The sequence below is a fragment of the Hemitrygon akajei genome, chromosome 10 (assembly GCF_048418815.1).
Source record: "Hemitrygon akajei chromosome 10, sHemAka1.3, whole genome shotgun sequence".
Classification (NCBI taxonomy): domain Eukaryota; kingdom Metazoa; phylum Chordata; class Chondrichthyes; order Myliobatiformes; family Dasyatidae; genus Hemitrygon; species Hemitrygon akajei.
The window spans coordinates 30555750-30699928 of record NC_133133.1 but is presented as its reverse complement, the minus strand read 5'-3'; the positions used below and the strand labels follow the sequence as shown (position 1 = coordinate 30699928).

General features: G+C 39.9%; 1 protein-coding gene across 2 annotated transcripts; it reads right to left on the bottom strand.

Moving 5' to 3' along the window:
• Positions 1-35181: 35181 nt before the first annotated feature.
• On the bottom strand, positions 35182-118696 carry LOC140734265 (actin-binding protein WASF3-like). Of its 2 annotated transcripts, XM_073057998.1 has the most exons (10): positions 118503-118696; positions 117866-118089; positions 74728-74886; positions 66882-67016; positions 60857-61010; positions 58971-59088; positions 46622-46797; positions 40772-41026; positions 36733-37115; positions 35182-36036 (listed from the first exon to the last, which is right to left on the bottom strand). In XM_073057998.1, the coding sequence occupies exons 3-10, from the start codon at positions 74858-74860 to the stop codon at positions 35879-35881; spliced, it is 1512 nt and encodes a 503-aa protein (XP_072914099.1). In that variant the 5' UTR covers positions 74861-74886; positions 117866-118089; positions 118503-118696; the 3' UTR covers positions 35182-35878. The 2 variants fall into 2 exon arrangements, with proteins under 2 accessions (XP_072914099.1, XP_072914098.1); XM_073057997.1 differs by lacking the exon at positions 117866-118089.
• Between the last annotated feature and the right edge of the window lie 25483 nt (positions 118697-144179).

Below are 144179 nucleotides of genomic sequence, written 5' to 3'. Positions count from 1 at the left end.
TCATGTCCTTTGATATCCTCTGACAAAGCAGTGTCAAATTCAACTGATAGCTTCCCTGTGAGGTACACTGGATACTTTAAAATAATAAAAACATTAAATATGTATTGTTGTTACAAACCTTCACCAGTGTAGTGTGATAAATTTGTGTTGTTTAATTCAATATTTACAGAAACCCACATAGAATAAATGCACTTAATAAATGTACTTAAAACTGCAAAAAGATAATTGTAGGACTTAAAAGAAAAAAAATTACTTTCATCAAAGCAAATTAAATTATGATTTGACTAAATATGCAACCAGAGGAAATCTTCCTGCACTAGATTCAATCATTATTGCAAAATATATCAAAGAGGAATTATAAATACAAAATTAGTCAAGCGAGAGCTAGAGAAATCTATTGGCCAGGTTTTCATTGACAAGTGTATACATTTTTAAGTGGAAATCTTATGCAAATAAATGAGATAATAGTTGCTATATTAAGGGTTCCCAAATTATTAATATAGTATTTCTGCTTTTTCTAAGAAAGTAGAGCATATTGATTGAAGATAATAAAAACAAGGCAAGCTACTTGCTCTACAACTGTCCTGGGTTATTCTTGAATCATGACATGAGAAATGTTAATATTTTATTTTATTTACAATTGTACAAAAAAGAAAATGTTTTGTCCTGTTGCTGTATATCTCATTTCAATCACATTTCCATGTTAATCTGAAATAAAATTCATTATTTTACACACTTGTGTTTGTTTATGTTTCCTAGACTGCGAAAATTGGAGATGCCAATTTGTGATCTTTGAGATATTACATTAATGGGCCAAAATATGTTGTCTTGCTACAAAGACCAAAAACACAAGAAGAGGTTGTCAAACTATGATATGTGAGTTATTCAGAATAAATTGTGTAATTGTGGATTTAACTTTCATAATAGTGCAAGGCTATGAATGTTAGCCTTAATTAATGTTGTTCAAGCAAGGCAACAAGCTATCCCAATCTCCAAACAAACTGGGTTTGCAGACCAATACCTCAAAGCCTCCTGCTAGCTCACATTGGGCCTCAAAACAGCAAATGAATGGATCAAGGATCAATGTTATTCACCTTATACCCTTTCATGCATTAGGAATTTGCTGTGATGTGTCAGAATCAGAATCAGAATCAGATTTATTATCACCAGCATGTGGCATGAAATTTGCTAACTTAGCAGCAGCAGTTCAATGCAATACATAATCTAGCAGAGAGAGAAAAATAATAATAATAAGTAAATCTTATTCAGTATACTTTATACAGTATATGTATATTGGATAGATTAAAAATCATGCAAAAAAACAAATACATATATTAAAAAAGTCCAAGGGTTCAATGTTCATTTAGGAATCGGATGGCAGAGGAGAAGAAGCTATTCCTGAAACACTGAATGTGTGCCTTCAGGCTTCTGTACCTCATACCTGATGGTAACAGTGAGAAAAGGGCATGCTCTAGGTGCTGGAGGTCCTTAATAATGGACACTGCCTTTCTGAGACACCACTCCTTGAAGATGTCCTGGGTACTTTGTAGATGCGCACCCATGATGGAGCTCACTAAATTTACAACCCTTTGCAGCTTCTTTTGGTCCTGTGCAGTAGCTCCCCCCACCACATACCAGACAGTGATGCAGCCTGTCAGAATGCTCTCCACAGTACATCCATAGAAGTTTTTGAGTGTATTAGTTAACATACCAAATCTCTCCAAACTCCTAATAAAGTACAGCTGCTATCTTGCCTTCTTTATAACTGTGTTGATATGTTGGGACAAGGTTAGATCCTTGGAGATCTTGACACCCAAGAACTTGAAACCGCTCACTCTCTCCACTTTTGATCCCTCTATGAGGATTGGTATGTGTTCCTTCATCTTACCCTTCCTGAGGTCCACAATCAACTCTTTTGTCTTACTGATGTTGAGTACCAGGTTGTTGCTGTGGCTCCACTCCACTAGTTGGCATTTCTCACTCCTCTACACTCTCGTCACCACCGGAGATTCTACCAATAATGGTTGTATCATCAGCAAATTTACAGATGTCAGCACTACACACATGACAACATTCAACAATTATACAGAATAAAGAATTATATTAAAAGTTGGAAGTATAGATATGGAATAAAATGAGCATAAATGCCAGCATGTATTTACAATATAACTGTTATAAAGAGCAGTTTGAAGTGTCTATGCTGCCATGTAGTGACTGAGGTATAAAGATAGAGGGCAGCAGATAGAATGGTAGATCAGATGAACTGCCTGGGGAAGAAACTTTTCAGACTGCATTAAGCCCTTATAGCACTTTCCAGAAGGGAGCTTTTGGAAAAGCAGTTTACTGTTTGGGTAATGTCCACAATGATTTCTCCTGCCTGTTGCTTTGTTGTGGACACACACAAGTCCTGCAGTGATGGTAGACTGCAGCCAATGATCTTTTCTGCTGCCCTGACAATTCCTGTAGTTTTCATGTATCGTGAAAGGATGTTGCACCAAACCAAACTAATGGCTGATGTGAGGATGCTTTCTATGGGGCAGGCTAGCATCGGACCACATGATCTGGGAACGATGGAATTTTCCCAACTGCTGCAATATTCCATCTTCCCCAGATGGAATGCTTGCCAATATTCCCTGGCCTGTTCTCACCGACATTACAATTACTCCTGCATGATAAACCATTCTAATTCTGAGCTTTAGTAGAGGTAAAGGCAACTGTCTCCTTGCCCTGCTAGTTTTCATGATGAGGCTGACCGTGTGCATCATAAAAACTTCACACAATTTAACATTTATTTTTCTTCATTAAATACCAATGTGAAAGCTGCAAGACAATACTGGAGTGAGCTCGACTTAACAACTTGGCTAAAATAAACTGCAATGAAACGAAAGGAATGGTACATATTATCATTGACATATGCCTTTAGGCTTGAGTGTTGCTTTACAGTGTTTTACAAGCTCTTTAGTTTTGTTAACACTTCCAAAATTTAATAATTTAAATTAAATTGTCAATTGGCATTCATTCTAGTGAAATCTTGCAAATGTGATTGAGCATAGCAAATTCTTTGATTATGAATGGAGAGAAACCCACATAGAAATAATTGTACACAAGTTATTTTGAACCTTAAGGTCTTAAAGATTAATTGTAGAGATTTGTAAAGATTTAATTCCAAAGAAAATAAAATTCTGATTTGAGTAGATTTGCTGCCAGAAGAAATACTGTATGTGTGGTGTACATAGGCAAAGTCTGTCATGACTACTTGAACCTAGATAAAACCATTATTCAGGCTTCATTCTCCCCACCTTCTTTTCCACTCCCGATGAAGGACTTTGGCTTGAATCACTGACTGTTTATAACTTTCCATAGATGCTGAACTGCAGAGTTCCTCCAGCATTTTATGTGTGTTCCTCCGGATTTCCCGCATCTGCAGAATTTAGTGTTTATTATTGAAAGGGTGAAATGGTTCAATATTCGTAGAGGAAACGGGACAACGTAAAGAATCAGAATCAGGCTTATTACCACTGCTTTAGGCCATAAAATTAGCTGCAGCAGTACAGTGCAGACAAAATTACCATAAATTACAAAATAAATAATGCAACAAAATAACAAAAATGTAGCGTTTGCGGATTCATGGACTGTTCAGGAATCTGATATTGGAGGGAAGAAGCAGTTCTGAAGAAGAAGCTGTTTCTGAATAGAAACATAGAAAATAGGTGTAGGAGTAGGCCATTCGGCCCTTCAAGCCTGCACCGCCATTCAGTATGATCATGGCTGATCATCCAACTCAGAACCCTGTACCTGCTTTCTCTCCATACCCCCCCCCCAATCCCTTTAGCCACAAGGGCCATATCCAACTTCCTCTTAAATATAGCCAATGAACCGGCCTCAACTGTTTCCTGTGGCAGAGAATTCCACAGATTCACCACTCTCTGTGTGAAGAAGTTTTTCCTCATCTCGGTCCTAAAAGGCTTCCCCTTTATCCTTAAACTGTGACCCCTCGTTCTGGACTTCCCCAACATCAGAAACAATCTTCCTGCATCTAGCCTGTCCAATCCCTTTAGAATTTTATACGTTTCAATAAGATCCCCCCTCAGTCTTCTAAATTCCAGTGAGTATAAGCCTAGTCGATCCAGTCTTTCTTCATATGAAAGTCCTGCCATCCCAAGAATCAATCTGGTGAACCTTCTTTGTACTCCCTCTATGACAAGAATGTCTTTCCTCAGATTAAGGGACCAATATTCTAGGTGCAGTCTCACCAAGGCCAGCATTTAACATAAAATAATAATTGGTATTTTAGGAGTAAAATATAAAACCTATTAAGGGTATGCTGGAAGGTGGTAAACTCAAAAAACGAGTGTGCACTAAAAGTTTGGGAACAACTAATAATTTATATTCCAGTCTCATTGAAAGGGATAAACGTAGAAGGTTGCCATCATGTGGTCAAAATTCTTTATAGCATTTTGAAGGGATCACAACCAAGATGCTGATGCAATATGGCCAGAAACACAATCACACTTCAATTCGTCTGATTTTGCATTAATCAAAGTGCTAATGCATTTTTGATTAATGTTATCATCTCATTTCAAGTGACCATAGGCCATTGGGTAGTTTTCCTAACTTCTAGGTGCTGGTTTTCAGGCAATTCTGAAATATATTCAGAACATCACTGAAGGGATGAATATTCCCCATATTATAAGACAGGAAAATTAATGCTTCCTGGATTACAAAGATAACGGAAAGAGAGGAAAATAGAATTTCCAGACAGTTAGCTACCAGCAACGTCAAGGAAGTGATAAAACCAGTTAGAAAAGCAAAGGGTGGTAAGACAAAGCATGGATTTGCGAAAGACATTTCCTGTGTGATTATATTTTATGAGCATTTTTAGATTGTGTCACACTGTGTAGAATGTAGATAATGGAGAACAGAAAATTCAGACTTTTGGGAGACATTAAAGGTCTGTTATATAAATGATGGCCTTGTGGAATTAGAATAGTGTAAATTTGGTTAAGGAACCACAAAGAGAGATTAGAAATTAATGAGTATTTTTCAGGTTGTAACAAGAGCAGTCCCATAAGGATCAGTGCTTGAGAAGCAATTAATTACAATTTGCTTTCATTACTTAAATGAAGTGACCCTTTGTGATATATCCAAATTTACTGTCATACAGCAGCTGGTGGGAATGTAATTATGAGGAGAAAATGTTAAGAGAAATGGACATTACGTGGATAAAATGATGAAATCTGTATGGGAAAATGTAACATTCACTAAAATAGAAAGAATGACAATATTTTTAATAGCGATGTCAACTATTAAATGTGGGTGCTTTGATGGTCTTCTGTCAAAGTACAGTAAGTAATTAGAAAAGCAACAGCCTTTATTCTGACCAGTTTGGGAGTATATGTGTGGTATTTTTAGAGCTGTTAAGGGCTTTGGCAAGACCACATCAAGAGTATTAAATACAATTTTGGTTTCCTTTTCTCAGAAAGGGTATTTTTCTTGGCAGTGCAATAAGTTGAGCTATCTCAAGAATATACATTCCAAGAAGAATGAAAGAGAAGAATCAGCCTGTGTCGTTTGCAGTTCAGAAGAACGAAAGGCAGAATTCCAAGATGTACAAGTTTCTGAAGTCTGTGCTTCTCTTGGCTGGAGCTCCAGATTAGGGGCTGACCAACTGTTTCCCATCTCTGGTAAATTTAGAACAAGGGGCAGCGTAAGTGCATGGAAGGCAAGGATTGCTTACAGGGAAACATCTTCAGAGGGTTGTGGGCTTTTGGAGTTTTCAAGCACTGGTACCAGGGCATGCTCAGCTGCTGGCTGCATGAATTCTAGAGGAGACGAAATGGGAGGTATGAGGATCAGAAGGAAATGTGGAATTGAGGAATCTCTGTGGTACTGATCTTATCAAATACAAAGTAAGATCAAGTGCCTAACTGTGGTTTCCCTCCTATACCCTTTAGAACATAGGATATGGAACATATGGACACTACCTCAGTATTCTTCCCTCTCTTTTTGTACAACGTATTTGATTTAATTTTATATGTATTTGTTGTGGTTTAGTTTTATTAATATGTATTGCAATGTACTGCTGCCACAAAACAACAAATTTCTTTACATTTAGTAAGTAGTCTAACATTTTTTATTTAATCCATGTGCTTATCTATTGGTCTCTTAAATGTCCCTGATGTATCTGCCTCTACCACCACTCGTGGCAGTGTGTTCCCTGCACTTACCACTCTGTAGGAAGGAACTTACCTCTGACATCCACCCTCCTCCAAATATTTAAAACTATGCCCTTTTGTATTAGGCATTGACACTCCTGGAAAAAGGTGCTGGCTGTCCAATCTGCTTGTGCCTCTTATCATCTTATATACCTCCAACAAATCAACTAACATCCTTTTCAAGGAGGAAAAATTCTAGCTCAGTTAACCTTTCTTTATAAAAAAAAATGCTCTCTAATGTTCCAGGACTGTTCCAGGAACATTGTTCCAGGACTGGAATAGACATTGTTCCAGGAAAAATGTTCCAGGACTGAGATGCGGAGAAATTTCTTCACTCAGAGGGTAGTGGGGCTGTGGAATTTACTGCCCCAGAGAGCTGTGGAAGCTACTACACTCGATAAATTCAAAACGGAGATAGACATTTTCCTGGATAAAAATGGCATTAGGGGATACGGTGAGCGAGCAGGTAAGTGGACATGAGGCTAGGTTTAGATCAGCCATGTGATCTCCTGGACCAGTTTTCGATAACCTGGATGGGTCGGAGAGGAATTTTCCAGATTTTTTCTCCTCAATTGGTAACTCGGTTTTTTTTCCCCAGGTGATCACATGGGCTTGGGCGGGATGAATAATAAAATAAAATGGGCGGCGTGGTGCCCTGTTGGTTGGCACTGTTGCCTTGTGGGATTCGGTGAAAACTAAAGTTAAGATTGGATCAGCCATGATCTTGTTGAATGGCGGAGCAGGCTTGAGGGGCCGATTGGCCTACTCCTGCTCCTATCTCTTATGTTCTTATGTTCTAATGCAGGCAGCGTCCTGGTAAATCTCCTCTGCACCCTCTGTAAAGTTTCCACGTTCTTTTTATAATGAGATGACCAGAACTGAACACAATACCCAATATGTGCAGTCCAACCAGGACTAAAGTGTTAGAGCTAAAGTGTTATCTTGCAGCTCTTGACCTCAATCCCCCAACTACTGTCTACATTACAATGCAATGGTTAATTCACTTTATAGCTATTCCAAAGGTCTTCAGTACAATAGTTTTTTAGTGTAAAAAATTAAAATGGAGATTGTCCATAACTGTCCTTTTTATTGTATAGTTCTCAATGCAGGGTTAGATAGGAGAGAGATTAGATTTTCTCAATGTCTATACGTAAAATATTCTCAGTGATTGGGAGTTGAAGTTTTCATTTTATGTATCACAAAAATAAAGTCAGCTTTCGATTTTTAGGTTCAAACTTCAAAGTACATGTACTTATTATCAAAGTATGTGTATGTGACCACATACAACCCTGAGATTCGCTTTCTTGCGGACATACGCAGTAAATCCAATAACCATAATAGAATCAGTGAAAAACCACACCAACTGGTTGTACAACCAATGTGTAAAAGCCAACAAACTGCAAATACAAAATAATGATTGTAAATAAATAAGGAATAAATATTGAGAACATGGGATGAAGAATCATTGAAAGCAAGTCCATAGATTGTGGGAACATTTCAGTGGGGCAAGTGAAGGTGAGTGAAGTTATCCTCTTTGGCTCAAGAGCTTGATGGTTGAGGGATAATAGCTGATCATGAACCTGGTAGTGTGATTCCTGAGGCTTCTGTACCTTCTTCCTGATGGCAGTAGTGAGAAGAGAGCATGTCCTGTGGGTAGTGACAGTCCCTGGTGATGGATGTTGCTTCACTGCAACAATGCCCCATGTAGATGTGCTTAATGGTGGGAGGGCTTTACCTGCGATGGATACTTCTGTAGTAGTTTCCATTCAAGGATATTGATGCTTCTATGCCAGCCAGTAATGCAGCTAGTCAATATACTCTCCACCACATATCTAGGAAAGTTTGTTAAAGTCTTAGATGTCATGCTGAATCTTTGCAAACTCCTGAGGGAGTAGAGGTGCTGCCGTGCTTTCTTTGCAATTTGACTTACAAGCTGGGCTCAGGACAGGTCCTTTGAAATAACAACACTGAAGAATTTAAAGTTGCTGACCCTTTCCACCTTTGATCCTCCAATAAGGACTGGCTCATGGACCTTGGGTTTCCTCCTCCTGAAGTCAATAATCAACTCTTTGGTCTTGCTGCCATTGAGTAAAAAGTTGTTGCTGTTGCTCCACTCAGCCAGATCTTCAATCTCCCTCCTAGATCTTGATTCATTACCACTTTGGATTCAGCCCTCAACAGTGGTGTTGTCAGAAAATTAGAATATGGCATTGGAGTTGTGCTAAGTCACACAGTCATTAAGTGTAAATCGAATAGAGCAGGGGGCTAAGCACACAGCCTTGTGGACTGATTTGCATTGCCTATCAGCTGGAAAAAAAAGTTCAAATCGGGAGTTCCACTTCCAACTGAGAAAACAGCTGTCACAGCAAAAAGCAGAAAGGGAAATGTGCTTGCTATTTGTTGGGCTACTGGCATAGGGATTAGAACTGATTTACATGTGACAGACCCTCTAGTGCACAGTTCTGATCTACTGTGATTCCGTCACATTTAGGGGCAGCAAGTTCCTGATCATATTACTACGCTTCTTACTGGCATAGCTCTCATTCTATAGAGTCTGCCATGAAATAATTGTGCTGATTAGACATTTTAATTAGGGAGATATAATTATATGAATTGGTATATTTTAAGAAGTGCATAGGGAAATTTTCTATTAAACTGCAGCCTCTGTCTTCACAGTTAAATAAGATTTATTGGTAATAGCAATATAGACATGGTGGAAACTGCTATCAAGGATTGCCCTAAATTGAACAGCTTTAACACTCAATTTCTAATCTAACCAAAGGCACCATATTCAGCTTTGCTGGCAATGCTAGATAAAGTGTACTCAATAAACTACACCAAAGATGCAAACAATGTTAGGGTAAATAACAGAAAATGGAAGTAACCAAGAAATATTACTTTAAGAAATTGTTTCATCCCAAGTACTACAGCCTGCCCACGTCCGTCATGGGATCTGAGTACCTCATGTATTACTTGAACTTTCAAACTCCTGTGAACTTCTGCTTTGGAGTGATACAAGAAGTCAGTTCAGCCCATTCTAGATCTTCTGTTTAACTGAAAGTATAGAACTGGTGGAAATACACGGGTCAGTCAAATATTTTGGGTCCAGAAATGAAACATTTACTTACCTTCTTTTCTCAAATTCCAACCAGTATTTCTAGATTTTTTTAAATTTCAGATTTCAAACATTTAGTTATTTATTTACATAACATTTTACTCTTCTATCCTGGCATTCAAATAAATCTTCCCAGCATTTTACATCTCTAAGCTTTAGAGTGAATTCCAGCCATTCGTGTAAACTATCTCCTAATTTTTTTTTCATTAGTTTTCACAATTCCATTCTGGCTTGCTTCACAGCACAAAAGATTCTGCAGATGCTGGAAATCCAAAGTAACACACACAAAATGCTGGAGGAACTCAGCAGGTCAGGCAGCATCTATAGAATGGAATAAAGAGTTGACGTTTGGGGCTGACACCTTTCATCAGGGCCGGAAAGGAAGGGGGTTAGAAGACGTGGGGAAGGGAAGGAGTATAACCTAGCAGGTGATAGGTGAAGCCAAGGGAGGGGGACAGTAGGTGGGTGGGGAAGGCAGGTAGAAGGGAGAAACTAGAAGGTGATGACTGGGAAAGGTAAAAGGCTGAGGAGGAATCTGATAGGAAAGGAGAGTGCACCATGACTAAGAGGGAAGGAGGAGGGGCACCAAAGGAAGATGATAGGCAGAAGAGAAGGGGTAAGAGGGGAGTCAGAATTAGGAATGGAAAAAGAGACAATTGGGGGGGGGGGGAGATTACCAAAAGTTAGAATAATTGATGGTCATGCCGTCAGGTTGGAGGCTACCCAGACAGGTAGCCTCCAACACCTCACTGTGACAGCAGAGGAGGCCATGGACAACATGCTAGAAAGGAAATAGGCAGCGGAAGTCACATGGTTGGCTACTGGGAAATTCTGCTTGTTACAGATGGAGCGAAGGTGCTCCAGAAAGCTGCCCCCAATCTGCATTGGGTCGTACCAATGTAGAGGAGGCTGCATCGGGAATACTGGACCATAACAGATTCACAGGTGAAGTGTTGCCTCACCTGGAAGGACTGTCTGGGGCCCTGAATGGCAGTCAGGAAGGGGGTGAATGGGGAGGTGTAGCATCTGTTCTTCTTGCAGGAAAAAGAGCTAGAGGGGAGATCAGTGGGGAGGGACGAATTATGAGGTAAGCACAGAGTGTACCCTGTGGGGCTAGGAGTTACTGTGAGTCTTGGTTCATTTCTCCAAGATATTAGTTAAAACACTTCTGTTTCATATTTCAGCAGTATATCCCCTAGTGGTAGAATCCCCAGCAAGGGTACATCTCAATTAAACATTTTGTCTGAATCCAACCAGCAAATGAAAGAGAATTGAACGTGAAGTTCAAGTGACATCAGCATACCAAGTTACCATTGATAAAGCATTCTAATACACTCAACAGGGATTGTTTATTTCACTTTTAAAGACAATGTAAAAATCACCAGGGTGTACATCATCATTGACTATTTCATAAAATGCACAATACCGTTAAAACTCCAGTAATAAGCTACTGATGTAGACCAAAGCAATGACACATCCTGGCCAAATAGGTACAAAACATTGTGTTAATCTACCATGTCGCTTATGCATTAATACATGTTGGAGCAATTTAAAGATGCAGTGCACTTTTTCATGATGTATACAGATTCTGCTTCAACACGAATTAGAAAATTTGCAAATGCCTAAATTTGTATATCAATGAGGCAGTTTTGTAGATCTTATATTTTCTAAAACATCTGTTCATGCTTGGAAAAAGTATTACCAATATAACATTTGCATTGCATGTAGTTTTGCAGCATTGGAGTAGGTAGGGGAGTGATGCAAAATTAACTCTTTTTGCAGTAGAAACCCGCGGAACTCCACATTTATTGTCAGTGATAACAGTAAACATTTTTGGAAAAATGGCTTATAATTGTTCAGTACAGGATACACATTCCTCCATGAAAATTGAAACAAGGCAAATGACAGTTAAATTCAATAATGAAATAAATTTACTAAACGTGGCCAAACATCAAGCCAAATAGATGAGCAATTATCTAAGGAAATGTGGACAGCAATCTTGTACACGTAGGTTGAGGTAATAGAGTTAAGTTATAATTTGAATTAAATGGCAGAGTAGATTCTGTAATAAGAATAAATTGTATGTAAATGTCTGTAAACAGAGTTGACTTGATGGACAATGTTATTCTATGCTTAAGCCTGTCAACTTGGTGTAAAATTAGCTTTAATGCTGGCATGCATTCTCTTGAAGTTATTCTGCCCTCAAACTTTCTTGCTCTTCATGACTCCTTTCCTCAGTCTCCCCTTTGCTACTCCTTTCCTGATGTGCTAAGTCCATGCTAACATCTGCTGCCATACTTGGTAAGAATTTCCCATAACACTTCCTGTACCTTTTTTCTCCCCTTGGAGCTCAGAGATCTAGCTTTTCACCTCAATCTTCACGGCAGCCAGTGGAGGAATCTACAAGCCATTTACCCTGGTCTCATGCGAGCATTTCTGGTAAGGGTGTAGGGGAGACAGGACTTAAAACAAAATAGTCCAGCTTATTGCAGCATAGATACTATGTTTAATGTAAATGTCAACCTATTACCCTTTATGATCGAGTTCCCAGTGGAGACAAGTGGAAGCCCACAATTACATTTGGCTGAAAAGAATATAAAGCAATTCCACTGTTTCACAAACTGAAATAAGCATGAAAAATTATATTTTTACAGGTTAGTCCATGATAGTTATGTATAAGTAGAAATACAACAGTATTTAATGTATGGACATTTTTAAAATCCTACTTTTATACTTAAATGAACTAAAATTATGATCACCAGAATCTCAAATCACTTGCAAGATGATTGAGAATGATCAAGAACCGTTTTCAGCAGGTACTTAAATGCTAAACTTCAAGAGGGTTAACTTAATTATGCCAAACTGCAAGCATTATGTTTGTTATAGGTGTCCATCTTGTAGCGATTGGAAATGGCGAATTGAAAGTTCCTCTAAGTCCTGCAAGATGAATGGGAGTACTCTGACCAGTCATAAGAGTGACCAAACTTTCTTGCAACAGTATGCTTCCATCAGTTTACAATATTTTAAAATTAACTTTGCAGATTACTATACTGTACTTGCGTGAGCTTCTCTCACAGTAAAGAAAGTGTAAGCTATTCTTTATGGAGACCAACGTGAACTTTTTTGTTGATTTACAAGAACATCTCCAGAAGATTTGGCCCAATGTTGAGGGATCAGCAATGATTCATCAATTTAATACATACCAACATGTGAGGTTGATCAGTCAGAAGGCAAGTTGATTGGTTGCCAGGTTTCCTTAGTCAGAATCCAAATGGCCATGTTGTTGGCATTCAAATGTGTAACTTGGAATGGGACTAATAGACTATAGAAAAGGACATCAGAGGGACAGACTCTTCCGCCCACTGTGTCTGCACCAAACACGATACCAGGTTAACCTAACCCCATTTGCCTGTGCAGGCTCCGTATCTTCTTGCCCCTGCCTGCTCAAGTGCCTGTCTAAATGCTATTGTATATGCTTCTTAACACCTCCCCACAGAGCAGACTTCAGGCATCTACTATCCTGTGCGTGAAAAGAAAAAGAAATACAACTTACCACACAAATCTCCTTTAACCTTTCAGCTCTCACCTTCAACCTTATCCTTGCAGTATTTAGCATTTCCATTCAGGTGAGGTGACCATCAACCCGATGTCTATCTTAAGTTCAGATACTTATATCAAAGTTGTCCAGAATCTCCTTACAGCTGATACACACTTAATCCAGACAACAGCCAAGTAAACAACTTTTGCGCCCTTTCAAAATATTCCACATCCTTTAGAGAGAGTGATGCTAGAACTGCACACAAGACTCCATGATCTAATCAAACTTCACACAGCTGCAACACATTTCACTGAAGGTAACTTGTCTGAGCTGATGAAACCCAGCTAGGCTCATCACTTAAAATGTATTTCATTCTTGCAAATCCAGGTACTAAAATATACTTTTTCTAAACCTGGACTGTATTTTTTCCAAGTATTACTCATGTATGTCTGAACAGCAACAACATGATGTGTGAGTAAGCTGAAGAAGTGAAAATTAGTCAAGCGATAGGAAAGTCTGACCTGTAGCTTAATACTTCAATCAAGTGCTTGAAAAACGCTCTCACATGAATACACTTGCAAAACAATGCTTGGTAGCCATTGTCCAATTCCTTCAGGCCATTGACGTTGATTTCCGTGGTCAAAAGATTAATAACAGTCTCTGAAAAATAATTTATACCAGCACATTTTGAAAATTACAGGCTATAAAAATAGAACAGATAATGACATCTCGAAAGTACCTTGCTCTTAAATAGTAAATGATATGTGAAGTATCCACTTCAGAATACCATTTTCTTTCCCAGCTCTGTAATCATATTGGTGGTGTAATTGTGCATACTGAATTATGGAAGAATGCAATCATTGAAGGTTAACTATAAATACTAATATCAAGTCTGGTCTCAAAATACATCGGATGCACCATCAGCAATTGTCTGACTAAATGTTATTTACCTTCTGACATTTGGAAGGTAAAGATATTCAAATTTGAAGGTGATGCTGTTCTTCTCACCTTGACATTTGAGGCATATTAATTTCTCTAAAATGTCACCACCGTTGTTTTCAAATGCTGCTGAAGTTGCTGTTATGTACATAAATCACCAGCTGGATGAAATGACAGCAGTTATACTTTGCTTTGGTTTATGCACACCTGACTTTTCTCCTCCTCTTCTAGAACTGGATGATCATCAATGAACAAGTTTAAGAAGTGTCAAATTTCAGACAATATCCTCAACTGTAAATTGTAGGCTAATATTCAATCCAAAAGTTAATGCAAAAGTTAACCTGATTATAAGTGAAATTGCTTCTCTCTCATCCTCCAACTATCAGCCAAGTAGTGCTAGAAATCAATTACATAATGATCTGCCATTTCACTTTTAATGCATTGACTTATCAGAGGGTAATTGACACTGCAATAAGACTAATGCATTTAGAATCTCAGGATACTATAATACACTTCCCTTGAATTGCCTTTCTTCCTAAAATAGACAGGTATTTGTACCCAACGTCTCACGTAATTGATTTACTTTATATTGTCCTCTACTATTTTTACCCTTGGAAATATTATTAATGAGTTATGGTCACAATTCTTAACTTTAAAATCTACATCTCAGTTGTGAATGTGGAGAGGATGTTTCCTATAGTGGGAGAGTCTAGAACCAGAGGGCACAGCCTCAGAATAGAAGGATGTCCCATTAGAACAGAGATGAGGAGGAATTTCTTTAACCAGAGGGTGTTAATTCTGTAGAATTCATTGCCACAGATGGCTGTGGAGGCCAAGTCATCAGCCATATTTAAAACAGAGGTGGACTCTGATTAGTAAGGGTATCAAAGATTACAGGGAGAAGGCAGGAGAATGGGACTGAGAGGGACAATAAATCAGCCGTGATGGAACGGCAGAGCAGACTTGCGGGCCAAATGTCTTATGATCCTATGTTTAATGATCTTATTGTAATAAAACTGTTAAAGTCACTTGAGGGTTGTCATGCAATGTTAAATATTAACAACTACATTAAAATTTACATGACTTAATTGTAAGACTGAATGAACGAACTGTTCCAGATGCATAATTATTTTAAATATATTTAATGTTTCATAGTGAGAATTGCTATGCTGGAACAGATGGCACCAAAGCCAAATGTACAGATGAAACCAATTAACTACTTCTCCTTACATGAATACAAGGACCAGAAAATAGAAGTTAATTAGCAAACAACAACGTCATAAATAAAGTGTTCACAAGTTTTAAATTCACAGTTATCCTGAGTCCCTTGTAAGCCGAGATGTTAAACTCTGCCCTCATAATCTCTGAAGGTAATCTGGTAATCTCTGAAAGTTGGCAGAATCATAACAGAGCATCTGAGGTGGTTTAAAGAGCCATAAGGCGTTGCACTGGGAGGACAGAGCAGCAGAGGAGAGCTCCACCTCAAGTTTCATGCATTCCTGCCCCATCTGTGGGGGGGAGACTGCAGTCCACGCATCAGCCTCATTTTCTAGAGTGGAAGTAAGTTATTCTCAATCAAGAGGAAGTTTGATTCAAGGGTTAAGGAGCCAATGAATATTTCAGTCATGGGTTAATAGCTTTGTGTTTGCCCCCTCCAACTGATTAGATTATGAGATGCAACTGGGTTTAAAGTCCCAAGAAGAATTACACAGATAGCAAGAGGCTGACAGAAATAATAATGAAGCGCCACCTCTTGTGAGAACTCCACAGGGTCCTAAAAGTAGAGAATTAAAATAACAATCATACCCAAGTCTTCCATATCATCTATTGTTCACCAGGTTAGCTGCCTTTATTTAACATTAACGTGCCAGGGTCAAAATGAGCCTATTTGCAATTTGCTGCTGCTATATAGAAAGTAGGGCTTTTAATTAATTAGTAAACATACGATTTAAAATATATACTTATTTATGAGTCCTGCTGAAGGGTTTCAACCCAAATCATTGACTGTATTCTCTTCCATAGATGCTGACTGGTCTGCTGAGTTCCTCCAGCATTTTGTGGGTGCTGCTTGGTTTTCTGCAACTGCAGATTTTCTTTTGTTTATGTATTTATAGGGTTAATCATCCTGTTCAAAAATGCATACTTTTAAAATTCTGTAAAATTCTCATAAATGCAAGAGATTCTGCAGATGCTGGAAATCCAGAGCAACACATAAAATGCTTGAAGAACTCGGCAGGTCAGGCAGCTTCTATGGAGGGGAATAAATAGTTGGCATTTTGGGCCTGTTTATTTTGGATCCTGATGAAGAGTCTAGGCCTAAAATGTTGACTATTTATTCCCCTGCATAGCTGCTGCCTTACCTGCTGAGTTCCTCCAGTATTTTCTGCGATGCCTTGTAAAATACTCTCTAGGCCAAATTTATGTTTCTAGCTATGTCAAACATCTCTTCCTATTCTCAGCTCTTCCATTTTGTCTCAGAACCCATCCATACTGAGGGCAGAATCTGTCTGGTCAATGTGGCTTAACAGAGGAAAAGAACTTTCAAAAAAATCAACAACTATTGCAAGTCAAGTACAGCTTGCCACGATTCTACTAGGCCCATCATTGTATTGTTTATGGCCCTTTAGTATTATCTGTATTATGCCCAAGAACAGAGAAGTCTTCAAAAAGTCCTCCCCATCATTGAGCACATCTACGAGGACTGCTGCCATAAGAAAGCAGCATCCATCATCAGGACCTCTACTGTCTAGGCCACGTTCTCTTACCACTACTATCATTGGACAGAAGGTAAGGAGCCTAAGATCGCATACTGGTTGGTTCAGAAACAGTTATAGCCCTTCAACCATCAGGCTCTTGAACCAGCATGGATAACTTCACTCATCTCAAAACTGAAGTGATTCCACAACCTACAGAATCATTTTCAGAGACTCTACAACTCATGTTCTCAGTATTACTTATTACTTTACCTATTTATTTTCTTCTTTTGCACATTGGTTGTTTGTCAGAATTTATGTATAGATTTTCATAAACTCTATTGTATTTCTTTATTTTCATGTAAATACCTGCAAAGAAATAAATCTCAAGGTGACATATATGTATTTTGATAATAGATTTACTTTGAACTTTGAATTATTGCTATGTTGTTACAATTTCCTTTCAAGAAGAATAACAATATTTCTTCCTTAAAAGTTTAGTTTGGAAGATGCCTTGTTTTTCACATGCAACAACTGTCTACACCCTACACAGCAGCAGATAATCACAAATACTCGAGCTAAAACGCCCCCCCCCCCCATCAACCAGACCCATCGCAAAAAGAAACTGCTGCAAGTGCCTAAGTTCCTCGTGGCCTTTTTAGTGCCCCATTGAAATGAAACATTTTCCATTGCTTAACACTGCAAGTAAAACTTTAGTATCACATAATTAATTGATAATCTTTTAAATCAGTTGGCAGACCATTGTACAATGACATGAAGTATAAATTAATATTCAAGAACTAAATTTTTATAATATTTTAATTAAATAATCAAAGACATACTGGGAATTCATCCATTATTAAGCAAATGATCTACGTACATCTGAACTTGTTGAATGAATGTTTCGCTCATTTGGGTTTACTCGCAGCCAGGACTTTGGGTGGAACTCCCCCAGAGTAGGGTGCTGACCTTCCTGTGGAGTTTGGAGGGAAGTCCCTGGGGTGCATAGCGCTCACGTGCACTGCATTTGCCCGTCATGAAACAAACCTATTCTGTAAGACCCATTGTTTTACTGTATCTGATATTGGAATATACAGTTTCACTCACCTTGAGATGACACTACTAAAACAGGAAATACAAGCCTGAGACTCAGTGTAATCAAGCTATCTGACAACAGACCACATGGCTATTAATGGTGAGTAAAGGAATCAGAAATGCCAAGAGTTTGCATCTGGAAGAAAACAAAGATTTGAGGCTCACTGATGGAACTTCCAGGAGCAGCAAACCTGTGAATTAATTCGGACTTAAGGATGAGAATTCAAATTTTCATTGGACTACTCAAATGTACATATTGGCATTCTACAACTATTTAACAATGCAATTTGAAACATTGTTTAAGCTCTACAGCCACAGAATAAAACTTTGAAAACAAAACCATGCACATGGTGATGTCTATCACCAACTCAGGCTCTTGGTCCTTGGGAAAATGGAGGAGATCTGACAGAGTTTGGCGAATGATCAAACTCCCAAGGTATGACTGATGGAGGGATGTTTCAGGATAACTCTAAAGATACAGCGTTCGATAGAAACATCAAATCCACAAAGCAGCTGTGTCCTGCTTCTGGTAAAATAAGTAGCATGTACAGGAGAAATAAGTATTCCGAAACAAAATGCTGAGAAGAATTGCTTGCGTGCTGATTAAGAGATTTTATAACCTCCTTGTGGCAGGAAATACTTGTGTAAAATGGGCATCACAATGAAAAGCCGTACCTAGTCATGCTCAGAGTGAGGAAAAAACGAAGTCAGCTCAGACAGACCTCCATACTTGACCAGAGGTGCCATTAAGTTTATTTTCTAAAAATACTAGAACGTTTCTGAAACTTTGAAAAATATTTTAAAAAGCACAAATTTTAAATACATTTAATCTAACGTAACAATCAGATACAAAAAAGGATAGGTTTAAGACTATTTTTAAACTGCTATGTAAATCATCTGAAGTCCTTTTTAAGACAATTTTTTTTAGCTGTAGTAGTCATAGCCATTCCCTACAATTAAAATCAATAGGAATGTAACTTTACTCAATTATCTCCCGCAGATCATTGATAAACATTCTTTGATTTTTTTTCTTAAGTCAGTAATGACCAAGCCCTACTAGATGAGGCTTACACAGTCTACGGTATCATTTCAAGTGTGCCACAGACAACAATGCACATGGCTTAGGTCTGGTAATCAGATGTTGTACTGTTGGATTGGGAAGTCTGCCAGCTGAGGTCTCTCCAATGCTTTATAAAATGGAAGCACAACTCCTTCCTTGTTTACTTAAAGCCCTGACTAATCAAGTCCGAGTCCCACATGCATTTGTAACCACATTATCTACAGTTGAAGTCAGAAGTTTACATACACTTAAGTTGAAGTCATTAAAACTCATTGTTTAACCACTCCACAGATTTCATATCAGTAAACTATAGTTTTGGCAAGACGTTGAGGACATCTACTTTGTGCATGACACGAGTAATTTTTCCAACAATTGTTTACAGACTGATTATTTCACTTTTAATTGACTATATCACAATTCCAGTGGGTCAGAAGTTTACAAACAAAATCAAAAGTAATCAGCCAAGACTTCAGAAAAAAAAATCATGGACCTCCACAAGTCTGGTTCATCTTTGGGAGCAATTTCCAAACACCTGAAGGTACGACGTTCATCTGTACAAACGATAGTACGCAAGTATAAACAGCATGGGACCACATAGCCATCATACTGCTCAGGAAGGAGACACATTCTGTCTTCTAGAGATTAACGTACTTTGGCACGAAAAGTGCAAATCAATCCCAGAACAACAGCAAAGGACCTTGTGAAGATGCTGGAGGAAACAGGTAGACAAGTATCTATATCCACAGTAAAACAAGTCCTATATCGACATAACCTGAAAGGCTGCTCAGCAAGGAAGAAGCCACTGCCACTGCTTCAAAACCACCATAATAAAGCCAGACTACAATCTGCACATGGGGACAAAGATCTTACTTTTTGCAGAAATGTCCTCTGGTCTGATGAAACAAAAATTGAACTGCTTGACCATAATAACCATCATTATGTTTGGAGGAAAAATGGTGAGGCTTGCAAGCCGAAGAACACCATCCCAACCGTGAAGGATGGGGAGGCAGCATCATGTTGTTGGGGTGCTTTGCTGCAGGAGGGACTGGTGCACTTCACAAAATAGATGGCATCATGAGGAAGGAAAATTATGTGGATATATTGAAGCAACATCTCAAGACATCAGCCAGGAAGTTAAAGCTCGGTCGTAAATGGGTCTTCCAAATGGACAATGACCCCAAGCATACCTCCAAAGTTGTGGCAAAATTGCTTAAGGACAACAAAGTCAAGGAATTGGAGTGGCCATCACCAAGCCCTGACCTCAATCCGAAAGAAAATTTGTGGACAGAACTGAAAAAGCGTGTGCAAGCAAAGAGGCCTATAAACCTGACTCAGTTACAACAGCTCTGTCTGGAGGAATGGAACAAAATTCAAGCAACTTATTGTGAGACGCTTGTGGAAGGCTACCCAAAACATTTGACCCAAGTTAAACAATTTAAAGGCAATGCTACCAAATACTAACAAAATGTATGTAAACTTCTAACCCACTGGGAACGTGATGAAAGAAATAAAAGCTGAAATAAATCATTCTCTCTGCAATTAATCTGATATTTCACATTCTTAAAATAAAGTAGTGATCCTAACTGACCTAAGACAGGGAACATTTTACAGGATTAAATGTCAGGAATTGTGAAAAACTAAGTTTAAATGTATTTGGCTAAGGTGTATTTAAACTTCTGACTTCAACTGTACATGCATTGCCACTTTCATGAATCTATGTATTCCAAAGCATCCTTGTTCCTCAAGGCATCCCAAGACCTTATCAATCATGGTGTATATCGCAGACCGCATTGACACTGCCAAGCTGAATGTGTCTGGATTAAACTCCGTCAGTCATTTTCCAGTCCATTTCTCCAATGTACCAACATCCTCTTACAACCTAAGGCGACCTCCCACACTATCAGCAACGCTACAAACTTAGTGATCATGCTTCCTACATCCAAGTAATTCACATATATTACAAAGCGTAAGGGTCCCAAGCACTGATCCTTGTGGAATACCAATTGTCACAGGAAAAACTGCAAATGTAATCCTTTAGCATCGGCCACTGTCTCCTAGATTGACAAAGATGGTGCTTAGAAGGACAGCTGGTATATCATTAAATTAAAAGCAACTCCCAAAGTTAGGGAGTTCCAGCTCTGGGCTAAGAGCTTGCTAAGTAAGACCCCCCCCCACCCAAAAAAAATTAGTAGTGTCAGTAAAATATTGTTCTGTGAGTGTACAGCTGAAAACCACAAAATCTAACCACAAGCGGGGCAGAATTGATGGGCCAAATGGCCTAATTTGCTCCTTTGCCTTATGGCCAAATTTCCATTCTCATTCTAAAGAAGAGTAGGTAGACAATAAGACCATGAAGTGAGCATCCAAATGAGTTGAAATTCCAGCATATGACAATTTGACTCAGATATAATTGTAATCACATTCCACTGTGAAAACAAAAATATATTTTCATTGTGAATAATTTCTGGGTGTTTATATCTTAAATGAAATTCTGCAAGTTTTTTAGTTGATACCAATGAGAGCAAGTGCCATTGAAGCTCAGCTTTAGATGTTTTCCAACAGAATATGCAGAAGTTGGTGAAAGGACTACAGAAATAAAAACAGAAATCATCACATATTAAATTTTAGCAAGTGGATTTTCCAGAAATGTTCAAAATGGTAACCATCTCCATTGTTTGACTGAGCAGAGAGTGATATTAAATAATGATAAACATGAAGCGACAGATCAGTGGCTGGAAATTCTATACCTCCAAGCAATGCACTGGGTGGGTGCTGCAGTACAACGCCAATAGTCATGGTCTCCACTGTGAAGTCTCACAATGCCTGAGGTCTGATCAAGAAGAGCGCGACCGTGTGGAGGCATGATTGGTGGCTGTGGAGGAGGACCAGAAGTGGTAAGGGGTCAACGAACAAAAGCTCAGTTTTGCCAGGACTAGGATCAAGGACAATGCGGCAGAGCCTAGGAATCGTTCTGGAAATTGGTAATAGCAATGAGATAAATTCCGCTGGTTGAAAGGAAGGATGTAAATAAAGCCTCCATCAGCTCCTTCATGGAGGATGTAGGGGCCGATACTGTGTGGGGTAAACGAAAAAAAGATAGAAAATAAATAAGGTTCTAAGTTGCTGGAGGTCTCAACCTTTTATTGAATTGGGACAACCAAGTTATCCCCAGAATGATCACTGGCAGTTGTTCCAAAATAAAACCCCTAGCCCAAGTTCCTTTGCATTTCTCCATAAGGAACATAGCACAATAAATATGCACCAAAATCACTTAATGCACAAGAGTGACTCCTGCTTGAAACACCTAATCAAATTTCCGGAGTGATAGAAGGTCACCCAGAAAATTATTGTTATCAAGTTTAACTCAGGCAAAACAAAAAAGGAATTTCAATTGCATACTGCTGAAAAATCTGCACTGTGTAATTGAATTTCTAAGCAAATATTTTCTGCATCGTGATCCTTTTCTGCATCGTGATCTTTCTTTTCTGCATCATGCTAGGGAGAGTAGGTAGACTAAATCCATTTTAAAACTCGATGCTATTAGATGACATATTTAATACAGTCCAGTAAAGAACTTGTTTTTCTGTGCTTATGCTCTCAATTTAAAATCAGTGTGTGCTAAGTATCTGTACCAGGCAACAAATGCTGATGAAAATGGAATGAATGTGACTCACTAGCATTTATATTAATAACTCAAACCACAGGCCATTGCACTTTAGATATATCAGGTACACATACACAACCAGAATTGCAGGCAATTCCCTTTAGCTTGATTTCGTAGCAAAATGTTTAAGCAGAAATGCAGCATTTTGTAAACATCAGATCAATCCAGACATTGGTCTGACTCCCCTTTTGAAGAAACCTTCAAGAAAACTGATTTTAAGGACTGAAAGCATTAGAGTCAAACATGAATCATAAAGGCACAGTCCATTACACATAAGAAAATCTTAAAATTACAGGCAGTTAAAATTGAGATGCCATGAATGCTTCTTCACTTCAGAGACACTAAACATGCTTTTTTGTCCTGTTTCTCTAAAGTGAAGACACATTCATGCATCTCTTTTTTAACTGCCTGTAATAACATGGTGACGGTTTTCACAAAGCACAAGAATCAAGATTCTTGCAAAGCTATAGGAAACTTTGTGCAGCTACTTAAACTTTTAAGTAAGCCGAACAGTGAAGTCCAGATTTGATGCACCATCAATAACTCTAGGAGACTGGAAGTGAATGATAGGCTTTTATTAGCAGCAAAAGGGAGCACGACATCTCGGAGACTGAGGAAGGAGCAGTGCCCCAATCACCTTTATACAGGGGTCTGTGGGACGAGCCACAGGAGCAGTCAGCAGAGGCGCGTGTCCAGACAGGTATACATAGTTTACCACAAGATTCATCTTTTAAAATTCACTGAGAATACAGATCAGCAGCATCAACTACAAAAAGCTAAAGTCTCATTATCACCGCACAAAATCAAATGTGAGTTGCGTGATTCCACAAAAAAATGGACTATGCAATTGTGGACATGGAAGGTCAAGATATAAAGAACAAGAGCTGGTTGCAATGTGTGTCAGATAAGAGACAGCAGATGAATTTGCTCACTGACTTGCATGAGCAATGTGTTAGACATCTGCAATGTGGACATTTTCCTAACGTTTACAGCCTTTTAAAGGTGCTGATCACCTTTCTAATTTCCCAGGGAAAATGTCATCTCTACTACAAATTATATCAGGTAATCAAGAACTTCAACATTCACAAGCTGTCTCAATGATGTCATCTGAAAGAGTACCATGGGGTTCACTGCACAACAGGATTACTCAGCAGCAAACCACACAGAGCTGTGATGTAGAGGGAGGAGGAGAGATGAGGCCAGAAGATATTCACCTGATCTATTAATACAGCTTGATCAATAGTTAATGGACAAATTTGTAGAACATGCAAGGGATTTATGGTTTAATCCCTTACACTTTATTATAAAATAATTAATTTTTCATGCACAAAATTAATCTTGGGAGTACTTTCTTAATGATGCTTCTGAGTATTCTGTAAAAATGTTCATATGTTAATATTTTATTCAGTTTGTTGGATCTTTTGATACAACAAACTGTACCTTTTAAACTTTGTGTAAAAGTTCTGACTACATTGCAGAATACCTGGGTCCAAATGTCTGCTTTCAGATAGAATAACTTCTAATGTTTAATGATTGGACCAGATTTGGTTAGTATTGTCCAGTGTAATTGGACAATAAGATTTTGAGGGTAACTAAGTGGTACCTAGCAAATATAAGTTGTGTCAATGAAAACTGCTGCAAGGTGATTTTTACCAGAACTTTCAGTCTTTCTTTCAGGAAAGTTTGTGACTGTTTCTGTTAACTTCAAACTGAACCAGAATAGCATCCCTGGCCATAACACAGACTACAGGCAAAGGATGTCGTGTCTGAAGTACAGATGTAAAAAGGATCAAATATTTGCTTTTACTTACTCAGTGTCTGAGTAACTTTATTCTATACCTGCCTGACAGTGAAATCACTCACAGACTGAACACGGAAAGATGGAATAATTCCGGACAGAATCCAAGAACTTATGTTTACAACAATTCAAAGTAGCAGGGGGTAGCATGTCAGATCATGAGAATTATAATCTAAAAAACTCAATCTACAGTGCAATGCATCTCAGTCTAGACAATCACGCACAGCATCAAGGATATTTGTAGTAACTAAGGCAAAATACAGAAAGAAAGGAAAGGAGCTTTTAGCACTTATGTTCACCATTTTAAGTTTGAAGTCTGTATTTATGGCTAGGATGTGACAAATATTGACTTAGACTGTTGTCCAAGGAATCTTAGGCATTAAGTAATGTGCATAAAATACTTCATAGGCATTTTAGTGCAGACTACTCACTGTACAATGTCAGATTGGTAAAGTCTGTGGCAGACTCCATTGCTCTGGATGTATAAGAAAAGCAGCTGAGTTCCTAATTAGCAAATAAATTAGAGACAAGCCCTCCAAATTTCAGAAAAATAACTGCTCCAGGTCTGAAAGCTGGGCAGATTTCCCCTGCAGAAGGGCCTTGTTGAACCAGATGGGTTTTCTTGACAATATCTTTATCACGACTTAGGCTTGTTGTTTTTATTTGATTTCCAGATTATTAACTGGATTTAAATTCCACAACTATGTTGGGATTTGAATTCTAATCTCTTGATTGTTAGTCTAGATTTATGGGTTACTAATCCATCAATCACTAATATACCCATATCTATAATTTTAATTTTCCATTCAAAAGGCCATATAGTAGAAATAATAACAAGTGTTTCAGTTTTGTGCTTGGCAACAGAAAGTGAATGGTATTCAGACAGGCTCATGAGGGACTGAGAAATTCAAAGGAATTGCCTCACAGATTTTAGGGACTCTACAATCTACGCTATTAAAATTTCTGCAAAATTTCACTGACTTAATGCATATTTTGTTGGATATTTTAGCATTTTATTAGATATACAAATATTGTATTATTCTTGGATTTAAATTCACATCTTATATTAGCATTTTAACTACAGATCTTCACACGTCAAGTGATGGTACAATTAGTTACTACCATCCCTGTTGAGAGTAATTGACATTTGTACAGCATAGAAACAAGTCCTTCCATACACTGTATCTATAAGTGTTCAATCCCTTTCACATCCTTTGTCTGTAGACAGTGTCGTAGCCAAGAAAGCTACTTTGATTAGGCTTGAGGTTAACAAGAATAGGCACTATCCGTACTGGAGGTTAGGAACCAGAAAATCATTTGGGTTTAAATAATTAAGTCAGAAGATCAGAGTGAATCACAGATTCAGAGGAAGAGCGTTCTCTATACACTACTTGGAGAACTAAGCAGGATGTATTGTGTCCACTGCAGAAACCTAAACTGGATTATCTAAACCATCTTTTAAACAAAAGATTTACACCAACAATGAGGGCATCAATCCTCGACAGGCCAACAGTCTGCACAGAAAAAACCTACATAAACCAAGTGTATTTTCTAACGTCACATGAGCAAAACTCAGCACTTTATGTCAAATATTTCAGTTTCTCCAATAAGCTAGCGATAGAACATAATTTGAATCCAGAATAATTGTACACTGGGGATGAAGTGATGTCCCCAAATTATATTTTTACTAGTGCAGGTAAAATAAAATCATTGGTCAAAGTCAGCACGGATTTGTGAAAGGAAAATCATGTCTGACGAATCTTATAGAATTTTTTGAAGATGTAACTAGTAGAGTGGATAGGGGAGAGTCAGTTGATGTGGTATATTTAGATTTTCAAAAGGCTTTTGACAAGGTCTCACACAGGAGATTAGTGTGCAAGCTTAAAGCACACAGTATTGGGGGTATGGTATTGATGTGGATAGAGAATTGGTTGGCAGACAGGAAGCAAAGAGTGGGAGTAAACGGGACCTTTTCAGAATGGCAGGCAGTGACTAGTGGGGTACCGCAAGGCTCAGTGCTGGGACCCCAGTTGTTTACAATATATATTAATGATTTAGACGAGGGAATTAAATGCAGCACCTCCAAGTTTGCGGATGACACGAAGCTGGGCGGCGGTGTTAGCCGTGAGGAGGATGTTAAGAGGATGCAGGGTGACTTGGATAGGTTAGGTGAGTGGGAAAATTTATGGCAGATGCAATTTAATGTGGATAAATGTGAGGTTATCCACTTTGGTTGCAAGAACAGGAAAACAGATTACTATCTGAAAGGTGGCCGATTAGGAAAAGGGGAGGTGCAACGAGACCTAGGTGTTATTGTACACCAGTCATTGAAGGTGGGCATGCAGGTACAGCAGGCGGTGAAAAAGGCAAATGGTACGTTGGCATTCATAGCAAGAGGATTCGAGTACAGGAGCAGGGAGGTTCTATTGCAGTTGTACAAGGCCTTGGTGAGACCACAGCTGGAGTACTGAGTGCAGTTTTGGTCCCCTAATCTGAGGAAAGACATTCTTGCCATAGAGGGAGTACAAAGAAGGTTCACCAGATTGATTCCTGGGATGGCAGGACTTTGATATGAAGAAAGACTGGATCGACTAGGCTTATACTCACTAGAATTTAGAAGATTGAGGGGGGATCTTATTGAAATGTATAAAATTCTAAAGGGATTGGACAGGCTAGATGCAGGAAGATTGTTTCCGATGTTGGGGAAGTCCAGAACAAGGGGTCACAGTTTAAGGATAAAGGGGAAGCCTTTTAGGACCAAGATGAGGAAAAACTTCTTCACACAGAGACTGGTGAATCTGTGGAATTCTCTACCACAGTAAACAGTTGAGGCTGGTTCATTGGCTATATTTAAGAGGAAGTTAGATATGGCCCTTGTGGCTAAAGGGATCAGTGGGTATGGAGAGAAAGCAGGTACAGGGTTCTGAGTTGGATGATCAGCCATGATCATACTGAATGGCAGTGCAGGCTCGAAGGGCCGAATGGCCTACTCCTGCACCTATTTTCTATGTTTCTATAATAAACATCAAGTGACAGTTCTAGTGTACGCTAATACCACAGGAACTCAGAGTAAACTTCAGTGATGAATACATATAAACACACCAGAGCATGGGTTTCCCCCAACCTTTATGCCATGAACCAATACCATTAAGCAAGTAGTCAGTGGACCCCAGGTTGAGAACCCCTGCAGTAGAGCATTCAAAGCCGTGAAACATTAAGTTCAAAGCAATGTATTATGAACAGAGAATACATTTTCATTGTTGATTCCATCAAACATTTGCGCCAGATGTTAATTATTTTCAAAACCTATCAGAAAGAATGAAAGACAGCAAATGCATTCCTTTGCCGGCCAATGTCCATGTGCCTTTGACAAACAAAGTTTGTTCCTGGGGACAGGCAATGGTGAATATCATTTTCGATCCTATCTGTGTTCACAGCTCCCTCTCCGCAGGCTTGTCCTCTCATTTTTGCAGTTTTAATGATGGAACCCTGAATCTGTTTGATTCTTATTCTCTGGCATAACACCTGTGAAAGTCTATTGGCCAAGGTATCATTCAGGACATAGGGAGTATTTTCTTCAGAAGCCAAAAAATCAAGATGGCAGTATTTGAGATTCCTAGATACTTTAGAGGGTTAAAATACAATTTTTACTGTTGCTGGTGCATGAAATTCAGCTAAATATGAGGCTTTAAGAAGAACATAAAGAAATAGGCATTTCTAGTGGTTAGAATTCCTGGTTTTCTCCCAGGTGGCCCAGGTTCAACTCCCAGAATGGGAATTACAGTTTAGAAGCACAATAGTGTAGTGGTTAGATAACACTATTACAGCACCAGCGACCAAGATTTAATTCTCTGCTGCTATCTGTAAGGAGTCTCTACATTCACTGCATGACTCCAAATGCTCCAGTTTCCTCCCACATTCCAAAGACATACGGGTTAGTAGGTTTTTTGGTCACCTGGGTGTAAATGGACGGCATGGACTTACTGTGCCAGAAGGGCTTGTTACGCTTCTCTATCTCTTACTAAATTATTCAGAATTGTGGCCAACCATATTGTTTGCTGAACAGCCTTCTGATGATGAAGAATTTGAGGACTTCGGCTGCCACCAAAAATAAATCGTTAACGTGGTAAAGGATGTTCCCTTCACAAACCCAGTGCAACATCCAAGTTTTACAAATTATAGAAGAGTGCAGAAATTGAGGTTTCATGCATTATAAATAATACAGAAATCCTGCAAAGCTGGAAGTGACAAAAACTCTGAAGATGAACTTCATGAAGATCGTAAAATAATTTGCACTGCCGCTGCTTTAGCATTCAATGACGTCCTCCAATGTGCAGAAACACAACCGGGTTATTACACAACTGCACATTTTACACTCTACTTGTTTGCAAAAACTCTAATAGTCAAGTAAGCAGGTTAAGGATTTCTCGAATTTGTCTTTGTGCTCAAGATGACATCCCTAAGGAAGTGCAGAAAGATCTGAAGGAAATCCAAAAAGATCCTGAGAAAGTGTAACAAGATATCAACAAGGTGTAAATGAAACTGATATCATCTGTATTGGATATTTGCTTAACTGGCGCACAATCAGTCCAGCATGTGCTGGATAATAGGATTTTTACTCTATTATACTCACCTTGCAGGTCTCACTGGTTGCCACATTAGTTGGAGATAAAAGTCATGCTGTAATTGAAAGGGTAGCTGACACCACCAAAAGCTTGCTTAAAATATTTACCAAATATCATTATCATATTTCATGAAAAAATGCAAATATTGTAAAATGAATTATGCAATCCAATTTCCAGGCAATCAATCCATGTTCTAGGCAATGCTTGGAACTGAACTTTGCAAATTTCATGGCAGTAATCTGATCCGCAATCTGCTCATTATGCTGTGACTGGCTGTTCAAAAGAGTCCATACACTGCATTGGGAGAATTGCGGCTTTTTAAAGCATTAGATGACAAGGTGATGGTTTTTTTGGGGAGGGGCAGTCTTCATGGAAAGTGACAAGAGATTTGGTCATAATTACCAAAGATTCAAATCTTTCAAACATAATTAATGTCTGAAAGATATTCAAATCCTGTTAAAGCTTAACAAGGAAACTAAGTTAAATAGCTTTCAGTAAAAAAATAACATTTCAGATGCTTGAAAACATTTAAATACTTTTAACTGACTTTTAACTCAAATCCCTTCAAATACATTGTAATGTAAATTGGCAAGTCATAAGAATGAAAGCTCTGGTAAATATTTCAAAAAATTTACAAAAATAACCTATCTAAAAACTTTCTTTAAATCATCAAACTCTAATCTGAGGCTCTCTCTGCATCCCTACACTCCAATAACTTTTTGAATCCATTTAGAGCCCTCAATATTGCTGTCAACTTCACCTCTGGCTGTTTCTGAACTATTCACTGAATGTTAATAATAACCACCTTGCTTCCAAAGTACTCTATCATCAGGCTGGAGAGGTTGCTTCACTTAACCTAATAGCAACCAAAAAAAAATAAGTCTTCTATTCAAAGGGAACATGAGTGAATCTGCAGATGCTGGAAATAAATAAAAAAACACGAAATGCTGGCAGAACTCAGCAGGCCAGACAGCATCAAACCTCCTGATGAAGGGTTTCGGCCCGAAACGCCGTCATTACCTCCTCCCATAGATGCTGTCTGGCCTGCTGAGTTCTGCCAGCATTTCGTGTTTTTTTAAGTCTTCTATTCAAATAGTTCCATCTCATTTTTGCTTCTTTATTTTGTATTACACCCAGATTTTCTTTTATATTTCTGATACTTTTAAATATTAATCACAGCCGTTCACAAAACCTATTATAAAAATTTTACAAACATCTATGTCTTATCATAGAAATGGTGATCCATCAAAAGAAAATTAGAGACTTGTCTAGCAGAATATTCCCTTTCTGAAGCAGACTGTTTACTTATTTTTTTTATTAATCCTAAAAATTAAATGTGTTTTTTTGTTTTGAATAGTTTTGCCGAAGTCCCTTTAAACTCAATTGTAATACATAACCAACTTAAAGGTTGGCTGGAGGCAGAATCTTCTCCCACGTCTAACTTAATACAAAGGCTTCATATTTAATCATCTGTTTGTATAGTGGAGAAAAGCCAAGCTGCTTTAAAAAAAACAAAGAAAGAGTATTAATTTATGTACATGACAGCCTGTTATTTCTAAGTGTGGTCAACGATTCCTGTTATCTAGAGAAGTCCTAGTAACTGTCCAGATGCATTTGAACAGTTGTAGTCATTTGAATTTGAGTCAGTTTGAAATTCTTCAGCGAATAGATCAATCCAATTTCAAAAAAAAGCAATAAGAAATAGATGAAATGTCAATTATAGAATAAACTTCTGGAGTATAACAGTAAATTGTAAATTTACATTATCTTCTGGATGAGAGGTGGAAAGAATTTAACAGTAAATGCTTGTGTAGCTTATTACCATAAGTTACCCGTCTTTTGAAAAATAAATAATTGAATGACTTAAATTTCAAATGAGGTCTAAAGGCTTAAGGCTCCATTGTGTACCAAAAGCTAGAAAGAAATTTTATGGAAAAAGAGGTTCAAAGGAGTTGGTAAAAACAATTATCAGAAATGTGGCCCTACATTCCTGAAAACTTGCTGGTTAGTGAAGACTTTTTCAGCCTCAACCTCTAATCTATAGAGGCTGGAAAATATACTGTATATAAAAACAATTCTAAATGTTAGAAATAATTGGAGTGTTTTATCTATTCTTTGTGTGAAATTGATGGAGTTGCCCATTCAAATTGACCTCCCTTTTTACATGCAGGCACAATACCTCGCCAGCACTTAATGACTCAGAATTCCCAACAAATTTCTCCTCTAGTTCCAGTCATCTAGTCAAAAGATTAGTTACACAAGCCACTGATGGTCAAAGTTACAGCCCTTCTGTTGTTTAAATCCCTCGCCGGCTTTTCAACATAAATGCTGCTGGTTCTGCGTCTTGAAATATCAACTGCCCCATTCAGCAGGCAGACCATTATCCGTGTCACAAACTTAAAGGAACAAAACCAGTAGCTAGTAGTGGTTTGATCTGGGATTCACAACCAGGACTTCAGCAAGACTGACACTTTCTTTACAGCCAAGAGGTAAAGAGGTAATGTAGCAGCTAAAAGCAAAGCTGTGATTGAATTTACACAAATTCCCATAAAACATAGGAGCAAAACTATGGATAAAAGACCTGCTTTGAAAGAACAGCGTCTGCTGGTAATGATTTAGAGTCTTCAATCTCTATAATACTGAAACTGAGACACGGTAACAGTTAAGCTGATTTTTTTTTAGGAATGAAGTGTAATTCACTGTAGAATTAATTTTTTTTCTGTAAGAATGCATAACTTCAAAGGAAATATATACTGCAGTTATCCATGTGGATACCTCCCAGCATTTTTAAATTTGATTACGTTTACTATATCGCAGTGCAGCTGTGCTCTCTCATGCTAACAGCAACATTCCCTCTACGTCTGTTGGCAGCTTAGAACCACCTGCTGCTACTTTTCCAAGACCCGATTTGTAATTTAAAATGGTTTGAACATTTGCTTGTTCTATTAAAATAAAAATTCTTTCTTCTTCTTATTCATGTCTGGACAGGTTCTATCTACTTAATTCATCTTGTTGATATTGAGATGCTCAAGTCTGTTCTTTAATTAAAACTTGTTCCATTCTGAAAGATTGGGGGCAGGCCACCATTCTGAAATGCTGTCGTCTCTTAAAGATGAGCAAGTTAAAATACTTCGGCAAAACAAAATCTGTGTATACAGACGTTCAGCTTTATTTCCATCACCATGGTCATTATTAAGATCTGCATCAGATCCTGAACGTCTAACTCACCATTAACATACTAGAAGAATTTCGCATCATCGTACCTTTGTATCAGTAGTTGTATAGTTTTATTTTCCCTATACAGTACTGTGCAAAAGTCTTATGCACAAATATATATAACTAGGGTGCCTAAGACTTTTGCACAGTACTGCAGTAATTTTATATATGGCACTATACATGAGAAAAAAAACAAATTTCATGACCTGATTCTGATACGGATCTTTGTTGAGGATTGAGAGTAGGAAGGGGGCAGGGAGAGGGAAATCATGGCTGGGAAAAGAGGAAGGGAGAATGGAGGGAACTGGAAGCATCAGAGACATTCTGTAATGATCAATTGTTTGTAATCAAATGACCTTGCCTGGCACCTCAGGGCTGGGTGTGTTTGCACCTGCATCAACACCTGCCCCTGGCAATCCTTCTCTGCCACCTGCCCCACACCCCTCCTGCAGCACTCCACAATTGCCATTCCCAACATCCTTTGCTCCCGCTCGATTTACAGGCTCGCTGTCTGCTCCATGTCGACAAATACAGAACTGTGCAAAAGTCTTAGACACCCTAGCTGATGTGCCTAAGACTTTTGCACATTACTGTATGTCTTTTGATAACATTGTTGAGGGGTGCTTGTTTTCTTTCAAGCAGGCACCCATCCATTCCCTATCCTTGCTCACTGATGATTAGGTGGTCCACTTCCCCTTCATAGTTCAGCATAACTTGCCATGTTAACGCACCCTTATCAGTTTGAGGGCAATTAGAATTAAACAGTGAATGCTGATCAATTGGCGACAAACTGACTGGCTTACTAAAACAGATCAGGAGTCAGTTAATAGTCAACCACGCTGTTCCCTACATTGCCTACTTTTCCTGCATTTTCTCCTTTACATGCTGTGCGGCGGAGGATAGACGTTGCAAAGAAGAGGAGAGAAAAGGAGAGTGGGTGGGGGAGATGATGCAGGATCTATGGAATAGCATCTAATTGGCTTCCCCGATGACGGAGTGTAACCAAGCCATGTACCACAAGCTGTCTCCAGGTACCGTGAGCAACAGGCTCACCTGTGCTACAGTTCATCACACCAAATACCACTGTGTATCTTGCACAGGAGTTGTGATCAGAGTCAACGCCGCTAGTGTGGAAACATTCAGCAAATAAAATTAAGGGGAAGGGTGGATATAAAAAAATGCTGTCCCTTTATTCAGGTTCAGATCTTCATTTGCTATGTGGTTTACTCTTCGTTTTCACTCAAGTGAAAAATGAAAGTCTAGTTTAATGACCTTTCTACCAGAGAGCAGGTAAGGAGCAGCACAAACACTGATAATGAACCAATAACTATGATGTCTGCATTCAGATGAACCATACTGAATGAATCTATTCCCATTTTCCCAGTGGATGGGAACTCAACAGGAAATAGATGAGACTTCATACAATTATTTTACAAAAGAGTCCAATTTATAATAAGCAAGTTTTGTCTTGGTGTTCTATCCTCCTTATTTTATATACACAGCTGACAGTGACCTTCACCTCTCTGTGGTATTTTAGCTATTCCTGTATTAGAAGTGTTTATTGAGAAGACAGTGGCAAATTGCTTCTCACTTTTCATGTGGTTTAATTTATTTAAGTTTCAAAGATTATGACACTGAGGAATGTACAGCTACTCTTCTACAAAGGACATGTCAAGTGACCACGGTGTATTGATTTAGAAGAAATGAAAAGATGGGGGCTGTTCAGTCCAAATGAGAAGTGCCCTAACTGAGGTACCATCATCATTATTCTGTGCCATGTCGTATGACTTGGGTGATCACAGTCTATGACCATGACTGTTCTTGGCAAAGTCTACAGAAGCGGTTTGACATTGCCTTCTTCTGGGCAATGTCTTTACAAGATGGGTGACCCCAGCCATTATCAATACTCTTCAGAGATTGTCTACCTGGTGTCAGTGGTCACATAACCAGGACTTTTGAGCATCAGCTGCTCATATGACTATCTACCACCTGCCCCTATGGCTTCATGTGACCCTGATCAGGGGGAGGGGGGGGGCTAAGCAGGTGCTACACCTTGCCCAAGAGTGTCCTGCAGGCTAATGGAGACAAAGAATGCCTTACACCTCCTTTGGTAAAGAATTAACTCCACCCCGCCACCCATAACAGGTACACAAATATTAAAAGATAACTGTACAGTATATCCTTAACACTGTTCTAGATCATGTCATGGAAGTACCACAAATAAATATACAGACAGAGATAGAGCAGCAGCACCTGTACCAAAGGAACGACTGTAGACACACTAGTGAAGCAAATATCTTGGAGCCCATCAAGAGACATTTGGCGTACTGATTGAAAATTTCTGGATGAAGGCAGATTACACTTCTATATTTGGTGTAGAGCTCGAGCTAATGATATTTCAGATTATGGCTTCAAAATGTTTTTATTTTGATGCACTTCAAATATTCATCTTGATCTGGGATTTTCAAATTTGCCAACAACCACACATCTCTATGACTGCAAAAACAATAACCTACATCACACCTCAGAGGCTGATGTTAAGTGCCTTATCCTGTCTACTGAAATGCTCTTAAATCAACTGGACAGAATTAGTTATTACTCTTATCATACAGTGGCATAAAACTATCATTGGATTGTCAGTGCCCATATTGTTGACCCATAACATTAGAGTCGTAGATACAGATTCATAGAGTTATTTCTGCACAGAAACAGGACCTTCAGCCCATCTAATTATTAATCTGGTATAGCAATCCTGGAATTCAGGATATCAGTTTAAATTTCCAGGCAACCCTCACCTGCCATTTTCCCCTTTTCATTCACCTTCTGATCCAAATTTTATATTTTTGTTCCGTTTTCTACCCCTTCAGCTCCCTCATCATTCCACTCTCTTCCTGACTATAGCACACACATCACCCCCATATTTGCCCCCCATGTGTCCATCCACCCCTCAATCTTTCCCCTAATGGTTCTCATTATCAATTTCCTTACTTATCAGACTTCAACACTTGTAACCTTTCTTTCCCAGCCTCTTGCTCCACTTTCACCCATTCCTCCATCCACCTTTTTGTTTCTTTGTTTCCACTGATTACCCAATTGTTTCTGTACCCCAGCTCCTGCATTCTCCCCACCCACATGTGGCTCCCTCTGCCCATCATCACTTTCCTTCTCCTCAGTCCCCCTATCACCTGGCCGCCCCACCCCCCCGTTTCACCCCTCCTGCTTTCCTTTTCATACTGGCCACCCTCCCTCTCCGCTCTCAGTTCTGAAGCAGGGTCTCCATCCAAGAATTGAGAATTCCTTCCCCCCACCCCCACCGATGCTGCTCAACCTGATGAGCTTTTCCAGACATCTGTTTTTTTTACTATCAATTAATGCCAGCAGGTTCAAGGCAATATCAATTTATAAAACAGGAACTCTAATATTTGTCATTTATACTATAAAACAACAGTAAAATTTCCTTTGGGTTTATAATTTTCTTTCTGAGGAGGCAAATATGGGCAGCCAAAATCTAGTGTATGCACATAATAGGGGGAATTTCATTTTTTTGGTATTAAATGGAAATTGTTTAACAAATAAAAGTACCTAAATTCAGACTTCTGCCAGTGATTAGATGTAGACATTTGTTTAAATACTCTGAATGTCATTGGAAATATACAATCCATATAAGTGTTCACAAAAGCACATTCTAAATCATCAAAATGTACAGAAGCCATGCTTATAAAAAAACATTTGGCATTTTACACCAGAGGCAGGCCAATGAACAATGTAATTTATTTTACATTTTTATGTGTGCTTTACTTGGGTGTGGTTACAGATGTACATTAACCTAAAGTGCGTAAATGTACCTGCACCCCACCTGTTGAAAAACAAAGCCGAAAACCCTAAGGCTGGGTCACTCCGAGTAACACGACTCAAATATCTTAATCAGACCACTCATTCTCATCCAGTTCTGAGTCATCGTCAGACTCACTGTACTCTACCGCAATTCTGCGAGATAATATGGTCGCCACATCGTTTCCAACGGGTTCCTTTTTGGCTTCTTGCTCTCGTTGTTCTTGGACTTTTCGAAGCTGAATTCCTGCAATACACAAGCCCCGGTTACAAGGTTCCTCCTGATAACTTCCTTGTTTGCAGTTTTCAGAAAACTTATTGGCATTATCTGATTCAAATGAAGATGATTCCAGAATTATATTATAAGGCAACATTAGAGAAGGTATTTTTGGCTTCTCTGGAGTTGAAGCTTCAGGTTATAAGCAAAAGATGCTGAAAAAATCAGAGCAACACGCTCAAAATGCTGGAGGGACTCAACAGTTCAGGACTGATGAATGGTCTTGGCCCAGAACTGTGCTTTCCCTTTGTGTGCAAGAAGTGATAGCTGCTTTACTCCAGTTAACTTAAATAAGTGACTCACAGCGACAGGGACTCAAACTTGTATTCACCACTGCAACAGGGTTATGCTGGTGATGTATCATGCAGTGAAACTATTCCACTTTAAGATACTCGGTATATATTACCAAGAGACCGTGTGGACATTTTGTAAAGTGAATGCTAGAAATAGGCTGAACTACCAACATACAGTAACACCTAGCTTTTAAATCTGTGTTAATTCAAGGTTTTCCAGATTCAAGCACTTTGAACTGCATGGGGTTTAGTATAACCACTAGGTATATCAGAACAGAAAAAGCTCTGATGGAACTTTTTCCAACATACTCTAGAGATCAGGTGCCATTTAGTTTACCTCGATTTTTGTTTAGTTTGACAAAATGCAACTCACCTCTTCGAATGGCAGCAAGCAGGTCACTCCGAGCATCGCTGATGGGCATGAGAGTTGCTTGGGCTTTCTTTATTTCAGTCGCAGATGGCGGCGAGGCAGTGTGCAAGGGAGATGGGACCAACAGGGGCGGCCCAGGTGGAGGGGGAGGCGGCGCAGCGGGAGGGCCAGGAGGAGGTGGGGTGTAAGACAACGGAGGCGCCGGCGGAGGAGGTGAAGGGGTGTATGTGCGGCCTGCAGCCACCGCTGATCCGAGTGCGAGTGGGGGAGGTGCGGAGATTGGACTGTCAAATGCAGTTTGGGCTGAAGGAATGAGGGGAGGGGGTGGAGGTGGAGGAGCAGGGACAGGTGGTGTGTAGTACTCTGCCAACTGCACTGGTTGTGCACTGTAAAAAAAAAAAGAGCTTAATATTAGTTCACACATACCTAGAACATACAACATTACAACACAGCACAGGCCCTTCAACCCATGATGTTGTGCTGACTTTATAAAGTGTTCTAAGATCAATTTAATCCTTCCCTCCCACATAGCCTCCCAGTTTTCCATCATCCCTGTGCCTTCTTAAAAACCCTTAATGTATCTGTCTCTATCAGTACCCTGGGCAGTGAATTCCAGGCACTTGTCACTCTTTGTATATTAAAAAAAACATACCTCCGACATTCCTCTTGTACTTTCCTCCAAGCACTTTAACATTATTTTCCTGTGTATTAACCATCTCCACTCTGGGAAAAAGCCTCTGGCTATCCACTCAATTTATGCCGCTTATCTTGTCCAACTATATCAAGTCTCCTCCTTTGCTCATCCTCCCTCGCTCCAGAGAGAAAACCCCAAGCTCGGTCAGTCTATTCTCACAAGGTGCTCTCTAACCCAGACAGCATCTCCTCTGCACTATCTCTAAAGCTTCCATATCCTTCATATAATTAGGTGACCAAAACAGAACAGAGTATTCCAAGTAAGATCTAACCAGGATTTTATAGACTTGCAAACATTACTTCACGGCTCCTGTACTCAAACCCGTGACTAATGAAGGCCATCACACCATATACATTCTTAACAACCGTATCAACTTGCACAGCTGCTTCGAGGGATCTATGGACATGGATGCCAAGACCCCTCTGATCCTCCACACTGGTATGAATCCTACCATTAGCCCTGCATTCTGCCTTCAAATAAATCACTTAATAGCTAAGTATCAAGCAGCAGGTTAGAGAGGTAATATTTTTAAGAAATCAGTGGAAGGAATAAAGTGGATATTTCAATATTTCAGTTTTCCATTTTCTTTGTATCCATGGCACAAAATACTGCTGATTCAAAACTACATTTGAAATTACATTATTTTCAATCTAAATTGGAAAAAGTTTTAATCACACTCAATTATCTTCCACTGAAACGAAGGGATTGCAAAAAACCTGAAGAACCATATATATTTACCACCGAAGAAAAGATCATTTGTCTTATTGTGATTGTTTGGTTGCTCTGCCTGAACTACATTAGATCACAGATAAGATTTTTAAGAGAATTGAACTTCAAAAATGATGTTTCATTCAGTATTGCCTTAAAAATGGAATGCAAGCAGAAAAGATTACTGAAACAAAACAGCATAAGCGCATTCAGAGACAAACTTGGCGAAAAAAATATGGTTTGAGGGATATATAAAAAGAGACAGTTTATGTGATTAATGTACTGTATATGATAGTGACAAGACAGCTCAGAAGCTAACAAAGTGGAATCTCGAAGCTCAGCTCCACACAAGTGCCTAAGTGGTATAATTATGCTCTACTCTTCGTTTTTATGGAACTGATAGACTGCAGAGAAGAAAAGGCAGTACCGTGCTCAGAACAAAACAGTGAGGAAGTGAGTGAGGAAGGTGGGATGGCTGAAGGGGAAAGAGCATATGTGGGATGAAGGAGAGAGAATTATAACTGTTCATTTTTCCATTTTGAGCAGAAGTACTTTGAAGTAGACTTCCATTTTATAACAACGGGAGTATGTATCTGTCAATAGGAAGCCGGGGCAGGGGGAATATTTACAATGGACATAATGGCTGCAGTGACCCTGTTCTTTGCATCTGGACTTGGGAAATTTATTTTGGCCTGTATCAAAATGGTGGGCATCATTCTTCAAGTTCAATAAATGTTTATCTCATACCAAAGAAGCCATCTAGAATCCAAAATGTTGAACACCCAATGTTCTATGCGTAACCGGGTGACCATCGAATGCTATTCATTATCGTTAAAAAGTTTGCTCAGGCATTCATCCTGGTAATGCTAGAATAGCTGCCTGTGCCTTTAAGTGGAGGTGGTGACATCATTACGCATGCGCGGGATAGTGGGGAGACCATTTTGTTTTCTGCTGCCAAAGTTGGTGGGGCGTTGGAATCAAGTTCCTCCCAGAGATGCTAGGCATGGTGAGGAAAGGTGAGCATTAGTTTACCATATCCATGTGAATTCGTTTATGCTTGTTAATGAATCGAGAATATCGGTAATTTGACATGTTTTACATGTGGATGCTTTAGACTTTCACGAGTAAAGAACTCGGCGCTGGATAGCATGGCTTGCAAAGTTCCTCACCAGCCAAGTAGGTCAGTCTTCCTGTAATTTAACTACCAGGCAATATCTTGTAAAAGTTGTGCCAAAGTGTACCTTTTGTCTAACTTTATTGTATCATGACTGATTGTGCATGTAACCGCGTAATGTGAATGTTTAGTCCCCATTCGGGTGTTCAGCATGTGTGTACTAAAAAGCAGTAGACTTCTTAGATGAGATGTATTTGCGTACATTTTTTGCTGCTATGTATAAGGTACAGGGTTGGGGGGATTCTAATGCTGTTTGTATTGTGTTCCTTCGGAATTGCAACTACCGTATTAGTACTGTATTAGTTTTGTACGATTTTCTCTGTATTTTTATACTGCATACGCAGTTGGTCGAGACACAAGTGTGTGGATCAAAGGTTAAACGGAGATTGTAACAGAAGGACCCGATTGTAAAGTCATTCGTTTTGTTTTAAGACCCTCTTCGGGCACTTAAACATCTAAAACAGATAAAGGAATTAAAACCCGAAAAAGTAGTTGTTGTCTCGAGTGTGTACTTTTCCCCGGGCTACAACATATGTATAATCATAGCGTAAAGAAGAGCTGCATGAATTTCCAAATTTACAAGTCAATCGGGTTTCTCAGTCTGACCCAAATACATTCTCCCTAGTGTGCATTCCAGTTACAGGTTTGGGCTCGTAAGTTGCGGACATGCTATGCTGTCGCCAGGAGTATGGCAAAACTTGCCAGCGGCCCCCAGCACATCCTTGGACTGTGTTGGTTGTTAATGCAAGCAACACATTTCTTAGGCAACAGAATCTAATCTTACCATCACCAACTCAACAACCAGACGTGCTAAATAGCATAAAGCAACTGGCCTGATTCAAAGAGACACACTTTCATTGAAAAAATATGAACTCAGCATCAGAAGATTCTAAGAATTTTCTACAGGGGCACAATTGAGAGCATCCTGACTGGCTGCATCTCTGCCTGGTATGGGAACTGCACTTCCCTGAATTGCAGGACTCTGCAGAGAGTGGTGCGGACAGCCCAGCGCATCTGTAGATGTGAACTTCCCATGATACAGGACATTTGCAAAGACAGGTGTGTAAAAAGGGCCCAAAGGATCATTGGAGACCTGAGTTATCACAACCACAACTGTTCCAGCTGCCACCATCTGGGAAATGGCACCACAGTATAAATGCAAGGACCAACAGGCTCCGGGACAGCTTCTTCCACCAGGCCATCAGACTGCTTAAGTCATGCTGACAAAACTGCATTTCAATGTTATATTGACTGTGCTGTTGTACATACTATTTATTATAAATTGCTATAATTGCACATTTAGACAGAGACATAGCATAAAGATTTTTACTCCTCATGTATATGAAGGATGTAAGTAATAAAGTCAATTCAATTCAATTCAAGATTCTCATTCCTTCGCCATCAGTTTCAACTATTTACTCTCATATTCATTCTCATACTTCAGTAGTAAGTATTGTCTTGATTACCTGTAGTCTTTTAAAAGTTGGGGTCTAGGCCCATTCAGGATGGCTTCAGCAGGTTGTATCAGGTGTGGTTGCTGAGCTCTAGTAAGTGAGGTTTGCCGAATATTTGTGGCTGGTAATCTGTATGCACGATCCTGTGCCTGGGTTACAGCAGTTAACAGCTCCTTATTGTCAGGTACATAAGAAACTGCAGACTGTTGAACAGGATGATTTGGACTAGCAGGATAAGAAAGTTCTCCAACATCAGATACATAAGACCTGTCAAGAAAAATCCAAGAAAATGTTAAATAATTTAAAAATAACTGAAGATTAAGAGAGCTTCTTTTCTTAACTTCTTTAACAACGCATCCTGTTCTTCTTAGAAAAACAGATGGCAATGCAGTAGGGTAATTCTAGGCCGCTTCTAGAGAAGTCAACACGTACAAAAGCTGGATGAACTCAGCAGGTTGGGCAGCATTCGTCAGGACTGAAACGTTGATTTGATCACATTGTGTTTAGTTTCTAGAGGAGGTTCCATGCTCCGCACAACATTATGGGCTGAAGGGCCTGTAATGTGCTGAGATTTCTATCTCTATGTACTCGCAAGTTCAAAGGTTAGAATCCAGAACCAGGGGCATTAAGAGCACTACAATTACAAGTAGAAATAGCCAGATTCAAACTGAGCAGTTTAAATGATCTTCAATAGTCCGAGCTATGATCTCAATAAATTTTATATGTATACAGTGCATTCCAGTTAATTGGACCATTGGTTAATTGAGACAGCTGCTTATTTGAGACAACTTTCAAAGAACAAAAGCTAACTGAGAAAATAGCTGGAATTCCCTTTGTTTACTTGGGACATTCTGCTGTTTAACTGGGACAGCGGACTGTTGCCGAACAGTTTCTAACTATCGTCAGTCACATGTGCTTCTGTGGCTGTTAGACACTACGCCATGCTTAGCGCAAACAGTTTTTAAATAGCATCAGGTGTCTGTGTTTGGGTTCAAAAAGCAGTGATCTTTGTCAATGGAAGTTGGCAAGGAATAAGCAGTAAGACAATTCAGAACTGTTTTGTTCACAACAGCTTCAAGCATTCAGGCTTGGAAATGCCAGAAACAGCCAGAAGTGAAAATGAAATGATTTCACTACATCAACAAGTTAGAAACTACAAAGAATTTGAAGATATCGACAATCATTTTGAATGTTATCTTTATTCCCCACCAGATACTCGGCTCTCAACTGTTGCATGTGACAGCAGCCACACCCCAGTACACCACTCCGATAGTGGGCTAAAGCAGTGGAGGGTAGCCAGCAGGTCTTAAACCCTGATTAGGGACATGCCTGTCCTAGCATGCAAAGACAGCTCCGGCAGACTGGGCAAATGAGATCTACAGTGAGATCCAACAGCCAGCAAGCGGTTCAGCAACGTTTCGGGGAGGGCAAAGGGCACGATGAGGTCATGGTTATCCACTGCAACCTCAGAAGGCTCAGTTGTGATGACTACTTGTACCACTGGACCCGGACTGTCGCGAGAGTGTAAATGCACTAGTGTAGCAATAGCTTTTCCACTCCCGCACAGGTTTCCTGTCAACATCAGATATAACAGACCAGTAGATTAGGAAGTGTTCTAATTTGTTCTGAATTTCTTTTAAAAACATAATTTATTACTCAGTTAAATGATAGTTCGCCATGAAACTTCAACTAATTGGGGCAGCGCTTACTTGGCCAATACATACTGGTCCCGATGTATCCCAATTAAGTGTGGGATGAGCATCATCACTGGTGGTTCACATCAGCACAACCTCCCACTACCACTGAACTTTGATAACAGATGGTTAGGAGTTATGTTTAAATGCTAATACCATATGACACCTTTGAAATCATCCTCAACTGTAAAGTTAAATAATCATGGAGATGATTTCTCATCTGTGAAGACCTATTGTGTTGAACTATTGCCATTCTGTTCAGTCCTTCATACTGTTTTGACGTCTAACCAATGTCTTCATCTTTAGTTTTTGTTCCTTCGTCTAGGCAGACTTCCTCTGCTTTACACCAATACTCAACTGTAGCTATGTTATCATGATCATTTTGTTTCTCTTTCCTTGGAACTCCAAGGATTGTTCTATCCCAGCAGATATAACATCAGTGTAGCAACACATTTCATCATGCACGTCTCTGGAGAACCATTCATCACACAAAAGCAATTTTCCCTAAACAAATGCTGAAAACCTCAGGGCGAATTTTGCCTTTGTCAAAGTTGAAAGATCTGATTTTGAGCCTTTCACAAATTTAATCCATTTAATCCATTTAATCCATCAAAATAGGCACAGTGAATTCCTAATATACAAATCTACTGTGGGCAATCATTAAGTATGGGAGTGGGAAAATGTTAAGCAAGAACGTCATGCAGAAATCTCCTTAAATCTCAAGATATATCAATAATTTTCCAAATTCCATTCATCTTTCTGACTGGCCTGATGCTCCTTGTAGTGTTAAAGGCAAAATACGTAGCCAGGTACTAAGTTTATTTAAATGATGGTTTCTACTAATTCACTTTTATATCCCCAGATTTTAATTTTCTATCTCTTTCAATTGTTCTCATTTTCAATTATAGGAATTATATATATTTATTTCAAGTTATTGAAACATAGACGTCTTGACTTCAACCCCTCTTTAAAATAGTATTTTAATACCATGCATGAAAAATCAAGATGATGTGAGGAAGTGAAAGGGTTAACATATGAGGAGCATTTGATAGCTCTGGGTCTGTACTTGCTGGAGTTTAGAAGAATGAAGAGGAATTTCATTGAAACCTTTTGAAGATTGAAAGGTCAAAATAGACTGGGTGTGAAGATATTTCCTATAGTGGGGTAGTCTACGACTAGAGAGCACAGCCTCAGAAAAGAGGGATGTCCATTTAGAACAGAGATAGAAAGGAATTTCTTTAGACAGTGGGCTTGAATCTGTGGAATTTATTGCCACAGACAGCTGTGGCGGCAAAGTCATTGGATATACTTAAATCGGAGGTTGACAGATTCTTGATTAGTCAGAGTGTCAAAGGTTAAAGGGAGAAGGCAGGATAATGGGGTTGAGAAATGTAATAAATCAGCCATGATGGAATGGCAAAGTAGACTCAATAGGCTGAATAGCCCAATTCTGCTCCCATGTCTTGTGGTCTTATCCTGAATTCACCTCTTTCACTCTGCCAGAGATTCATAGGAATAATTGGGATGCAGAGTAGTATATCTTTCAGAGAAGCTTTGAGCACAACTTTGAATCTTCTGGGACTGATCTTGAAATCAAATTATTTGCCAATTAACCATGCAGAATAGTAGATCTGGTATTAGTCATAGTATCATACAGCAGAGAAACAGACTCTTTGGCCAAGCATGTTCATGCCAGTTGCCAAGTTCTTCATCACCTTAATCCAATTTTCTAGCACTATCTCTGTAGCCTTCTGTAGCAATAAATTTGAAATGTTCATCTCAATGTTTTCACCCTCTGTGTAAGAAAATTCCTCAATCCTTCCTAATTCTTAGACCACTAACCTTAAAGGTTAAGGATGTAATGCTGAGGCTTTATAATGCATTGGTCAGACCGCACTTGCCGAGTACTGTGAACAGTTTTGGGCCCTATATCTGAGAAAAAATGTGCTATCATTGGAGAAGGTTTAGAAGGGTTAATATATGAGGAGCGTTTAAAGGCTCTGAGCCTGTACTCACCCAGAGCCATTAAAAGACTGGGTGGGGAGGGGGGAACCTCATTGAAACCTGTCAAATATTGAAAGGCTTAGATAGAGTGGACATCAACGACCAGAGGACACAGCCTCAGAATACAAGGATGTTCCTTTAAAACACAGACAAGGAGGAATTTCTTTAGCCAGAGGGTGCTGAATCTGTGGAATTTATTCACACTGGCAGTTCTGGAGGCCAACTCATCAGATGTATTTAAAGCAAAGGCTGATGAGTTCTTGATTAGTCAGGGTCTCAAAGGTTACAGGGAGAAGGCAAGATAATGGGATTGAGAGGGATAATAAGTCAGCCATGATGGTATGGCAGAGCAGACTCGATGGGGTGAATGGCCAAATTCTACTCCTATGTCATATGTCTGAGCTCTACCTGCCCAGATAAATCCGAGTTTTTTTTACCAAAAATGTATTTATATGGGAAACAATTTAAATTTCTAACTACTGCTGTCACCAAATAGATATCATAGGACTTGAGAGCTACAGTACATAACTATAGGATGTGTACATCTATATTTATGCAAGGAATCATTCTTCCCAACAAAAAAGCCTTTCACTAATTTCCTTTGTCTTTGTAAATCTTCTGCATGGGAGGGGGGAGGGCTAGTGCACAAGTTTGAAGTACGTTACAGAAACTTGTAAACTTAGTCAGATCCATCATGTAGTATCCAAGACATCTTCAAGGAGTGTTGTCTTGGAAGGCAGCCTCCATCATTAAAGACCACATCACACAAGACATGTCCTCTTGTCATTGTCACTATTGGGAAAGAGGTACAGACGCCTGAAGACACACACTCAGTGATCCAGGAACAGCGTCGTCCCCTCTGCCATCCAATTTCTAAGTGGACATTGAACTCATGAACACTCACTACTTCTCTATTTCCGATGGTTTTGCACTACTTTTTTTAAACTTAACTATTTAATAGACAAATACATACTGTAATTCATTTTTTCCTCTTATCATGTACTTCATTGTACTGCTGCTGTAAAGTTAGAGAATTTCACGACATATGCCGGTGATATCAATCCTGCTGCTGATTCTGATTCCTCTCTAGTTTATTAGCTTACCTGTGACCCCATTGCCTACATGAAGCTATTGAACTATTGCGAGGAGGTGACAATTCAAAATGACTATAGTCAGTGCAGTGACTTAGTGTACCTCTACTTCAAAAGGTTTTTTGATCTGTCCGCCACAATAGGCAGGATTTTCCCGGTGGCCACCCACCTCAGTCCCACTTCCCATTCCTATTCTGACATTTTGGTCCATGGCCTCCTCCATGAGCCTACTCTCAGGTTGGAGGAGTGACACCTCACAATCCATTTGGGTAGCCTCCAATATCAGAGCACGAATATCGATTTCTCTAACTTCTGAAAATGTCTTCCCATCATCCTCCTCCTTTTTCCATTCCCCATTCAGACTCCTATTTTAATGCCTTCTCTTCTCTTCACCTACTGTACCTGTCGCCTCCCTCTGGTGCTCCTCCTCCTTCCCTTTCTCCCAAGGTCCACTCTCCTCTCCTATCAGATTCCTTCTTTTTCAGCCCTTTATCTCTTCCTCCCATTACTTCCCAGCTTCACACTTCATCCCCCTTCCCCCATCCTCCTATCTCCCCCTTTACCTGCCAGCTTGTACTCCTCCCCTTATTACTCTGGCTTCTGCCACCTTCCCTTCCACACCTAGAGTCTCAACCCAAAACATCAGCTGTTTATTCTTCTCCATAGATGCTGCCTGACCCGCAGAGTTCCTCCAGCATTTTGTGTGTGTTAACCAAAATGATAATTAGTTAAGTTTAAAAGCTACGGAAATCTTGTAAAAATAATAACAGTGTCAAAGAAATATTAATTACTCACTGAGAAGTTAACACTGGGAGTTATGAGTGATGGGAGCTGATTCAATTAGGATTATCACTATTTCTAATTCAAATAAATGGCTTAGGTTCAGAAAATATTGGCTAGTTAACAAAATTGCTGATGAAAGTAAACATAGTAAATATTTACTAGACAATTATATTGTGATATATCACATCTTACAGTGTAAATAGTTAACTGAGTTACGAAAATTGCTGTAAAATGTTACTAGACCAAATCCAACGACAACAGGGTCCTTGCTGTGTGTTGGTAAACTGTACCTGGTGTCTGGTGACACAGATCCTTCAGAAGATGCAGCATGGTATGGTGATGGAGAGAACCGGTGGTCAGCTCTGAATTCTTTATCGCGTCCCATCACGTCCCACTCTGGCCGCCTGGTCCTCGCTTTGCGGACTTTCTTCACCTCGCGAGTGGCATCTTCCACCAGTTTCTGTTCCTAAAGGGAGAGGGGAGGAGAAGCGGGGGAGAAATGTTTCAGAGATACTTGCACGGCCGGAACGACATTTCGCAGTTGAGGAGACAAATGGCGGGAGGTGGATGGAGAGAGACTTCAATGCTTCCAACATGTAAAGAAAATTTTAAGGATGAATACAGCCAGGAGAAGAAGCAGAAGACGCTCCTATATTTATTCAGCATCTAGGTATTGCCTTTAGGTTCATAAGGAATTTGACACACATTCTTTGTCCTATTTGCAACAAACAGTGATTAATTCTGGTAAAAGTGTGTTTGACGATGCAGTATCTACTGCACAAAGATGGCCAAGCCACTTAAGTTTGCATGCTGTACTCCTGTACTGCAGGTGGCGATACTACAAACTGTCAACTTGCACATTACTGCTGTTTGTCTAGTGAACAGTCATCGGGCAAATGTTTCTCTTTGTGGAGCTAGGTTGACAGAATATGAATAGGAATACTAACAACCAACCACTCTGAAGAAATGACTCTGGCAGCAGACTCTTGTGAAGGTTGATTTTTCTTCTCCATTCAGGTTTATTTTTGCTCTCACTACACATTCATTGTACTTGCATCTCTCATTAGTCAATTTTTCCCATGCACAGACAAGGCTGAATAGGCTGCCAGTTGTTTTCGGTAAGTAACTTTCCACTGAAGATCATTTCCAGTCTTACAATTCCTGATTTACAATAAATACTCTCAAATTAGCAGCTATTAGGGCATTAGTCACTTGAGTATACAGATCAAAACTCTTTTCAAATACCAGCAAGTTTCTCCATACTGTGATTCCTGCATCAATCCAGACACAGCCTCCAAGAATTGAATATACACTCAGTGGCCCATTTATTAGGTACCTCCTGTAACTATAAGGTGCCACTGACTGCACAATCATGGTTTTCTGCTGCTGTAGCCCATCCACTCCTAGGTCCAATGTGCTGTGTGCTCAGAGATGCTGTTGTAATGCATGATTATTTGAGTTACTGCTGCCTTCCTGTCAGCTTGAACTAGTCTGGCCATTCTCCTCTGACCTCTCATTCAAAAAGCCACTCATTAACAAGAATGGCCACTTACCAGGTGTTTTTTTGTCTTTTGCACCATTCTCTGTAAATTCTAGAGACTTCGGTATGAAAATCCCAGAGATCAGCAGTTTCTGAAACACTCAAACCACGCCATCTGGCACCAACAATCCTTCCACTGTCAAGTCACTTAGATCACATCTCTTCCCCATTCGGCTATTTGGTCTGAACCTCTTAATCAAGTCTACATTTTTTTATGTATGGTGTTGCCGCCACATTATTTGCTGATTAGATATTTCCATTAATGAGCTGGTGTACAGGTGTACCTTATAAAGCAGCCACTGAGTACATTCTTCAATATTACAGTCCTTCTTCTCCGTACAGTTACAATGGAATTGATAAATCCATTTGTATTACTGACTGGATAAACGAACCAATTTCAGTTTGGGATGAATCAGCCACAATCTAGGGACCATTCATATGAAATAAAGCACAATGTCTTTGAAAAGCTAATCCTTAAAAGGAGGTCTCAGGTTAAATCCCTGGTCTAGGTTGGAAAGCTGACCTGGCCAGGCAGTCAATATGATCAATTCATCATTGATCTCAACATCGCAGAACTAAACGTGGAGATAAAACTGCACTTCAGCTCCTGAGACTAGCAAAGAAGCATTGACGGAGTGGAAACAATACGTAGATCAGGAGGGTACAGTTTACAAATAAAAACACAGGAGGACAGGGCATCAATGACTGAAGACAATTTTAAAATAGTTTTAAACTTTGTGTTTGAAAAGTATCAGTTTGAATAAATCAAGGCGTGTAAATGAAATCAAGGCAAGTCTTTCACACAATGTTTTTGTCTCTGGAATTAAATTAAGTCTAAAATTCACAAAAATCTATTTTGAAAAAGGCCGGTGGACCACACTGATACAATGCTGGCAATCAATTATAGAGTTTTATAGGTTGGCTTTCAACACATTTTCTCCAGCCAGGTGGAAATTAAGCTTATATTTCTTTCCCAAATTTTCTCCATATGTTGTTAGTTAAAGCAGATAAAGCAGACATCCAAACACTTTATAAACACTATGAGGGTTTATGTCACTATCATCTTTCCAACACTGATGAGATTCTCAATATTATCCCAAATTCCCTTTCCCCACTTGGAACAGTCATACAGCATGACTCTCTTGATTTATGTTTTCCAAGGCAGCTTTAAGCACATCTTTGAGATCTCTCCCATTGACAAAGATTAGAAGTGAAAAATGGTTTAATAACCTAGTGTTGGACACACGATTGACAAGCAACACACACATATGAATGTCAAGACTGGTCTAACATGGCCAACTGACCGGAACATGAGATTCAATGCTGGTGAGGTTGCCCTGGGAAAGGAAAGATGTTGGCTTGTTTAGTCTTCCAATGAATTTGGAGACAGGATCACAGTATCTTTTTTGAGCTTTGTGGGGTGTCTACTGGAGGTAGTCCAGATCTCGGAAGTACACAGAGTGGCAGAGATCACAGCTGCCCAACAAACCATTAGTATTTTGATTGGCATGGGGTCTAGCTTTTCACGCACCCTTTTCCTCAACCAATCAGAAGTTCTGCTAGCTTACTGAAAGCAATGATGGATTTCATCACTGATATCCACCTTCAGGAGAGATGATTGCCCACAATTTCAAGGATCAGACCTTTCAACTAGCAGCACTTTTTTTTAGACTAATTTCATCAGATGCCACTTGAATTCATCTGCATCTTACATTTGTGTAATGGACAGTAGACAAGCCATGATCCTAATTAACAAGTCTAAAATAAAACTAATCTCAGTGAAGACCAGCAATAAACAAGGCTGCATCATTGCCCTAAAACTTCTCGGTCATTTTTGCTATAATCCTGCAAATCACCTCCAGAAGCCTTCCCTAAAGACAGGAGCTAATCTTCAGAATTAATGCAAAACTATTCAACTGCACTCCAAAAAGCATGATCACCTAAACCCCTGTAGTGAAATTACAATATGTGGTCAATGCTTGCATTTACATGTACTTAAATGCCCAGCTCTGAGCCCTTATTGATTCATTCAACGAAGCAGTGTTGAAATAAACTGTGCAACCAATGGAAATTTATAGGCATCGAGTTGTATTTCAGATTCAGTGTTTGAGAAGACCTCTAAACTGACCAGAGGAATTATGAGGAAATATTTATAATAGGAAAGTATGTTCAAACAGTCTGGATATATCATGGGCAAATAGAAGAGGAAGTGGTGGAGAATGGGACAAACAATTAAAAACCTAAGCTTACCTTTGAATGTGTGATTATTTTGTGATTTTTTAAAAAGTTGTTCCAAATATCATTGATATCTGTTGATAGTGATATTGTTGAGTATTTAATGGAGATATACAAAATAATTCAATTGGACTACAATTTTGTGCAACTACGTACATCTATATACACAGACAGACAGACATACTTTATTGATCCCGAGGGAAATTGGGTTTCGTTACAGCCGCACCAACCAAGAATACTGTAGAAATATAGCAATATAAAACCATAAATAATTAAATAATAATAAGTTAATCATGCCAAGTGGAAATAAGACCAGGACCAGCCTATTGGCTCATGGTGTCTGACACTCCGAGGGAGGAGTTGTAAATTTTGATGGCCACAGGCAGGAATGACTTCCTATGACATTCAGTGTTACATCTCGGTGGAATGAGTCTGTGGCTGAATGTACTTCTGTGCCTAACCAGTACATTATGGAGTGGACGGGAGACATTGTCCAAGATGGCATACAACTTGGACAGCATCCTCTTTTCAGACACCACCGTCAGAGAGTCCAGACATGTGTACACACATGTACACCCACATATACACATGCACAGTATATATTGAAAAACAGAATTTAAAGTTTTGGAAGAATCTAAGCTTAGCCTCTGGTTATAAAATCGACAAACCACAGGCTTGGAGTGCTCAGCTTAAGTTATATAAAGATCAAGTTGTGAATCTCCCATTTCTAATGATTACTGATAAATATCACTACCTATTATAAACATTACTTCTCAGCGGACAATATCAATGAGACTACCTTCATTTTCTAAAAAAACAACTAATTTACTGTATAGAACTTGGATCCACTTGTCTCCCTGCTCTTTGCTTAATCCCATTCCCCTTGTGTAAAGCCTTTCTCAAATTACCCAGTCTATTTCCATTTGGCTTGTTAATTGGATGTACTCCTGTTACAGCTCAGTGAACAACTCCTGGCTGCATCCGTCAATTGCAATGAAAATCAACCAGCAGCGGGCAAAGGCACTATTCCAACTATCAAATCTATTAAAAGAAATTCAAAATCTCAGGAGACCCCTGTCTTCACACACAAGCTTATGAACATGCACACATTTTTGCTTCTTTTGCACATGGGACGTCACTGTACCCAAAAGATCTTGCAAGGTAGCTTCATAAACTGTGATCATTCATAATTTTCTTAAAGATAGAACTGTAGTTTTGCTTCATCAATTACAGTTATCCATTATGACTACTTTAACTATCAGTAGCTGTCTTGACTGCAGGTCAGTTGGTGATTCTAACCTCCACTAGCTTGTCCAAGTGGTGAATCATAAGCTGGGCTCTAAATGGATGGTTCTGACACTAACCATTTGTTAAGAAATGAGTAGGCAAACTATTAAAATTGACTAGATCTATTTCCTCTGATATTTAGTTTCACTACTGCCTGTTTTTGAGTGAATTCTTGTTAAACTTCAACAGAAACTAAGTTTAAGGGCATTGAACTAAGGTTCAACTTAACGTGTATATTTCCCACCAGGGCTACATTAAAATAGCCTTTCACAACCTTTTTGCCCTGAAGGAATCCTTGAAATAATTTTCAGGTCTCAGGAAAGCCCTATGTAAAAATTATTATAACTACAGCTCACTGTACATTAGCATGATCAGTAAGTTGTAGATATAAAATAATTGTCAGTGCTCTTTTGAGTAGAGAATGAATTCTTAGCCAGCTTTCTTAATAACAACAGGTAGTTAAGTTTAGCTTATTTTTCTCAAAATTAATCTCTTTCCTTCTCTTTCATAAATGTTAAAAACTCATAAGGCAAACATAATAAATTACTGTTAGATAACTGGCTTAAGCCAAAATGCGATTTAATTTTGCTAAAGGTAGGCTCAGTAGTTTTAATTTAATAAAGGTTGTAAATTGATTTTAATTAATGCTATTTACAACATGAAAACTTATTGACAATGTTAAATGGTAAAGTTACAACAGAAATGAAACCTGCACGCTTGAGTGTTTTTTTAGCTGGTGGGGGATGGGGGGATTGTTGCATTGCTGCTGTTTGTGGATGGGAGGGGTTGCTGCGGTGGGGGGGCTTTGGGGTTTTCACATTTAACTGTCATTCATTCTTTGGGGCACTCCTCTTTCTGCGGATGAAAAAGAATTTCAGGGTGTATATTGCATACATTTCTCTTACATTAAGTGTACCTATTGAAACCTGTCATGGAGAGGTTTTTTTTTTAAATCACCATCTGTCCTTGCACCCTTGTTGAGAAACTCTTGCATTGAAATGACCTTTGTGGTTTCACCATTAGTTTAATACAATGAGTTATAATGTCATTGCCACCTACATAGAAAATGGTAACAAAACAACATAACAAAGCTCTTAATGGTGTAACATGTAAAATTTGTAGTTCAATAAGTAATGCTCTTTTTTGGGTATTAGTTGTAACATCTTGATTATTATATTTGCAGAGAAATAAATGCAATTACAAAAGGTATTTGCTGAATAAACTGGCTCACATGGAATGGGGAGGAATTTAGTAGCAGTGTATCACTTCTAGTATATTCTGCTTTAATAGGTTCAGTTGATTTATGCATAATTTTCCATGAATTCTATCAGAAATTATTTTCTTGTAACTGCAGCAATGAATTTCAAGGTAATATATGGTAACATATGTGTACTTCGATAATAAATCTATTTTTATTTTACTTAATAGGTGGCAAAAGTCTGTTTACATAAATATCCAGAGCTTTGTGTAAGTGAATACCATTCACATACTCACCTTGAATATGTTAGTGCCAGCAAGTTATAAGAGACGTCACATCTGCATCCAATCTTGCCTCCGCGAGCATCTATCCATACCTTTAAATTGCTATACATGGTCTTTACTCAAAAAATGGAACCCTTAACGTAGATCTTGTTCTCTATTCCATGGTCATTAAAGCCAATCAGTACTGTGATGGCATTGGTTAAACCAATTGAAGTCAATTTGAGACTGTCCTTTTCAAGGATAGAACTTTAATTTTCGCCATCAGAGCTTTGTGAATTTTACTTTTGGCAATGTAAAAAATATCATGTTCACCTTTTACACAGGATCAAACCCTAATGAATCAATATATTTGAATGAAAAAAATAGGTCAAGGCAGAAAATACATTTTCCTATACTGTGCAATGCAAAAAGAAACGTTGTTTTTTTTAATGCAGGATCCAACAGATCAAACCTGCATTGGACAGTTTCCTATCTTTCCGCTGCCTAGGTGTCTAGGTGGAAAGATTTAATGAAGGTAAGCTGCCATGTCCAGGCAGACAAGCTGGGGTAGCAACGCACTCTATCAGAGATATACTGAACAGTTTCCATAGTTTTACTAAGTAATGCTATTAAGTGGATTATTCTAATATATCAATGGTTTGGTTTGAAACAATGAGTAAAACTAGTGCATATTTTAACTTCTAGATTCTGAAATAACAGGCTTCAGATTTTGAAATCCAGTGTAAATGCTCTTAATTATCTGGTTTGTCCATTTGTGTTTTGCCCACTTTAAGCAACGGTCTGATTTTCCCCAAACTCTGAAAAAATGCCAGTACCTGTTGCACTGACCTTAATCTAGTGTTGTTAGACACCATCTTACAAAGACAGGAAATACTTTAGCAAATCCTGTTCTAAATCGGAATCAGGTTTATGTTCACTGGCATACGTTGTGAAACTTGTTGTTTTGCAGCAGCAGTGCAGTACAAGACATTAAATGTTACAAAAATAAATAAGTAGTGCAAAAGATGGATAAACAAGTATTGTCATGGACCAATCAGAACTCTGACGACAGAGGGGAAGAAGCTGTTTTTAAAACACTGAGTGTGGACCTTCAGGCTCCTATACCTCCTCCCTGATGGTAGTAACACATTAAGAGCATGTCCCAGATGGTGAGGGTCTTGAAGGATGGATGCCGTCTACTTGAGGCTTGGCCTCTTGAAGATGTTCTTGAGGTAGGGAGGATTGTGCCCATGATGGAACCAGCTGAATTTACATCTCCCTGCAGTGTCTTGTGATCCCAGACATTGGAGTCTCCATTCCAGGCCATGATGCAACCACTCAGAATGCTGTCCACTGTACATCTGTAGAAATTTGTATGTGTCTTTGGTGGCACATCAAAGCTACAAACTCAAAGTGAAATAGAACTGCTGACGTGCCTTATTTGTGATTGCATTGATGTGTTGGGTCCGAGATAGATCCACAGAGATGTTGATGGTCAGGAACGTGAACCTGCTCACCCTTTCACTGCTGTTCTCCGAATTTCCCTTTCCTGAAATCCACAATCAATTCCTTGAACTAGCTAATGTTGTTACAGCATCACTCAACCATCTAGTCTAACTGCTCTACGCCTCTTCATCACCATCTGTGATTCTGCCAGTAACAGTGGTATTATTGTTTCATTTCTTTCTGTTAATCTTGTCCAATGCTTCTATATGATGGAGCCAAGCAATAAGCATCACCAGATGTCTCCTACTAAAGAACATCCGCCACTCCTGCATGATAGAGTTGACCACAAATTCCTCATTTCTGGATGTAAATTAAATCATTATGAGTCTTTGATATTGGGTTCACAATATAATGCCTACTTAGCAATTAGGTATACACAAATTAAACTTATTGTTAAACTCATTGTTTCTTAGCAAATCCTCGATATATTAGAATAATCCATTTTACTACTGAAGACAGCAATTTGCCCGTACGCTTTTCCATATTAACAAGGAAAGGATGCAAATTTGTTCTACTTTGGTTTAATCAGTGTACAGCATTGTAAACATATTATAAAATACTGTACATCTGTTACAATAGACAATAGGTGCAGGAGTAGGCCATTCGGCCCTTTGAGCCAGCACCGCCATTCACTGTGATCATGGCTGATCATCCACAATCAGTACCCCGCTCCTGCCTTCTCCCCATATCCCTTGACTCCGCAATCTTTAAGAGCTCTATCTAACTCTTTCTTGAAAGCATCCAGAGAACTGGCCTCCACTGCCTTCTGAGGCAGAGCATTCCACAGATCCACAACTCTCTGGGTGAAAAAGTTTTTCCTCAACTCCGTTCTAAATGGCCTACCCCTTATTCTTAAACTGTAGCCTCTGGTTTCTGGATTCCTCCAACATCGAGAACATGTTTCCTGCCTCTAGCATGTCCAATCCCTTAATAATCTTATATATTTCAATCAGATCCCCTCTCATCCTTCTAAATTGCAGTGTATACAAGCCCAGTCACTCCAATCTTTCAACATATGACGGTCCCGCCATCCCGGGAATTAACCTTGTGAACCTACGCTGCACTCCTTTGATTGCAAGAATGTCCTTCCTCAAATTTGGAGACCAAAACTGAACACAATACTCCAGGTGCGGTCTCACCAGGGACCTGCACAACTGCAGAAGGACCTCTTTGCTCCTATACTCAACTCCCCTTGTTATGAAGGCCAACATCCCATTAGCTTTCTTCACTGCCTGCTGTACCTGCATGCTTACTTTCAGTGACTGATGAACAAGGACACATAGATCTCGTTGTACTTCCCCTTTTCCTAACTTGACACCATTCAGATAGTAATCTGCCTTCCTGTTCATGCCACCAAAATGGATAACTTCACATTTATCCACATTAAACTGCATCTGTCATGCATCTGCCCACTCACCCAACCTGTCCAAGTCACCCTGCATTCTCATAACATCCTCCTGACATTTCACACTGCCACCCAGCTTTGTGTCATCTGTAAATTTATTAATGTTACTTTTAATCCCTTCATCTAAATCATTAATGTATATTGTAAATAGCTGCAGTCCCAGCACCGAACCTTGCGGATGTACCCCACTAGTCACTGCCTGCCATTCTGAAACGGACTCGTTAATCCCTTCTCTTTGTTTTCTGTCTGCCAACCAGTTTTCTATCCATGTTAGTACCCTACCCCCAATACCATGTGCTCTAATTTTGCCCACTAATCTTCTATGTGGGACCTTATGAAAGGCTTTCTGAAAGTCCAGGTACACTACATCCACTGACTCTCCCTTGTATAATTACCTGTTTTCTCTCTCCCTCCTTTCTTAAAAAGTGGGATAACATTAGTTACCCTCCAATCCTCAGGAACTGATCCTGAATCTATAGAACATTGGAAAATGATTACCAATGTGTCCATGATTTCTAGATCCACCTCCTTAAGTACCCTGGGATGCAGACCATCAGGCCCTGGGGATTTATCAGCCTTGAGTCCCATCAGTCTACCCAATACCATTTTCTGCCTAATATTAATTTCCTTCAGTTCCTCCATTACCCTAGGTCCTCTGGCCACTATTACATCTGGGAGATTGTTTGTGTCTTCCCTAGTGAAGACAGATCCAAAGTACCTGTTCAACTCATCTGCCAATTCCTTGTTCCTCATAATAAATTCACCCGTTTCTGTCTTCAAGGGCTCAACTTTGGTCTTAACTAATTTTTTTCCTCTTCACATACCTAAAGAAGCTTTTACCTTCCTCCTTTATATTCTTGGCTAGCTTACTTTCGTACCTCATCTTTTCTCCCCGTATTCCCTTTTTAGTTATCTTCTGTTGCTCTTTAAAAGTTTCCCAATCCTCTGGTTTCCCACTCAGCTTTGCTATGTTATACTTCTCTTATATTTTTATAGTGTCCTTGACTTCCCTTGTTAGCCACAGTCTACTCCCCTTAGAATCTTTCTTCCTTTTGGAATGAACTGATCCTGAACCTTCTGTATTATTCCCAGAAATACCTGCCATTGTTGTTCCACTGTCATTCATGCTTGGGTATCCTTCCAGTCAACTTTGGCTAGCTCCTCCCTCACGGCTCCATAGTCCCCTTTGTTCAACTGTAATACTGACACTTCCGATTTTCCCTTCTCCCTCTCAAATTGTAGATTAAAACTTATCATATTATGGTCACTACCTCCTAATGGCTCCTGTACCTTGAGTTCCCTTATCAAATCCGGTTAATTACACAACACTAGATCCAGAATTGCCTTCTCCCTGGTAGGCTCCAGTACAAGCTGTTCTAAGAATCCATCTCGGAGGCACTCCACAAACTCCCTTTCTTGGGGTCCAGTACCAACCTGATTTTCCCAGTCTACCTGCATGTTGAAATCCCCCATAACAACCATAGCGTTACCTTTGCAACATGCCAGTTTTAACTCTTGATTCAACTTACACCCTACATCCAGACTGCTGTTTGGGGGCCTGTAGATAACTCCCATTAGGGTCTTTCTACCCTTACAATTTCTCAGTTCTATCCATCCTGACTCTACATCTCCTGATTCTATGTCACCCCTCGCAAGGGACTGAATTTCATTCCTCACCAGCAGAGCCACCCCACCCCCTCTGCCCACCTGTCTGTCCTTTCGATAGGATGTATACCCTTGAATATTTATTTCCCAGCCCTGGTCCTCTTGCAGCCATGTCTCTGTTATTCCTACAACATCATACTTGCCAATTTCCAACTGAGCCTCAAGCTCATCTACTTTATTTCTTATACTTTGTGCATTCAGATACAATACTTTTAATCCATTACTCCCCTCACCTTTCACATCGATCCCTATTGCACTTGGCTATACTCTCCGATCCCTTCCTGAGCTTTCTGCCCCGTCAATTCTGTTGTCTTTCTTAACTTTTCTTGTTCTCTCTTTCCCTTTAACTCCATCCTTATATTTCCAGTTCGTCTCCCCCCCCCCCCCCCCCCCACAGCACTTATTAGTTTAAACACACCCGTGTAGCAGTGGCAAGCCAGAATGCTGTTCCCCACCTGTTAAGGTGCAACCTGTCCCCTTTGTACAATTCATCCTTACCCCAAAACAGATCCCAGTGGTCTAAGAATCTAAATCCCTGCTTCCCACACCAGCTCCTCAGCCACACATTCAGATCCCCTATCTCCCTGTTCCTGCCCTCACCAGCATGAGGAACTGGAAGCAAACCGGAGATAACCACCCTGGAGGTCCTGCTTTTCAGCCTTCTTCCGAGTTCTCTGAAGTCACACTGCAGAATTTCTTTCCTCTTCTTCCCGATGTCATTTGTAGTGACATGCACTACCACTTCCGGCTGTTCACCTTCACCCTTGAGGATGCCCTGCAATCGGTCCGTGACGTCCTGGATCCTGGCACCAGGGAGGCAACACACCATCCTTAAATCCGGCCTGGTGCTGCAGAAACCCCTTTCTGTACCTCTCACTATGGAATCCCCTACTACCACAGCTCTGCCTGACGTCTGTCTCCTTGGCTTTGCTAGAGCACCAATTTTTGACTCGCAGACCTGTCCGCCTCTCAGACTGGCAGTGTCTTTTGTCTCGACAACTTCCAAGAGGGTGAATCTGTTTTCAAGAGGTACATCCTCCAGGGTCTCCTGTACTCCAAACATCCATCCCTTCCTCATCATCGCCCCCCCCCCCCCTTCTCTCTTCCGGTATCTTTGGTGTAATGATCTCACTGTAGGTCCTGTCCAGAAAACTCTCGTTTTCTCAGATGAACCTGAGGTTATCCAGTTGCTCCTCCAGTGCCCCAAAACATTCCTTCAGGAGCTGAACCTGGACACACTTACCACAGTTGTAGCAGCCAGAGGCACCATCAGTGTCCCTGACCTCTCACATCAGGCAAGCATCAGTTTACCTGTCACCTCTTCACCATTTCTCACCTTCTCCAGCTGTGGCATAGTCTCCTCCCTCAGCCTCCTCGCTGAAGGCTCTCGAGCCAAAAAGATCAGTACTGCTTAATGGACACTATCGGCTCAGTGATAATTGCAAATGAATACTCTCCATAGTTATTTCAGACTAAAATGTATGGAGCAATATACAAGACATTAATTATGGATAATACTTTTAAATATTATTTTCAATACCTTTTGACGTCGCTTTTCCTTTCTTTTATCCTCTGTAGCCTGCAGCATCTTCTCTTTCCACAAATTGAAGAAGTAGGAAGAATCTGTGTAAAATTTGAGCCCATCTTTTCTGTCATCCCTGCATATAGAATTCAAGGAAAACTTGTAAAAAAAAATAATGACATACCCTAGCAACATACTTCTCATGATATTACTTCTGCAGCCCATCACAGAATCTTCTAAAACACAAAAGTATTACCACACAGAGCTATTAGACTAGGAATTGTTCATTTGATTGCATGACTCCTCAGATCAAATGTAGATACAAAAACTAATACATTTCTTGTCAAGATGTTAACCTCCACGCCAGCACTCTGGTAGAATTTCATTGCTCTGTCCAATACCCTCTTCCACATTTTTCTATTTTGGAACTGCCTGAATTTCTGGTGACAGAGAGAATTTTTGAAATATTGTTAGCTTTGGTAAATAACAGCTTCACTACTATTTCAAAATGATAGAGGATTGGTTGAGGTGGGCTGGGTGGGTCCATAAAGAAATATAGTCTCTAGTTGTATGAAACTAATTGAAATACTTTAACAACTGTGGATCAGATTCACTGGAGCTCGGTTTACTTGGCCTCTTAATGAAGGCAGGGTCGAAGAGATCAGTCAGGAGATCTGGCAGTTCTCTTGGTCAGGAGGTGGAGGAGTGCTTCCACTCTTAGTAGTTCCAAGGTAACCTGTTGTAATGTTGTAACATGCTTCTCTCCCTCCCCAGTCTACTCATTCGCTCAATCCAACACAGTTTGCACAGCAACGTTATCCTCCCTTTCTCCTCCTGCTCCATTCTTCAAGTGTGGGTGTGGTTTTTCTCATACCATCCTCCTTTCTGCATGGCTACTGGGTGTGAAATTCAAATGAGAAGCCATAGCTATATTTGGCTGTCATTTAATATCCCACTTTTCCCAGCTAATAAAAATCTCCTGCCTTTGCTTAAAAATTGTTTGTAAATTGTTTCTGTTGCTATTCGGGCCAAGTTACCTCTAACTTGACAAGTTCACCTAGATGATTTCAAAAGGCAAATGTTAAATGTCACTGCATACCTGTGCTAAAAGGTCAGGGTCTGTCCACATTGGTACAGAACATTGATTTTAGCCACACAGTGCCATTTAATTGTTCTCTGTAGAACAGAAGTACACAGAGTAACACTTTTCACTACAAGTCCTTCAGACAGTGGGCTGAATCAGATGACCTCAAGGCTGAAAGTTAAAGGTGGACCTTGTCATGTAGTTCACTAAACAGGCCATCAAGAACATTTCATTGAAGGTCACTTCTCTGGGATACTCAAACTAGAACCAAGAGAACGGCCCTCCCTGTCAGATTCTTCTTGCACAGGGTCTCAGCACCATCATCTGCTGTCCTTGAGGCATCTGTATTGGGGTCATTACAGTCATCCATCTAATTTTGGAATATGCATTTGCCAAGATCGTCCGACAAAAAATGCAACAAATTCTGTTCACAAATGTTGCAGTCTGGCATGTTCCACAGTCCAGGACAGGACACTACAAGATGCTCTAATGTTTTGTGCAGCTGTTGTAAAGGCTTTGTAGAAAAAGACCAGAGATTTTCTTGACATTGCAGAATAAGGGATGGAACTAGTATTTAAAGAACAAAATCCTTGAACTTACATAATGGAAGTTAATGCCATGCTAAGTTATTACTAATGGAACTGTTCATATAGCGACATGAGAATGTATTCTATTATATAGTTGCAAATTTTATGAATGACCAATTTTAAAATTAAAAAGCTCAACGTGAGAAACTGGATCCACCTACAATGAAAACTTCATCCTTCTCGACGCACTATCTAGATTTGAGCAAATTTCCACAAGTCTAATTAACCGTTACCTGTACGGTGTCAGGATATTGAGAGGTGGAGGCTTGTCACATTGTTGGAACATCTCCAACACTGGATTTGGAATAGTATTCCGTGACACCACCTGCTGGTTTTGTGTGGTTGAACTCTTAAATGCTTTCCTCATGTTGATGTCTTGCAGCGAGACTGCAATTCAAAACAAAATGTGTGGTTACTAAGACAACAAATTCACTTTTATTCATGTTGCAACAACAAATGCTTAGAGAAAGTTGTCTAGCCTCAACCGTTTTTAAGCACTGTCATAAGTCTGTGTTTACGTACCAGCTTTACCTGAATGGCATTTGTCCTTAAACACATGCCATTACCATTGAGAGTTAAGTGCTATCAGATTTTGCAGTGATTCAGTAACAGTGAAGATGATGTTCAGTACATAAAGTGACAAATAGAACCACGTCACCACTAGTTCTGTTTATAGTAATTTCTCTTCATTTATTGATCCCCTCTTCTCTGAACTAAGGCTCAATCTCTCTCATCACCATCACCCCCTCCCACTGTTCTCATAATGATGCACTACCTCCGAATAGACTGCATTGCTATAGAAACCCAACCTAGAACATAAGGAACAAGCAGAAGCAGGTCAAATGGGCATGATGCATGTTCTACCATGTCATGGCTTAGAAAGCTGCGGACAAAGTGCTCGTAAATGGGATTCGTATAGGTGGGTACCTGATGGTCAACATGGATACAACAGGGCAGAGAGCCTCCTTCTGTGCTGTATGAATATGCAGATGCTGAAAATGTAAATTAGGAAATAACTGGGGGATGAAAACTCAGCAGGTAAGGCAGCAATTGTGAAGAGAGAAACAAAATTAATGTTTCAGGTTGAAACACTAAACTGTTTTTTTTTCCACATATCCTGACTGGCATGTTCAGCATTTCCAGTATTTTCTCTTTTTAGTGAAACGTTATGTGTGCGGACTCAGATTTTGACACAGACATTTGATATTTTTCCTGTTTCTTGAAGTTGGTCATTCAAGTTACCCAACACCATATTTGCTATGAAACCTCCATCGGAGAGGGTTTGGGGATGAATGAATGGTCAATTCTCACATCTTTCTTCTCTCTGGCCTCCATCCAATACTTTCCCCAAATTAAAAGGCATTTTTGTTGCGAGTGTTTAATGCATTTTAAAATTCATACACCCCAGAATACAAACAGAAGAAACACAAATAATTGGGAATTAACAAAAATCCTGGGCAATGCAACAATGCTAGAAAGAAAATTTAACAATTCAAGTGCAGAACCTCTTCAGAATTAAATAACATTTGAGGAGTGTTTGATGAATCTTGGCCTGTCCTAGTTTGAGTTTAGAAGAATGAGGGGGATCTCATTCAAAGGCCTAGGCAGAGTGGATAGGGAGAGGATGTTTCCTGTAGTGGGGGAGTCTACAACCAGATGGCATACCCTCAAATAGAAGGATGCCCCTTTAGAACAAAGATGAGGAGGAATTTCTTTAGCTAGAGGGTGGTGAACCTGTGGAATTCCTTGCCACAAGCAGCTGTGGAGTCCAAGCAGTTAGGTATATTTAAAGCAGAGGTTGACGGTTCAGGATTTGTAAGGGCATCAAGGTTCTGGGGAAAAGGCATGATAATGGGGTTGGGGGGCTAATATATCAGCCATGAGTGAATGGCAGAGCAGATTCAATGTGTTGAATGGCCTAATTCTGTTCCTATGTATATTCCTCCCAATACCAAGTTAACAGGTTGACTAACAGTAAGTTGTTGAATAGAGATGTGGAAACCTGTTTACTTGTGAAAAAACGTGTAAAATGGGATTGCACAATAATTTAATACACGCAAGACCAATGAGAAGAAAATGGAGGAAAAAGAAAAACAAGTTAAAATATTTATGAGGTTTAAAAGGCAATCGGAATATTAAAGTATATCTGTTATCTGCCATTCTAAACTGAAAACAAGACAAGAGAAAATCATAGCAAAGAATTGAGCTCATCCCAGAATGATATTCCAGGAAAGGAAGAGGCTACAATAAATCAAACAGGGAAAAATAAAAGGCAAACTATAAAAGCTGAATATTTGAAAACAGTTCTGAAAGTATCCAGGTCTGACTAGCAGATTAGTTATGATTAACAAATATTTATCACTCTCCATTAGACGGCAACAAGCAGCATTTGCATCAACTGTATAAAAGCCCTATCACAAGCACTCCCTTCAGTCTCTTCATCCCTCTTCCTTTCTGCAACTTAAACACTCTTGGTTTCTCACTTTTTCAGTTCTGACGAAAGGTTATCTGGATGAAATTGTAATGCTCAAAGTTACCTGACCCACTGAATATCTCTAGCATTTTCTTTTGTTGTAATAAAGGGCAAATTTAACTGGATCATAATCCACTTTTCAGTGCGATCTCCTTTCGTCTCTGAGAAAGACTGGCAAATCTCTTTGCTGCTCCCTGCATTTCCAATCCGGACATCAGCTATCCTCTTCCCCCATTTTGGTGCATTCCTCTATTTGCCATTTGAGTGAAATTTCATATCATTGTTTTGCTTATTCGTTTGTCTTTAACTCTGTTATTACCTCACCAAGATTGAGAATTTTATATCTAAACCCTTAAAACATAAACCCTTTAATTTCCACTTGCACTTTTCTCCTTACTTAATTTTGATCCACCCCACCAAGACACTCACCTTTCAGTTTTTAGGAAGGTTTCAACTCAGAAGTGTCATTATGTCCTATAGCTTTGCTGACTGCTTGTTCTTGTCTCTGCTCTGGCATTATTTAACACAGAAACAGAACTACTAGGCTCTTCACAACACATTTCACGTCAATGATAATTTCAGTTATGATGCTACAAACTCCACTAACCTTCACCCTCACCTCCAATAAAATATAATGAAATGTTGTGATTTTAGTTAAAACTAACAACAAGCCCTTCAGCAGCTTTGCTTGAATCAACTTCCAGCTCAAGACTGACCTGCTTTCCAGGCTCGGTTCCCAAATATCCAAAGGCCCTATGTTGTGCTTCTAAATCAAGGCCTTCTGTATCAATGGGAAGGAAGTAAAAACATGAAGGAAACCTGGTTGGTGTCGAAAGCCACAAAGCCAGACCTCAGGACATACTAAAGTGTACAATTGGCTTGGCAACCATATAGATATAAAGTAGACAATAGACAATAGGTGTAGGAGTAGGCCATTCAACCCGTCGAGCCAGTGCCGCCATTCAATGTGATCATGGCTGATCATCCACAATCAGTACCCCATTCCCGCCTTCTCCCCATATCCCTTGACTCCACTATCATTAAGAGCTCTACCTAAACTCTTTCTTGAAAGCATCCAAAGAATTAGCCTCCCAACCATTTCCCCCAGCCCTATAGAGAGGATTGTTTAGATTTTTGTGAAAGTATTCGCTTTATTTCTCCTTCTGTAGGCTTAATTTTGTGTACTTTCCTTCTCAACTAAAGATCAACGGCTTTCCAACAGAATTCATTTAGGAGTTATCTAACTGTGGGAGTACATGTGGAGGCACAAATTAATCTGCAGGCTGGAATAGGTGGGTAGGTGGAGGGATCAACAGTGATATTACTCATTATTGCAAAGTCATAGTTGATGAGGGCAGGCTCATTCTCACAGTCACCAGATGAAGGCCAGCTGCTCTGTGTAAAGTCAAGCAAAGACTACACAGGACCGCTACAAAACTGACAAACAAAGATGAAAGCCAACCCCACAGCGTCTGACATCCGTTGTCATGGTACACAATGCTGCAATCTGCAGCGATGCTCTAAGGTCAGACATTACATTAGTGGCATTGCCAATGCAAAAACATCTGGGCCAGGCATCACCTTTTGCATTATCATTAACAATGCTGGGAGTTACAATCACGAAGGAAAACAGCTGTTTGAAAACAGCTGTAGAATTGTTAGCCTCTTAAATTAACGTTGATCCACATCACGGCCATATTTTAACCTGTCTTTATTCATGCTTTTGATTCCCCTCCCGGGGAAAAAAAGGAAGCACCCCAGTCTAAAAAGTTTATATTGATTCAGAATTTTTGGAAAGACAGATTCAGATTTCCACTATTATACAAGTTTTTTTTTCTGAATTCACTCCAAAGGACTTTTCCTGCATGTTGATCATGACCGGCCATTGCTCCCCACCGCCCCTTTGAAGTCCTACACTTTATGTGTGATTTGATAGCCTTTGTAGGCATCCCATTGCTTCCTTCAGGAAAAAAATACAGACAATATGGTTGATGTTATGCACAGGGTGTTTCAAAAATTGCTTGAAAAGGTCTCACATAATAAACTTGTCAACAAAGCTGAAACCCAAGGAGCAAAAGCTCCCAGTGCAGTGTGGATTTATAACTGGCTTAGGGTCAAGAAGCAGATTTAGGGTGAACAGTTGTTTTCTGTCTGGAAGAGCACGAACAGCTGTTCTCCAAAGGATCAATGCCAGGACTAGTAATCTGTCACATACATACATTCTAATGACTTCAACCTGGATGCACAGGCCACTATTTCAGAATTTACTGAATACCCAATTTAGAAGTGTGATAAACAATAATGATAGCAAATTATTTCAAGAGTATGTGGACAGACTGGTTGAAAAGATGGACACGTGGGAGGTGAAATTTAATGTAGAGAAATGTGAAGATATGGTTTAATAGGAAGTGAAATGACAGACAATATAATTTAAAATACACAGTTTGCAAGTGGCTACACATACCCCCCCAAGATCTCTCCTTTTACATACCCCATTCTGGTTGCACTCTCCCCCCTACTCTGCTCATTACCTCTCTCAGTTTCCTCTCCTCCTTCCCTTTATTCCCAGGTCCACTGTTCTCTCCTATTAGATTCCTTCTTCTTCATCCCTTTACCTCTTCCACCTATCACTTTCCAGCTTCTTACTTCACCCGCCATCCGCCCTCCCATCTTCCCCCTCACCTGGTCTCACCTATCACCTTCCAGTGTGTACTCCTTCTGCTTCCCCCACCTATTCTGCCTTCTGCCCCCTTCCTTCTGGTCCTGGCGAAGGGTCTCCATCCAGAGCGCCGACTGTTTATTCCCTTCCATAGTTGCTGCCTGCCTTAGTGTGTTCATCCAGCATTTTGATCATGTTGCACGGGTACAGAGAGATCTGACATATGTGGGCACAATTCTTTGAAGGTGACAGAACAGCTCAAGTAAAGAGCTTTTCCATAAAGTATTTTGAATCATGGGTTACAGGTACAAGTCAAGTGAAATCCTATAAAGCATTGATTTATCATGACTAGTATCCAGTATCCAACTCTAACCCACATACTTAGGAAACAATATGAAGGAAACAGAGAAGTTGCAGGGAAGATTTGGTGAAATGGGCCGGGGTATAAACCATTTTAGAGTCACACAGCCCTTTCAGCCCACTTCATCCATCTTGACCTTGACGCCTGTCAAAGCTCATCCCACTTGCCTGCATTAGCTCTGTATCTGTCCATGCATGTCCTAAATCATCTTTTAAACATCGCATTTAAAACTGCACCAGTTGCTTAGATAGAGCTGAAAACCTGAGATTTTCTCCTTTCAGTAAAAAAAAATGGAAAGTTATCTGAAATTCTTCCCATCGTTGAAAAGGCTGAGAGCCAGAGGCAGTTAATTTCAAATGATTGTCGTAAGAATCATGAAAGGCTTGATTAAACCCATTTTCAGTGAGCAAATGATCAGGATCCAAACTTAATTGCTTGAAAGAGCAGGGGAAACAAATTCAAATGTCAATGTCAAAAGGAAGTTGGGTTGAAACTTGGAGAAAAGACTGCAGAGATTTGGGAAAAGATTTAAAGAATGAGATTGACTAAATTACTCTTTCATACAGCCAATATAGTACAATTGGGCCAAATGGCCTTCTTCCAAGATGTCATGATATTGTAATTCTTACCCAACATACATAACTACACTGCATTGCAAATAAATCCCCACAATGCAATGTTACTGTTCATTAGATTGTTCAAATTTGCACAATCTTTGCCTCCACTTACACCCGAGTTCTATCGCCAAGTTCACTGCTCACTGACCTTCTTCCACAGTGGAATCTAGTTGGGTGACTTTAATTGCCAGGCAATCAATTCTCTCCTGGAGACAGTTAACTCGCATACAGAAATTGTTAGCTTCATTAAAAAGCTCTCCAAATATATCTTCAGCATGTCTACCTGTGAGGAAGAAAGTAAAACATTTCAATTAGAACCACTGGCCATCTTGGTCAATTTTGAACATGCTAGCTTTAATAAAGCAGATAATTTAACAGCCATTTAATTTCAACCTACATGCAAAAAAAAGTGAAGGTGACAAAAATCTTTGATTTCTTTTAATCATAAGGATTACTGATGGTAACAAATAGCAAAAGTCCAAGTAATTAATCTAATTAATGTTGAATTTTATTCTTGCAATTAATGATGTGTCTGTTATGGAGAATTCATTAGTTATGTGAATATAGCAGATATTAATTCACAGAAACAGGTTTTAGTTCTTATTATAAATGTAAATAATTCAAGACGCTTGTAGTTAGCCTTCAGATTTTTGTCAAGTGCAAGCAGTAAATTTAAGTTAAAAGCACAGGCTGCTCCAGAGACTAAGAGATTGCATATGTAAGAGCCAAACATTAAGACAATGGGGTTGTGTTAATTGGCTTGCATCAAAGCAGGCGACATAGCTAAGTTACTTGCACCATTGTAACTTGAGTGCAAGCTGGTAGACCATACGGATGTTGTCACTTAGCATATCAAACATGGTCACAGGTATAGGAAATCAATAGTTTTTGTGTACTTACCATATTTGCATAGTTAGAGACAGCCCTGTCAACATTAATTTTGGGTGTCTGGCTCTCTGTCATCAAAGCTTGTAGAGTATTTGTGTTAATTAGCTTTTCCCAAAGGCATATGGACCTCCAGAGGTGTCTTATTAATTACACTGTGCTTCCAATATGCACCTCAAATGAACCTTTTATCAACCCAAAGTATTGAAGTAAAAATGCCATTGTAACTATTGAAATTATATTGAATCACATACCGTTATTTTTTATCTTAAGGGTATAACAATGTGATGTACCTTTTAGTTTGTGTGTCTCTATGAAGAGTGTCTCCAGAATGACGCCCATTTGTTATGCTGAATATAGTGAAGACTTCTATATCACTAGCTTAAGTATCTCTCCAATAATTTTGTTCACAGTCATAACACCTGGGGGCTCACCCAGGATATGACCGTTATTCTCTGTCTGGTCTGTGACTTTAACAGTAAAAGAGGGTGAATATTTTTAAGAGTAGCATCCCATGCTTAGATCTGTTCAGGTCAATGACCATGGGATCACAAAGCATCAAAGACAACAGTGGATAACATGGTGACCCAGAGAATTGAAGAATTTCAGAGTTGTATACAGTACTTTGATAATAAATTAACCTTTGAATCCATTAACATGCTCATACCTTTTTTATTTCTCAGTTCCACCCACATCACCTCACTAGTAACGCCGCCCTTTCTCCTTTAATCTTTCTCACTTTGTCATGTCTAAGACAACAGAACCCTGAATATTGAGTTGTCCCTCCTGCAACCAAGCCTCACTAACTGCTACAATGTCACAATTCCAGGTATTGATCCATGCCCTGAGCTCATTCACCTTTCCTATGATACCTCTTGCATTGAAATATAGCAAGATCAGGACACGAGTCACACCATGCTCAACCTTTTGATTCCTGACTTGTCTGAGGTCTTACCAACATCTATCTCCACAACATCTCCACTAACTGTTCTGGCACTCTGGTTCCTACACCCCGTAACTCTATACCCCACCGTGCAGCATTAACAAACCTTCCTACTAGATATTAGTTCCCCTCCAGTTCACGTTGTTATGATCCCAGCCCCCTCCTTCCTGAGAATCGCAAGATCGCTCTTAATTCGAGTCTTGGACCCAGGAAATGAGAGAGAATCCTCAGAGAGACAACGCAACGGATTTTGACCATTGTTCTTAGAGACACCTGAATGGATTGCGACTCTATGCTACGTGCCAGCGATCAGGGCTGTGTGCACACCCTCGGGCAATGTGGGATGGGGATTGTATCACCCCACCTTGATTGACATCTACAACTCTGCAAGTCAAGATAAAAAGGGGACTGCAGGAGGCAGTACCCCAGCGACGCACCAGAAGGAGACACCATCGCTCATCGCTCCCGTGATGACGGGAAGCTATTCGGAAGCCACGTGTGGTTCGTTTCCCCTAGCCTGGGGAGCGAGTGGCTGATAACACCGAAAAGGACTTCGAACTGACAACGGGGAACCCACGTTCCCGATTCAACGATTTGAGTCCAAAAGGCTGGCAAGTTTATTTTCTCACCAAAAATCTCTCTCTCTCCAACACATGAAACCCAGCGGTCCCCAAAAAGCAAAAAGCCTGCATGAACTCGAGAGACTTTGATATTTCCATCGGACAATAGTTTTACCCCTAGACAAACGATAGAGCTACTTCTTATTGTTGATTATTACTATACCCGCGCTTTAGATTGAGTATTGATGACGTATATTATCTGAATGTTTGTATTAACCTTACTTTTGTGCCCCTTTATAAATAAAAACGTTTAAAAATAGTACCATCAGACTTCAACGGACCTCTCTATCTTTGCTGGTAAGTGACCCAGTTATGGGGTTCATAACAACGTGCTAATCTTCCCTTCTGTGCAGGTCCCACTTCCCCTGGAAGAGAGCCCAATGATCCAAAAAGCTTATGTCCTGCTTCCTACAACTCCTTAGCCACATGTAAAACTGCATAATCTTTCTAGTTCTGGATTAACTAGCACATGGCATGGGTATCATTCCTGAGATCACAATCCTGGAGGTCCTGCCCTTTAACTTAGCACCTAACTACCTGAACTCACTTTGCAGAACCTCGTCACTCATCCTACTCATGTCATTGGTGTCCACATGGATCACAGCTTCTGGCTGTCAACTTAAGAATGTTGAGTATTTGATCAAAGATATCTCAGACCCCGGCACCCAGGAAGCAGCATACCATCTGGGAATTTTGTTCTTGCCCACAGAACCTCCTGTCTGTTCCTCTAAGTAACGAATCCCCTATCACCACAATGTGCCTTTTCTCCCCACTTCCTTCTGAGTCACAGAGCCAGTCCTAGTGCCATGACTTGACTGCTGTGACTTCCCTCTGTTAGTCCAACCCCCTTCCACCTCCCCCCCCGCCCCACCGACAGTATCCAAAGTGATATACCTGTTGTTGAGGAGGATGGCCACTGGGGTATTCTGCACTGGCTGTTCAACCCCTTTCCTCTTCTTGACTGTCACCCAGTTTCCTGTGTCTTGCGCCTTGGGTGTAACTACCTCTCCATATGTCCTATTTATCTCTCCTTCAGCATCCCGAATGATCCAGAGTTCGCCCAGTTCCAGCTCTAACTCCTGAACGCAGATTGTTAGAAGCTGCGGCTGGATGCACTTCTCACAGTTGTGGTCATCAGGGATGCTGGAGGTCTCTGTCACACATCCTGCAAGAGGAACATTCAGCTATCCTGCCTGGCATCTCTACTGTCCCAGCTGAGCAGATATAAAGAAGGAAAAAAAAACTTTACCTAGAGCTTTTCATTTTTTTGCTTTTTCTGACTGGAGCTTCGAAGCGCTAAAGCCTCAAGATCACCACTCTAACTCCGTCCACAACAATGGCAGTCACAGCAACGATGGCTGCTGTGCATGACCCTGCCTTCCTTTAATTTGCTCTTGTTAATCAATCCCAAACACATAATGGTCACTGGTCAATTACGTTGCTGCAATCTGATGCTGCCTTTTTCTATTTGGTCAGTGGACTTGATTGAAAGCCCCTCCTCTCAAATTTCTGATGTCCAGAATGATTGCTAGTCAAAGCTCAATTACAGACCACCCAACAGTCCATGGGATTTAGAGGAACAAATTTGTAAACAGATTGCAGACTGTTGCAAGAAACATAAGGATGTTATAGTAGGTGATTTTAACTTCCCACACATTGCCTGGGAATCCCATACTCTAAAAGGACTAGTTGGGATAGAGTTTGTCAAATGTGTTCAGGAAAGTTTCCTTCATCAGTATACAGAAGTCCCAACAAGAGAGCGTGTGAAACTGGATTAGGGAATGAGGCAGGGCAGGTGAAAGGAGTTTGTGCAGGGGAACACTTTGTATCCAGTGGCCACAATGTAATTGTGTTTCAAAGTCAGTATGCAAAAAGACAGATCTGGTCCTTGGGTTGAGATTCCAAATTGGAGAAAGACCAATGTTAATGGTATCAGAAATGATCTGGCAAGTGTGGATTTGGACAGGCTGTTTTCTGGCGAAGCTGTACATGGAAAAAATTTTGAGAGTACAAAGTGTCTGTCAGAATAAAAAGTAAAGATAACAAGTGTAGGGAACCTTGGTTTTCAAGAGATATTGAGGCCCTGGTTAAGAGAAAAAATGGAAGGACATAGCAGATATATGCAAGTAGGAACAAATGAAAATGCATGAGAAGACTTAAGAAAGAAATCAGGAAGGCTAAAAGAAGGCATGAAGTTGCTCTAGCAGGCAAGGTAAAGGAGAATCCTAAGGATTCTACCGATATGTTAAGAGAAAAAGGGGTGCAAGGGATCAAAACTGATCATCAGGAAGACCAGAATGGTAATTCATGTGTGGAGCCAAAACAGATGGGGGGGGGGGGGGGATCTTCACTGAATTCCTTGCATCTGTATTTTCTCAGGAGACTGATACAGAGTCTGTAAAAGTGAGGCAATTGGCATCAACTTCATGGATCCTGTACAGATTACAGAGGAGGTTATGGTCGCTACTCTGAGGCAAATCAGGCCGGATAAGTCCCAACAGCAGACAAGGCATTCCCTCAGACCCTACCAAGGCAAGTGCAGAAATTGCTGGGGCCCTAGGAGAGATATTTAAAACATCCTTAGTGACAGAATTACCAAAGGATTGGAGGATAGCCAATGTTGTTCTGCTGTTTAAAAAAGGCACTAAACAGAATTCTGGAAATTATAGGCCGGTGAGTCTGTGGGAAAGTTATTAGCAGGTATTCTAAGGGAATGGATATACAAGTATTTGGATGGTATGGACTGGTTAAGGATAGTCAGCATGGTTTATGCATGGAAGGTCATATCTAACCAATCTTACCGAGTTTTTTGAGGAACTTACTAGGAAAGTGGATGAAGGCAAGACAGTGGATGGTGTCTACATGGATTTTAGTAAGGCATTTGATAAAAGTCCTACATGGGAGGCTAGTCAAGAAGGTGCAGACACTCGGCATTCAAGATGAGGTAGCGAACTGGATTAGACATCGGCTTTGTGGGAGAAGCCACACAGTGTTAGTAGAGGGTTACCTCTCTGACTGGATCCCTGTCAATGATAGGGATCATGAGAGAACCAAGGACAAGGGAAAAGAGCACGACTGAGAAAGACATCAAGAGTATCAGAGTCAAATCCTTCAACCAACACGGAGGAAGCTCCAGAACCTGAGATTGTTTCACAACCACAAGTCTCACCTGTCAAGCAGAGTGACCTCCCTTATCAGGAAAGACATTATCCCACAAGAATAAGGAATCCTCCACTACAATTAAATCCTTGGGCATGAATAAGAAAATTTAAAATTCACTATGCTCTAGATGTCTATATAGTAATTGCATTACATAGTATATGCATATAAGTTGTGATGCATTATCTATTGAGTTGGAGTTTATAGGTAAGCTGGGAACAGAGTTGCGTATTAATATAATAGTAATATTTGAGTAATATGGTAAATATATTGTTTTGTTAAGCATTCCTTTTGTTCACATAATGTATTGTAGGTTATATGTAAAATTACATAAATGGCATATACAATCATGTCACTGCGTGATATGTACACTCCTCACTTAGGCTAAAAATGAAACTAAGACCCGTCTTTTTTTCTTGTAATTATTTCAATGTTTTGGAGTTTACAAAACATAACAAACATGGCTAAGTTATTTGCACCATTGTGACTTGAGTGCAAGCTGGCAGACCAGACAGAAGTGGCATGCGGGCTGAGGAAACATGTCGGCAGGTATACGACTGAGGGCGTATATCTGTTACGGAATTTGCTGTTCTGGACTCGGTCTTTGCCTCTCTTCTCCCCAAATCTGGTAATGCGAGAACGTTACAAACATGGCTAAGTTATTTGCACCATTGTGACTTTGAGTGCAAGCTGGCAGACCAGACAGATGTTGTCATTTAACATATCAAAATTGGTCACAGTAATAGCAATCAATAGTTTTTGTGGACATACCATATTTGTGTACTCAGAGATAACCCTGACAACATTACTTTTGGGTGTCTGGTTCTCTATCATCAAAAGGTTTTAGAGCATTTGTTAATTAGTTCTTCCAAAGCGTTTGGACTTTCAGAGGTGTCTTATCAACTACAATCTACTTCCACTATGTATCTCAAAGGAATCATTTGTCAACCCAAAGTCTTGAAGTAAACAATGTCATTGTAACTAATGAAATTGCACTGAATCACACACTGTTGCCTTTGATTTTAAGGGTATAAAAATATGATGCACCTTTGGGTTTGTGAGCCTCCACCAAGAATGTCTCCAGAATGATGCCTGCTTGTTGTGCTAAATAAAGATTACTACATCACCAGCCTCAGAGTCTCTCGAATGACTTCATTCACAGTCACAATAGTGACAGCACAGTCTGCCACTTGATGCAAAGTGATTAGGCGGAAAAAGACACAGGAGCCGAATGAGGCCGTTCAGCCCATCAAGTTCTTGGAGGTTTGAAGCCACAGCTTTCAACAGAGAAAACTTAATCATGTTTCACAGCTAGCTAAACTGGGAGGTATACGTGGCTGGAGAGCAATAGTACGTTGAAAAACTGCCAGAATCTCTCAAAGGTGAGTACATTAAATAGTAGAACACAGTACGCACGGTGCCTCCAAGGCACGTCATAATGAATCCTGAACTTGGCAGCACAGGTACAGCAAAAGTTGAGACCAAAATTTTCCGCACAGGAGAACAGGGTCTGACAGACAAATTATATTCTTGGATTTATTTGGATTTCTCCTAGGATGCTAGATGCAGCCAAATTGGCAACATTCGTAGATGTGATATTTATAACTGTTTTCTCAATGAACAGAAATCAAATCATAAGTTCCTAGTACATGTTTCAATAATAAACCAATTACCAGATACCTAGTAGGTCAGTCTACATCTGTAGGTTGCTAATCTTTCAGCATAACAAAGTTTCATCATTTTCTTTTTTTTATTTCAGCTTTCCAACATTTCCAGCTTTTTGCTCAGCATAATCTAGTTTCCATTGCCTTGCAATAGAATAATCAATTTAAGTTTATTAAAGAGCAATTGTACAATATATTAAACTGTTATAAACATGTGGAATTAACTCCATCAAGTTCACTCTGTCAAAATGCAATATAAATGAAGAGGAGTTCCGACTGGACTCAATATGGTCAGCTAATAAAGTGAACAACATCTAGTAACAGAGGATAGAAAATTTTATATAAAGCAATAAAAACTTCATGTCCAAGGATAATGCATACAGGATGGTAGTTTTTTTTCCACTTTCTTCCAATGACCTGCCTCAAAAAGTCACTATTACTCTTCATCGGTGTTACATTTCCAATTCAAAACATTGCTCCGATCTTTGAGTGAAGACAATGCCAAATTAACTATCAACTCATGCTTACAAGAACATGGGTCAGGTAGGAAATGGGCAGTATCCCTCAGAGCAAGGATGCAAACACAACCTGTCCCTCATTCACCCTAGAAATTCAATGAATAATGTGTGGCTGGAAGGACTCATTTATGAAAGAATAACAATGGAGACAATTATCACTCCAAGATTACACCCAGAAAATAGAATAAAACCAATGATTACTTACTGAGACTACCAAGCTGCTTTATAATGGCAGCTAATGTGCTGTTCGTCACACATTCCAACTCACTAGTGACACCTTCTGGTAAGGCCCCATGACATAGATGCCGTGGTTCAATGATCCTCTTAATGAGTGGCATCTTCAATTCAAATTGACATCAATTCCCTGAAACAGAAAATAAAACATAAGGAACTCAAGCAATAGTAACGATTAAGTCATTTTGTACTTTGAAAATTTCCTCCAAGAGTATCTCAAGATTTCTTCAATTAATAGCATTTAAGACATGATTAAGGACTCAGATTTCCCATTGTTTTATCAAATAAATTAACATCCTCAGATAGCCCATATATCCAGAAAAGAACTGAAAAGTTCAGTTCCAAGCATTTGACACTCTTTTACGAATGGTTAAATGAAGCTAGAAATGCTAACAACATTTTTTGTTTATTATTTATTATGACACAGCATAGAATAGGTCCTTCCAGCCCTTTGAGTCACACCACCTAGCAACCCCCAACTTAACCACAGCCTAGTCACAGGACAGTTTACAATGATCAATTAACCCGTCAACTAGTAAGACTTTGGACCGCGAGAAGAAACTGGAGCACCCAGAGGAAACCCATGCTGTCACAGGGAAAACAAACAAACTCCTGACAGAAAGCAGTCACCTCGTAGTGTAAAATGTTGTGCTACCAATATGCTCCAGTGCCACCCCAAATATAAGTCTTTACCAATGTATTCACGATTGTTGCTATGTCTATGTTATCATTTATGGTGGGGCAAGACGAGCTTGCTTCCATGTCTGAGGCCTCTGCTGAGAGTGCCATAGGTCCAATTCTAAACAAGTTCTGGCATTCCAACAGCCAACATTCATCACAGTTTCTTTGTAAGTTCAAAGAGGTTCTGATGGAACCAGTCAAGGACAAACTGATGCTGCTCTTACTAACAGATGGCACAAGCTTCTGCTCATCATAATAATAAACCTGGCATATATTAGAAATAGAAATTATACTGCATTGCTTAAAATATAACCTGTCCATACACTATCAGAAAGCTCTAATTGCAGCCTCATTTGTTTAAATGGGGCTGTGATCCAAGTCTCTCCCTGCAATCATATATCTAATTTTAAATTGTTTAATTATTCCATGGAGAGCTCTGCATATTGAACGCTGCTAATGATCTTCAGGGTGGGGGTGGGGAGGGGGAAACACTGATTCTTCCCATGCACAGTCTAACACACTTCAGTAGTTGTGCATTGTTGCGTCTCCATGGAAATTGCACAGAACTGACAATCCCATGATGCAATGTACAATTAGGGCCATGAACAGCTGCTACCACTGCACGACATCTGCCTCTCTCATTGCCTCCACGTTTCCGATGAAAAATAGCAGTTCTGCCAGCTGAATACACCATCACCACCAAGGGACACAGACTTTAATATTTCTGAGTGCTTTGAATCTCGGATGCATGAAACAGGTAGGAATAATCCAGTCGTGGAGCCTATTACAGTGTAATTGTTAGTTGCCAAGGCAACAGGAAATATTGCTGCACTCCTCTTGGCTGTAGGAGCTCATCTCGAGGACAGCTGCATCATTTGGGTGAGGAAATCCTCAAATCTGATTAGACTCTGTGCAGGGTTTGTTAATCTAAACTACAGCTATGGAAATGTCATCCCAACTCACCTTTCCACCACTCAAGTACAGAGGAGAAAGTCTTCATAGATTTCTCCTCCTAGCTGCAAGCAAGCAATCCTGTTTTATTTGGATACAAAGCCAGTTGATAAAAGGATTAAACTCAGCAGGTTTTCACACAAGCATTGCTTCATCTCTCTAATAACGACAGGCACCATTGGTGCAGAATGTGCCCAGTCACATAGAGGCAAATAAGCAGAACTCCATGGGGAAGAAACAGTACAGCTAATGAAAAATATCAGAAATTTAAAACTACATACTTTGTAAACAAGTTTAAGAGCTCAGTTGTTTAAAATTCCTTATTTCTTCTTTCCGTGGTTATTCTGTTGAATGTTTCTTGATAACAACATGTTCAGCTTTATTGGTGACTTTGGAAAATACTGAATTAAAACTGACGTTTTGCCTTTAAGTTCAACAGACTGCAATAGTTATGATACAATCAGTTGTAACTACCTACCACTCAAATACACATTCTCACTGCCTTTTCACAATGGGAGAAATTGCTACAGTTTCAGTCACGGGTTCATATTTTCTGTAGTTCATACTCTTTTACATAAATTCTGCTGAGTAAATAACAGATTTGATCCATCACTGGCTGTCAAAATAAGATCATGGCTGTACGAGGAATAGTAAAAACTCAGACAGGCCCTTATAACAATCATTCAGTTAGCACCACCTCCACTTTGTCAGTCACTTTCTCTTTTTGTCCTTTCCACATCTCTCCACCTTATTATGCAATCATTTCCAATTTTTCCCAGATATGATGAAAGGCCAATGTGAAATTTCAACTCTGTTCTTCTCTCTACAGATGCCGTCTGACCTGCTGAGTGTTCCCAGATATTTCCATTTCAATTTCTAACTTCCAGCATATTAACTACATGTTTTAGTCTATTTTATGCATGACCATTTTAAATATTACTACCAATATTAAAACAGTTTTAATTTGGTATGATTTATATAAATAGCTGCAGGTTATTATGCAAACCTCTGGCTTACAAGCCTGTTCACTGGAGGACACCAAAAGAGGTGGAGAAGTGGACAGTGAAAAGGCTTGATCTGTATACAAATCAATGGGAAAGTGAATAAGGAAACGGCAGAAGGACTTTATCGAAGACAATGAAAAGAGATTCATTTTGGATGTTATACCAGGACAGGACGTATACAATAAACAGTCAACATTTCAGGCTGAGACCCTTCGTTAGGTCAAAACAATGGCTGTTTATTCCTTCCATAGATGCGGCCTAACATGCTGAGTTCCTCCGGTATTTTGTGTATGTTGCTCTGAATTTCCAGCACGTGCAGAATCTCTTATGTTTAGGGCATATGCAATGGATGGCAGTGCCGTGGAGAATGTTGTTGAACAGAAACTCCTTGGGGTACAAGTGTATGTATATATTGAGTGGTGAAGAAGGTGTTATGGTATGCACAGGTGTTCAGCTTTATTTCATAAGGATAATGCGTGAACTGAATTATAAATAGAGATTAGTTAGGTTGAACCGGTTTTTGTCCTGAAATCATGCCATGATGAAGATACATAAAATTATGAGAAGCATATATATACACGGTAGATAGCCAAAGACTTGTTTCCCATAAGACCATAAGATTCAGGAGCAGACTTAGGCCTATTCTTCAGCACTATTATCCACCTTTCCTACGATACTTCTTGCATTGAAATATATGCAGCTCAGGATGAAAGTTACAGCATGCTCAAACTTTTGATTTCTAACTTTGTCTGAGGTCTTACCAACATCTGCCTGCACAACCTCTTCACTAACTGTTCTGGCACTCTGGTTCCCATCTCCCTGCAACTCTATTTTAAACCCCACCATGCAGCATTTTCAAACCTTCCCACTAGGATATCAGTCCCCCTCCAGTTCAGGTGCAAACCGTCCCTTCTGTATAGGTTCCACCTGTTAGAGTGATTTTTGGGTTTAGGTCATTTACATTTAGCAAATGGCTTTGGCCACCAGTCTTCTGTTCCTTGACAATGTATTGTGGATTCAGTTTGGAACAACGGGTACCTAAAAGCCCGGTCCAGATGCTGCTGGCACCTGTGGGATGGATGCAAATCAGAAGGGGTGAAGTTTGTATGTAGCTTCAAAAGAAAGCATTGTCTATACTTGTAAATATGGAATTGTCCTTTGTGTTTAACAAATAAATATCGAGCCCCACTTTGGGCCAGCAGACCCTTCCACCGAAAGCGTCTCAGTATGATGCCTGCTGCACCTTGTTTTGTCAAATAAAGAAGCTGCTTTGTATCTACCAGCAACTCTCTCTCCGGTGATTTCATTCATGCAACAACACCACCTTCTCTGGAAGAGAGACGAATGACCCAAAAATCATATGCCCTCCCTTCTACACCAACTCCTTAGTCACTTGTTAAACTGTATAATCTTCCTAATTCTGGCCTCACTAGCATGTGACATGGGGTGTCCAATGGCAGGGTTGTCGTAAACTATAGGACATAAGTTTAAGGAGTGAGAGGTGAAACTTTAAGGAGATCCAAGTAGTAAAATTTTCATACAAGGAATCTGAACTAAATTGTCAAGGCAGGAACAGTAACAATATTTGAGAGGCATGTGGACTGGAACTTGAATCAGCATGAGGGGGGTGGAATATATAATTAATGCAGGCAAAAAGGATTAGTACAGATAGATAAATTGGCCAGCATTAACAGAGTGAATCAAAGGACTGTTTCTATGCTGTTCTCTCCAACGTTAACCACCACGGTACGGAGTCCCAAACTATAAAGAGTTTTGAAAATGAACAGGCAGTTCAGAGCAAAAGCAGGTGAAATTTAATAGAGGAACTATTATAAAATTTCTTCTTCACATAAAGGGAAAATACCCACCAATGAATGCACTTAAAACAATTGTACTGAATAATTTCAGTTGAAGCAAAAAGACCTGGGAGCCCAGCAGACCCAATGCAAAACATCTCCAACTAATACAGAATAGCAATCAACAATTGCAGTCGATGACAGTGAGCTATCTCAGATGATACAATGATCAAGGTTTCCAGTTCTCTTTTCAGACATGACCTCAAGGACGAGATCCACTTTGGATACCAATAAATAAGAAATGTCATGCAGTGGAGAAGTTAACATTTCAACAAGCAAAGAAGATATTGGAGAAGTGATCTTGTTGAAGTACTCTGAGACTTTGTTCCAGGTAAGCAAGTTAAGGAGATTTGATTACAGCAGAGGGTCACAAGGTAATGATCAAGAACAGGAGCAGCAACTAAATGCACATTGCCTAATACGGGGATATTGAGGCTAATATTGCAAAGTTTTTCTTTCATCGTCCCAGAAGTTACTATTATGTTTATTTCATTGTTCATTATCCAGAGACTCTGGCGTGTTGTATTAGAGAACTGCTGATTGGCTACAATTGAATTTTTGGACCCTGTGCTCCTCTACCATAAGCGTACCTGAGCAAACATTAGGTAAGATAGCAGTCAAGTCTCCTGCCTGCTTTAATAAAAGGAATAGTCAAATTGGTAAGGTACAGAAAGAAGGAGGGAAAACAGTTAGCAAAGAAAGGATAAATTTAAAACTTGCAGTAATTAGTTTAGACTGATACATGGATCATTAAGGATTATTCCCCATGCTGATGCCGCTTAATTATCTAGACTCCTTTAAATTTTTAATTACTCACAACCTCCCACTTTCCACGCTAGTGTCCTTTGTGCCATTTTCCTTCAAGGGAATACAGCAATCAAAGTCATCGCATTGATCTACATCATTATAAACAGAAAATCTTGGATTACTCAGACTTTCTGTGGAGGAAGAGATAGCATTAATGTTTCAGGTTAAATTTGACTTCCTGACAAATGATCTTTGGGCTGAAAACTTGACTCTGGTATTTTTCTATTTTGTGTCTGTAATTCATAATTAAACGACAGTTTCTTCATAGTTCTGATTAACTTTATAATGGTTTTAGCTGCTTCCCCTTACAGTTAGTCAACACTGGTTTTAGCTAATGAAATAAAAACTATGGAATGTGTTTCTTTGAGCTAATAGCATTAAGGTAGATCCACAGAATGCATGTAACAATAACTGCTATCACTGGTACAAAGCAAATACTAATGAAGCTTCCCCTCCATTTTTGTGTTAGATCTTAATCACTATTTAGCCAGGACTAGACCCCAAATTACATGCTTCAATTACATGCTTATGTAAGCATAAGAGAATTTGTCATGTCTATGATCATCAAGAAGTGATATCCTTACTCTGGACTTCTAGTAAAGTCCTCACTAGAGTGCTATTAAATATCTAATCACTCACCTTAGTGGAGGCCTATTTCTAGAAAGCGAATGTGGTTTTTGGGAAGGGTGTGGAACAGCAGACGTGATCTGTGCAACAAGTGCCAAGAACAAAACTACAGCATCTTCAGCGCCTTCGATCACACTAAAGCTTTTGACATTCTTTGTCCTGAAGGCCTATTGAAGATCACAGCAAATTATGGTTTCCCTGAAAAATATCACAATTGTCCAACCACTCCACGACTGGTCCATATACTCTACCAGCAAAGAGAAAACAGTAGAGAGATATGAACTGTAGGTTCCCCTCTAATTCACACAGCATCCTCACTTGGAAATTCAGGACCCAGACTCTTACTGCTGAGGAGCCTAAAGCTGGAATCCCCTCCTACAGCTTTGTGGGAGGATCTCCCCTTGAATTGCAAAGACTTCCACTCAACAAAATGTGTTACCAGCATGTGATAACGAAACAACAGTACACGTAAATGGGTCCTTGATGGTCAGTATGGACAGGTGAGGCTGAAGAATCTGTCTTTGTGTGTTGACTGACTCTACCTGCATGTGTGTGACGTGTAATCTCCCTTGCCCATGGATCAGCCACATCTTTGCCCCACATCGTTCCAGGCTATTAAATCTACTTGGGGCCTGCATAAACACTCCAGCTATGACTTCTAGAAAACAAAGTATAGTGTATAGTGTAACTGGACTGGTCAAAGAACACTGAGGCTGTCTACAAGAAGGGTCAGAGCTGTCTCTATTTCCTGAGGAGACTGAGGTCCTTTAACATCTGCCGGACGATGCTGAGGATGTTCTACAAGTCTGTGGTGGCTGGTGCTATCATGATTGCTGTTGTGTGCTGGGGCAACAGGCTGAGGGTAGCAGACACCAACAGAATCAACAAACTCATTTGTAAGGCCAGTGATGTTGTGGGGGTGGAACTGGACTCTCTGACAGTGGTGTATGAAAAGAGGATGCTGTCCAAGTTGCATGTCATCTTGGACAATGTCTCCCATCCACTCCATAATGTACTGGTTAGGCACAGGAGTACATTCAGCCAAAGACTCATTCCACCAAGATGTAACATTGAGCGTCATAGGAAGTCATTCCTGCCTATGGCCATCAAACTTTACAACTCCTCCCTCGGAGTGTCAGACACCCTGAGCCAATAGGCTGGTCCTGGACTTATTTCCATTTGGCATAATTTACCTATTATTATTTAATTATTTATGGTTTTATATTGCTATATTTCTACACTATTCTTGGTTGGTGCGACTGTAACGAAACCCAATTTCCCTCGGGATCAATAAAGTACGTCTGTCTGTCTGTCTTCAAACTTGGTTGAGGACCAAATTCCCAGTGCTGTTAAAACACTCAAACATGCCATTGTTGCTGAAGAGACATTTTAGATGTCTACACAGAAAAGGAAGCACATTTCAGCTTGCGTCGAGCAGAATGTCGAAAACTGGAGACGCAAAGCACCGCTCGATGGACGCTTGGACCAATACAAACCAGAAAATATGATGAATGTAGCAAGGAAAGGGAGAGAATAGTGGAAAAAGATAAGTAATATCAGTGGCTCACACATCAAATGAGATATTAATGAAATATTCATTTAGGATGTCAAGACTGCATGAAGCATAAACGCTTCCCAGCCCATTCTCCTAAATGGCCAAGCAAAGCTTCACACAACCCATTAACTTAAGCACATTCCATCATTCCCATCAATTTGAATTTGCCATTTGTCATCAAGCAATTCCAGTAAAAAGGAGTAGTACTAAATGGTATGAACAAAGTTATGTGTTTGGTGGGATGGGCGGTGATTAATTCTGAGCAGTACGTGTTTCTCATGGTGGTGTTCATCAGTGTGAGAAGCAAAGTGTTAACGAGTCTAGGAATGGTGGTGAGAGGGGGGATGGTGGTGCTGAGGATGAAGATAGTTCCAATGAGTGTGGACAGAGTGGTGACACAAGCAAAGTTGGATGCAAAGGTAATGAAGAATCAGAATTGCAAATAATATTACAATGTTGACACATATAATGTGGTGTTTTAGCATTGAAAAATCATTCATATTATTGCAGAATAATTTTATAAAGGTTTCTGTTAACATGGACGGTGTGAAGCGCGACACCATGATTTTATCCAGTCCATGTTCTTGAAATGGATGGCATCCACAATATGAAACAAGGAGTTGTTCTGTAGCCAGTACAGGAGATACTTGAGGAGGCAATGACCTTCTTCATGGCAGACGGCAGGAAGACCCTTCTATAGTTATCACAATTTGATTTGTCTCCTTTCTTCAATTACAGCATCCCTGGGGTCCTCTTGCATCTCCTTCTCTTGCCAAATGAAGTACAGGTTAAACATCCCTTGTCCAAAATTCCAAAATCCCAAAATCTGGAATTTTTGGAGAGCTAACATGATGCCACAAATGGAAAATTCCACAAGGCACTCAGAAGGTTTCCAAGCAAAGCACAGACAGTTCTGAGAAGTGACCTCACATACCCTGAGTGGGGCCCTATTGGAGCCATTTGTTTTCAGCAATCATCATAGCCAGACCTTTGTGCATTATCCACAGTGATTACCATGTGTTTCTTCTCTGCTCTGTGCTGTGATGATATTGCTGAAAATGTCAAAGACCCCCACTGTTACCCCTATGGGTAATAGGGAAAAGACAAAGAGGAAGCATTTATGTCTATCTATAACACGGAAAGTCAAGTTGTTGGAAAAACTTGACAGTGGTGTAAGTGTGAAGCATCTGACACAGGAGTATAGTGTTGAAACAACCACAGTCTATGACCTGAAGGAATAAAAGGACAAACTGTTAAAGTTCTATGTTAAAATAATAAACTGAAAGTTAACGAAAAATAGAAAACTACTACATAGAGTGAAAACTGAAGATCTCAATCATGTACTGAAAGAGTGGATTCATCAGTGAGTGAAAACATGCCACTTAACAGTGTGCTAATCATGAAACACACACCTAGATCTGTCACGACAAACTGAAAACTGAAGGTAATTGTGAATATTCAGCAGGCTGGTTGCAGAAATTTAAAGAAAGGCACTGCATTAAATTTTTTGAAATTTGTGGTGTAACGTGTCTGCTGATCATGAAACAGCAGAGAAATTCACTATTGTTTGCAAAAGAAATCATTGATGAAAGAGTAGCACCAGAACAAGTCTACAATGCCGATGAGACGTCGTTATTGCCCTAGAAAGACAAGCTACAGCTGATGAGAAAGCTCCTACAGGAATTAAGGATGACAAGGACAGAGTAACTGTGCTAGGATGTGCTAATGCTACACTATACAACTACAGTGTACTGTAACCTTTAAATCAAAACAGGGCATCGTAGGTGGAGACTGAAAGCCCGCTGTTAGTTATTGCTGGAAAGTTAATTCAGGTGTTCTGAAGCTGCTCTGAGGCTTTTGTTACCTTGCACACATTAAATTTTCATTCTATTAATGGTATGTAATAATCTTTACTGTTAAGCACACGTGTATAGTAAGACAGACAGACAGATAGACATACTTTACTGATCCTGAGGGAAACTGGGTTTCGTCACAGTCGCACCAACCAAGAATAGTGTAGAAATATAGCAATATAAAACCATAAATAAATAAATAATAATAAGTAAATTATTCCAAGTGGAAATAAGTCCAGGACCAGTCTATTGGCTCAGGGTGTCTGACACTCCGAGGGAGGAGTTGTAAAGTTTGATGGCCACAGGTAGGAATGACTTCCTATGACGCTCAGTGTTGCATCTCAGTGGAATGAGTCTCTGGCTGAACATACTCCTGTGCCTAACCAGTACATTATGGAGTGGATGGGAGACAAGTGTAAGACAAAGTCTGCTTACCAGTAGGACATAAATTCAGTGTCGGGAATGATGGTGATGCTAAACAGCTACTGACTGTCCACCTGGGCAGCCAAGGTAGTGATGGTTTACCTTTCTGATAGTTCACATTATTGTTTCGTGCACAAAGTTATTAAAAATATTATATAAAACATATAAAACAGCCTTCAGGGTATATATACAAGCTGTGTACTTAATGTAAATGGATTTGACGTTTAGACTTGTGTCCCATTCCCAAGCTATCTCATTATACAGATGCAAATATTCCAAAATCCAAAAGAGAAATTAAATCCGAAATACTTCCGGCCCTAAGCATTTCAGATAAGAGGTGCTCGACCAGTAATTGATTTGTGAATGAAACTCCTCACTCTGGACAGCAGAGTGACACTGTCGGTAATTCTGCTGCCTCAGTTCAATCCTGACCTCTGGTGCTGTCTGTGTGGAGTTTGCAGATTCTGTTTGCTAATGTATGGCTTTCCTCTGGGTTCTCCACTTCTCTCCCACATAGTCCAAAGGAACTGCAGTTCGTAGATGAATGACTCCTCATGCAGGTGCCTTGGAGAATGGTGGAGGTCGCGCGGGGGGTTGAGTGGGTAGTTGATGGATGTACATGATCAAATAGCTTGCAGGGAAATAAGTCTGGGGATAGAACTAATGGCATTTCTTTGAGAGTCAGTGAAATCTCAAATGGGCTGAATGGCCTCCTTCTTTGTCATAATGAAATAGGGAGGAATATGGTATTCAAGAGGAATACCATATGATCCCAGAGCTTTGATTTTAAATTGGCAAATGGTAATCTTGGTCAGCAAGGTAAGGAAGGCAAATACAATGTTAGCATCCATTTCAGAAGGACTCGAATATAGAAGTAAGGATATAATGTTGAGATTTTATAAAGCACTGGTGAGGCCTCACTTGGAGTTATGTGAGTAGTTTTAGACCCCTTATTTTAGGAAGGATGTGCTGAAACTGGAAAGGGTTCAAAGAAGGTTCATGAAAATTATTCCAGTTTTGAACGCCTTGTCATATGAAGAGCATTTGATGGCTCTGGGCCTGTATTCACTGGAATTCAGAAGAATGAGGGGTGATCTCATTGGAATCTATCAAATGGTGAATGGCTTTGATAGACTAAATGTAGAGAGCATGTTTCCTATGGTGGGAGAAGCTAAGACTAGAAAACACAGACTTACAACAGGTTAAGAAGGAATTTCTTTTGCCAGAGAGTGGTGAATCTGTGGAATTCGTTAACACAAGTAGCTGTACATTTTTCGGACTCTGATACGTGACAGAGGTTGATAGATTTTTGATTGGTCAGGGCATGAAGGGATACAGGAGAAGGTAGGAGATTGGGGTTGAGAGGAAAAATAGATCAGCCAGGATGAATTGGCAGAGCTGACTCGATGGGCCATATGGCCTAACCCTGATCCTATGGCTGAACTGAATAGGCTCCTGAGGGACAGAATCAATGACACTCACATGAAGGGCAAAGTTACAATTTAGCAAGTCTTGTTCTTTCAGGCAGGCATTCATTACCATTCCTCAGCCCTTCCTCAAGTGAAGGAAGTAACTCGAAGTTATTCATCATTTAATTTCACTGTTCTGTTCAAAGTCTAAACAAATGACTTGTTTCTTATTTGGTTAAAACCAAAGTAAAATGTCCAAAATATCCTCCCAAAAGGAGGAAAGAAAAGAGGGGAAGAATTGCCCCCCCAAACTCCCTACATACTGATCATCAGTATTATCACAAGGGTAGTAGTATCTTTGCCTTCAATTGCCCCATGTCAGGAAAGACAAAATAAAAATGAGGATTGCCATTCCACCTACAAACCAGTTCCTCTGATTTGAATCAATTGTTTTGCTGCTTTAAAAGTTTCAAGTAAATTTATTATCAAGGTGCGTATATGTCACTAAATACTACCCTGAGATCCATTTTCTTACAGGCATTCTCAGTAAAACAAAGATGTACAATAGAATCAATGATAAACTACACACAAAGATGACAAGCAAACAATGTACAAAAGAAGACAAACTGCACAAATACAAAAAGAAACAAATCACAATAATACATAAATAACATTTATTAGGAAAGTGAGGGAGGGGGTAAGGGGAGAGGGGGAGGCACAGCCTGACATGCAAAAGGCACAACTTTTAAAACAAAAATACATGCCTCTGATTTTCACTGGAGCATTATCAAATCTAATTCAACATTGACACACACAGAAGAAATATTAACACAGATGGTAAATGACTTCATCAAAGAGACTGGGTTTTAAAAAGTATCTTTTTTAAAAAAAGTGGAAGTGGTAAGGCCAAGATGCATGCATGAAAACTCCAAAGCCTTGACCCTTGATGGCTCATAGCACCGTTGCATCAATTCAACTTTATAACGATCAAAGTCAGGGCAAATATCCTGCAGGATATTTTAAAGGTAGGAAAATGAAAACAAATAGGGATTTGAAAACAAGGATATCCGTAAGAAGTAATGCTTAGTCGGCAACCAGTATAATCAGCTGATAGTGATGGCTGAATATGGATGGTACAATTTAGGTTACGGGCAACAGCTTTGGATGACCTTGATTCCTATTTCATATGCACTCTATTAAGCCCATCCACTTTATTAACACTAATCTATTATTTGTTCATTAAATAGGTCAGTCTGATGCCTCATTCATCATTTTCCACAACGCTCAAGCTACTGTACACCAGAAATCCAAATTCTTTCTGTTTCATTAGATATTAAATTGACATCTCGACAGCAGCTAGCTGGACTCAGTCCAGCATTGTGCTTAAGATCTCTATTTGCTGAAAACTAATTATGAATTTAAAAGCCAACCTGTAGATTATTCTAATGTTACACTCCCCGATGACAAACTCACACAAATGGATCCACTGACACTCTGAGACCCTGCCCCACAGCACACGACACTGCAACTAACAGTGCAAAATTAGGAAACTAAAAAGGTGTACGTCCTAATAACGTCTGTATTTAGAAATGTGAATTGCACAATAATTCTTCACTTGACGTTAAGTTAATCAGGGCTACAGGGAGATAATCACCCCTTAATTGCAGGAGGCAGGTACCTGGGTAACTGTCAGGAGAGGGAAAGGGATTAGGCAACCATAGGTAACCCCTGTGGCCATTCCCCTCAATAATAAGTATACCATTTTGTATACCGTTGGGGGAGGTGGGGTGGGGGAGGGAGGGCCTACAGGATAAGCAGCAGCAATCTGATCTCTGGCACTGAGTCTGTCTTTATGGCTCAGAAGGGAACTGGGGTAGGGGGGAGAAAGGGAGTGCAGAAGTGATAAGGGATTCCATAATTAGAGGAGCAGACAGCAGATTCTATGGGCATGAAGGAGACACCCAGGTGACAGAGTCAGGGTTGTCTCAGACTAGCATTCTAAAGGGGGGTGGTGAAGAGCCAGAAGTCATGGTACTTGTTAGTACCAACAACATAGGTAGAAAACAGGAGGAGGTCCTGAAAAGAGAATATAGAGAGTTAGGTAGAAAACTGAAAAGCAGGACGTCAAGGGCTATAATTTTTGGATTCCTGACTGTGTCACGCACCAGTAAGGTTAAAAATAGGTTGATTCGGCAGATGAGTGTGTGACTGAAGAATTAATGCAGGGGGTAAGGCTTCAGATTTCCTGATAATTGGGATCTCTCCTGGGGAAGGTATGACTTGTACGAGAAGGATAGGTTACACCTGAAACCAAGGGAGACCAATATCCTTGTGGGCAGGCTCGGTACACAAGTTGGGGACAGTTTAAATTAATTTGACAGGGAATGGGAACCAGAGTGATAGGGCTGAGTGTGGGGAAATTGGTATAAAACTAGATGCATTATGGAGTGAGACTGAGAGGTAAGACAGACAGATGATAAGGCAAAATTGCAGTCAATGGGATGAGTTAAAGTGACACACAGGCCAAAACTGAAAAGGGTAATGAACACAGCACTGAAGGTGTTACATTTGAGAGCATGCTGTATATAGGATAAGGTAAATGACCTTGCAGAGCAGTTAGAGATTGACAGATATTGATCTTGTGGGCATTGCTGAGTTGTGTCTGAAAAGAGTTGGGAGCTTAACATCCAGGGGCACATTGTATCGGAAGAATAAGCAGATAGATAAACGTGGGGGCGGGGGTAAGTGATTCTGTTGGTAAAAATGAAATCAGATCCTTAGAAAGGGTCACATAGGATCGGAAAGTGTAAAATCCTCACGGGTGGAGTTAAGAAACTGCAAGGATAAAAAGACCCCAATGGGAGTTATATAGAGGCCTCTGAAAAGTAGCCAGAATGTGGGCTACAAATGACAATAGGAGATAGAAAAGGCTCGTCAAAAGAGCAATGTTACAATAGTCAAGGTGGATTTCCCTATGCAGGCAGATTGGGAAAATCAGTTTGGTCCTGAATCCCAAGAGAGGGGATTTGTAGAATGCTTACAAAATGGCTTTTTAGAGCAGCTTATGGTTGAGCCCACTAGGGGAACAGCAATTCTGAATTGGGTGTTATGTAATGACCCAGATTTGATTAGGGAACTAAGGTAAAGAATCAGAATCAGGTTTATTATCACCGGCATGTGATGTGAAATTTGTTAACTTAGCAGCAGCAGTTCAATGCAATACATAATCTAGCAGAGAGGGAAAAATAATAATAAATAAAATAACAATAATAATAAATAAACAAGTAAATCAATTACGTATATTGAATAGATTTTAAAAATGTGCAAAAACAGAAATTCTGTCTATTTAAAAAAAGTGAGGAGGTGTCTAAAGATTCAATGTCCATTTAGGAATTGGATGGCAGAGGGGAAGAAGCTGTTCCTGAATCACCTAGTGTGTGCCTTCAGGCTTCTGTACCTCCTACTGACGGTAACAATGAGGAAAGGGCATGTCCTGGGTGCTGGAGGTCCTTAATAGCAGACGCTGACTTTCTGAGACACCGCTCCCTGAAGTTGTCCTGGGTACATTGTAGGCTAGTACCCAAGATGAAACTGACTAGAATTACAACCCTCTGCAGCTTCTTTTGGTCCTGTGCAGTAGCCCCTCCATAGCAGACAGTGATGCAGTCTGTCAGAATGCTCTCCACGGTACATCTACAAAAGTTTTTGAGTGTATATGTTGACATACCAAATCTCTTCAAACTCCTAATGAAGTATAGCCACTGTCTTGCCTTTTTTATATCTACATCGATATACTGGAACAAGGTTAGATCCTCAGAGATCTTGACACCCAGGAACTTGAAGGTGCTCACTCTCTCCACTTCTGATCCCACTATGAGGATTAGCATGTGTTCCTTCATTTTACCCTTCCTGAAATTCACAATCAGCTCTTTCATGCTACTGACGTTGAGTGCCAGGTTGTTGCTGTGGCACCACTCCACTAGTTGGCATATCTCATTCCTGTACGCCCTCTCGTCACCATCTGAGATTCTACCAACAATGGTTGTATCATCAGCAAATTTATAGATGGTATTTGAGCTATGCCTAGCCTCACAGTCATGTGTATATAGAGAGTAGAGCAGTGGGCTAAGCACACACCCCTGAGATGCACCAGTGTTGATCGTCAGCAAGGTGGATACGTTATTACCAATCTGCACAGATTGTGGTCTTCCGGTTAGGAAGTTGAGGATCCAATTGCAGAGGGAGGTACAGAGGCCCAGCTTCTGCAACTTCTCAATCAGGATTGTGGGAATGATGGCATTAAATGCTGAGCTATAGTCAACAAACACCATCCTGACGTAGGTGTTTGTGTTGTCCAGGTGGTCTAAAGACATGGAGAGCCATTGAAATTGCATCTGCTGTTGATCTGTTGTGGTGATAGGCAAATTGCAATGGTCCAGGTCCTTGCTGAGGCAGGAGTTCAGTCTAGTCATGACCAACATCTCAAAGCATTTCATCACTGTCGATGTGAGTGCTACCGGACGATAGTTGTTAAGGCAGCCCACATTATTCTTCTTAGGCACTGGTATGACTGTTGCCTCTGAAGCAAGTGGGAACTTCTGCCCGTAGCAGTGAGAGGTTGAAAATGTCCTTGCATACTCCCGCTAGTTGGTTGGCACAGGTTTTCAGAGCCTCACCAGATACTCCATCGGGACCTTCTGCCTTGCAAGGGTTCACTCTCTTTAAAAACAGCCTAAAATCAGCCTCTGAGACAGAGATCACAGGGTCATCAGGTTCAGCGGGGATCTTCACAGCTGTAGTTGTGTTCTCCCTTTCAAAGCATACATAGGAGGTGTTGGGTCATCTGGTAGTGAAGCATCGCTGCCATTCATGCTGTTGGGTTTGGCTTTGTAGGAAGGAACCCTAAGGAGCCAGTGTCCTGTGGGGGGCATGGCTTATTCTGCTTCTGCTTTTCCCATTGGTTAGCCACCTGGAGTCCAGTTTCAAGTATCCCAGGAATAAAACCGCATGGTGGAAGGAGCTTGCTCTCTCCTCCTTTGCTTAAGGTCAGTGGTGCACATAACCATTGGATGGTATGCTCTGCACATGCTTTTAACTAATTATGTTTGTTGAATATCAGCTTTGTAGGTCCTGTAAGTTGGGGAACACGAATGTTTGGTTGAATTTTTACTGTTTGCAAAATAAATAAATATCCTTACTCTCAGTCAGCATTTTGTCTCACTCACCTGATTCAACGTTACATTTTGATGCTGCGAGTAGTGTATGGCTTTCTCAGTAGAAATACATTTCTTTAAAGGTTTATTTAAAAGAGCGGACCTGCCATATGAAAGATTCCAAATCTCACAGTGGGCAGATAATAGTGCAGGCTTTTGAAGTCCTGCTAACCCATTGATGCGTTACGTGATGCCAGTAGATTGGTCAGAACAGTTACCGATTTCATTGGGGCTGAAACTGGACATCACACTGCTTCCATACTTAAATCGTTGGGTTTTCCCAGGAGAAAGAATAGCCGGCAGGATGCTTTCTGGCAGTTTGCAGCAATTGTGAGGCAGCAGTATAAAATGATAATGTCTCTTAAAAATGTGGTCAAGGACTCTTATTATTCTGTGAGAATCACTATTGATGGCTCAGAGTAGGGTTATAGAGTTAGAGGATAGGAATACGGAGATAGCTTGTCAGCTAATGAAGATACAGCATTTAGACACTGCACACCAAGCAGGTCGGCAGTCCAACCCCGTTAAGATTCGAGCTTTAGTGAGCCCTGGGGCTGGATGATCCTACTCCGGGGCTGGGAGATGGGGATGCCTGCTGGATGATGAAAATGAGGGATAGAGGGTACCATGGACCCCATGGTTTAATCCTCAAGGTGATCACCGTCTCTCCTGTGTGTCCAAAACAGTGCGAGCCAGGCCAGTTATCACATGTCTCATACTCGCCATAGAGGGTATCTACCTCTCAGGAGGGGGAAGGGGGAAAGGGGATCAGGAATGTGTGGGGGATGGTACCATGGGCACTTTTGAGACCACAGAGATCAGAGAATTCTCTACTAAAGAATCAGTGAATTTAGGGATAGGTACAGGCAAAAATCTGGGGAGTCTTTGGCCCCGTGCTTGTTGAGTGTATGGGATGAGGTGTACCTGAGTGAGCCTATCTAATAGAGAGACGGGTGCCTTGGGGGGGCTATCATCCCAACAAGTGATCAATAACACTCTGAGGGCACTGCTTGCACCCCCCTCCCAAGCATAATGCATCACTCTGGGATCAGGTAATGGCTCCGGTTAAACTAAGTATCATTTTCTTACTGAATGGAATTTAAAACCCTAAGCGGAATGGAGCACAGAAGAGGAGGGTACTAAAATTCCACGCCAGTGGGCTCTTATCACAGAATTATACCGCGATAATTGTAGCCTACCAGAGGATATTGAATTAACTTCTTGAATGAGAGAACATGTGGTTATAGCAGTGGCTTTTCCAATAAAAGGGGTAGTGCTGTCTTTAATAGCACCAGTTATTGGTCATCCTATAAGTACAGCGAATCAATTATTACAAAGTTTATAGTATGTGGAAGAGGGTGCACGTGGCCAGGTACAGAAGTTAGATAAGCAAACAAGGAGTGGGGGATCCCACATATCCTGTAAAGAAATGCTTTTAGTTGTGTCCGAGCCTGAAGAGTTTAGGTGAGGGGGTACAGAGGTCTCTGAGGGTTAGGAAACTCCCAGATAAGTTGGCCTATGTAGCGCCTGAGGAACAGGGCGTGAGGTTTACTGTGTGGGGAGGAAATGTCACTGTCTGTGCTTGGGTTAGGGTGTGTTGGCAGTAAAGGTGGCGAGTTATTTAATAGTCATGAGGACATGACTTTTATTTGGTGGGGGGAGAGTGTAAAGGGGGTTTCTTCTTTTTCTTTGTTACTGTGTATGTAAACAAAATGGCTCCTTTGTTTTGTTAAAAGTAGGAATGCTTCTTTGTTGCGAGAGAGTGCTGGAAGCTTGCTTGGGTTAAAATTTACTGATAACGAGAATTGTATTCCTTTGTTAACCAATTGGGATTAATGTTGTTCTTTCTTCTGAGTCTGTAAGCTATTGTTGGTGGGCTTTTGGGAGTCAGCGCGAGGGGGTGAGAGAGAGAGGACGCGATGCTGTAAACTGGGCGAGGAACAGACCCCAAGCGGGGGTCCAAGGTCAGGAGGTACCCCAAGGAGAGCAGACGAAGATAGATGTGTTTGGTTGATCCACTTCGGGTGGTCCTAAGCTGCAAGTCGAGGAGTTCGGAGGGGATCGAATGGTGGCCAGAAGACTTCAGTAATTGAGCTCCAACGGTTGTGCACGAAGTGGCTTGGACTTTGATAAGTTTGGCGCCTTTTCTTTATTTTCTTTTCCTTCATGTATACTGTATCATTATTAATTACTTAGTTATAGTAATCTTTATAAACTGTAATCATTTAATCGCATATGGTGTCCTGTTTGTTCTTTGGCGAGGCGGGGACATCACACAGCATCCACACCAGCTGATTACCCAGTTTGGCGGGGCCGAAGGCTGCTCCCCCTAGATGAGAACGAGCTGAGCGAGCCTGAGGTGACCCAGGGGGTTACACTTAAATCTGGGGTCCCGAAGGAGCAGGTAAATGGCATTCCTCTATGCGATGTGGGGGAAGTACGGTCAGGAAAAGCAAGAAAGGAAGCCTGTTGAGCAGGAAGGGTCATTCTTCAAGTCCTCTCCCAATAAGGGCTCCTTTTGTCCTCCACCAGATTCCTTGTGCTCCATTCAGGATTCTCTAAGTGGCTAGGACATTTGTGCCTCATTGTTGTAGGGAGGGGGTCCTTTGACCTGTATCCCACATCCCTGTAAACAGAGTATGAATTATTTGAGAGAGAGAGAGAGTGTGTGTTTTTGTGTGTGTGTGTGTGTGTGTGTGTGTGTGTGTGTGTGTGTGTGTGTGTGTGTGTGTGTGTGTGTGTGTGCGCGCACGCGCGCATGCACGCACTTTGCCTTTAAGAGACTGTGTGAATGTGTTGGGCCCCACCCAGTTGCTTTTTCCTTCTCAGTTATTTTCTGTTAAGTGTGCTATTTCTCTGTAAGAAATTAACTGTCTAGTTTGAGTTTTGGCAGTTCCATATGAAGTTTTAAAGGAGTACAGCCTGGGTTTTGTGTTCTGATCTGTTACAGAGCAGAGTAACCAAAACCACAAAATTGGTTTTAGGGATGACTCATTTCATACTGACCATATGAAATTTGAGTTGAAGGTGTAGAAATTTGGGCAGCTTTATTCTGGATATGGGATGCCCACTTTTCACAGGGAATTGAGCATTTGGGGAGCAATTCCAGTAGGGTTGTTTTATGTGTTTTCTAAATATCCAGTGACAAATCAGGAGCAAGCGCATTCATATCCCCCTGCATTAAGAATTGCAAACTGCTGGATGCTGACTTGTAATGGGAGATCTTGTGATTCACTCCTGGAAATGGCATTTGAATTTGCACACTGGACCAACAGGTCAAATTGCTGAATTTGTATGAGGACTCCTTACTACATCGCAGATGGGATGCCACTGATATTGATCCCTTTGACAAGGAAAAAGAGTGTTAGGGGAAATGATCTGGCCTCTTGAGTTTTGGCATTCTATTTTAGGGGAGCTGGGAGGGGTAGCCTTTTCAGTCAACCTCACCCCAGAGTAAGGTAACAGCCTTAAGAGACTTGAGCCTTAATATCCCTGTGTAGAAATTGCTTTAAGGGCTAGTATTTCTCTGTGTACCATTTGTCCAAGAGTAAATAACTCTTAAAGTGATTTCCCCACCTGACAGAGAGGTGGTGTAGGTGGTATGATAAACACACGTACAAGGTGGATGGAGAGTGTGAGCAGGGACTATATCCTGGAATGGCTGTGTCCATGCCAAAATGGTGCTGTGTAGGTGAGTACTTGTTGGATGCTGAAAGACATTTGCTGGATATGTAGTTCCTAGGACCACCCACGGTCCCCAAAGGGTGGTGCAGTTGATACATGGTACCATACGTATACCACCCCAGTGCCCTGGATCAGCACCTTGCCCATGCCGGTCAGTAAGAGGGCTATTGCAAAGGACGGAAGGTTTTGAATGACAGCCTTTCTCGGCATGGTGTGCTCAGACTGTCCCGAGAACTGATTTTGATGGCCTTAGATTACCTGTTCACAAAGGAAGGTGGCACTTCTACTGGTACTGGTCAAGAATGCTGCACCTACATTCTTGATGGATCTGATAATGTCACTCACCTGGTGTTTATCACATCTGAGAGTCAATGCATAGATTAATTGGGGGACCAGCTCATTAGCTATGACACTCTGGGGTGGGGCTGCTGGACTACTGTAGTGTACTCGGGGTGACTATTGGGTTTACAGTATTGAGTATTGTACTTTGGGGTTTGATATGTTGCTGAGTTGGGAGTTCAAAAGAGTCATACTCATCTGAGGATTGGATTGTCAGGTTCGCAACTTTCAATGGGTAGAGTATCCTATGGGGGCATAGTTTATTCTGCCTGTCGAAAGTCACTTTGTCACGACTACAGGTGCTTTTCCCATTGGTTAATCACCTGATTTCCTGTCAAATATCCCGGGTATAAAATAGCACGTGTAAGGGGCTTGCTCTCTCTTCCTTCAAGGCAAGCAGTGCACATAACCTTTGGGAAGGTATACTCTGCACGCACAATTTACTAAGTACGTTTGTTCAATATTTGTAGGTTCTGTAACTTGGGGAACATGAATGTTTGGTTGAATTTTTACTGTTTGTAAATAAATGATTACTATACCTAATTGCAGTCAGTGTTTCCTGTCTCACTCGCCAGACTTGCAAACCTGATTCAACATCACAGCCAGTGATCATAATATGATAAGATTCACCCTATAGACTGAGAAGAAGCTAAAATCAGATGTGTCAGCATTACAGTGGAGAGGTATGAGAGAGCAGCTGGCCAAAGTTGATTGGAGGGGACCTAGCAGGGATGAGGGCAAAACAGTAGCTGGAATTTCTGGGGGAATTCAGAAGGTGCTGGAAAGATACACCCCAAAGATGATAAAGTATTCTAAATGGATGAAGCAACCATGCCTGACAAGTAAAGTCAAAGATAGCATAAAAGCAAGAGAGGCCATAAAATAGAGCAAAAAATAGTGGGAAGGTAGTGGATTGTGAAGCTTTTAAAAGCCAACAAAAGGCAGCTAAAAAAGCCATAAAGAGAGAAAAGGTGAAATATGAAGTTAAGCTAAACAATAATATAAAGGAGGACTCAGTAAGGTTTTTTTCAGATATGCTGTATAAAAAGCAAAGGAGATACAAGAGTGGAGATCGAACCACTGGAAAATGACGCTGGAGATGTAGTAATGGGGGGGGGGGGGGAGAACAAAGAAATGAGTATTTTGCATCAGTCTTCAATATGGAAGACACTAGCAGAATGCCAGTAATGTAAGAGTGTCCGGAGGCAGATGTGAGTGTCTTTGCTGTCACTAAAGGAGAACGTGCTTAAGAAGCTGAAAAGTCTGAAGGTAGATAAGTCACCGGCACCAAATGGACTGCATCCCAGCATTCTGAAAGAGGTACTAAAGAGATCATGGTGGCATTAACAATGATCTTTCAAAAAATCACTAGACTCTGGAATAGTTCAGGAGGACTGGAAAAGTGAAAATGTCACTCCACTCTTTAAGAAGGGAAGGAGGCAGAGAAAAGAAATTATAGACCAATTAGCCTGACTTCAGGGGTTGGAGAGATGTTAGAGTCAATTCTTAAGGGTGAGGTTTCAGGGTACTCGGAGGCACATGACAAAATAGGCCAAAGTCAGCATGGTTTCCTTAAAAGGAAAACTTGCCTGACAAAACTGTTGGTATTCTTTGAGGAAACAACAGGTATGATAGACAAAGGAGAGTCAGTGGATGTTGTTTATTTAGATTTTCAGAAAGCCTTTGACAAAGTGCTGCACATGAGACTGCTTAAACAAGGTAAGAGCCCATGGTATTACAGGAAATGACAGAAGATTGGCTGACTGGCAGGAAACAAAGATTGGGAATGTATGTATGGCATCCGTTAGTCTCGTGAGACCATGGATCTACTCCTGGAGAGTCTTCTCCAGGGCGCAGACCTGGGCAAGGTTGTATGGAAGACCAGCTGTTGCCCAGGCAGCAAATCTCCACCCTTCAGGCCACCGATGTTGTCCAAGGGAAGAACAAGGGCCGATACAGCTTGGCACCAGTGTCGTCGCAGAAGTTGCCAGAACAAGGTTGAAGACAACGTTGGAGGAATAAGATTGGGAATAAAGGGGCCTATTTGGTTGGCTGCCGGTGACTAGTGGTGTGCCACAGGATCGGTGTTGGGACTACTTCCCAACAGAATGGGCAAAGAAGTGGCAAATGGAATATAATGTAGGGAAATGCATAGTCAAGCATTTTCCTAGTAGAAATAAAGGCATGGACTATTTTCTAAATGGGGAGAAAATTCAAAACATCAGAGATGCAATGGGACTTGGGAGTCCTCCTGCAGGATTCCCTAAAGGATACTTTGCAAGATGAGTCAGTGGTAAGGAAGGCAAATTCAATGTTTGCATTCACTTTGGGAGCACTATAATTCAAAAAGCAAGGATGCAATGGTGAGGATTTATGAGGCATTGGTCAGACTGCTCCTGGACTACTCTAAGCAGTTTTGGGCCCCTTATCTGAGAAAATATGTGCTGGCATTGAAGATGGTCCAGAGGAGGCCTATGAAAATAATCACAGGAATGAAAGGGTTAACATATGAGAAGCACTTGATTGGTTTGGACCTGTACTTGCTGGAGTTCAGAAGAATGAGGAGGGATCTAATTGAAACCTATTGAATATTGCAAGGCCTAGGAAGAGTGGATTTTGAGAGAGTGTTTCCTCTACTGGTTGAGTCTAGGACCAAAGGGCACAACCTCAGAATAGAGGGACACTCAGAGATGAGAAAGAAAAAACATGCTTTTGCAGGCCAGGTCATTAGGTATATGTAAGGTGGAGGTTGGTAGGTTGTTGATTAATTGGGACAGGGTTGCAGGAGTATGGAGTTGAAAGAGATAATAAATCAGCCATGATGGAATGGCAAAGAAAAGTCGATGGGCCAAATGGCCTAATCCTGCTCTATGTCTTATGGTCTTATCAATAATGTTTTGATATAACATCAATGATAAAATCAGAAATATAAATCAGCACAACATTGTGGGCCAAATAGCCTGTATTACACTGTAATGTTCTCATTTCTACCTTCCAAATCCTTCTAATGTCACAATGTTCACGATTGCAATGTTTCCCAGCACACTACAAATGTAATATGTACTTTATTTCACACCATTAAAGGCATATGTAAATGCTGCATCAGAACCTAACATCCTCAGTTTTATCTCTCTGCCATTTTCATGTTGTGCAATTGAGAACTTAAAGTAAAAATACAGGCTGGAAAGCAAAGCAGAAAATGCGGGTGAAGTTCAGCAGATGAACCAGGCACCTACGGAGAGAGGAGAGGAGTAAATGTTTAAAGTAAATAAACTTTCATCAGTTCTTCATCTTTTCTGTATTCATTTATGATGTAGAATTTTATATCTTCCTTTAGTGACTGAATTACTTAAAAACAGGAGTCAAAAACACTAAACATGTGAAGGCAATGTGCAAACAAGGAAAACTTATTTTTAGATTAAACTTACACTTTTTAAAGCATTATAATGCTGGAACAAAGTGGTTTAAATTGGGACAATATTTAGGCTCCCTCCCACAATAGCAAGGATAATTCTTAGGAACAGTAACATCAAAAATGCATAAACCACGACAATTCAAAGTACTACCTGGATTGAAAACCAAAATCAATCAAATGTGCTTTGGTTACAAGGGTCATGAAAGTAAAAGTCAAAAGCTGACCACCTGCATGATGAGTTATGTAATGAATAGGATGCAAGTTCACAGTCAGACAGTTTTGTTAAAACATGTTAAAAGGTGTTGCAATTTGCATTACGTGGTTGAAGGATCTAGTTCCAATAACAACAAAATTCTCTGCCCATTTAAATCAAAGAAGGTGGGTACTTGGAAACAAGTGTGTAATATTTATGAGATGTGGGCTTATTGGAAAGGTACGCTATTAATATGCTTTTCCAAACAGCAAAAGGCTGCACTGAGATTTAAACTAACCAGTGACTTATTCTGCTTGATGGAACTCAGTAGGGGATTTCAAACTTAAATTCTTAAGTTCTTAGTGTCATACCACTCAGACATCAAAGGCCTTTGAATGCTATTTTTAAAAAAAAACATCTGCAATTCATTTGGGACTTATGCAAAAATTGTTTTCTATATTTTCCACCCATGCTTGGAAGAACATTGTGACAAAGAAATTCAAGATGTTGCTTATCATAGGCAATACTCAAGGTTGTTCTATCAACCATGTGACATACTGGAAGACATTAAGGTTCTTTTCTACCACCCCAATATGAATTCAGTGCTGTTACCCGTGGGTTGGAGGACCAGATCAAAGTTCAAAGTTAATTTATCATCAAAATACATATATGTCACCATATACAACACGAGATTCATTTTCTTGCAGACATACTCAATAAATCCATAATAGAATAATAATCATAATAGGATCAATAAAAGTCCACACCAACTTAGGAGTTCAACCATTGTGCAAAAGACAACAAACTGTACAAATACAAAAATAAACAAATAATAATTAACAGATAAATAAATAAATATATACATATGCAAGCAAGCTAGCAAGCAATAAATATTGAGATGAAGAGTCCTTGAACGTGAGTCCATAGATTGTGGGAACATTGGAATGATGGGGTAAGCGAAGTTGAGTGAAGTTATCCTCTTTGGATCTAGAGCCTGGCGGTTGAGGAGTTATTTTAATTATTTATTTATCGGGCTACAACACAGAATAGACACTTGTGGTCCTTTAAGCCAAGCTGCCCAACAATCCACCGATTTAATTCTATCCTCATCACGGGACAATTTACAATACCCAATTAACCTACCAACTGGTACATATTTGGACTGTGAGAGGAAACTGGACCATCCAGAGGAAACACGTGTGATCACAGGAGATTGGTCACTACTAGGTAATCCTAAGACTCATTCTCAGTGAGAGGAAAAGGGGATGAGAGCACAGATGTGAGGAAGTAGAAGAAACATGATGGAGAACCTTGTCAAAGCTGCACTCTTGAAAAGTGGACCTCTAAGCAGAACAATTGTTAATTCTTCAGGGAAAAATAAATTTGCTAAATGCATCAGCTAAGGTAATGCTTGTCAGTTATGTTTGTGGCATCTGTTTATAGTGATGGAGTGGAGGGGAAAATGGTTGTATTCATGAGACAAAAAGGGTGGAGTCATCTGCTCTCTTCATCCATAGGTGAAATGATAGCTCTTTCCAGCCTCAGCATCATTTCACTAACATTTAAAAAAGTAACTATTTACATTTTGACAACTATCTTTTCTTTTTTGTTGATAAATCATTAATTATTCTACTCATTTTTGACTTGATTTCTCTCTTCATGGTATAGAGTTTGATTGTTCCTTCAATAATTTGAAAAGGTTTTGACAACCATTTTGTTATTAACATTTGAGATGGTGGTATTTCAATTGTTATCTTTTGTGTCCTCATTTATTAAATCTTCATTTGATAATTCTTCTCTGGAGAGTTTGAGCAAATCCACCATATCAGCCTCTTGTACTTCTTCAAAGCTAATTTCCTTGGTTGAGCTGATATTTGAGGACGTCATGAGCCCTTTTGAAGTCATTGGTGCATTCTTGCTTTTTGCCTTATATCTTTTATGCAATGTGATTCATCTTCATCCCAAAAACCATCGAAATTTTAGCCATAGTGTAATCTGTTGATTGTTGGGTTAACTGCAACACTTTAGTTCTTTGAGCTAGAAGTAGTAGAATATAAATGTTAGGTTAAACATCACTGCTTCCATCAGGAAGAAGGTACAGGAGCCGCAGGATTCACACCACCAGGAACAGCTATTATCCCTCAGCCATCAGGTTCTTGAACAAGAGGGGATAATTTCACTCAACTTCACTTGCCCCATCACTGGAATGTTCCCACAACCTGTGGACTCACTTTCAGGGACTCTTCATCTCAAGTTTTTGATATTTATTTCTTGTTTATTTATATTATTTCTTTCTTTTTGTATTTGCACAGTTTGTTGTCTATTGCACACTGGTTGGTGTGCTCTTTCATTGATTCGATTATGGTTATTATTCTATTATAGATTTATTGTGCATGCCTGCAAGAAAATGAATCTCACAGATGTATACATATATGCACTTTAATAATAAACTTACTTTGAACTTTGAGTAACATCACCAATAGCCTGTCCTGGTCCAGCCACATTGACACCACAGTAAAGAAAGCTCAACATTGCCTCTACTTCTGCAGACGGCAAAAGAAATTTGGCCTATCCACTTCAACTCTCAACAATTTTTAAATCAATGCACCACAGAAAGCATCCTCTTTGGATGCTTCGCAGCATGGTATAGAAACTGCTCTGCCCACGACTGCATGAAACTGCAGAGAGATGAGGACACACCTCAGAACGTCTTAGAAAACAGTCTCCTCTCCATTGACTTTGTCTATACTTCTCACTGCTTCAGAAAAACAATTATGCCAATGCCCAAGGAGAAGAGCATGAGCTGCCTTAACGACAATTGTCCAGTAGCACTCACAGCTACAGTGATGAAGTGCTTTGAGAGGTTGGTCAAGGCTAGGATCAAAAACTGTCTCAGAAAGGACCTGGCCACACTGCAATTTGCCTATCACCACATCAGCAGAGACAATCTCAATGGCCTTCCATGCAGCTTTGGATCACCTGGACAATGCAAATACCAATGTCAGGATGCTGTCGATTAACAATAGCTCAGTACTTAACACCATCATTCCTATAGTCCTGATCTAAAAGGTACAGAACCTAAGCCTCTGTGCCTTTCTGGGCAAATGGATCCTTGACTTCCTAACTGGAAGACCACAATCTGTGAGGATTGTAAATAACATTTCCACCTCACTGACAATCAACACTGGCGTACCAGAGATGTGTATTTAGCCCACTGCTCTACTGTCTCTAAACCCCATGACTGTGTTGCTAGGCATAGCTCAAATGCTATCTATAAATTTGCTGATGATAATGGAAGGATGTACAGGAGCGAGATATAACAGTTAGTTGAGTGGTGTCGCAGAAACAATCTTGTACTCAACATCAGCAAGGCCAAAGAGCTGATTGTGAACTTTAGAAAGGGTAAGACAAGGGAACAGAAGCCAATCCTCATAGAGGGAGCAGAAGTGGAGAGAGTGATCAATTTCAAGTTTCTGGGTGTCAAGATCTCTGAGGATCTAACCTGGACACAATAAATTGATGCAGCTATAAAGAAGCCAGACAGCAGATATACTTCATGAGAAGTTTGAGGAGATTTGATTTGTCAACTAAAACACTCAAGAACTTCTACAAGAAAACTTCTGACTGGCTGGTAAGGGGGAGCTACTGGACAAGATTGAAGTAAGCTGCAGAAATTTGTAAAATTCATCAGCTCCATCATAGGTACTAGCCTCTATAGTATCCAAGACATCTTCAAGGAATGGTGCCTTAGGAAGACGGTGTCTATCATTAAAGATCCCCATCACCTAGGACATACCCTCTTCTCATTGTTACCATCGGAGAAGAGGTACAGAAGCCTAAAGACACACATTCAAAGTCTCTGCCATCCGATTTCTAAATGGACATTGAACCCATGAACACTACCTCACTACTTTTAATTTCTGGTTTTTTTGCACTACATATTTTAACTTAACTATTTAATAGTCATATTTACTGCAATTCAGTTTTCCCTATATTTATTATGTATTGCATTGTACTGCTACTATTAACAAATTTCTCAACATATGCTCATGATATTAAACCTGATTCGGATTCTGACCTGCATGGGTGGTATGTAAGACAGGTTTTTCCACTATACCTCATGATATAATTATATGTGACAATAATAAACCAATTTACCAATAAAGTTATCCTGAAATCCATTTGCCCATCACACTAATTTTCCATCCCAATCCCATTCTCAAACTTCATCTTTGGCATCTTATTCTGTGCCAAAATAGCCAAGGCAAACTCAAGGAACAACATCCCATGCTCCATCTAGATAAGCTACAGACATTTGTACTCAGTGTTTTCTCTCTTCCTTCATTTTCGTGTAAAATCTATGCATAATTTATATCCTGCATGTTTTAGGAATGTTTGCACCTGTGATGCTGCTGCAAGCAAGCTTTTCACTGTATCTGTATCTCACTATATTTGCACATGTGACAACAAACTCAATTCAACTACAGGGCTACTTCATTTAACAATTTTAGATCACTAACTTTTTCCTATTTCTATCAGAAACTGGCAAGTTCTAATGGAAGGTCACCCATCTGTGACATTAACTCAGATTTTCCTCTCTCCACAGATGCTATGTGATCTGCTGGGTATTTCTATCATTTTCAAGTTCCAGCGGATGCTATATTTTGCTGTTCACACATGATCATTGCCCGTTCTCTTTCCAACTCCTGTGTACACTCATCTCTTTCAATATATCTCCTCCAGTCAGATCAGCTACCACGAGATAGCTTTCATCTCCTTATCTTAGGAGGCACTAACAACATTTGTGCCACTTTAAGTCTCTTGGTTTCCATCCTATCAAATGCAATCCCTTTATTCTCACAACCCCTCTTCCTTATCTACAACATAAAACACACTCAATTTTTCACTTTCCTCAGTCATTGCCCTAAAACATGGCACTGTAGCGTAGTGGTTAGCCCAACAGTTTGCAATGCTCGTGACCCAGGTTCAATTCCCACCGCTGCCTGTAAGGAATCTGTGACAGTGTGAGTTTCTCCTGGGTGCTTCAGTTTCCTCCCAAAGCTGAAAGACATACAGGTTGGAGGGTTAATAGATCATTGTAAATTTTCCCATGATTTGACTAGGATTAAATTGCAGAATTGCTGGGTGGTGGGGCTCGAAGGGCCTATTCCATACTGCATCTCAATAAATAAATAAGATTACTTCTGTTTATCACTCCGCTAATGCTGTATATTCTGCAGAGTATATCCATTGTTTTGTTTTATTTATGTAATATTTCAGTACTGCAAGTACCCTATAGAACTGAATCCATTTATTCAAAGACTTTAGTTTAAAGAGAAGAAAATTTAAGATATTTTCTGTTTTCAAATACTTCAAAAGTGCTTTGTAAATTAAACAGAAACCAAAAAAAATCTTTCTGATAGTCATTTGTATTTGCGATGCTTCATTAATCAACCTAGTTATATGCAGATAGTGTATTCCAAACATTAGTAAAAGAAACCCACACAGAATACATTGAAAATATGTAAAACTCCTCACTTCAAAGCTCATTAACTTTTCTATCTTTTTATCTTTGTCATACAAAGCACATAATATATTTTAAAAGTTTTGCCCCTTTGTACAGCTTCAAATTGAATTACATTTCTTTAAGTTATTACCATGTATTTAATATTCTCATATATTCAAATAAATTATGCAAACAGTTGAGATTTGGAGTATGAACTATTGACCTCAATGCTTTATAAATGACAGAATGTATTATAATCACAGCCTGTGGCTATTATATTAGTACAGTGGATTCCAGTTAATTGGGGCAACAGCTAATCAGGCAAGCCACTTATTTGGGACAATTCTTAAAGAATAAAAACTAATCTAGAAAATAGCCAGGATTCCTTTTGTTTATTTGGGACACATACCACTTAATTGTGACAGAAGACTGTTGTCGAACATTTTCCAACTTGCGTCAGTTGCGTGCATGTCATGTGGTCGTTCGACACTGCACCGTACTTAGAGCAAACAATTTTTAAATAGCATCATTTGCATCTGTTTGTGGTGAAATAGCAGGCATTTTTGTGACTGAGAGCTGGCAAGAAATAAACAGTAAAACAATTCAGAACTGTTTTGCTCACTGCAGTTTCAAGGCTTGAAAGTGCCAGAAATGGCCATGAGTCCAAATGAAACAATTTCACAACTTCAACTAGCTAAGAACTACAAAGAATTTGAGGGTATTGACAATCATCTTGAATGTTACAATTTAAATGAAGATTTGGAGGATGCTATGATCGAAAGCACTGTTTGAAGGCAGTCTGTCACCTGCACTAGGTGTCTGCGATGATTTTGTTCATTTACAGTCAATCAAGAGAACACACTGAATGAATCCCTCCGTCGATAGCTATTGAGAACTAATACCACAGTTTTACAGCACTGTAGTCTTATTGGTACTGTTCTAATTTGTTCTGTATTTGATTTAATTACACAATTTGTTATTCAGTTAAACGGTAGTTTGCCTTTGCTATACCTTTTTAACAATTTCCAAGAAACTTCGAGTAATCGAGACAGCTGCTTAATTGGGCCAAAATATACTTGTCCCAATGTGTCCCAATTAACTGGAATTCACTGTAGTCTGGGCCAACGGTGCATTGTTTTACAACTAAAACAAAACACTCATTATTTTGCAAACAAATGCAAACAAAATTTTATTCAGTAAATTATAACTACAACTTCAATCCGTGGTTAATGATATTGTACACATAATACATGGAAATACTAGTACTATATATCATTAAATTTTGAAATTTCCCCATCTTTTTACATATTGTTCTAAATCTCATGCACAAATGTCTGCAATTAATTTTAATAGCTTCCTTTTTTATGCTTAGGAATCATCCAAGTGGAAACCTCAGCTTGAATAAACAAATTTAAAAATAAGTCCCGATGCTAAATCATTGCTTGACATATTTAGATCAGGGACATGGGGATTTCTTCTGTCTTTCCACCAACTGCTGTGGTGCAAAATCCAGGAATGATCAGCTGAGGAATAAAGAAAATGGTATTATGATGGAATTTTGATCAAACGTGGCAACTTAAAAATATACCTGCAATAAATCTGATGCTTTTTTTAAAACTGTACTCAAAACACTTATGTATATCCCATTAGATTTCAGTTTCAATACAAATGATTATGTCATTCTATTTTCCTTTTGACAAGTTTTGAGGATAGTTTCTTTAGGATAACAATGTAAGCTCTTTGTAAAAGTGTCAAATTTTTACACATTGTTATATATTTCTGAAATCCAATTCTTTTCTTTGCAGATTTACATTACTTGCAGAAAATTTCACTGGATTTTGACAGACAAGTTTCTTTCTCATTTAGTATTGAGGTTCCCCTGAAAAATTGACAAGTATAATAAACTCCCCCAGCCATATCCACCTAATCAGAATTACCCAAATTTGTTTTCCTCAAATCTTTCAATCTTACCTCATTTCCTCAAGACAATATTAAAATAAGGCTTGATCAATCCAGGCAACCTTAATGAAATCGCTTGTGGAACTAAACATCAGTGGTAGGTGGGCTATGGAAATGTGGAAGGATTGTAGGTGACCCCAGTCTTTTTCTCACCTTTTGAGCTTGCATTCGATCAATGTGGCTCATTCTCTACACAGTGAAACATTAGGAGTGAGAAAGGCCTTTCAGCCCTTTAATAAACTGCTGTGATGATCACACCATCTATCCTGATGCCATTTACCTGTGCTCTTGCCATTTTCTGAATTTTTTGAAATCTAAGAATTTAACTACCTATTTTAAAATATATACTTAGCATTTTGCCCCTACAGCTCTGTTGTAGCAAATATTATGGATTCACCAGCCTGAATTACAGAGATTTTTTTGGTTGTTAATCTGCTCTATAAATCTGACTCTTCATTCCAAACGTACGAGCTAAGGAAACCATTTTTCCCCACATTCAATCTGTCAAGGCTTGTCAACATTTTGTAAGGTTCAGCTGAATTTCATTCCATGTTCTAGTGAATACAATTATAGTTGATACATCAGTCTTGTCACCCCAGGAATCTAACTGATGGACCTTTGTTGTGCAGGTATTTCCTTTATGGCAAGTAGTCACTCTCAGGTGGATAAACTAATCCTGTCCATAGCAACACACACAAAAAGCTGGAGGAGCTCAGCAGGCCAGGCCGCATCTATGAAAAAAAGTACAGTCAACGTTTCAGGCTGAAACCTTTCAGCAGGACCCTGTACACAACAAGGTTGGTCTCAACAAGGCTTATGTAACTGCAACAAGACATATTGACTTTCATATTGAAATCCTCTTAATTTGAAGTCCACTATACAACTTGCCTCCTCAACTACAAAATGTTAGTCCAAAAAAAATCTGTTCACTCTAATCTTATTTTCCAGTTCTCTGTCTACAGCACTACAGCCAACAGCACTAAAAGCTAAACAAGATGCCTTTTGGAAACAAGGCCCTGAGGGTTTGTGCCTTGACCATCACTGCAAGCATCGGTTAATATCCTACCTCCTTGGCAAAAACAAGCTCCTTCAACTCCTTTCCACTAATGCAAGTTCCCTAATTACTGAGTACTTCAGTAGGGAAGATAAATCAGTCCCATTCACCCTAACTAGACCTCAATTTAATAAAAACATTATCTCACTTTATCCATTTTGAAGAGAAATTATCCCAGTTTAGACTATCATTCTTTAACTAAAATTTTGCTTGTCTTGAAACATCCTAATAAATCACTTTTGTAAGTTCTCTAGTGCCAACTTTCCTGTAATGTAAAACATAGAACATCACAGCACAGGCATTTCGGCCCACAATGTTGTGCCATCCTCGTAACATATTCCAAGATCAATCTAACACTACTTTCCCATGTAGTCCTTCATTTTTCTTTCACTTAAGAGCCTATCTAAGAGTCTTTAAATCTTCCTAATGCATCCACCTCTACCACCACCCCCGCCAGTGTGTCCCGTGCATTTACCATTCTCTGGTTAGAAGAAACTACCTTTGAAATACTGAGTAGAATTGTTTATAGAAGTCTAGCTGTGACCTAACTACCATTTCACATATTTCTACCCTAAATAAATGCTACACTAACAAATGCTGGTAAAGCTAGTCAATACAAATCAAAGAGTCAATACAAATCTACCAACCAGTCACACCCGTTTCGAAGGAAGATGGCTGTTAGAAACCAATTATCTCAATTCAACAGGGAATTGCAGTCATTTTTCAAGGCTATGTTCTAAACCTAAGCTAGTCTCGGATGATATTTTAATGACCTTACCTTCATCAAAAGATGAAGATCAGAAGATGCTTGCACAATGACACTCATAGCTCCTTAATCAATTAAATACTTCACATCAACAAAGCAAGACTTTGACAACATTTAGATTTGAACAAATATGGAAGTCAAACAATACTAGGACACTGCAAGCACCAGGGTGAGAATTACCACCAAGAGAGGAAGCAACAACTTGCATTACTACTGGCAAATTAAACTCCTTAAGTGTAAAGTGGTTTCACTGAAACTGTATCAGTTTTATTATCACTTTCTTTTATGTCAGAAAATTTGATTTTTGTTTCTGGAAGCACTACGGTGCAAAGGCATAAAAGTTACTGCAAATTACAAAATGATTAGTGCAAAAGAATGAGATAGTATTCCTGGTCCATGGACCATTCAAAATTGTGATGATGGAGAGGAAGAAGCTGTTCCTGAATCACTGAGGGTCTTCAGGCTTACACTTCCTCTCTGATGGTAGCAACAAGAGTGGGCGCATGCTAGATGGCGAGGGTCTTTAATGATGGCCAGGCCACCTACACAGGCTAACTAAAGACTGGGTATTCTGCAGGAGTGACTCAAAGCCGTTCTGTCAAGTACAAAATGCAAGTTGAAAGTGTGATGGAATCCACCTCACTTGCTTAAATGACAGAAGCTCCAGCAACACCCCAAAATTCTCAATAACATCAGGAAAAAGCAGTTTGTCTGGTCAAACCCATCTCCACCATCTTAATAGATCAATTCCACCTAACACTGGATATACAGTGTACCGCTTACAAAAAGCACTACAGAAACTCAAAGGTTCATTGTCTGAATCTTCCAAACCCACATCATCTACCACTAGGATGAATACAATAAGTAAACAAATTGGAACAATATAAGCAAGCAAGCAAGTTTATTCGTATAGCACATTTCAAACACAAACACTTTACATAGAACAAAACATAGAAAATCAAACATCAAATCTCAGACAATATATAAGAGAATAAAATCACACAAAAATTGATACGGTAAATAGAAGTTACAGTGCAGGAGATTCTAATTAAAGGCTACAGTGAAAAGTTTTCAGCCTCGATTTAAAAGCTGGGGCAGACTTCAGGTCCTCTGGAAGGTTATTCCAGATACATGTAGCGTAGTAACTAAATGCTGCTTCACCATGTTTAGTTTTGACCCTGGGGATGGTAAGCAGACCAACCCCAGAAGACCTGAGAGCTCGGGAAGGTTCACAATGCAGCAAGAGATCGGAGATGTATTTTGGCCCTAGACCATTCAGTGCTTTATAAACCAGTAGTAATATTTTAAAGTCAATCCTCCGATGGACAGGAAGTCAGTACTGTATAGCGATCAACATAACTTCCAAGTTCTTTTCCAAATCAAGAACTATTTCAACTTGGTAACTAACTGACATTCTTTCATCCTTCCTGGATTAAAATTAATGTTTGTTTAAAAAAACAATTATGTAGAATAAAATTCAAGCCTACTGCTGTAAACAAACACCATATCGATATCACCTTGTCTTAACCGTAATAAAAAAATTTGTGCCTTTGTGCATTAACTGTTAAACTTTTGAGCCCAACAATAAACAAATTACACAACTTAAAGAAAAAGATCCAAATACAGAAGCTCTAGATTGTCAGTGATCAAAATTTAAATCTAAATTCACTAGTCCCACCGCTCCAGCTGGGAGTCTTGTTCAAAGAAAGCACGGTGATCTATAATTCTATAGTGCTAACTGACCTCCTTTTGAAGAAACCTCAGGTGGGAAATAAAGTGTTAGTGCACATTACCTATGCTCTTTGCTTGTCTAATTGCTTTCTTGTTGAATGAATCATTTCAGCTCATTATATGTGGCTTAGACAATATCAGAACAGGCAAGTAAAAGGCAGGGAAGATGTAAAACATTTACTAGGCCACTTTACTAGGTACACCTGCTCATTAATGCACGTATCTAATCAGCCAATCATCTGCCAGCAATTAAAGCATGCAGTCCTGGTCAAGAGTTCAACTGTTGCTCAGACCACACATCAGGTTAGGAAAGAAATAGAGTCTAAGTGACTTCGACAGCAAAATGATCTGACAGTTGGTGCCAGACAGGGTGGTTTCCGTATCTCCAGAAAATGCTGATCTCCTGGGATTTTCCTGCACAACAGTCTCTTAGAGAATGATGTGAAAAACAAAAATAAAGAAAATCCAGTGAGCGGCAGTTCCGTGGGCAAAAACACCTCGTTAATGAGAGAGGTCAGAGGAGAATGGCCAGACTGGTTCAAGTTGACAGGAAGGTGACAGTAACTTAAATAGCCACTTATTACAACAGTGGTGTTCAGAAGATCATCTCTGAACACACAACACATCATACCTTGAAGTGGATGGCTACAGCAGCAGAAGATGAACTTACACTCAAGTGGCCACTTAATTACTAGGTACCTCTTGTACCTAATAAAGAGGCCAATGAGTATATAACACCTTTCACAAATCATGGATTTCCTAAAGCACATTACAACATATCTTCAGACAAAATTACCACTGTATTATAGAAAATGATAATGCAGTCAGTCTCCATGAAACCATAAGATATAGGAGCAGAATTAAGCTATTTTGTCCTTTGAGTCTCCTCTGCCATTTCATCGTAGCTGATCCAATTTTCCTCTCAGCCCCAATCTCCTGCCTTTTCCCGTATCCCTTCATGCCCTGACCAATCAAGAAACTATCAACCTCCGCCTTAAATATAAAGACTTGGCCTCCACAGCTGCCTGTGGCAAAGAATTCCACAGATCCACCACTCTCTGGCTAACAAAATTCCTCCTCATCTCCATTCCAAAAGGATGCCCTCTATTCTGAGGTTGTATCCTCAGGTCTTAGGACTCTCCCACCATAGGAAACATCTTCTTCATATCCACTCGATCAAGACCTTTCACCATTTGATAGGTTTCAACGAAGTCACCCCTCATTCTTCTGAATTCTAGTGAATACAGGCCCAGAGTCATCAAACACTTTTCATATGTCAAGCCATTCAATCCTGAAATCATTTTCGTGAATCTCCTTTGAACCACTTCCTCTCACATGCTTTCATAAACAACAATTAAGATTAGACAATAAATGTTATGATATCATTGGATGAAACATAATTATGAGCCATAACACCACAGAGAATCCATCTGTTCCTCTTCAAAGTATCTTTCAAAAAAGAAGTTTTTCCAAAAAAAAGACATAGGTAATGCAGCGCTCCCTTAGTACTGCACTAGTGTTCTTGGTATGGGACTCAAACACACGACTCTCTTAACCCACAGGAAGAACCTGCTAACTGAGCCACAGTTGTCACCATATGCCCACCCCAAGAAAAAGCTTACCTTCTTACCTTCTAATGTTACAGATTTTCATGTTTCTTACTTAAGTAATGTTTTGTATTAGCCACAGACAGCATTTGATGAGGGTTATAGCATTTACTGGAAGATAAATTGCTTTTAAGCTAGCAGGCAGCTCAAATTTTTTGTGTTTACATACCAGCCCAAGTTCAATTAAATAAATTTTTGTAAGTGTTGCTGCTATTTCTCAACAAGAAAATAACAGAATCGGTTTAATAATCATTATCATTATGATACTAAAAAGCATCTGAGTGCCATCTGTCTTACCTAACCCTTGGAATTCTATAAGCATTATACCTTGGTGTACAGTTTCTTCTGCAACTTCAGTATTATGCATCAAATTAACCAACAGCTTAATTAAACTGATGCATGTACTAACATAGATTAAATCTTTCTAAAATTTTTCAAAGGAATAAGCAAGAGTTAATAAGATGCTTTCTTCCCAAACATAATCCATGTATGTGTCAGTGGTTCTTGTTGCTGTGGTATTTCAAACAGTCCTAAATCAAGTATAGGGGGAAAAAAAAATTATATTTCAACAATAAACTCCATCTACAAAAATTTACACCTGTAATATGGTTTGGTTAAACATTCACAGTGTTATCAGTTTTGTACATTTGTACTATGAGGGCATTCTGTGGACAGAGCAACAAGGCCACTCAAAAGAAATACAGTGGATTCCAGTTAATTGGGACACATTGGGACCAGTACATTTTGGCCCAGTTAAGTAGTTTCCCAAAGTAGCTGAAGTTTCATGGAAATGGTTAAAAGAGTATAAAAAAAGACAAACTACCACTTAACTGAGTAACAAATTATGTATTTAAATAAAAATGACAGAAATTAGAAAACCACCAGAACTACGACAAGATCATAGTTCCTTATACTAATCAACAGAGGAAATCATCCAGTATACACTGCCGTGTTCTTTTGATTGACTGTCATCACAGCCACCTTTTGCAGATAATGGACGGCCTTCAAGCAACGCTTTCAACCTATGCATCCTCCTTTTCATCCTCATTGTAACGTTCAAATTGTCGATGCCTTCAAATTCTTTGCAGTTCCTAACTTGCTGAAGTCGTTCCTGGCATCTCTAAGCCTGAATGTTTAAAACCACAATGAGCTAAACAGTTCTATATTGCTTATTGCTTATGACTCACCAACTATCAGTAACAAAAACCACTGCTTTTTGAATGCAAACGCACGCAAGAGACACTATTTAAAAACTGTTTGCTCTGAGCATGGTGCAGTGCCTAACTGCTATATGACAGGCACACACTGATGCTAGTTAGAAACTGTTGGGCATCAGTCTCCAGACCTAATTAAGCGATATAGAGTCCCAAATAAACAAATGGAATCCCAGCTACTTTTTCCAATTAGTTTTTGTTCTTTAAGTGTTGTCTCAAATAAGCAGCTGCCCCAATTAACCGATGGCCCAATTAACTGGAATCCACTATAAGTGGTTTTGCAAGGTTAGCTGGGCAGGGGAAAATTGCTATGACAAATGTTTAGCACAGATATAACAAAGTGAAGACCTTCTGTTCTAAGAATAGCCTCTCAATAAACTATAAATAATGCAAAGAATGAGACTATTTCTCACATACATCAAAATATCTATGGATGTACTGAATCCTGCAAAGGTTAATTGATCGTAACTGGAGCCATTAATTAAAACAGCAGAAATTTCAATAATCGATAAGCGTATTGAAGCACACTTCGTTTAGTCAATTTGATTTTGATGCAATTGTGCATATATGACAGGCACATGTGAAACGTTTTAAAACCTCAAATTCCTTTTCCTTCTCCATGTTTTTGGCACTTAATAATTCATTTCATCAAATCCTTCTTTCTAATACCTCTTACTTTTCCCTCTCAACTCTGTAAAATGCTCTGAGGCATCCATATGTACACAAGCTCAACTGAAATTTAAATTTATATATGTTTATTAGTGAGTAAATGATGTGCATACTGGTTGAAAAATTATACAGCAAAATTTAATTTCAAAATGAGTAGCAGCTATGCATTACTATAGAAAAGTTAGGACTTCATGTATTTCATTATCTTTAACCCGTTTCAAGTATTTGATTTTTTACCGCAAGTATCCTTTAAAAATAGGCAATGCTACAAATTGTTGAGGCACCTAGTAAAACTGCAATCAATAAAAGATTTTGTTTAATTACATCTTAAGAGTGAGATTGTCAAATATGCTAAAGTAAGAGAAATTAATGAATCAAAAATATTACTGGCAATAATTGCCCTCAGAAGCAGTTACTTTTTAAGACAATTAACACAAACCAAACACTAATTTTAGATTCCCTTTGCAGCATTGATTTTTGTTGTGATGAATGTAAGTTTGAGGGAACTACAAACCAGATTAAGATACCTCCTGCCATTTTCTCTTGGAAATTATTCAATGGCCATTGAGCTCCTATGCTACAAAAGCAGATCTTGCAATATCACACATAAGATGTTACTTCATTAAATAAAATACTTGTAAAACCAACATTAGCACATAAAGTTGGTTAAAGACTAAATAGGTTCATTATAAATTCAAGATAAGTGTCCATGAAATTACAAGAGTACTTCAATGCCTAACACGAGAGGCAGAGTCCGGCTAATGAACAAGAGGAATTTGAATTGTTTCACTCCACAACATCTGACCACCCGCTACGCCATAAATTACTGCCCTGCAAATCAGCAACAATTGTTCTGGTTTTTCTATATAACTTGTGACAGTGATATTCCTTCTTACTCCTACGAAATCTGCATCCATGTTAGGAGTTACAGAATTGTTATATTGGTACTCTCACTCTCCAGCTCCAAAATGTAAGAATTTTTTTTCCATTTGAAATAAATAAGGAAACTTCCCGATGACTAATACATACATTTTAGGCTTGTGCTAATGTGGGTAGTTCCAGCTGTATGTTCCTTACAATACAGCAGCCTGACACAGTTTCCATGGCAGCAGCTCTGAAGCTAGCACCAGTAATCTTCCCACCATAAGTCACTGCACCTTATTCACTGTGATACTGCCAAGAAAAAGGTACTGAGCACAAGGTGCACTACTCTAAATACAGGAAAAAAAGGAAACTTTAGGTTAGGAAGTGTAAAATCCACCTTTAAAATCAATACAATTTAGAGAACAGGAAGGTTTCTGTCAAAAGCAAATATCCGGATTAGGCATATGCTTAACATCACAATATTTTGGATGACAAATTTTAATTCACATTCAGTACATGTCAGGATTTCAGTAATCAAAGTTTTTTTTAAAAACATAAAATACCAAACTTTATAATGTCATCACTGGCCGAGGATAAGTCTCTGAGAAGTTGTATTTCAATCTATTGCACTCAATGACACTAAGGAGCTAAGTACAGTCATATTTAACCAGACTCAAAATGGGAGGTAAAACCTTGATCATATGAGATACAATTCCAGCACATTTCAGTTTTTGATAATTTTTCAAAAAAATAGTTTCTGAAGTTGACATTACAACCAAAACAAAAATGTACAACTTAAAAAGGCAGGTTTTTGATGTTCAATTCTAATCATAGTGATTCGCAGAAACAGCACACAAGGACTGGCTGCTTGTGTTAATAAAAAAAACAGCAATCTTGAAAGAACATATGTTGGCTTGGCCTAAGGATGTGACCTAACACTACTTCAAGGAGTATTCAGCAGTTTCTCTGTTTTTGCACAATTTTTAATTTAACTATTTAATATACATATATATTTACCATTATTTATTTATTTATTTATTCCTATATTATCATGTACTGCTGCCACAAGGTAACAAATTTCATGACATATGCCGGGGATATTAAACCTGGTTCTGATTCTGACTCTTCGGTGTGCAAATGTAGCTAGCAGTGGTGATGCTGACAGAACGAAAACGTTGAAGGTACGTCTGGAGAATCTAAAAATAGGACATGATGAATGAAATCAGAAATACTAGAAGGGAAGAGAAAACTAAATGCAGGGAATACAAAATAAAAGGATGCAATGGCTGATTATCTGAAATTGTTGGATTATTTAATTGCATAGAGTTAAGGTCAGAAAGAGAAGGTAAAAAGAATGAAAGCACAGGTATTTCAAAGCTGGAGGGATTCTGTAAGGTGATCATTCAAGCTTTGTTTAATTTCCCCAAATGTAGAGATCACCATAACATCAGCACCAAATCTAAATTACTAAGTTAGATGTAGAAGTGATTTGCTGTTTCACTTGGGTGAAGCTTTTCAGTACCTGGACAATGGGATGGAAATAAACTGGGGACAACTGCTGGGATTAGGCTGGACAACTCTTTTACAACCAGTTTAACGGCGCCAAATGGCCTTCTGCAATTCTGTTTCAGTTGTCTCTAATTCTCCACTCCACTTGCATCAGGAACAGTTTCTCTTTGGCCTTTTACAATGTTCAAAAGCTCAATGCACTTCATCTTCTAGCTTTCATTTAGAACTCATTGTCGAATTCAACCATTTCAGCTAACCAGACATCCAGTCTTTCAACTCAAATTTTGAGCATGGCACCTCTCTCCTTTCCTGGCACTTCAGATTTCATCTTTTAACATGTCCACTCATTACCTTCCTCTCAACCAGCAACACTTGTACCATTAGCAATACACACAAAATACTGGAGTATCTCATCAGGTCGGGCTGCATCTAATGAGGCAAATGAACAGTTGATGCTCTGGGCCAAGACACTTCATCAGGACTGGAAAGGAAAAGGGTAGAAACCAAAATAAAAAGGGAGGGGAAGGTGGAGGAGCACAAGCTGGCAGGAAATAGGTGAGTCCAGGTGAGGGGGAAAGTAAGAGGTTGTGTGGGGGAGGGGTTGGGAATGGTGTGAGAAGATAGGAAGTGATAGGTGGAAGAGATAAAGGGCTGAAGAAAAAAGTCTGATAGGACAGTAGACTGTGGAATAAATGGAAGAAGGTAGGGAGCCATAGGGAAACAAGGGACAGGTTCTGAGGGTAAGGGAAGGGAAGGGAAGAGGTAAGAGGGCCACCAGGATGAGGAAAAAGAAAGAGGGGAAACAAGGAAAACAGAGGAAAGTGGTTGCTGGCACTTAGAGAAATTGATGCTCATGCCAAGACTAAGCTTGTCAATTTCATCAACCTTGCCTCCCACTTCCACCCTGTCTTTAAATGTACTTGGTCCATCTCTGGCACCTCGCTCCTCTTTCATTCGCCGTCTCCATCTCCAGAAACAGATTATCTACCAGCATCTTTTATAAAACCACTTGACTATACCTTTTCCATCCTGTCATTTGTAAGAATAATATTCTTTTCTCCCATTTCCTCTGCCTTTGCCATATAAGCTTGCTGAATGAGGCCTTCCAGTCCAGCACATCCAAGCTGTCCTCTATTTTTCCAAAAACAGGATTTCTCTTCCACCACAATCAAAGCTGCCATCATCCACATCTCCTCCATTTCACCAACATATGTCCTAATCTCATTCCCCACCCCGAGCATAACAGGGATAGGATTTCCTTACCTACCATCCCCAAACTGTAACAGCCAAGACATCATTCTCTGCATCTTCTGCCATTTCCAAAGGGATCTCACCATGAGGCACATCTTTCCTTCATTTGTTCCTACAGCTCTTCCCTCACCACAATTCAGTGCCCTAAACAGTCCTTCCAGGTGAGGCAGCAGTTCATCTGTAAGTCTGGCAGGGTCATTCATATTCCACCTTAGTAGTCTCCAAACTGATGGAATGAGCATCGATTCTAAATTCCAATATCCACTCTCCTCTGTTTTCCTTATTCCCCACACCCTCTTTTTCTCCCATTCCAGTGGTTCTCTCAGCCCTTCGCTTCCCTTCCCCATACACTCACATTGCATCCCACCAGTTTCCCACATCCCCTTATTCCACTATCCACTGCCCTCTCCTGTCAGATGTCTTTTTCCTCAACCTTTCATCTTTCCCACATATCATCTCCTAGCTTCTCACATCATTTCATTTCATTCCCCCATCCACCTTCCTACCTTTCCCCCTCTCACCTGGACTTATCTATTATCGGGCACTTTGTGCTCCCCCTCCCCTACCTTCTTTTATTGTGGCTTCTGTTCTGTATAACCATATAACAATTACAGCACGGAAACAGGCCATCTCGGCCCTTCTAGTCCGTGCCGAACGCTTACTCCCACCTAGTCCCACCGACCCGCACTCAGCCCATAACCTTCCATTCCTTTCCTGTCCATATACCTATCCAATTTTGCTTTAAATGACAATGTCCTCTTCCTTTCCAGTCCTGATGAAAGGTCCAAATCCAAGAAGTTGAATGTCCATTTCCCGCCATAAATGTTGCCTGACCTGCTGAGTTCTTCCAGCATTTCGTGTGTTGCTCAAGATTACCAATATCCGCAAATCACCTGCGTCTCCACTCGTATCATTCGATATCTCCTCTTCCATCTATCTATCCCCTTTTCGCGACAACTTGAAACTTACTTCACGTCTAACTTTTTAAAATTTCTGGTGAAACGACGCCGTCCCGAAACATTAAACGTTTCGCTCTCTTCACCTGCTGTCTGAACCGCCGAGCATCTTGCTTCCATTGCAGTTTTCAGAATGGTGGTTCTTTTACAACACAGATCATTCCAACCTCCACTTTAATTTTGAAACCAGGCGGTCTTTTAATCGTGAAGAAAAGGGTTGAACTGTCTCTATGTAACCTGTTACAGCACGGAAAAGGTAACAGAATTCCGATAGTTAAGCAAAGCTTTAAAGTTTGTCAAGTACAGCGCCTAATAAATCACCAACTGTGCCTGCTGCAGCCGAGCCTCTGCTAACCTGGAACCTTGATCTTTACTCTACTCAATCTGATCGCAATGTAGTTGCATTCCAAATAAATTTTAAGTACCAGACTGGCATACCACTCCAGTCCATGTGTCATTCGGAAACTCTGGGTGGGTTCCGCGGGTCAGGAGGATTTCTAACCTAGATTATTTTAACCCCGTAATTGCTACGTTTCTAATGCCTTTGCAATGCTCGGATTTGATCTTTATTAATTTCTCCCGATCTCGGTGCAAATGCTTGCAGCCATTGTGATCTGTGTTTAATCAGACAACAGTAGGATTTATTTTACCTGCTGTTCTTGCTGCTTCATGAGCCCGATGGAGACGTTAAAGCCCCGGTACCTGGCCGATGAAGATGTCTTTTCCTCTCAGAGACTTCATCTTTCCTAGGGCTCCCGGCTGGGGGAGAGAAGTTGTAGCTGCCGCATCTGAGTCCCCGGCGACAACCAGCTCGCTGCCCGCAGTGGGCAGCGCGCATGCGGCTCACAGCCCGGGACCACCACCCACCCGTTCACACAGGCTTAAAAGGGCAATGCTCCCTCCGCTCCCAGGAATCCTGGTGGCCGCAAACCACGGCATCATCAATTTGGAAATAAAGGTCAAGAGCAACAAGTGCATTAGCATTTTCAGTCTGCGTTTAGATTTAATAAATTGAACTACTCATATGCATGGCTGCTCTGCGGGTACTTTGCCCATTTTAGCCTCTCACAGTACAGCTGTTTCTCCATAGAATACCTCTGCTAATATTACCACCACCCGACCAAAGATTCAAGTGACTGTCGGCACTGAAATATATTTTTTCATCAGCACAGTGATCTATGATATTATCCTTTTTGCGTTTAATCGTTTTATTTGATAATTCTTGTGGGTTTATATATTTAATCGATAAATGTTGCTGAACAATCAATTTTGTAGATGTAATGGAAAAAGGTGCATATTCTGCAGAATGGTTCCATCTAGCAGCACTCAAAAGGCATGTTTCACCCCATCATCTCCGTGATTTATTTCACTGCACTTTCGAAATTGTGAACTCTCTGGTCTTAAATCTTTCCTAGCCTAATTTCAACCTGTGTCGTAAAGCGCAGAAATGTGCTGCTCTAGCCCTTATAGAGTGATGGATTTCCACAGACTCTTCAACCATGCCAAGCAAGATGCATACCTGAGCGAGTCTCATTTGCCTGCCTTTGACCCACTAGTCCTCTAAACCCGTCCTATCCATCGACCTGTCTAAATGCATCTTAAATGGTGTAATGGTACCCACCTCTACCACTTCCTCTGACATTTCATTCCACCTATCCACAATCCTTTCTGTGGAAAAAGTTGCTCCTCTGGCCTCTTTTTTTTTACCCCGTCCCACATCAAATTCTAGTTTTGTTCCAATCCAGCGTTTCCGACCTGAAAAGTCGACAATCTCTTTCCTCCCACAGATGCTGCCGAGTTCCTCCAGCAGATCGTTTGTTGCCCCTCTAGTTTTAAACACTTCTATCTTGGGAAACAGCCTGCAATCGTTCAGTTTTTCTATGCTCTTCATGATTTTATATACCTCACAAAAGTCATCCCAAGGGAAAATGTTTCTCTTTAACTCAAGCTCTCCAGTCTCAGTACTATATTTGTGATTTTTTTCTGCATTGTTTCCAGCTTAATAACATCCAACCAGAACTGCACACAATGCTTCATGTCTCACCAGTGTCTCCTACAGCTGTAACATGACGTCGGAATTCTCGCACTCAAAGCCCTGACAGATGACAGCAAGTGCACCGTGAAGTGCCTCTTTTTCCACCCTGTCGACCTCCGCTGCCATTTCAGGGAACTATGTTCCTGTACTCCTAGTTCTTTCTGTTCTACAACTCTCTCAGGGGCTCTGTCATTCTCTGTGTGAATCCAGCATGCTACAACTTGTATTTTCCCTACTTAAATTGTGTCTGCCATTTCTTGATTCACTTTCCAAGCTGATATAAATCCTGTTGTAAATCTAGATAACTTTCTTCATTGGTGTTATTTCACTAACCATGCAACTGCATTCTTATTCTCAGTGATGATGACCCACAGTGGATCCAGCACCAATCCCTGTGACATACCACTGGTTACAGACCAATCTATTAAATGCTCCTTAACTACCACCCTCTGAATCCTTCCACCAAGCTAATTTTGTATCCAATGCAATGTCTTCTTCTGGACTCGACTACCGTGCTGAACCTTATCAAGGTCCTGCTAAGGTTCATGTAGGCCTTGCTAAATTCCATTTACATTGTCATGCTCTCCTGAGTCTTGGTCACCTCTTCAAAAAAGTCAATCAAATTCATGAGACACGATTCCCCACACACAGAGCCATGCTGTCTATCCCTAATCTGTCCTTGCCTTTCTAAATTCAGATAGATCCTCTCTCTCAGAATTCTCCCAGTAACGTTTCCTACCACTGACACTAGGCTTTAGTTCCTCAGCTAAATTACATTTATTTATAACATGTAGACATCACTGGTAAAGCCAATGAAGCGGTGTGTCAACGTTGCATGTGATGAATAAAAATCAAATCTTTTATCCGTGTCAGTGCATAAAGCTCTATTGTGCCCACCCATTTTTATTTGTTTGCTAAATAAAAGATTGTTACACTGAAATCAGGTGAAAGTGGAAGCTGTATGACAATGTTAACAGATCATGAAAAAGGGATGTCTCTCCTGGACGTAAATACAAAAAGTTACTTAAAATGTTTTCATTTATATTTCTTGCCCATCTCTTTTAATATGTCCCTTTATTATTCTGTTCCATGCACCAATGATGTAAGTGTTTGAAATGTAGGTACTGTTACAATGTGGGATGCATTACTCCCACAAAGTCCTATGTTCAATAAAGTGATATTGATCAGAGAATCTACTGTTGAAGAGTAAATATTGAACAGAAATAACTCCCCACTTTATTCAAAAAAACATTATCTATAACACCTTCAACTATCTAAGAATGCCCAGAGTTCTCCCTCAGTATTTCACTAAACCCATTGGCCATTTTTTGCTCAAGCATTTGCACTGGAACATGTACCCTTTACTTTTAGAGACAGGCAATAGTACTACAAACTCAACCACAGCTGACATACCATGCAGTCTTATAATAACAATGCCAAAAAATGCCATGAAAATGATAAAAGTAGAAGTTCAGCTCAATAAATGTATTGGTTGCTTGTAAAGATCCTAGGCAAATTGAACAGAGGAGCACATTTTCAATTAACAGTGAGCAGGATTTAATAGAGCAATATTTCCAAAACGGGATCAGAGCAGTCAGGTTCATTCTGAAATATTGCATTTGAAAATTAAAATGTCAAATTGGGATAGAAATAAAGTTAATAGCACATGACCATACATGATGGATTTGTTACAAAAAATTTGACCAACATCAGGTGCAACATTTCAGCTGCCCTGCCTGCATATTGTCAAGTTTCATCAGTGTTGTCAAAACCGAATTCATTCAGATTAATATTCATAATTGCAAATGTCACTCCACTCCTCAAGAAGGGAAGGAGGCTGAAGAAAGGAAATTATAAGCCAGTTAGCCTGACTTCAATGGTTGGGAAGATGTTGAAGTCCTTTATTAAGGATGAGATTTCAGGGTACTGTACTTGGAAAGTCAGTGTAGTTTCCTTAAAGGGATATCTTGTCTGACAAATCAGTTGGAATTCTTTGAGAAAAAAATAGACAGGATAGACAAAGGAGCATTAGTTAGTTACTTGGATTTTCAGAAGACCTTTGACAAGGTCCCTCACAAGAAAAGAGACCATTGTATTACAGGACAGATACTAGTTTAGATAAAAGACTGGCCAACTAACAGGAGACAAAGAGTGGAGGAAAAGGGGCCCTTTTCTGGTTGGTCAGCAGTGACTGATGGTGTTCCACAGGAGTCGGTACTGGGACCACTTCTTTTCATGCTATATGTCAATGTTTTGGATGATGGAATTGATGGCTTTCTGGCCATGTCAGTGGATGATACAAAGAGAGATAGAGGGGCAGGTAGCACTGAGCAACCTGGGAGCCTGTAGAACAGGGGTGTCAAACTCATTTTAGGTCACGGGCCGGATTGAGCAAAATGCAGCTTCATGCGGGCTGGATCAGTCGGACGCGTGCGAACGCAGCTTTCGTTGCCTCCGTTTTTTCAGCCTGCTCTCATGTGTCTCAGTCTCTGCTATAACTACAAAGTGTTTCACTTTACAAATTCCGTCTCTTATGAAGAAGACTGCTGAGCAAGACTGCCGAATGAACACTAAAAACCCTGAAAACCTGGTACCTGAATAAACTCAGCATTAGCCATATCATACGCCATAGGCGCTTCGATTACTGGGGCCAGCTTTAATAGTAATTAGATATTATCTCGCGGGCCAAAGATAATTCCACCGCGGGCCGGATTTGGCCCGCAGGCCTTAAGTTTGACAAATATGCTGTAGAAGGACTTAGATTAGGAGAATGGGTAAAGAAGAGCCAGATGGAATATAGTGTAGGAAAGCGAATGGTCATGTATTTTGGAAGAAGGAATAAAGGCACGGACTATTTTCTAAATGGGAAGAAAATTCAAAACTCAGAGGTGCAAGACAATTTGTGAGTCCTCGTGCAAAATTCCCTAAAGGTTGAGTCAGTGGTAAGGAAGGCAAATGCACTATCAGCATGCATTTCAAGAGGACTAGAATATAAAAGCAAAGATGTAATGTTGAGGTTTTAAAAGGCATTGGTCAGACAACACTTGGAAAATTGTAAACAGTTTTAGACTCCTGATCTAAGAAAGGATATGTGTCATTGAACCAGAGGCAGTTCATGAGAATGATTCCAGGAATGAATGGCTTAACATATCAAGGGCATTTGATGGCTCTGGGCTAGTACTCACTGGAGTTTAGAAGGATGAGGGGGGATCTCATTGAATCCTATTGAATAGTGAAAGGCCTAGATAGAGTCAATGTGGAGAAGATGTTTCCTGAAGTGAGGAGAGTTTAGGACCAAAGGGCACAGCCTCAGAATAGACAGAGATCCACTTGGAACTGAGATGAAGAGGCAACACACTCAAAATGCTAGAGAAGCTCAGCAGGCCAGGCAGCATCTGTAGAAAAGAGTGCAGTCAACTGTATTCTTTTCCATAGATGCTGACTGGCCTGCTGAATTCCTTCAGCATTTTGTGTGCATTGCTTGAATTTCTAGCTTCTGCAGATTTTCTCGTGTTAGAGAGATTTCTTTAGACAGAAGATAGTGAATCCTTGCCACTGATGACTGTAGATGCTGAGTCATCTAGGTGAAATGAAGCAGATGTTGATAGGCTCTTGATTAGTCAGCACATCAAAGGTTACAGGGAGAAGAGAGAAGAATGGAGTTAAGGGATAATAAATGGACCACGATGGAATGGTGATGCCTGTATCTCCTTTTTTTATGATCTCACAGTCATTCTTAGTGATGAATATTAAATTGTAATCCTGACAGGGGATTTGTTCAGTGGAGAGGCTATCAACGTTCAAGAGAAAAACTGCCTTATACAGAGTACACCATTCTTGTAGCTACAGTAATTATCCAATAAATATGGTTAAAACTTGGATCAGAGGAAGTTCTCCCCATCATACAGGAGGCATTGGGAACAGACCCAAATGCAAGACACAGACACTGAAGTACTGTGAACTGGACTGGACTAGAGTTAGGGACGAGACTGGACACAGACTAGGGGCTCAGACAGGAACACTGACTTGGGCTAGGAAAGCGGGACCAGGACGAGGAACTGGGAACTAGGAGCCTGGGCTTGGACTCCAAGCCAGAGACTGGACAAGGACCCAAAGCCTGAGTCTTGACTCGGGTTTGGGTTCTTCGAGGCTTTCCTGGGCAGGACGAGGTACTCCTTCTAGAGCACAAGGCTGGGACCCTTCCTAGGACACAGGGCCAGGATGCTTTAGCAGGGCTGGGCCCCTTCCTTGGACACCGGGCCAGGATGACTGCCAAGTTAAACCACCAAGGAAACTGTCAGGGATTCAGATGGGGAGGGGAAGAGAACAGTCCTGCCTCAGGGTAACAGCAAAGACAGCCTGGCTTACCCAACAAAGGCAGGGACAGGAAGGGACAGATGCAACCACAGGGTAACAGCAAGGACATCCTAACTTACTCCACAGAGGCAAGGACAGGATGGGAGGTCAGTCCAGGGTGGCTCCGAATCTCGGGGTGGCCAGCAACCTAGGCTGGCTACAGAAACAGCCAAATCCATATCTAGCTCAGAGTGGCAGACAGCCACTCAGCTGGCCCAAAAACAGGCAAATCCATACCCTAATGACTACTCCAACTAGAGACAACAAGGCTTCATGAAGCAGTGATCCTCCCACCAGGCCTAGAGATCACAAATGGCTGCTCTAGCCTTCCACCAGCAAGTTGCTCCAAGGGGACACTGACAAGACAAACCAGCACCCACACTGCATCCCAGGGCCACATATTCCCACCCTCAAGACGAGCATCAGGTGCCTATGATTAAGCACAACTGAAGCAAGGGACAGCCAGAAGACCTGGAGTCTGGAGTAAAACGGACCGGACAGTGAACCGGAATCCAGATTTCACGGACCGGACTAAGACACCCCCATCAAGATGCTGACATGTTGACTCAGAGGTTGTAGTAATTTTGAAGGTTATGGAGGAGCAACCAGACTTTTATTTCTACATGATGCCCACCATCTCCTACTTACATAGTACAGGATTCCCTAAAACTCCTCCACTCCATCCTAGTTGTTTCAAAGGCCATGCTATTGTCTGGCATGACCACTCCACAATCATAAGCGATGTATAGACCTGAGTATTGTGGTGCTATCAACCAATAGTTTGAACTGAAAGGTCATCAAGCTGAAACCAATATTTATGATTCTCTCTCCACAGCTGCTGCTTAACCTACAGAGTGTTTTACAGCAGTTTTTGTTGTTCTTCTAGTGTTGGACCTTGGCCTTGGCCTTTTCTGGAAGAGTAGTTGATGAGAGGCAGTAAATTACAGTTAGAATAAGAGAATGTTCCTGAAGAACATCTGCACTGACAGATTGGAACTTAGTTGATGATTGTTCTGCAACTACAAGTACATTCCAATGCATCGTGAATGATTTCTAAGTATAAATATTCGCTGACAACTTTGCTAAAGCTCTCTAGGATTATCAAAATCAAATTCAAAGTAAATTTATTATCAAAGTGTGTATATGTCACCATGTGCTGCTCTGAGATTCAGTCTCTTGCAGGCTTTTACAGTAAATAAAGAAATACGATAGAATTTATGGAAACTATATGTAAAAAAAAATGACTAACAGCCAAAGTCAGGTTGTAGAAATAATAACAAATAAATAAATAAATAATACTGAGAACATGAGTTGTTGAGTCCTTGAAAGTGACTCTGTGGGTTAGAACATAAAATATGGAACGGTACAGCTCAGGAACAGGCCCTTCGGCCCGCACTGATTCGCCAAACCAATTAAATTAGTAATCAAATGGCTAACTCAACTAATCTCTTCTGCCTACACAATATCTATATCCCTCCATTTTCCTCACATTGATGTGCTTACCTAAACGTTTCTTAAAAGTTTTGAATATTTCTGCCTCTACCCCCATCCAAGGCAGTTGCATTCCAGGTACCCACCACTCTGTGTAAAAAATTACCCCAGCTCACTTTAAATGTGGGTCCTCTGGTACTAGGCATTTCAATCCCGGGAGAAAAAGATACTGCCTAGCTACTCTTATCTATGCCTCAGATTTTATAATCCTCTATCAGGTCTTCCCTCAGCCTCTGCCACTCCAGTGAAAACCACCCAAATTTGTCCAACCTCTGGCATATGCCCTCTGAACCAGGTAACATCCTGGTAAACCTCTTCTGCACCCTCTCCAAAACCTCAACATTGCACCTACTATGTGGCAACCAGACTGTATGTAATACTCCAGATGCAGACTACTAGAGTTCTTAAAAGCTGCAGCTCAGTGCCTCGACTAATAAAGGCAAGCATACCGTATGCCTCCTTAACCACTTTAAGGACCTGTGTGGCCACCTTCAGGGAGCTATGAACTTGGACCCCAAGATCCCTCTGCTCATGAACACTACTAAGGATCTTGCCTTTAACAGCGTGCTTTCTCTTTGCATTTCATACAGGTCATTTATATACATCACAAACAGCAGACAGAACCCAGTGGAAGAGCACTAATGACAGACCTACAGCTTGAATAAATCCCTCCAGCCACTACTCTCTCTCTTCTACGGGCAAGCCAATTCTGAATCCAAATGGCCAACTCACCATGGATCTCGTGCATCTTAAACTTCTGGATGAACTTCCCATGAGGGACCTAGTCAAACGTCTTACTAAAATCCATGTAAACAACATCCACAGCTCATCAAACACCCTCATCACCTCATCAAAAAAACTCAGTCAAGTTAGTAAGACATGACTTGCCCCGTACAAAGCCATGTTGGCTCTCCCTAATTAAACCACAGTTTTCCAAATGCTCGTAAATCCTATCCCTAAGAATTCTCTCCAGTAACTTCCCTACCACTAATGTGAGACTCACTAGAATTGTTTAGTGGGATGGCCAGATGAATGCTAAGTCTACATTCCGTTTATTTTAAGTGGAAATTATAAATAAATCAGCTGAAATAGTAATCAACATCCACTGTAAAACATAGCAAATAACTTTAGTTTTAGGATGCTTCATAATATTCTAAAGAGACTGAAGTTTATTCAATGACTAGTATATTGAAGAATATGAGAGGTTTTGTACAATGATCTTTTTTAAAAATGTAACTTCTAATGGATCTTTTTAAATCTGTCAAGTGCATATTTTATCTTGAAATGGTTATGAAATCAAAGAGTCCTTGCCCTAAATAACTATATTAATTTTCAAAGATATTATTATTTATTTCATTTTCTAAAACTTCCCTGGAACCAGTATATGAAGATATTGCTATTTCTCAGGATTTCTGTATCCTCTTTAATTTTCAGGCTTCCATTTTCACTTTTGTAAAAATCAATTGCATCAAAAGCATATTTCTGCCTTTCCCCAATGGAGCAGTGAGCAAGTTTAGGTTTAAGTTTAGCAGTTATCCATTAATAATTTAAATCCTGTTAATGTTACAAGTTACAACCACTGCATGGGTATTGAGACTGCCCAGTCTGTGTTTCAGTTGCAGTCAAAGTGTTTCTTTGTACACTGGTTGGCAGAATGCTCATTTTCTAAAACATTCTGATGCATTGTTTACTAGATAACATCTTTAACGAGAGAAAATTGGTCTGTTATAAATACATCATAATTGCGTTTTTGTGATTCACATGCAGAAGTATACAGTAAGTGAAAAGAAATTATGTTATTTTCTGACATACTATGGTGATTAAATCATGCAATATGGCAGCTTGAGTTAATATATCTAAAATTAAAATGATTATACATTATTGTAGAGTTTCCATTATCCATGCTCCATTTAACAACTGGAAATCTTGTGGGGCAGAGCCTGCTGCAAGATATTCTCTTACTATAGAGTCTCCTAGCATTAATCTTATTCTGTCCAATATAAATCCACCTCTCTCCAGAAGATAGATTACATTCAATTTATGGTATTTGTGCTGCATTTTTTCTTCACTTCCTTGCCTAGGCTATTTCCATATAACATCTGTAAGAACAATATTTAGAAAACCAGTTATCCATCAATTTCAATTACCTAACATGGAAATTCCTTGTGTTTTAGTAAAGAATAAATGTTTGATTTCATTATGAACTTCTTAGTTTAAAAAATACAAATGGCATCACAGATTTTTGAGAGAATAAGGAAGACATGCTGAAGCATTTTTGTATTATTATGATTAAAATCAATCACAGTTTATTTAATTTAATGCTTGATTATTTTTCTGTACCAGAAATTATGCATTATGAATGCTTCAAAATAAAGAGGGACCAAAATGAAAGCGAAACAATTTAACTTTATATGCAGAAAATGTGAGTGATGTAGAACCTGGAGAATTCCTTCAAATATAGTCTGATAGAGTGCTCTGAGAAATGAGTTTGAAAATTCTCGATGCAATTCTCAGTAATCATGCACTCCCACAACTAAACTGGTAATCCCAGAAGCAACAGGAAAGCTGCTGTGGGGAATGGAAATGGGCTATTGATATAGAGAAAGTAAATCTCTACCTTAAAGATAGTGCTTAATGGTTTCATCTAATGAAAAGGCACAGACTCAAACCTCTAATGTTTAAGCTCATACATAGTAAACTCCCTTAATTTCTATTGTGCTGATCTTTTCCTAATTAGTCTAATAATTTAACAACTAAAAATAAATCTTAAAATCTGCTATTGATGGCAAAGTCTGCCCATCAGCCACGAATAGTAATGCATTAATTTTCCATTCATGTGAGTGCAATTTCCCAACACCCATAGACAACGAGCAAAGCTACCTGTTGCACTTATTTCCTTGTAAGTCAGCTGCTCAGTTTTATATCTACTCTGTTGTCAACCTATAATTGTAGCTCATTGAGCTGTCATGCTAAGATATGCACAGATGTTGTACACAACAAAAGCATTTGGTAATTTAATTTACATTATCATTTCAATTTCCTAGTATTTAAGAATGATTGCGACACACATTCTGCACAGTGGGGAAAAGTAGCTGTTTAGATTTCATACTCTAAACCTTCCGGTTACTTTAGTGGGAGTTGATATATCAATACAACATATGCAAATTAAAAGCTGCCAGTGCCTATAATGTGTGCTTCATAGATTCCCAAGCATTTTTATTATAAAATAGGAATGTGTAAAATTATCTCCATAAAGAGAATGAAACCAGATAGCAATCAAACGTAATTGTTAAAAAGATGATTGCTTGGCATGTTTGCATTAGTGAAAATGCAAAAATCAACAACTGCAGTTGCTGGAAGTCCGAAATAAAGTCAAAAAAATGCTGGAACGACATGGCAAGTCAGGCAGCATCTGTGGAAAGAGAAATCGGCAACAGTCCAGGTTTCTGACCCTTCAACAATTCAAGTAACGAGGGAGCTTTCAGTAAAAAGAGAAGGTCATGAGGGAAATGTGCAAATTTGTCACAACGGAATGTCTGCAATAGGATGAGCCACAATAGTCTTATGTCAACAATCACAAGACAGTCAGCTTCTTGGTCTATCTAACATAGTAACTGATATAGATCTGGGATATTTCAGGTGGGCCAGATGAGTAGAGTAAGAAAATCTGACCTACATAATATGAAAATACAAATCAAAAAATGCTAGTAATACTTAGTAGGTCAGTGCTGTCTGTGGAAAGAGAAACAGTTAATGTTTTAGGTAGTCTAAATAGCAATAAAATTATGGAAGGATAATGGGTGGAACAAAGGGAATCTTTCTGATAGAATTAAGTCAAGAGGATTCAGATTAAACTTCAATGGCTGTGTGATCTATTGTGAATATGGTTCTGGCAGATTGGCCAGCAGACCAGAATATACAGAGGGATGAAAAGAGAAAAATGGAATAGCAGCTAGGAATGGTTCATATAGAGACTGGAAGTAAGAATCAGAATCAGGTTTAATATTACCAGTACATGTCGTGAATTTTGGGTTGTTTTTTTTGCGGCAGCAGTACAATGCAATACATAATAATCACACACACACACACACACACACACACACACACACACACACACACACACACACACACTTAAAGTAAGTGATTAAATAGTAGTGTTCTTGGGTTCAATGTCCATTCAGAGATCTGATGCAGAGGGGAAGAAGGTGTTCCTGAATCATTGAGTGTGTGCCTTGAGGCTCAGTACCTCCTTCCTGATGGTAGCAATGAGAACAAGACATGTCCAGGGTAATGGGGTCCTTAATGATGGATGCCACCTTTTTGAGGCATTGCTCCTTGAAACTGTCCTGGGTGCTACAGAGTCTGGTGCCGATGATGGAGCTAACTGAGTTCGGATTCTGTGCAGTAGCCACCCCATACCCGACGTTGATGCAGCCAGTTAGAATGCACTTCTGAAGAAATTTGTCTTTCTTTGGTGATGTACCAAATCTCCTCAAGCTCCTGACTAAACATAGCTGCTGTCATGCCTTCTTTGTAACTGCATCGATATGTTGGGCCCAGCATAGACCCTTGGAGATGTTGACACCTAGGACCTTGAAATTGCTCACTCTTTCCACTTCTGATCCCTCTATAAGGACTGATGTGTGTTCCCTTGTCAATCAATTCTTTGTTTGTTGCTGCGACACCACTCAGCTAGCTGATATACCTTGCTCCAGTTGCCTTCTCATCACCATCTAAAGTTCTGCCAACAATACTTGTGTCATCAGTAAATTGATGAAATGCATTTGAGCTGTGCTTAGCCACACACAGTCCTGGGTGTAGAGAGAGTAGAGCAGTAGGCTAAGCACACATCTTTGAGGTGTGCCAGTGCTACCCATACTATCCAAAGTTGGAGAACTCCATACTATGAGAATGGTGAAATGGATTTCTCTCAACAGTAACAGGCTAAACTTTTATTGCATAGCAAAACACTTTTATGCCTGAGGGAAAGGTTTTATGTGAAAAGTAGTGCATACATAGCAATCTTCAAGAACTCGTAGTAGTTTTCTATGTTTATGGTACATCTATAAATAGAGAGAACTGGGGATATAGCACTGATAGTAATCAGCACAACTGATGTTGCTGTTATAGTGTCCTGGTGCAATAAAGAGAAATTAGATGTAAGATGCTATGAGAGGGTGGAAGAAAGGGTGGAGAGGTCTAAGGGGAAAATCTGTGATGGCCTGAAATGCTGGCACAATTAAAGAGGAATAATTGTGGAATACTGAAGAGGCCAATCATGAACTAATTTAAAGACTAGCCCTATAAGGGGAAAATGGCAGCCACTCTCCATCCCCATTCTACCCACATTTTAGAGAGCACCAGTGAGAATGTCCTGACCAGCTGTGTATATCGTTAGTCCCTTTGCATAGAAACATAGAAAACCTACAGCACAATACAGGCCTTTCAGCCCGCAATGCTGTGCTGAACATGTACTTACTTTAGAAATTACCTTGGATTACACATAGCGTTCTATTTTTCTAAGCTCTATGTACCTATCCAGGAGTCTCTTAAAAGGCCCTATCGTATCCGCCTCCACCACCGTTGCCGGCAGCCCATTCCACGCACTCACCACTCTCTGCATAAAAAACTTACCCCTGACATCTCCTCTGTACCCACTTCCAAGCACCTTAAAACTGTGCCCTCTTGTGTTGGCCCATTTCAGCATCTCAGATTTTTGGATTTTCTTCCCATTTAGAAAATAGTCTGCATATTTATTTATTCTACCAAAGTGCACATTGATTCATTTTCCAACATTGTATTTCATTTGCCACTTCCTTGCCCATTCTCTCAATCTGTCTAAGTCCTTCTGCAGCTTACCTTCTTCCTCAACACTACCTGCCTCTGCACCAATCTCCATATCATCTGCAAACGTGGCAACAAAGCCACCCATTCCATCATCTAAATCATTGATATGCCGCAGAAAAAGAAGCAGTCCCAACACTGACCCCTGTGGAGCCCCATTAGTCACTGGCAGCCAACCAGAAAAGGATCCTTTTTCCCCCCACTCACTGCCTCCTACCAATCAGCCAATGCTCTAACCATGCCAGTAACTTTCCTGAAGTATCATGGGCGCTTAACTTGGTAAGCAGCCTCATGTGTGTCACTTTGTCAAAGGCCTTCTGGAAGTCCAAATATACAACATCCACTACACCCCCTTTATCTATCCTACTTGTGCTCTTCTCAAAGAAGTCCAACAAGTTTGTCAGGCAAGAATTTCCCTTAAGGAAACCATGCTGATTTTGTCCTATGTCTGTCCTAAGTCATGTGTCACTACGTACTCCATAATCTCATCCTTAGCAATTAACTGTAACATCTTCCCAACCACTGAAGTCAGGCTAATTGATCTCTAATTTCCCTTCTGATCCCTCTTCCTTTCTTAAAGAGTGGGGTGACATTTGCAATCTTCCAGTCTTTTGGCACCATGTCAGTGTCCAATAATTTTTGAAAGATCATTTTGAATGTCTCCACAATCTCTACACTACCTCTTTCAGAACCCTGTATAACTACAATGTTGGAAATCTGAAATAAAATTAAAGCAGAAAATGATGGAAAAGTTCATCACAATGTGTGGGCCTTGCCTATAACAATAGACCTCAGCAGAGTAAAGGCCTACCACAGTGACTGAAGGGTTTGTCTCTATTTGTATCACTTTTTGGCAATGAAGTGGCATTAGTCATTTTAAAGCATGGTCCAACATTGGCCATCTCATAGCTAAGTCCTTCTTGGTTATTCATTGTCCCTAGTGACAGCCGTCCTGGTTTCTGGTTCCCACCAATGATGGCAGGGTGTTCCACTACCAATCAGAGAAGAATGCAGCTTGTTCCCACCTTCCACCAACAGTGCAAGAATGCACAACAAAGACAGGAGATTGTGAAATAAAGATCTCTTTTCTTTCGCAGCAGTGAATATGATAATGTGCGGGAAGCTTGGGTTTAAAAATGTTAACAAGCATGGTGCATCACATAATTTTGTGTCTGGAACAACTTATAGGCCAACGTGACCTTTTCTTGAAGATGGGCACAACTATATTAACAGCTCAAATGATCACTTTTTTTTTAAAAGGTTTTGCAGTCATTGGGCTAGAATTTATTTTCCTGCAGAAATGCATCCAAATTAATTTTGATGTCGCTGTACCTGGGGTCTGCATATGGTGTTAGCAATTCATACCAGTGCACATTCTACTGAGAGCTGAGGCCTGCTTCGGCATTGAATAACATAGACCCAGCTTATCTGCTCCTGGTTGTGGCGTTTAAGCCTTTGTTCCACATGCATGTCACATTTGACATGTGGAAATCTGACGTGATAACAGCCTGAGAAAACATAGTTGTAATTCACCTCGCTTTGCTATTCTGTGGCATTCCAACACCCCTGGCCCCCAAATACATGGTTAAAGTGGCGGGTGATGGGACACCAGGAGAGGGAATGGAAGAGGGAGAGTATAAAATAATGAATGGGACAGATAAGGTAGAGGCAGGAAAGTTGTTTCCGCTGGTAGGTGAGTCTAGAACCAGGGGACATAGCCTCAAGATTCAGGGAGTAGATTTAGGATGGAGATGAGGAGGGACTGCTTTTTCCAAAGAGAGGTGAATCGATGGAGTTCCCTGCCCAATGAAGCAGTGGAGGCTACCTCAGTAAATATACTTACGACAATGTTGGATAAATTTTTGCATAGTAGGGGAATTAAGGGTTATGGGGGAAAGGTGGGTAGGTGGAGATGAGTCTATGGCCAGATCAGCCATGATCTTATTGAATGGCAGAGCAGGCTCAATGGACCAGATGGCCGACTCCTGCTCCTATTTCTTATTTTCTTATGTTATATTATCTGAAATTACAAACTGGAATAATTGCAAATGCTGAAAATCTGAACTCATGGATGGTTGATGGTTAGCACAGATTCAGTGGGTTGAAGTTTTTTGTTTCCATGCTGTTTGACACTTTAACTCCATGATTCTGAATGAGAAAAAGAAGGAAGTGCTTACTACCTTAGGGAATTTACTCCAGGTCAATGGTACACGGGCCATGGACCCATTGGTTAATGGTAGGGGTCCAGGGCATGTCCAGGACATAGGGGTTGTCCAGATGATTCCTGATGGAAAATCATCAACATGAAACATTAACTGAGATGTTCTCTCTCTCTGACTGTCAGACCATTTTCAGCATTTTTTATTTTTGCTTACAGTGATCATCTGTTTTCAACCATGTTTCAAACTTCGAAACTGAAATTAAACAGCTGGTGAAAATCTCCTGCATAAAGCAGCTGAGAGCTGCAGTGTAAAACATGAAGGGGCGTGGCCATCATAGTGTTCAATTTCTTTGCCTGTTAATGTAAAGAAAATACCAAATCATGTGCACGCCGAGTAAATGTGGAATTGTTTGGGAGGATTGGTAATTTAATGGCCAGATATTAGTGGGTTAACATTGTCTGCATTTCTTCCTGTTGTAACATTGACATTAATTTGCCTTTTGTCAATAAAATTTTGTTGTATTTTTTCTACTTCTTTCAATAGCATCATTCCCAGTCCTCTGACAACACTCTGCCCAGTAGCAGGTGTAAGAGGTGTGCACAAGCAAGTCATGTGCTACTCATAAGGACATCCAATCCATAGCCTGCATACCTCAGCCCTCTTCACAATGAGAAAGACATTCATTCATCAGCTGGATACAGAATCCAATGCGAATGATGGAAGAACTGTACAACATCACAAACTACCTGTCTATCTGCCCTGAAGATAGCCATCTATTTTCATCTCTAAATCCTTTGTTTTCTGATCACTCAAAAATTCAAAGATTTATAATACAGAAAGAACTATGACTCCAAGTGTCTGATTGGATTCCTTGGAAATGTTAAAGGCATTCACTGTAAAACCTTTAGAAGAACACAAAGAGTTGTTGAATAACCTCCTCCTCCCCACCCCACCCACCCCATCTGTGTTCATGGACCAGTTTATTTATGTAGAGTATTTCATGTTCATGTAGCTTGAGCTCATTTTGATAAAGGGAAACTGATAGGAAGAAATTTAGCATTTTTCCACCTGAAATTTAACCACTTTGGAAAAACCTGTTGTGAGTATAACTCTACTGTAACTATTCATTTTTATTGTAACAATTGAAATTGTGTTTTGCTACTTGGAATATAATTTAGAAAGGTGACTTTATGACATTTTTTTATGGCATGGTACCAGGCAGAAGAAGGTAGTCCAATCTGAAGTCTGCTTGCTCTGGTTGGAGTGTGGATGAAATGTGTGAAACCTTGTGTTCGGTACAAGGGAAAACTGTCATCGTGGCTCATTGTGCAAGGCCTCTCAGGCACGAGGTTACAGAATTTAGTAAAGGATAACATGGTACCAACAAATGGGAAGATGGATAACTGTGACAGAGACTGCTGTTAGAGAATGGTGACATGGTCAGTCATCAGAAGTCATGTTTCTTTGGATCTTTGGTAAATTGATCCCCAAGATGATAGTACATAGGAGTCAGCCTGAGGTATTGTGACACCTCAAAATTCAAAATAAATTTATTATCAAAGTACATATCACCATATCCAATCCTGAGATTCATTTTCTTGTGGGCATACTCAATAAATCCATAATAGAATAATAACCATAATAGAATCAATGAAAGACTGCACCAACTTGGGCGTTCAACCAGTGGGCAAAAGACATCAAACTCTGCAAATAAACAAATAAATAAATAAACAAACAAACCGACAAGCAATATATAAATACTGAGAGCATGAGATGAAGAGCCCTTGAGAGTGATTACATAGGTCGTAGGAACATTTCAATGATGGTGCAAATGAAGTTGAGTGAGTTATGCCTTTAGGTTCAAGACCCAGATGGATGAGGAGTAATAAATATTCCTGAAGCTGGTGGTGTGAGACCTGATGGCACAGCGAGAAGACAGCACGTCCCGGAAGATGGGGGGACCTGATGATGGATGCTGCTTTCTTGCAACAGCACTTTGTGTAGATGCTAATGGAACCTGCACTTCCATTAAGGATACTGCAGTCTCTCAACCTTAATTAAAGACATCATCACAGAAAAAAGAAATCCTGTCATTTTAAATTCTCTTTTCTAGGGACTTCAGCACAAGAGACAGCTATTACAAATGCAGGTTATGAAGGGGAGACACATTTCTGTTTAAAGTTTGAATTTTTGGATCTGGGTGTGTCCTTGTTAGAGGATAAATCATAAGTTTGGTTAAATAGTATTTTATTTTGTGTTTGGCACAGTTTTGTAAATATATACTGGAAGGAATTCAATCATAGCTGATCTTTTTTTCCTCTTCAGCCCCACTCCCCAACCTTCTCCCCGTAACCGTTGATGCCATGTCCAATTAAGAACCTATCAATCTCTGCCTTAAATACAACCAACAACCTGGCCTCCACAGCTGCCTGTGGTAATAAATTCACTACCCTCCGGCTAAAGAAATTTCTCTGCATCTCTGATTTAAATGGAAACCCCTCTTTTCTGAGACTGTGCCCTTTTGTCCTAGACACCCCTGCCATGGGAAACATCCTTTCCACATCTACTCTGTCTTGGCCTTTCAACATTTGAAAGATTTCAATGAGATCCCTTCTAAATTCCAGTGAGTGCAGACCCAGAGCGATCTAACATTACTCGTATGATGACTCTTTCATTCCCGGAATCATCCTTGTAAAACCTCCTCTGAATCCTCTCCAATGCTAACACATCTTTTATTAGGTGAGGAGCCCAAAACTATGTACGTAACCAATGTGTATACATGAAATGAGAAAAGCTCACTCAAAGTTGTGGAGGAAAACCTAACCCAATTGCCGTAACTATCTAATCATACTACAATAACTTCACCCCTGCTTTTTCACAACATTCTATTATCTCTCTTCTGCTCACATGAATTAGAATTCTAAAAAATTTGTCAGATCACCAAAGTATGAAGAAATCCAAATATTTGAAGCCTAAGGTGTGAGGTTTTTTTTGTTTAATATAATTATTTAGGCAAGTTATATTATCCGCCAGTTACTACTTCAGACTTGTCTTCATTTAATGGGATCATTTAAAAAGGTAGTCAAGAATGTCTCATTTGCAAGCACACAGTTCCAGAATAAATCAGTTAAGTCTCTCATCAAGACTCTTACTGACAGAGGAAAGCAAGCGGCTGTTTTCTTCCTAAAAATGGATTTTATTTCAGGTTTTAAACGGTGTTGCTTTCAAATGGAAGTGTCTTTGCAGATAATTCTGTTGCTTTAGGTACAGGAAAAGCTGCTATAGATTTCACTGGTTTATCACTCTTGAGTTAAAGTGTAAGGCAATAGGGTGTTTAAATGGGGAGTTTTAACCAATGTCGGTGATAGAGAGGAAAAATGCCAAGATTTTGATTCAAGGGAAATAATTGCTCACCATAATATATTGAATCTATAATTTTAGCAAACTAACACAAATTTAGCCCAATAATTATTTTAGAGAGTTGTTTTTTTAATTAATAAAGATACCAAGCATTGAGAACTTTGTTTTAACATCTATAAAATATACCACATATTGGATCTGAGTATCCACTGATTTTTGTCCATTCCATCTCAGTTTCTTTCTATTTTAAATTCATCATCCCCTGCCCTGTATAAGGGCTCAAAGGAGACATAGTGCAAGGGCGTTAAACGCTGTCTACTGTAGCTCCAATCACAAGTGGCTATTCTTTGTGCGTGAGGCTAGATAGTAAAACCAAAATATTAATAATGCCAGCTGTCCAACCTTGACCACATCCAGTGAGCATGGTGTATGAGCTTATTACATAGCTCCTTTCCATTATACTTCATACACGATAACATTTGTGTCAGAAGGAGTCAAGACTCCCATTACAAGAATCCATATTCAGAAGGGTAGCCCAATGAAATCTTAATGCAACACTAACATAATCTAGAGAGTCCTGCACTGCCTACATCTGTAAGAGAAAGACTCTGGCCAGCCATTGTTGTCACATGAACAAAGTCACCGGAGAGAAGTACTGGTAGATATGAAGCCATCTCTTTATTTGACAAAACAAAATAGAGCAGGCATCATATTGAGACCCCTTTCAGAGGCAAAAGGCCTGCCTGACCCAACACTACACAACATTATATATGCTAATGTTTGAGGCATTGATTGTGTGGAAAGTCAGAGGCTTTTTCCCAGGGCTGAAATGACTAACATAAGAGGGCACAGTTTTAAGGTGCTTGGAAGTAGGTACAGAGCAGATGTCAGGGGTAAAAAAAAATTTTAAAAGACACAGAATGGTGAGTTCGGGGAATGGGCTGCTGGTGACGGTGGTGGAGGCGGATACGATAGGGTCTTTTAAGAGACTCCTGAATAGGTACATGGAGCTTAGAAAAATAGAGGGCTATGGGTAACCCTAGGTAATTTCTAAAGTAAGTACATGTTCAGCACAGCATTGTGGCCTGAAGGACGTGTATTGTGCTGTAGGTTTTCTATGTTTCTAAAGATCAAAGAACAATTCAGCCTAAAGATTAAAGGACAATTCTATATTTACAATGCTTCCTTTGAACTACACACCACCCTCACATCCCCCCCCCCTTCACACCCACACAGCAGACATGCAAATGACACTAGATAATGAATTTAATCAGCATTGTCTGGTCTTCCCATTAAGTGTGCTCCCTGGTCTTAGGAACCGATTACTCAGAGCTGCATTTTAGACTTCATCCTCAGTTCACATTCGAATCTGAAGACTGGTGGCTGAAGTCAGTTGCTAAAGTTAGTGCTACGTGTGCTAACCCCAAAGAACACTTTAACAGACATTTTTAACAAATTCCCCTTTTGCCATTTCCATTGATAACCCGGCTTTCAAGAAACCTTGATAACTCCAGATCTATGACCTTCTGTTTATCTCCCAGGTATTCTTGAAAAATCCAGTCGCAGCTTCCGTTTTGGTTTCAATCACTCTCCAACTTCCATGTTGATGCACCATCAATAACTCACGCTGAGACTTAGGAAGCGAGTTATTGGCTTTTATTGACTGGAAGAATAAACAGCACTACATCCTGGGGAAAATGAGGGAGAGCAGCAGAACACAGTCGCCTTTATACAGGGGTCTGTGGGAGGAGCCACAGGAGCAGTCATCAGGGGGCGCGTCCAGACAGGTATATGTAGTTCACCACAATTCTTTAGTATGTCCCAGCTGAATTACATTGGATAATCTAAGTTATGACATTGTCCAAACTGTCAATGTGTCATTGTGCTTTGATTTACCTCACACAAGGATAGGCACTTCACAAGACATTGAAGGGCTGCCTGACCTACAAAGAGAGGACTGAGAATTGAAAGGTAGAATCAGGAATAAACAAGTTCAGTGATGTCACAGCACCGTAAATGATTTCCTAAAATTAGCTTCAGCAGGATGTGCTATTACATTTTATAAGAATTGGATTTTTTTTTTGCCAGTAGTTAAAAATTCTTCTGCAAATCAAAGCAAAGTCTGTAGATGCTACAAATCTGAATTAAAACTTTCTTGCAAGAAGAGTAGCAGTGAATTTAATGGTAATTGGAAAGCAAAAGAGTGCAAATGTTGTATAAATGAAATAAAAATAATCGGCAAGTAAAAGCTGATATATCTCATTTTATTTTGGATTTTATGATCTTCCTTAACACAGCCAACTCTACTGTAATCAGCAATCCAGTGTTGTGTTTCTAATTTACTGTGTGTGTGTGTGTGTGTGTGTGTGTGTGTGTGTGTGTGTGTGTGTGTGTGTGTGTGTGTGTGTGTGTGTGTGTGTGTGTGTGTGTGTGTGTGTGTGTGTGTGTGTGTAATTTATGGATTTAACTGTGATTATGGAAACTAGAGCATTGAGTCAATTCCCTACTCTCCTCTAAAAGAATGAGAAATTCCTGACTTCAACTTTCTTTCTACTGAAGTGCTCATTTAATGTTTCAGCCAGGTTGACATGATCAGGTCTTGCCATGTAAGTAACAAAAACAGGGTGGAAACAGATAGATAGATAGATACTTTATTCATCCCCATGGGGAAATTCAACTTTTTTTCCAATGTCCCATACACTTGTTGTAGCAAAACTAATTACATACAATACTTAACTCAGTAAAAAAAATATGATATGCATCTAAATCACTATCTCAAAAAGCATTAATAATAGCTTTTAAAAAGTTCTTAATTCCTGGCGGTAGAATTGTAAAGCCTAATGGCATTGGCAAACAGGCATTTTGTCAAATTGCAATCATTTGATTCTTAAAGGGTTCAGGGCAGGCCTGCATCTTAGATGTCTAAGTTGGAATAAAAACTATCTATAGCCCAGCTTAACTACACCTTTCCAAACCTAAAATATGGGACCTACAGCTTTGTAGCATCATAGAATCACAGAACTGTGCAGCATTGAACAAAACTATGTGTCCTATTGCATCTGCACCAGCTCTTTCAAGGGCCTATCCAGTTAGTTCCATTCCTTTGTTCTTTTCTAATATGTCTTCAATACGTTCCCTTTCTTCTATTTACCCCTTAGAATATTACTATTTAATCTTAATCAGTAACTTCAAAATTCTAATGGTTCACGTAAGAAACATTTTCTCACATCATCTCTAGCTCTTTAGATCATAACACAAGAGCAGAGTTAGGCTATTATTCAACTTATCAAGTGTGCCCTGCCATTCAATTATGGTTGATTTATTTTCCTTCTCATTCCCATTCTCCTTCCTTCTCCCCGTAACCTCTGATACCCTCACTATCAACCTCACTATCAAGAACTATCAACCTCCACTTTAAGTACACCCAATGACTTGGCCTTGTTATGACCCCAGCCCCCTCCTTTGTGAGAATCGCAAGAGAGAGAGAGAAGCCTTACGGTTTGGAATGTGGTCTGGCCTCTCAGCAAGACAAAAGCCCTGGACATGGCCATTGTCTTGGGAGACACCTTTGTGGAATAAGGGACTGGACTACGTGCAAACCCTCAGGGCAACGTGGGCTGGGTGATGGGGGAAAGATTGCCTCACCCCCACCCTGATTGACATCTACAACCCTGCCAGTCCAGATAAAAGGTGGGCTGCCGAGGCGGGGCCTCAGACGCACCAAGGAGACACACGAAGAAGACACGTTAGCGCTTCCCGTCAGAGTGGGAAGCCATTTTGAAGGAAGCCATGTGCGTTAGATTCCAGATCGGGAGTCTGTGGCTGAAACCAAAGGAAAACCGTTTTAACTAGCAACAGGGATTTGCTTCGCAAAGACGACGGGCAAGTGTTCCCTTTTCTCTCACCACTCTCTCTCTCCAACACGTGAAATGCCAGCGGTTCCCAAAACGGGAAAGCCTGCAGACTTTGAGTGACTCTTATATTCCATTGGACTCAGTATTATCCCCTAGACAATGATAGAGCTTATTTCTGATTGATTATTACTATACCTGTGCTTTAGATTGAGTTTTGACGATGTATATGATCTGAATGTTTTGTATTAACCATGCATTTGTGCCCCTTTATAAATAAAAACGTTTGAAAATAGTACCATCAGACTTCAGCGGACCTCTCTATCTTTGCCGGTAAGTCACCCGGTTACTGGGAACATAACAAGTCCTCACTATCAACCTCACTGTCAAGAACTATCAACCTCCACTTTAAGCATACCCAATGACTTGGCCTCCACTGCCATCTGTGGCAATGAATTCCACAGCTTCACACCCCTCCAACTAAAGAAATCCCTCCGCATCGCCGTTCTAAAGGCACATTCTTTACTCAGAGGCTGTGCCTTCAGGTCCTAGAGTCTCCCACTATTGGAAACATTCTCTCCGCCTCCACCTTGTCTAGGCCTTTCAATGTTTGACAGGTTTCAATGAGATTTCCCACCCCCATTCTTCTAAACTCCAGCAAGTACAGGACATGAGCTCTTAAATGCTCCTCATACAGAACTAAACTGTGCAGAAGTCTTAGGTATACTTAAATATATATAGAATGGGAAATTATATAAAACATATCCACACCCTCCCTGGAAGTTTTCATGTTTTATTGTTTTACAACACTGAATAACAGTGGATATAATTTGGCTTTTTTGACATTGATCAACAGAGAAAGACTAATTTGTGTCAAAGTGAAAACAGATCTCTACAAAGTGATTTAAATTAATTACAAATGTAAAATACAAAATAATTGATTGCATAAATATTCACCCCTTTCAAGTCAGTATTTAGTAGATCCACCTTTGTCAGCAATGACAAAGTCTGTGTGGACAGACAAGAGCTTGAGTCTGTGTGGACAGTCTCTATCAGCTTTGCACATCTGGGCACTCCAATTTTTCCCCATTCTTCTTTACAAAACTGCTCAAGCTCTGTTATACTGCATGGGATTGTGAGTGAACAGCCCTTTTCAAGTCCAGCCACAAATTCTCAATTGGATTAAGGTCTGGTTTCTGACTTGGCCGCTCCAGGACATTAATTTTGTTGTTTTTAAGCCATTCCTGTGTAGATTTGGCTTTATGCTTGGGGTCATTGTCTTGCTGGAAAACAAGTCTTCGCCCAAGTCTCAGTTCCTTTGCAGACTGCGTCAGGTTTTCCTGAAGGATTTCTGTGTATTTTGCTGCGTTCATTTTACCCTCTACCTTCACAAGCCTTCCAGGGCCTGCTGCAGTGAAGCATCCCCACAGCATGATGCAGTCACCACCAGGCTTCACAGTAGGGATGGTGTGTTTTGGATGATGTGCGGTGTTTGGCTTATGCCAAACGTAGCAATTAGTCTGATGACAAAAAACTCAGTTTCAGTTTCATCAGACCATAGAACCTTCTTCCAGCTGACTTCAGTGTCTGCCACATGCCTTCTGGCTAACTAGCTGAGATTTCATGTGTTTTTTTAAAAATATTTCTTTCTCTTTGCCACTCTACCATATGCGCAGTCTCTCCCATCTCAGCCACTGAAGCTTGTAACTCCTCCAGTGTTATCGTAGGTCTCTTGGTGGCCTCCCTCACTAGTCCCCTTCTTGCACGGTCACTCAGTTTTTGAGGACAGCCTGCTCTAGGCAGATTTACAGCTGTGCCATATTCTTTCCATTTCTTGATGATTGACTTAACTGTACTCCAAGGGATAGTCAGTGACATGGATGTTTTCTTGTATCCATCTCCTGACATGCGCTTTTCAATAACCTTTTCGCGGAGTTGCTTGAAATGTTCTTTTATCTTCATGGTGTAGTTTTTGCCAGGATCCTGACTCACCAGCAGTTGGACTTTCTAGATACAGGTATATTTTTACTACCATTAATTAAAACACCTTGACTGCACACAGATCTCCAAAAACAGATCTCCATTTAACAAATTATGTGTTTTCTAAAACCAACTTGCTGTACCAGTGATGATTTGATATGTCATATTAAAGGGGGTGAATACCTATGCAATCAATTATTTTATGTTTTAATTTAACCAATTTTGATCACTTTGTAGAGATCTGGTTTCACTTTGACACGAAAGAGTCTTTTTCTGTTGATTAGTGTCAAAAAAGCCAAATTAAATCCACTGTGATTCAATGTTGTAAAACAATAAAATGTGAAAACTTCCAAATGGGGGTGAATACTTTTTCTAGGCACTGTATTATTGTTAGGGTTCCTAAAGACTTTTGAATAGTATGGTATTTGTCAACGTGGAGCAGAAAGCAAGTTTGTGAATCTGGCAGGAGCAAAAGATGTTGGAAATTGCAAGGGTAGAATGCCACAGCAGGGGTCTGGAACAGATGGCAGAGAAGGAGTGCCCGGGCAGGGGATGGCACAGGTGCAGACACACCCAGCTCTGAGTCATCAGGCAAGACAAAACAATTGGTATATTGATCATTACAGAATGTTTCTCTGGTGCCTCCTGCTCCCTCCCTCCTCCTTTCACCTTTTCCCAACCATGATTCCCCTCTCTCTGACCCTTTCCCACTCTGAGTCTGCAATAGAGACCCATATCAGAATCAGGTTTATCATCACTCACATATGTCATAATTTTTTTGTTGCTGTAGCAATACAGTGCAATACATAAAAATTACTTCAGTACTGTGCAAAAGTCTTAGACGCCCTAGCTATATATATGTGCCTAAGACTTTTGCACTGTACTGTATGTTAACCCTTTCATTCCTGGGATCATTCTCGTAAACCTCCTCTGGACCCTCTCCAATGTCCGCACATTCTTTCTTAGATGTGAGCCCCAAAACAGCTCACAATACTCCAAATGTGGCCTGACCAATGACTTATAAAGCTTCAACATTACATCTTTGCTTCTATATTCTAGTACTCTTGGAATGAATACTAACATTGCATTTGCCTTCTATACTACCAAATCAAACTGCAAGTTAACGTTTCGGGAATTCTGCACTAGGACTCCCAAGTCCCTTTGCACTTTTGTTTTCTGAATTTGGTCCCCACTTAGAAAAATGTATATGGCTTTATACCTTTCCTGTACTGTATTCAATGTCCCACT

Excerpts from the sequence above, each read along its gene's own strand:
- LOC140734265 (XM_073057998.1), bottom strand. The coding sequence starts at position 74,860 with ATGCCACTCATTAAGAGGATCATTGAACCACGGCATCTATGTCATGGG. Across the intron at positions 46,798-58,970 it reads AGGAAAAGCGACGTCAAAAG|GAACAGAAACTGGTGGAAGA; the intron begins GTATTGAAAATA and ends CTCTCCCTTTAG. Across the intron at positions 36,037-36,732 it reads GCTTGCTGCCATTCGAAGAG|GAATTCAGCTTCGAAAAGTC; the intron begins GTGAGTTGCATT and ends TGTGTATTGCAG.